General features: G+C 45.4%; 9 protein-coding genes across 12 annotated transcripts in view; 5 read left to right on the forward strand and 4 right to left on the reverse strand.

The window, feature by feature from the left end:
* The window catches only part of SLC25A1 (solute carrier family 25 member 1), a 54,836-nt gene extending 45,692 nt beyond the window's left edge, over positions 1 to 9,144 (forward strand). Inside the window, exon 10 of one of the 2 annotated variants that reach the window (XR_014027867.1) lies at positions 9,055 to 9,144. The gene's annotated coding sequence lies outside the window, so the exon portion shown is untranslated. Of the gene's footprint in view, positions 1 to 3,359; positions 3,927 to 9,054 lie in introns of those variants that run through there. The other variant, XR_014027868.1, reaches the window with a different exon arrangement.
* The window catches only part of LOC308674393 (tRNA (32-2'-O)-methyltransferase regulator THADA-like), a gene marked incomplete at its 5' end in the record, with an annotated part of 26,443 nt that extends 17,199 nt beyond the window's left edge, over positions 1 to 9,244 (reverse strand). The window contains 10 exons of the mRNA XM_081338819.1: positions 1,089 to 1,225; positions 2,010 to 2,094; positions 3,040 to 3,455; positions 4,394 to 4,541; positions 5,287 to 5,409; positions 5,602 to 5,750; positions 5,965 to 5,992; positions 6,396 to 6,482; positions 7,993 to 8,170; positions 9,111 to 9,244. Of these exons, the coding sequence (XP_081194945.1) occupies positions 1,089 to 1,225; positions 2,010 to 2,094; positions 3,040 to 3,455; positions 4,394 to 4,541; positions 5,287 to 5,409; positions 5,602 to 5,750; positions 5,965 to 5,992; positions 6,396 to 6,482; positions 7,993 to 8,170; positions 9,111 to 9,244 (1,485 nt within the window). The remainder of the gene's footprint in view (positions 1 to 1,088; positions 1,226 to 2,009; positions 2,095 to 3,039; positions 3,456 to 4,393; positions 4,542 to 5,286; positions 5,410 to 5,601; positions 5,751 to 5,964; positions 5,993 to 6,395; positions 6,483 to 7,992; positions 8,171 to 9,110) is intronic.
* Positions 9,245 to 13,760: 4,516 nt separating this feature from the next.
* Positions 13,761 to 18,135, forward strand: GSC2 (goosecoid homeobox 2). Of its 2 annotated transcripts, XM_081339410.1 has the most exons (4): positions 13,761 to 14,939; positions 15,628 to 15,878; positions 16,566 to 16,710; positions 17,486 to 18,135. In XM_081339410.1, the coding sequence occupies exons 1-3, from the start codon at positions 14,381 to 14,383 to the stop codon at positions 16,668 to 16,670; spliced, it is 915 nt and encodes a 304-aa protein (XP_081195536.1). In that variant the 5' UTR covers positions 13,761 to 14,380; the 3' UTR covers positions 16,671 to 16,710; positions 17,486 to 18,135. The 2 variants fall into 2 exon arrangements, with proteins under 2 accessions (XP_081195536.1, XP_081195535.1); XM_081339409.1 differs by having other exon boundaries at positions 16,566 to 18,135.
* Positions 18,136 to 19,061: 926 nt separating this feature from the next.
* Positions 19,062 to 30,059, forward strand: ESS2 (ess-2 splicing factor homolog). The gene is made up of 10 exons (XM_081338747.1): positions 19,062 to 19,279; positions 20,371 to 20,539; positions 21,458 to 21,553; positions 21,767 to 21,936; positions 23,321 to 23,441; positions 25,288 to 25,421; positions 26,055 to 26,157; positions 27,584 to 27,693; positions 28,857 to 28,972; positions 29,764 to 30,059. Exons 1-10 carry the CDS (start codon positions 19,124 to 19,126, stop codon positions 30,047 to 30,049), a joined length of 1,461 nt encoding a protein of 486 aa, XP_081194873.1. The 5' UTR covers positions 19,062 to 19,123; the 3' UTR covers positions 30,050 to 30,059.
* Positions 30,060 to 30,429: 370 nt separating this feature from the next.
* DGCR2 (DiGeorge syndrome critical region gene 2) lies at positions 30,430 to 88,429 on the forward strand. Of its 2 annotated transcripts, none has more exons than XM_081338745.1 (10): positions 30,430 to 30,596; positions 65,285 to 65,407; positions 73,856 to 73,981; positions 76,032 to 76,242; positions 77,021 to 77,097; positions 78,570 to 78,746; positions 78,873 to 79,076; positions 79,892 to 80,044; positions 80,924 to 81,160; positions 82,236 to 88,429. In XM_081338745.1, exons 2-10 carry the CDS (start codon positions 65,287 to 65,289, stop codon positions 82,475 to 82,477), a joined length of 1,548 nt encoding a protein of 515 aa, XP_081194871.1. In that variant the 5' UTR covers positions 30,430 to 30,596; positions 65,285 to 65,286; the 3' UTR covers positions 82,478 to 88,429. The 2 variants fall into 2 exon arrangements, with proteins under 2 accessions (XP_081194871.1, XP_081194870.1); XM_081338744.1 differs by lacking the exon at positions 30,430 to 30,596 and adding an exon at positions 42,790 to 43,344.
* On the reverse strand, positions 32,907 to 34,689 carry TSSK2 (testis specific serine kinase 2). Its single transcript, XM_081339322.1, has one exon. The coding sequence runs from the start codon at positions 34,672 to 34,674 to the stop codon at positions 33,607 to 33,609; it is 1,068 nt and encodes a 355-aa protein (XP_081195448.1). The 5' UTR covers positions 34,675 to 34,689; the 3' UTR covers positions 32,907 to 33,606.
* Positions 36,655 to 39,526, reverse strand: LOC308674394 (testis-specific serine/threonine-protein kinase 1-like; the record flags this gene model as incomplete). Its single annotated transcript, XM_081338820.1, has 1 exon — positions 36,655 to 39,526. The coding sequence occupies exon 1, from the start codon at positions 37,669 to 37,671 to the stop codon at positions 36,655 to 36,657; it is 1,017 nt and encodes a 338-aa protein (XP_081194946.1). The 5' UTR covers positions 37,672 to 39,526.
* LOC308674352 (testis-specific serine/threonine-protein kinase 1-like) lies at positions 40,690 to 42,043 on the reverse strand. Its single transcript, XM_081338750.1, has one exon. The coding sequence runs from the start codon at positions 41,923 to 41,925 to the stop codon at positions 40,924 to 40,926; it is 1,002 nt and encodes a 333-aa protein (XP_081194876.1). The 5' UTR covers positions 41,926 to 42,043; the 3' UTR covers positions 40,690 to 40,923.
* Positions 88,430 to 99,520: 11,091 nt separating the features above from the next.
* On the forward strand, positions 99,521 to 116,618 carry LOC308674353 (carbonic anhydrase 15-like). The gene is made up of 8 exons (XM_081338751.1): positions 99,521 to 99,851; positions 109,572 to 109,607; positions 110,916 to 111,086; positions 111,297 to 111,457; positions 114,328 to 114,420; positions 115,099 to 115,165; positions 115,734 to 115,900; positions 116,078 to 116,618. The coding sequence occupies exons 1-8, from the start codon at positions 99,773 to 99,775 to the stop codon at positions 116,288 to 116,290; spliced, it is 987 nt and encodes a 328-aa protein (XP_081194877.1). The 5' UTR covers positions 99,521 to 99,772; the 3' UTR covers positions 116,291 to 116,618.
* The last annotated feature ends 23,702 nt before the right edge of the window (positions 116,619 to 140,320 follow it).

The raw sequence follows: 140,320 nt of genomic DNA on the forward strand, positions 1-140,320 counted from the left end.
CATACGTGAAAAGAGACACAAGAGTTTGGGATCAATTAACCATTAAAAAATTTTTTGGGATCTCCTCTCCCTTATTGTTTGTCCAGTCAAGGGTTTTTTGTTTTTTTTTTAAATGAGATTTATTTTTTAGTTGAGTCAGCTCGTTATTTGCATCTTCTCGCATGCTATCGCTCTTATGTCGTTTATTTACTTTTTTGGGGGGGGGCTGTTTGGAATCCATTTTAACTTGACTTCTGGTCTTGATTTCTGGTGTCTGCAGTTTTCGTGGCAAGATTTTCAGGAGCGTTTTTTTTTCCCTTTCCTTCCTTCTATGACTGAGAGAGAATGACTGGCCCCAAGTCACCCAGCTGGCTTTCCATTTAAGGCAGGACTAGAATTCCCAGTCAGCCAGTTTTTAGCATAATGCCTTAACTCAGACATGTCAAACACAAGGCCCGGGGGCCGGATCCGGCCCGCAAAGTGGTTTCATGTGGCCCGCGAAGCCATCCTGGAAACAGTGAGGGAACGGCCCCCGCTGCCTTGGCCCTGACCCAGAGACCCTTCTTCCGCCAGAGACCCTCAGATCTGTCCCACTCCTGCCCAGGCCCCCATAGGCACCCTTGATGCGAACGGTGTAGAGCTGGCCACGCCCACCCAGTAGGCCATATGCACTCTAGCCACGCCTACCCAGTAGGCCACACCCACCCTGGCCATACCCACCCGGCCCCTTGAGGGCAACCGCAATGCTGATGCGGCCCTCAATGAAATTGAGTTTGACACCCCTACATCAAACTGGCTCCTCTTGTTTGTATGCTATATTATCACGTACAAACAGTTATTTATTTGCTTACTTATGGTTTGGCATTGGGAGATCGAAGGCATCGTTCACGGGTAAACCACCACAAGATATCAATGTTATATAAAACAATGATGGAATCATAAGCGTCAACTCCACCCAGATTTAAGAACAGCACAGCTTTTGTGCGGCTCATTACGTTTTGCAACGTAAGCTGCACTGGGTGATATTTGGAGAGCAAAAAGGATGAAACCTTCCCCCCCCCCATACACACACACGCACACACTTAAATAAAATAAATAGGGCGCCTTACAGGACTTTCTGCATTGTTCCAAACTATCTTGTTTAGCTTTTGGAGAAGGGCTGAATTGTCACCCAGCAAGAAGCTTTCCTTGACTTTCCAGAGGTTGTCCAAACATTCTCGGACACGTTGAAGCCACAGAGAAAAAACTGGAAAGGCAAGACGGAATCCATTAGGCTATTAAAGGCAATGTTGAAACGATTCTTGCATTCTCGTTGCTTGTTCTTTTTTTTTTACTTTTAAGTTTGGTCCGTCTCCAAACTTGGTCTTCTCCAAGCATGTTGGATTCCGTTTCTGGTCAGGAGGGGTCCTTGGTCCTCTCTGAGCTGGGTGGCTTTCTTGCAGACCTTTCATGACCCAACTAGGGAACATCATCAGAGCGCTAGAAGGGAGTGGAATTTGTGGAGAGGAGGAGGAGGAGGAGGAGGAGGATGGTGACTGTGGGGTCCTTGGTGCTCTCTGAGCTTGGTTGTTTTCTTGCAGACCTTTCATGACCCAACTAGGGAACATCACGAGCGCTAGAAGGGAGTGGGGTTTGTGGAGAGGAGGAGGGGGCGGGGGAGAAGGAGGAAGAGGACTGTCGGGTCCTTGGTATTCTCTGAGCTGGGTGGCTTTCTTGCAGATGCTTTGTTACCCAAACGAGATAACCTCATCAGTGCTAGCGAAGGGTAGGGTTTTCTCTCAGTTCATACTGGGGGCAGAGTTAAAAGGGGGATCAGCCCAGAATCCCTACGTAGCCACAAGCGGAACCTCCAAGACTGACATCGACACCGACAAGCCTAGCTACTACGGTAGAGTATAAAGTAGTAAACCCCACTCCCTACTAGCACTTATTTTGCTCCTAAGTGTGGTGGTAAGTTGAGGACTGACTGTAGATGATTCTAGGTGAAGGGAGAAGAGAAGAACAGGAGGTTGGCCCGTGGCTCTGCCTACCTTGTAAGGTGTAGTAAGGGCAGCTTGTGGGCTCCTCCATCACCTCTAAAATAGCTGGAAAGAGGACATCCAGCAACAAGCATGGCTGCAAAGCAAAGATGGTGAAGTTAAGGAAAAACGGGAAAATGCAACCACATCGTGTGTGTGTGTGTGTGTGTGTGTATAATGTGTGTGTGTGTGTGTGTGTGTGTACACGTATATATACACACACACACAAATCTTTTTAAATTCATATAGAGACAGAGATAGATGTAATAGATAGATAGATAGATAGATAGATAGATAGATAGATAGATAGATAGATGATAGATAGATGATAGATAGATAGATAGATAGATAGATAGATAGATAGATAGATAGATAGATAGATAGAGATAGACAGGGGGATAGAGATATAGAGACAGATATTTATATATATTTATATATATAAAGAGAGAGAGAGAGAAATACAGACATAGAGAGATAAAGATATATAGAGAGACATATACTGTATATATATAGAAATAAAGATACATAGATTGGATGGATGGATAGATAAATAGATACAGATAAAGATAGAGGTAGAGATATAGATAGATAGGTAGATAGATAGATAGACAGACAGACAGACAGATAATGAATTGAAGATGATTTGTTTTGTAAGTAAGGCAACTTCTTTATGGAAGCGGGCAATGCCAATCCACAGACAAGACTCAAGTTTAAAAGCAGGGTTTTTTTTTTTAAACTCGAGTCTTGTATATGGAATCTGAATGTATTTATGGTATCTGGACAGAAACGTCAATTGCTCTTCAAGTTAATGAACTGGTCATTCAGGATTTTTCTTCCTTCCCCCCCCTTTTTCCCCCCTTCCCTTAATTTCCTATTTTTTAAAAAAAATATTCTTTGTATTTTATACCTTGATTAAAACAACAAAATGTTACGTATACATGACTTTGGCCCTGATGTTTACTCAGCTTTGGGTAAGGGTTTATGTGATGCTGGGATAATTATGTTTAAGGCATTATTTGAAAAGATAAATGTTGACGGGTACCTTTTCTGGGGTGGCATCCAGAAGACAGCTCAAGATCTCTTTCTTGCAAGAAGTTAGTAAGCCACGGGTTAGGACCAGCTTCTCTAGACCAGCTGGGGTCAGGATGGAAGCGGGGATCCAAAGGGCCCCAAATTGGCACCCCTCTGGGCAAAAAAAAAATAAAAATAAAAATCCAGATATGCTATCAATATCAATTCTGTCATTCAATTGGCTCAGGAGGAGGAGGAGAAAAGATGAAGAGGAAGAAAGACAAGGAGAAAAGTCGAAGAGGAAGGGGAAGAAGAGGAGGAGGAGAAGGAGGAGATGAGGAGGAGGAACAGGACGAGGGGGAAGAAGAAAGATGAGAAGGAGGAAGAGAAGACGAGGAGAAGGAGATAAGGAGAAGGAGAAAACCTGCTGATCAGAACCACTCGAGACTTACAGACCCGTTAGGGGAAAAAAAAAAAGAAATCTGTGAGTTTTCTCAAAGATATTTCTCCAAGAGGCATAAGCTGTGCAATATTTGCAATGAAACGGTGCTGTCAGGACCCACCTCAATCCACATCTTAGGAAATAAGAACTCTTGGGTGCAAGTTTAGTCCGAAAGGAAAATGTTTACTAGGATGGAATCGATTGTGGCAATACAAGATGGAATCTAACAAAGTTACATTTCAATCCTATATTAAAGCATTCCCATTTCAGCCCCTCCCCTCATCCATTTGGTCAGGCTCCCATCATTGGCTTAGGTGTCAGGCCCTTCCGTGGGAAAGGGAAACTCTCCTTGTTTTTATGGTTATTGCTTCTTCCTTTTCAGTTGTAAATGAAGGTGCGATCCAGATCTGTCTCTCCCCCTCCCTCCCCCAGATCAACCGTTTCCCTGTTGTTTGAAGATCGCCTATTTCAATCTAAGTAACCATCCTCTCCCCCCCCCCTCGGAGAGATGGCAGAATCCCCAGAATAAGCACAATGTTCTACCTATACATTTATGAAATGTATAGGGACCACTCCGGTGGGAAGGTAACAGCGTTCCGTGCGCCTTTGGCGTCTAGTCATGCCGGCCACATGACCACGGAGACGTCCTCGGACAAACGCCGGCTCTTCGGCTTTGAAACGGAGATGAGCACTGGCCCCTAGAGTCGGAAATGACTAGCACGCATGTGCGGGGGAACCTTGACCTTTACTTTTTAACCATCCTCTCCCCCCCCCCTCGGAGAGATGGCAGAATCCCCAGAATAAGCACAATGTTCTACCTATACATTTATGAAACGTGATATAAATGGATTCTGACAGGTGCCCCCTCCCCCAAATAAATGAATGGGCCAGAAGCAGAGCTGGGAAAAGTGGACCAAGAAAAGAGGAAAGGATCTGAGCATACCTTTGGGTCGCTCTGTTCTTCGGCCACTGCAATTCATTAGGAGGTAAAAACCCCAGATCGCTTTGGCTCCTGCTTTAAATTCCGGGGCTGTGTTCACCATCATGCTCAGCGCAGTTCCAGCCAGGAGACAACTGTCTTTGCAGGAGGTCTGAAATCAATCACAAAGAGGTCAACCTAAGCCAGGTTTTTTTTGTTGAAGTAGAGATTTGATCTCTTAACGAAATGATGCAGTTCAAAATTCTCTTCGAGTTGAGGGCCAGCTCTTCCACCCCGAAAGGTCTCCGATGCGGCTACTTTGATGTCTCCCCCCCCCCTAGAATTTCCTCCCTTCAGATTTGCAAATCTGGGAATCTTCTAAAAACCTGCAGATCCTGATTTCCATACGGGTGGCTCTCTTCTAGTGGCATAAATGATGCCACCCCCAGAGCCCCAGGAAATAGAAGGGCGGAAAGAAAAAGACAAGTTGGCTTTTTTCTTTTTCTGATGGAACTCCAAAATCTTTCTTCTTCTTTCATGAGCCGAGAAGATGGGACTTCTGAACGATGGAAGATTCAGGACAGACATAAAACAAAAAAACAAAAAAACCCACATATCTTCACACAGTAGGTCAAGAAATTATGGAAGTGCTTAGTCACACGGGATAAAAAAAAATCCACCCCTCTTCCAAGGATATTGTGGGAGAAGGAGTGGTAGAACCTGGGGTGGAATCAAAAGAGGCATCAGCCCAGAATCCCTAAATAGCCACAAACGAGTGCTACCTTCCTTGAATTTCATTGACCCCTATGTCTCTCCTAGCAAGGGCCAACAATTAAATAAGCTGTTTAGCCATCAAATCAGTTGAATTGGACCTTCATGTGTGGACCTGATCTTTCGCCCCTGACAGGTAACCTCACCTGATCCATGATGGTATGCACGAGGGATCTCAAGATCTTTTGCAGAATTTCTCTGTGGTCTGTTTCATCCCAGACAAGGGGCTGAATTTCCTCCGACAATCCTTTGAAGAGATGCAGGCAAACCTAAAGAAGCAAGGAGGAGATTCGTCTGAAACGGTATTGGATCTCTTGCTTGAGCAAAGGGGTTGGACTGGAAGACCTCCAAGGTCCCTTCCCAGCCCTTCACAGTTTAACTTGGGGTGGGGCCAAACTGCACCCACTGCTCCTCCTTGAAGAAATATTCAAACCGGGTCACAACGTGCCACTTTTTTTCACCTTGGTTGTGATGTAATGCCACTCCACCTGACTGGAGTTGGAATCTTGGAGAAGGAAATCAAAAGTAGCAGCAATGCTTCTCAAGAGCTTCATCAAATTCTTTTTCCAGTACTGGTGTCCTAGCGAGCTTTCTTCAATAAAGAGGCTGACTGTTCAGGAACGGAACAGAGGACAAAATTGATTGTACCATTTGGTAGAAGAATTCACACCTTGACGGAAGGGAGCTGGCATAGCACGTAGTGCAAGTCAAAGAGTATCTATAGTTGCGTTCCTCTGGAGAAAAACACCCGCTCTAATTCGGCTTGGGAATGCCAGACGTAAATTTTGTAACTGGGAAAGAGGGAAGCATTTGGAGACTCTCACCTGTCTGGAGAACTTCCGAAGACGCTGGCTGAAAGGAAGAGAAAATGGATCAGATTTTCAGGTGATTCCATACCACATTACTTCCCACCACAGTTTGGCCTCTGCTCACAATCACAGCCCTGAGCTTCTTGCCAGCTCTGGGTAAGGAGAAGATTACCTTGCTATTTCTTTTTCTAAAACGAGAGAACACCAAGGCTAAAATAGTCTTCTTCTATCTTTGCTCTCCCATTCCCTTCTAGCACTGATGAGGTTACCTAGTTGGGTCACGAAACGTCTGCCAGAAAACCACCAAGCTCAGAGAGCCCCAAGGTCCCCGCAAAGAGAAGATGAGAAACCAAGAAACTACATCCCCCAAAGAAAAAGTCCAAAGGAAAACTGACGACTATTGAAGGACCGAAACGCCAGGTCCAAGATCCATCACCCATTATTACCTTTTCATCTTCAATCAGCCCATCCATCAGCCTAGTCAGCTCTTCAGAGACCAAGTTTTTGTCCCGCTCTGACAGCTTCCCAACTATCTACAGGGAAGGAGAAAAAATAAATAAATCTAAGGGCCACAACCTTAGAATACACACACATACGCGCCTATCATCATTTTGTTAACCATTTCGGACAAATGGTTCTCCAATCTCTTCTTAAAAACTTCCAGCGTTGGAGCATCCACAACTTCTGGAGGCAGGTTGTTCCACTGGTTAATTGTTCTCACTGTCAGGAAATTCCTCCTTGCTTCCAGGTTTCTTCTCCCCTTGATTAGTTTCCATCCTTTGCTTGAATCGTCAATCAAACTTGAATCGTCAATCAAAAAAAGAGCCTTGGTGAAGCAGTAGGCTAATGCCTCCTTAAGTAACACCAGCTGCCTGCAATGAGTGCAGGTTCGCATCCCACCAGGCTCAAGGTTGACTCAGCCTTCCATCCTTCCGAGGTAGGTAAAAGGAGGACCCAGATTGTTGGGGGCAATAAGCTGACTTTGTAATAATGCCGCTTGGGGGTGTGTGTGAAAGCCCTAATAAGCAGGCATATACATAGAATGAAGGCTACTGCTAAGCTTGTAAGCCGCCCTGAGTCTTCGGAGAAGGGCGGGATATAAATGGAATTAAAATAAAAATAAATAAATAAATTTCAGAAGAAGTGCCTCTGCCCTTTATCAGTGTGGGTGGAAAGATTCTCCTTGTTGAGATTGTGGTGCCGATATGCAAACTATTAAATATATTGTGGGAGATTGCCCACAACATGCATGAAGCAACACCAGAGGCAATTGCCTTTGAATTGGACAGGCAGTTATGAGGTCACTGCTGTACCCCCTCATAGACGTTTTGTACATAATAATGTGGATTGTGTGCATATGTTTAGTTCTTTTCTGTTATGGTCTCATCATACTAATAGTATGTCACAAAGGGGCTGCCACAAAGAAGAGGGAGTCAAGCTATTCTCCAAAGCGCCTGAAGGCAGGACAAGAAGCAACAGATGGAAACTAATCAAGGAGAGAAGCAACCTGGAACTAAGGAGAAATTTCCTGACAGTGAGAACAATTAACCAGTGGAACAGCTTTGCCTTCAGAAGTTGTGAATGCTCCAGCACTGGAAGAGATTGGACAACCACTTGTCTGAAATGGTATAGGATTTTCTGCCTGAGCAGGGGGTTGGACTAGGCAGCCTCCAAAGTCCCTTCCAACTTTTCTATTCTATTCTATTCTATTCTATTCTATTCTATTCTATTCTATTCTATTCTATTCTATTCTATTCTATTCTATTCTATTCTTCATTCCATTATTCTATTCTATTCTATTCTATTCTATTCTATTCTATTCTATTCTATTCTATTCTATTCTATTCTATTCTTCTATTCTATTCTATTCTATTCTATTCTATTCTATTCTATTCTATTCTATTCTATTCTATTCTATTCTATTCTATTCTATTCTATTTAATATTCTATTCTATTCTATTCTTCTATTTAATATTCTATTCTATTCTATTCTATTTGAATTTCTTAGTAAGTGTGTTAACGAGATGGTGAGTATACGGGCACCTTTTCAAGTCGGCAGAACAAACTGGAGCTGGTTGTGGTCTCCATTTGACACCTGAGCACGCAACGCACCAACGGTAACCTGTTCTCCGGATCCAATTCCCACAATCCTCTGCTCAGTCTTGCCAACAGTTGAGAAGCTTCCTCCAAGTTCTTCTCTTTGCATCGCTTCACGGAGCCTCTGGATAGGCAGAAAACCCAACGATTAGACTCTTTAACACAGGGGTCTTCAAACTTGGCCCTTTTATGACTTGTGGACTTCAACTCCCCAGAATTCCTCAGCCAGTGTGCCAGGCTGAGGAATTCTGGGAGTTGAAGTTCACAAGTCATAAAAGGGCCAGGTTTGAAGACCCCGGCTCTTAACACAACGAAGGATCAAGTCTATCTTGAACAGTTCCTCCAAAACATGCTTGGCTATCTTACTGTTCTTCAAATGAAGATCTGCAGACTTTCCCAACCCATTGCTCAAATTGATTGGGATGTTGACTCCTGGAACTTGGGAGTGTTTGGCTGTTCCGGTGAGAGATTCTGGGATTTGAAAGACAAACCATAGAAAGACTGATATATAGGGATTTGGAATATTCCTTATTGGCCAAGTGTGATTGGGCACTCAAGGGATTTGTCTCCAGGGCATTAGCTCTCAGTGTACACACCAACAACAAAGTGGTAAGTTCACACATCATAAATCGTAAGAGGCAAACAACAAGCAATAAAGCGTAGATACCAACAGGAGAAGGAAAGTAAATAGATGAGAAAGATGAAAAGACGGTTAAATCATGAAGGGATCTAAAACCGCTTGACAACCAGGCTACCGCAGCAACACGGTGGCAAGAAAGGTCGTAAAACGGGGCAGAACTCAACAAACCTCTCATTGAGTAACAGAATGTGGTCGTAAAACGAGGACTGCCTGCATTGGGGTTTGACGTTCTGCTAAATTATAAACCAGGACTTAATAGAAAGAGATTAAGGGGAATACTCAGTGCAGAGGCTCCAAGAAATTGGCTTGCTGGGAATCCTGAACCTAAAATATTTTTAAATCTCAATTTTTTTATTTTTATTTTTTAGAAAACCTAACCGCCCACCTGTGCGCACCAACCTCATTCATTGACTTCTCAACTTACTTTGCAAACTGCTGGAGGCTCTGGAGCAAAAGCAGAATTTGACGGCGGGTTTCCTGCAGCTGATCTGTCCCTTCCAGTCTTTGGTAAAAAGCGGCGCATCGTTCGAGCTCCTGCCTTGCAACGACGACGTTCATCCTTTGCAAGAGGAGGCCACTCTCGGATCACCCCAGGAGACACGAGGAGAGGTTTAACTTTGTGTAGGAACACAACATGGCTTTACCAGCGAGTGCTGCAGGAATCTGAACGAGAAGCAAGGCACACCGGAAAAAAGCAGCATTTCCAGGCACAACAGCTCCAGCTAGTGGGGACATGGCTTGCCACACACTTTCCATGCGAATGGTGTGAACAGAACAGGGTAACAGAGCTGGAGGGGACCTTGGAGGTCTTCTAGTCCAACCCTCTGCTCAGGCAGGAAGCCCTATACCATTTCAGACAAATGGCTGTCCAGTCTCTTCTTCAAAACCTCCAGTGTTAGAGCATTCACAGCTTCTGGAGGCAGTTTGTTCCACTGGTTAATTGTTCTCACTGTATGAAGTTTCTCCTTAGTTCTAGGTTGCTTCTCTCCTTGATTAGTTTCCATCTGTTGCTTTTCGTACTGCCTTCAGGTGCTTTGGAGAATAGCTTGACATGGGGCAGCCCCTGAGATATTGGAACACTGCTATCCTGTCACCCCTCGTCCTTCTCTTCATTAAAGTAAAGGTAAAGGTAAAGGTTCCCCCGCACATGCGTGCTAGTCGTTTCCAACTCTAGGGGCCGGTGCTCATCTCCGTTTCAAAGCCGAAGAGCCAGCGCTTGTCCGAGGACGTCTCCGTGGTCATGTGGCCGGCATGACTAGACGCCAAAGGCGCACGGAACGCTGTTACCTTCCCACCGTAGTGGTCCTTATTTTTCTACTCGCATTTTTACGTGCTTTCGAACTGCTAGGTGGGCAGAAGCTGGGACGAGTAACAGGCACTCACTCTGCTACGCGGCACTCGGGATTTGACCCGCCAAACTGCCGACCTTCAGATCGACAAGCTCAGCGTCCTAACCCACTGAGCCACCGCGTCCCTCATTAAAGTAGACATACCCAATTCCAGCAGCCGTTCCTTATATGTTTTAGCCTCCAGTCCCCCAATCATCTTTGTTGCTCTTCTCTGTACTCTTTCTAGAGTCTCAACATCTTTTTTACATCGTGGTGACCAAAACTGGAGGCAGTATTCTAAGTGTGGCCTTACCAAGGCATTGTAAACAGATATTACTATCTCTACGTTGATGCAGCCTAGGATTGCGTTGGCTTTTGAGGGGCTTGCAGCATATTGCCGGCTCATATTTAAGTGATTGTCCACTAGGACAACAGATGGAAACTAACCAAAGAGAGAAGCATCCTAGAACTAAGGAGAAATTTTCTGACAGCTAGAACAATTCATCAGTGGAACTCCTTGCCTCCAGAAGCTGTGAATGCTCCAACGCTGGAAGTTTTTAAGAAGAGACTGGACAGCCATTTGTCTGTAATGGGATAGGGTTTCCTGCCTGAGCAGGGGGTTGGACTAGATGACCTCCAAAGTCTCTTCCAACATCATCATCATCATCATCATCATCATATTATTATTATTATTATTATTATTATTATTATTATTATTATTATTATTATTATTATTATTATTATTATTATTATTATTATTCGTGAACCACAGTCAACTGAACACTCAAATTGACTGGCGCTGATGGTTGACACGGGTTGCTGCCAGCATCCTAGGTATCGACCAGGTACCGCCTTAAAATGTAAGATGTTCCGAGTAGCACAGCTTTTTGTAGCATTGCTGGAGTTCTTGCAGGAAGCTGCAGTTTCTTGAAATATTTTGCACTGTTTGAAGTCCACCCATTCTCAAGTGCTTGAAGTGGAGAAATGCTGCTTTCAAAGGGGCGCGCCAGGTCTGGGCTGTTGCGTTGGATCCCAATGTCCCTCCTTTACAGGCAGGATGGATATTTGTGTCGGATTAAAGAAAGAAAACCAAGAAAGTGGTATTAGTATTGTGGCGCTCGGAGGAGGAAAGTGGGAACTCGGCCTCTAAATTCACTTTTCACAAATGAATAGCTCAAACAGATTAACTCACTGCCTTTCTCTCTCTCTCTCTCTCTCTCTGTGGCTAATCCCCATAATGGTTTTAGAGTCTCTTACCAAACCGATAAAGGCTCTTTTTCCAATTCTCTCCCTCCGCATCTCGCCATTGTCTGGCGCATGTCTATACATTCTCCCCCTCGCTTCCATTCTCCTTGTTTTTATTTTCCTCTTTCTTCTTCTCCTCCTCCTCCTCCTCCTCCTCCTCCTCCTCCTCCTCCTTTTTTTAAATAAAAGATCTCGGCTCAGTGAGATCTTTATCTCCATAAACACACATCAATACATCCCTCCACCCCTCCACCTCCGCGAATGGGGATACAAAGCAGTCCTGGCTGATTTGGATTTGATTACCGGAGCCCCTTATCGGAACGCCTCTTGCTGAAATCTGGGTCTTAAATCCCATAATTCTTGGATAAAAGAAGCATTACCGGTCTATTTTTCCCCCCAAGTGAAAGCTGTGAGGAGAATCAAAGAAAGCAATCAGACAGGAGACTAAGAGGCTAAATGCACGAGGCCCGGATGGCCAGATAGGTGGGAGATTTGTTGAATAGGGGTCTCGCTCGGCCGTCAGGGTGACAGGGGGAGAATGGAACAGCCTGAACTTGGAAACATGCCGTTCTATTTCCCCTCCCTTGTAGCAACTTCTGATGCTCTCGCAGGAGCGTGGAAGGGGCGTGGGGTCTAGGAAGCTATCTAGTCTATCCCCCTGGGAGGAAATTGGCTCCTCAAGCATCATAGTTAACAGAGTTGGAAGGGACCTTGGAGGTCTTCTAGTCGAGCCCCCTACTCAAGCAGGAGACCCTATGCCATTTCAGACAATGGGCTGTCCAGTCTCTTCTTGAAAGCCTCCAGGGTTGGAGCACCCACAACTTCTGGAGGCAAGGAGTTCCGCTGGTTAACTGTCCTCCCTGTTAGGAAATTTCGCCTTAGTTCTAGGTTGCTCCTCTCCTTGGTTACTTTCCATCCGCAGAGTTGGAAGGGACCTTAGAGGTCTTCTAGTCCAACTCCCTGCATAAGCAGGAGACCCTGTAACATTCTGGGCAAACGGCCGTCCAATCTCTTTTTTTAAAAAAAAAAACATTGCTCAAATCAATTTGTTTCTGGGTAAGCAGTTAAACCGACCTGGGAGAAAAAACAAACTTCGGAGGAGTTTGCTTCCATGGGAAACAGCTTAGAAGGGTGCTTCTTAAACCTGGGGCTCTGAGGGCAGCTTCCCAATTTTCAGAAATAAAGAAACACCCCCCCCAAAAAAAATAAAAAAAAATATTGTGATGATGATGTTGTCCGTTCAGTCACGTCCGACTCTTACGGGCCAGATCTGTCCACATCTTCCGATCCTGCAAAACATTGTAAGGACCCTTTTAAAATTGCAAGCCGCCCAGAGTTATCCTGTGATGAGATGGGCAGACAATACATTTAATGAAAAAAATAAAAGAATAAAAATAAAAAGAGATTTTGTTTGCATGGGATCTGTCTGTCCATCCATTCATCCATGTATACTTTTTTCTCTCTAGTTCTCAGTCATCTTCTGTCATCCATCTATCATCCACCCATCATCTCTCTCTCTCCCTCTATCCTCTCATCCATCACCATCTCTCTCCCTCATACCATCATCTCTCTCTCCCTTTTCTATCATCTATCTATCTATCATCTATCTATCTATCTATCTATCTATCTATCTATCTATCTATCTATCTATCTATCTATCTATCTCTTTATCTCTATCCCTCTATCCTCTCATCCATCACCATCATCTCTCTCTTCCTCTCCTATCTATCTATCTATCTATCTATCTATCTATCTATCTATCTATCTCTTTATTTTATTTTATTTTTATTTTAATTCCATTTATATCCCGCCCTTCTCCGAAGACTCAGGGCGGCTTACAAACTTAGCAGTAGCCTTCATTCTATGTATATGCCTGCTTATTAGGGCTTTCACACACACACCCAAGTGGCATTATTACAAAGTCAGCTTAATTGCCCCCAACAATCTGGGTCCTCATTTTACCTACCTCGGAAGGATGGAAGGCTGAGTCAACCTTGAGCCTGGTGGGATGCGAACCTGCACTAATTGCAGGCAGCTGGTGTTACTTAAGGAGGCATTAACCCACTGCTCCACCAAGGCTCTATATGTCTATATCCTCTCATCCATCACCATCATCTCTCTCTCCCTACCATCATCTCTCTCCCTTTCTTATCTATGTATGTATGTATGTATGTATGTATGTATGTATGTATGTATGTATCATTTATCTCTTTATCTCTATCCCTCTATCCTCTCATCCATCACCATCATCTCTCTCTCCCTCTCCTATCTATCTATCTATCTATCTATCTATCTATCTATCTATCTATCTATCTATCTATCTATCTATCACCTCTCTCTCTCTCTCTTTCATCCATTCATCCTTTCTAGTCTTGCGCTCTCTCGAAGAGCCTTCTAGTCCAGACCTGCACTCCTGATAGCATAATCTGGAATTCCTGATCAGCCTAATGTCCCATTAACAGGGCTTCCCGTTTATTCTACAGAACAGAGAAAATCAAGGGGTTGGTGGCCCATCAGAAACACTGATAAATATCCAACTTTTGCCTGGGTTCCAAGTCACCAATACGTTGACTTTCAAGAAAAATCTTTCTATTTTGCAAGAGTTCTTGGCTGCTGCTTATACTGTTGGCTTCCTCTTGTAAAGCTAAATTCATTTATCCCATTTCCCCCAGCCCCAAAACCCTTCTCTGTCCTTTACATTGTGCAATATGACAGTTGTGTGTTTGGATTAGAAGCCTTTCCTGTGGTCAAAGAAAAAAGGGGGGGGGCTAATTTGCTTTTCCTCTTTTTCTTCTTCTTCTTCTTTTCTTTTTTCCAAGGAGCTAATCCTCCCGGAGAAACAGCTTTTCGCTCTCTCCTCCCCTCCTTCTTCAAAAAGACAAGCTTTGCCATACAATGGACATCATAAACCAACTTCATCCTGCCGTTCAGATTGAGAAATCAGATTTCCACCCAGTCATTCCTGCAGGATTAGCTAAATCTTAGATCCACACTAACCCTTCACAAAGCTGTCAAAGATTAGCTTGAATTTATTTTATTCCAGCTTTTCAGGGGTGGGGGTGTGTGGCTTCTTTCCAAGAAGGATTAAGGACCACAAAGGGGGGGGTTGGTGGTGGTGGAAATGTCTCCGTACATTTGCGATGCTCTTATAAAGCCACTAACTAGATTACAGAGACCGGTGGCGAGGAATGGATGGTTGAAATTCTTCAAAGAGTTGGCCACCAAGCAAAGGGCATCTTCCTCTTCCAATGGACGTTTACGTCCTGTCTCCCCTTTCCATTTTTTATTTCATTTCTTTGCAAATTCACCGACCGATGCTAAAGCAGTTGCCGTATCTCCCTTTGGTCTCTGCGGTGTAGCTGAGGTCCCATCGAGAAGGATGTCGACGGAAGCTCCTTCAACTGGCCAGCTGGAGAAGAAGAACACCAAGCCCTATGCCTTCACCATTGAGAGCATCCTGTCCGGCTCGGCGGAGAGCAGGGCCCCCCTCCTCTTCCCCTTCTGTTTCCGAGGGATTTGGGACCAAGACCCCAAGGCCCTGTGCTTTTGGGGGAACCTGGGCGCTTTTCCCGAGGAAGTGGAGGAAGTGGAGGAAGTGGAGAGAGTCGGCAGGTCCTGCAACTGTTGCTGCTGTTCCAAGGAGGTTGTTCGCACCTGGCAAGACAGCGCAAATTGGCTCGGTGAGTTGTTTTGTGGGATGGTGGGGTGCCAAAGACTTGGGGTGGGGTGGGGGGCTGCGAGGGTGGGGGCTGCCATTGGGGCCAGCTCTCTCCAGCCTCACTTTAGGGAGAATCAGGACCCCCCCCCCCGAGGTCACAATCAGTCTTCGGAGTTTCCTAAAAGTTTTTGTCCGTCCTGTTTCTTTAGTTCATTCAAGTGAATTTCCTTGGTTTTTTTTGGGTGTGTGTGTGTGTGTGTGTGTGTGTGTGTGTGTGTGAGAGAGAGAGAGAGAGAGAGAGAGAGAGAGAGAGAGAGAGAGAGAGAGAGAGAAACAGGCTTTACTGTGATTCTTCCAAGGTGTGTGTGTGTGTGTGTATGTGTGTGTGTGTGTGTGAGAGAGACAGAGAGACAGAGATAAACAGGCTTTACTGTGATTCTTCCAAGGTGTGTGTGTGTGTGTGTGTGTGTGTGTGTGGTTGTTGGGTTGTGTCCACGTTTCATCTCTTGGCACCCATCGTATCTCATTTTTGAGCTGGGCAGAAGACCCCCCCCTCCATAGATAAGCGGAGAAAAGCATCCCCCTTGAGCTGGGGAGAAGACCCCACCCCCATAGATAAGCAGATGGCCCTATCATTCCCACCCTGGAGATCAATGGGTGGGTTCACAGCATCCCTGGAGACCAACCCAACCGACTGTGCTTCCTTCCAGGGGACCCCAGGTGTGCGTGGCCCATGAAGCTGTTCTACCCCCTGGCCAGGCCTTGCAGGAACCACCGTGGCAGCCCGAGCGAGCTGCAGGCCTTCCACCAGATCCAGAGACGGACTCGGCGACACCGGACCATCTTCACGGAAGACCAGCTCCAGGCCTTGGAGGCCCTTTTCCATAAGAATCAATACCCGGATGTGATCACCAGAGAGCACTTAGCCAGCCAGATCCACCTGAAGGAAGAGAGAGTCGAGGTAACTTTCGGGGTGTGGATTGTGAGGGGTGGGTGGACAGAACGGGCGATAAAGAGCAGGACTGAAGTTCACAAGTCTTCCAGAAGATCAGGTCAAGGGCTGCCTCCTTATTTTCTGCACAACAACAACCCTGTGAGGTAGGTTTGGGCTGAGAGAAAGAGTGACTGGCCCAAAGTCAGCCTTTCATGCTTAGATAGCACTAGCAATAGCCCTTAGACTTATATGCCGCTTCACAGGCTTAGTTTACAGCCCTCTCTAAGCGGTTTACAGAGTCAGCCCCCCAGCAATCTGGGTCCTCATTTTACCAACCTCGGAAGGATGGAAGGCTTAAAGCGGGACTTGAACTCACAGCCTCCCGCTTTCCAGCCTGGCGCCTTATCCACCAGACCAAACTGGCTCTCCACGGATGCCATTTCAGGCTCCTGATTCAACGTCAGTCCCTTTTCTTCAGCACCGTTTTCCATGTCACAACTTCGATCGTTAGCAGTCATTAAGCGAACGTCCATACTTCCAGGGCAACCTGTACTGTACCGGTTCAAAGTTTACACCCAATTATACGACTCGGTTTGGCCTTTAGGCTTATCCTTTTCGTTTTTGATGTGATTTAAAGTTTTTTTTTTTTAAAAAAAAGCACGGCGACGGACGCGCGGATGGAATAACGCTCTTCTTCTGTTGTAAAACAAACAGGTTTGGTTTAAAAACCGCCGAGCCAAATGGAGGCATCAGAAAAGAGCTGCAGCGTCGTCACTCATCCTGCCAGTGGCCAAGATTTCTTCCGAAGAGAAGCGTTAACGGACGGGTCGAGCCCAAGTTATCCATACAGGAATGATAGGTTAGCCGAGTTGACATCTCCCACGCGATCCTCTTTCGGTTAACCATGATTGATCCGTCAGCACACGTCAGGACGTCTCCAGTCATTATACCGGGACCTGACTTACCAGTAATAACTGGGTTCCAGGCCACAATAGACAAAACATATTACAGGTAGTCCTCGATTTTACAACAGCTTGTTTAGTGACCGTTCCAAGTTACGATGGCACTGGAAAAAAGGGACTTATGACCGTTTTTCACACGTACGACCGTTGCAGCATCCCCAGGGTCACATGGTCAAAATTCGGACGCTTGGCAACTGGGCACGTATTTCCCCGTGTCCCGGGGTCACATGATCCCCTTTTTACGACCTTCCGACAAGCAAAGTCCATGGGGAAGCCAGATTCACTTAACAACCGTGTGACTAGCTGAACAGCTGAAGGGATTCACTTAGCAACCGTGGCAAAAAAAGGTTGTAAAATGGGGCAGAATTCACTTAACCGTTATTTTGCCAAGCAATGGAAATTCGGGGTTCAATCGTGGTCGTAAATCGAGGACTACCTGTATTCCTGAATAAACCAACTCTGGTTTATTCAAGCAATGACGGCTAAGTGGTCTGTAGCTTAAGGCCATGGGCCAACCAGATCAATAATGAGTCAGAGATTCGTTATTTTTGCAAAAGCCTGAGTCTTTATTTATTTTCTTCTATAGAGGGCAGTTGTTGGACGTTAGGCTGAGTGATTAGCACAAACGATGATTAAATTATGATTCACTGCCCTGCTTTTCTGATATACAAGGAGCCCTTGGCTTAGGACCCCAACTGGGATCAGAATTTCCATCACTCTACAAGGCGGCTGTTAAGTAAGTTGAACCTGATTTTACAATCTTTTCGGCCATGGTTGTTAAGTGAATCACACAGTTATTACCGGTAAGTGAATCCACCCTCCTCCATTGGCTTTGCTTATTCAGAGCAGGCTGGGAAAGTCATAAACAGGATCCCGGATCAGGGCAATTGTCATAAATATATGCAAGCATCTGAATAGTGATCATGTGATGCTGCAATGGGTCGTAACTGTGAGGACCAGTCATAAGTCACAAGGGACTGGACCGCCATCTGTCTGAAGTGCTATAGGATCTCCTGCTTGAGCAGGGGGTTGGACTAGAAGACCTCCGGGGTGCCTTCCATTGTCATTCTGTTATTTTTTGTTTTCCAGTGCCGTTGTTAACTTCGAACAGTCGCTAGAACGAACGGTTGTAACTCGGGGACTCGTAGTTGCTTTGCTGGCCAATCCTAAAGCCCAGTGTAAGATTTAAACTTGAAATGTTTAGCAAAGTCGTTTCTGGTGAAGCAATATAGCTACAGTTTTATCTGTTTTCAGCCCAGATCTTAAAAACAAACGTTGCATGGGTCAGGCAGTCCACACAAATAAAAATAAAGAGGGAAAAAAACAAACTTTTGCTTTTGTTTTCCTTTCTTGCCTGTATTTGCTGCGGTTTTAAACCATTTAGTCCTATCCAGTGCTTTTTTTGTAAAAGAAAAAGGTGCCGGAACTCACACGTGTCATGCAACCCGCCTTGCCTACCCTACAAGGTTCCATCCAAAAAAAGGTGCCGGAACTCCGTTCTGAGCGTTCTATGAGAAAAAAAGCCCTGGTCCTATCTGACTCTCGGTGACTTCACAGACATGCTGCTACCTTGTCAAGCACCCTTTTTTTTCCCATTGGCAGGATGTTCCATTTTGCATCAGAACTGTCGAGTTCTAGAATATGGATATGAATAACACAATGCAACACAATAGGCAAAGTAGTGAGAGCAAAAGGGGCTTGCTGATCCCCGTATCCTAAAAATGCAAATTTTGCAATGGCAGAAGTAGAAATCAAATCAAATCAAATCAAATCATATCATCAAATCAAATCAAATCAAATCAAATCAAATCAAATCAAATCAAATCATAAAAAGAGGTGTAGTGGTGGCACAGGCGCCCATCCCCGCTTTTTACATATCCACTTGGCTTCTTTTTTTCGGGGGGAGTGGTGGGGACGGGAATTAGAGGGTCGGAGCCTGCCATCAGCTGAACGACGACCCCGCAGAGTAGACTCGGTCGGCCGCTTCCCGAGCCACTCTCACCCTCCCGCCCCGCCCCGCTGCAGCTGCGAACAGAACCCGACTCGATCGAGCGCCGCCCTTTCGCCTTACCTCTATGTCACGGCTCGGCGTGACGTCTTCCCTAGGGAGGAGGAGGAGGAGGAGGAGGAGGGGGCGGTGCCACGCTGGGACCGCCACGCCTTGCGGGCGCGCAGGCGGGGCGGGGCGGGGGCGGCGTAAGGGGAAGCGCTTCCGGGTCTCTCTCCGGAAGTGGCAGTGTTTCCGGAAGTGAGAGCCCGGCTGGGCCCAGGCCTGGCTGCGTTGCCAGGGGAGACGCTTGGCGGGGCGCGATGGAGGCTGCGGGGACCCCGGCGGGGTGCGGCGCTTCGGCCCAGGCGCTGGTGCCCGTGCAGGCCGAGGCTTCCGCCGTCGCTCTGCCGAAGGAGGCCCCCCAGGAGGCCCCCAAGTGCCGCAAGAGGGTCCTGGACGAGGACGCCTACATCCAGGTGAGCGGACGGGGCCGGGACGGCCTTCGTGGGACCCGGCTGCCCGTCACCTCTCGGCCCTCCGGCTGTTTCTGCCGTGGTTGGGGGCCCAGCCCTCTTCTTTTCTACCCCGCCCCCCGGCCTCCCTCCCAGGGTCGTCGTGCGGAGGCCGGGGGACTGGTTTGTGGAGGAGGAGAAGGGGGGGGAAGTATTACCAAAAAGTGTTACATTCCGTTCCTTTATTCTCTTTTATTCAGTTTATAATTTTCCTACTGTTGCCCTAGCTTTAATGAAGCAGTGGCCCAAATTTATGTCGCTGAGCAAGAAGTTTGTTGTTGTTGATGAATAATAATAATAATAATAATAATAATAATAATAATAATAATAATAATAATAATAATAATAATAAGTTGGAAGGGATCTTGGAGGTCATCTAGTCCAACCCCCTGCTCAGGCAGGAGACCCTGTTCAGCGAGTCTTGCTCCATTTTATTATCTATCTTGCCAGACCAACTTGGATTCTCTCTGTTTGCAAAAAGGATCTTGATCTTCGATCTGCCCTCCGGCTTTTTCTCCTGTGCTCTTTTTTTTCTACCCCCCCGGGCCTCCCTCGCAGGGTCGTTGTGCGGAGGAAGGGGGGGTGGTTTGCAGAGGAGGAGAAAAAAAAAGTATTACCCAAAAAGTGTCACATTCCGTTCCTTTAATCTCTTACTAATCTCTTTTACTTTGATGAGGTTTGCTTTGTTAGAAAAGTGGCTTCTTGAACAGCTTGCAAGGTGCAATGAATCGGCTGTTATCCAAGGGTTCTGCGCTCGCGTCAGAAGCGCTGAGGCACTTCCAGGTTGAAAAGATTAACTGATGGCATCACCCTTGCTCTGGGGATGCCCAATTGTGGGCTCCTTTCGTGTGCCCAGAAGGAGCTGGAGCGAAGGACGGGAGCTCAACCCCGCCCCATGGTCGCCCCGTGGGTCTCAAACACGGGCTTGCCAACCTCCTGCGTTCCAGCCACTCGATCCACCGTGCTCCTTTTCACAGGATAAGGCTTCAGAAATTGTGTCATCCAAATGCCTCATGTTTTAAATATTTATCTGGAAACATCTGAATGCTTTGCAGAGTCTGGAAAAAATCATCCAGAGGGATTTTTTCCCTGATGTGGAGAAGCTGCGCGGCCAGAAGGAATACCTGGAGGCTGAAGAGAGCGGTGATCTGGAGAAGATGAGACAGATAGCCATCAAGTTTGGCTCCTCCTTGGGCAGAGCTGCCAGAGATACTCCTGCACCTTGTAAATATGAGCGCTCGATCGGTTGATTGATTCGATGGATTGTGCCATCAAGTCATTTTTAGTTCCTAGACACTACATACATTGGCAGATCTGTAGGCATTGTAACTCCCGGAGTTCTGCCTTGCCCGGCTGTTTTTAGTTATAATTTCAGAACAGCTGGAAGGTAAAATCAGGGATAACTGATCTAGGCCAGTGTTTCTCAACTTCGGCAACTTTAAGATGTGTGGACTTCAACTCCCAGAATTCCCCAGCCAGCATGGAGTTGAAGTCCACACATCTTAAAGTTGCCGAAATTGAGCAACATTGGTCTAGACTAGATTTAATAGTATAGCACTTCACAGTCTGCTTTTCTACTTCTGAATTGCTCGGCCGCTACAAATGATGGCCAGTGATAAAGCATAGCTGGGATGTATTCAGAAGGCCCTGATTTAAAGGGGTGATGGAGCAAATAATGTCAAATTTAGAAGAATAGACAAGACCACTACTGCCATATAGTAGTCAACGTACTGGACTGAGATTGGAGAGACCCAGGCTTTAAGTCCAATGCATTTCTTGAGGCCCCTGAAAAAGGGCAGAACATAAATTTAACAAAACACAAAACAATCCTGAGTAATGGCGATCCATAGCGTGTCCTATCACAGATCCCATTTTGCACATATTTTTCCTTTTAAGGGACGTTGGCATACGAGGATAACAGTAGATGTATGATTAAGTGCCCATTTATTGGCTGGTTACCTTAATTTTTCACCAAGAAACGAAACATGGCCTGGTCATTCCCCCACCAACCTCAGCCCCAAAGCATCATTAGATCAGTTAGTGAGATTTTGAGTGTTCCAGGATTTTTCAGTGGGGATTTGAAGTTTCAGAGCAATGATTTTCCATGCTTGGTAAATCTGTATTTTGTGTTCCTTGGGACAGATGTTACCCCGGCAACCTTTGAGACCCCCGAAGTTCACCCCGGTGATTCTTCTGTGCTGACTAAACCCAAGCTCACCCCGAAATCTCTAGATGAAGGTAAGCATCTCTCTGCGAGAGTTTTCCTTTAGAGTTTTCTTTGATCTCGTTAAAATTGGAGCTGCCAATTCTAGCTCTTGCGGGTAGATTACAACTTCACCTTCTTTTTTTGTCACCACAGCTTAGAACGTCTGATCTTTCAAAGAACTGGGGCTTCTGAGTGTGTTTGGATCTTTTTTTTTCTTCCCAAGTTGCATTTTCTTTTATTTTCAGGAGAAGCCGAGGAGGAAGAAAACACAGATGCCCTGCCCAGTCTGGATAAATTCTTGGCCAAACACACCAGTGAGGATAATGCTTCCTTCGAGCAGATCATGGAAGTAGCCAAAGAAAAGGAGAAAGTGAAGCATTATTGGCTTTACGAAGCCGAAGAGGAATTTGCCCAGGCAAGGAGCAGCTTCTCTCTATGGTGGTTTGGAGCCAGGGGTGGAAGGATTGCTCCTCCCTTGGTCAAAGAAAAGAGGCTTTTTTAAAAAAAATCTTTTAGATATATATTTATTCTGCCTTTATTAAAGTCCCTGAGAGAAAGGGACTGGCCCAAAGTCACCCAGCCGGTTTTCATGCCTAAGATGGGACTAGAACTCACCGTCTCCTGGTGATTGGACCAAAGTCACCCAACCGGCTTTCATGCCAAAAATGGGACTAGAACTCACCGTCTCCTGGTGATTGGACCAAAGTCACCCAGCTGGTTTTCATGCCTAAGATGGGACTAGAACTCACTGTCTCCTAGTGATTGGACCAAAGTCACCCAGCCGGCTTTCATGCCTAAGATGGGACTAGAACTCACCGTCTCCTGGTGATTGGCCCAAAGTCACCCAGCCAGCTTTCATGCCTAAAGTGAGACTAGAATTCACCGTCTCCTGGTGATTGGACCAAAGTCACCCAGCCGGCTTTCATGCCTAAGATGGGACTAGAACTCACCGTCTCCTGGTGATTGGACCAAAGTCACCCAGTCGGCTTTCATGCCAAAGATGGGACTAGAACTCACCGTCTCCTGGTGATTGGACCAAAGTCACCCAGCCGGCTTTCATGCCTAAGATGGGACTAGAACTCACCGTCTCCTGGTGATTGGACCAAAGTCACCCAGCTGGCTTTCATGCCTCAGGCAGGACTAGAACTCACTGCCTCCTGGTTTCTAGCTTAGCGCCTTCACCACTAGCTGGTCTCTCTGGACTGGGTTTTCTCATATTCCTCACTTTGGAAAGGTGACAGTAGTGCTATGCCATTCCTTTTCAAAAGTGGACAGTTTTAAGTGGTTAAAAAAATTAATGCCGTCTCACTCTGCACAGCAGGGCAAGCTGTGGTTTCCAGAGGCCTCTTTGTGCAGCTGCTCACACAGCTGAATGCTTCGCAGCTAACAAATAACAATGAAAAGAAAGAGCTGGGAAAAATATATATTCTTTTTTCTTCCAAGACCCTAGACAATTCTCAGCCCAATCCGTGTGCCCAAGAAAGCTACACGCACATTGCATCACCCCTTTTGCTTCGCATGAGGGAAACATTGCGGCCCTTGGCCAAGCGAAAGGCGTGCGCAATTACCTTTGTGAAGTGAGCCCACACCGGGCGGGGTTAGGAGGCCCCGAAGCTTTCCTTGCCTGATGCTAATTGCCTTCAGGGTATGCAGTTGGCTTCTGTGGAGGAAAACCTGGAAATGCTGAAAACACTAAAATATTAATTTACTCCTTCGATGCATTGCAGGATCCTCAGGGGTGCATCCTCCCTTCCATTCACGCTTGCAGCTGACTTGTGTTTTTGTCTCCCATTTTTCAGCGGCATCAGGAGCAGCTAGCTCTCCCGTCGCTGGAGGAGCAGCAAGCCCTGGGGAGCGGCAAAGCTGGAGTAGAAACGTGGGAATACAAGGCAAAGAATTCTCTGATGTATTATCCACCAGGTGAGGCTGCTTGTGCTCCCTCTGACAAGGTCTTTTTGTTGTAAAAAGGGGAGCTGGATAATAATACAGATTCCCCCCCCCACACCAAGTTTACTTGCTCTTTGTAACTTGTTAAGAGAGCCAGTTTGGTCTGGTAGTTAAGGCATCACGCTGGAAAGCAGGAGACAGTGAGTTCTAGTCCTGCCTTAGGCATGACAGCTGGCTGGTGACTTTGGGCCAATCACCAGGAGACGGTGGGTTCTAGTCCCGCCTTAGGCATGAAAGCCAGCTCCGTGACTTTGGTCCAATCACCAGGAGACGGTGAGTTCTAGTCCCATCTTAGGCATGAAAGCCAGCTGGGTGACTTTGGGCCAATCACCAGGAGATGGTGAGTTCTAGTCCTGCCTTAGGCATGAAAGCCAGCTGGGTGACTTTGGGCCAATCACCAGGAGACGGTGAGTTCTAGTCCTGCCTTAGGCATGAAAGCCGGCTGGGTGACTTTGAGCCAAACACCAGAAAGTGAGTTCTACTTCTCTCTAAACTATGAAATCCAGCTGGGTGACTTTGGGCCAGACCCACCCCCTCCCCCTCCCTCCCTCCCTCTCTCGCTCTCTCTCAGCCCAATCCACCTCACAGGGTTGTCGTTGTGGGGAAAGTAGGAGAAGAAAGATGTGTTGGATATGTTTGCCGCCTTGAGCAATTTTGCAAAAATAGCAAAGGCAGAATAGAGATCATAAAATAAATAAATTCACCGGTCCTTGCTTTTGACTTTTCTTAGAAGCAGGACTGTTGGTCTAACAGAGGCCATCCCCTTTTTCCCCCCTTCATTCCTTTTGATCCTTGGTGTTTTCATATTTTGAACTTGCAAGGCAAGTAGACCTCCCTTCTTTCGAATCTTTCTCCCGCGCGGGTTCATCCGTCTTACCTGCCTTGTTTCTCTCGGCCTGGGAAAAAGAAGCGATAAAGTCAGGATAAAAGAAAAAACAAGCTCCGTTTGATCCTTTGGCTTTGTGGCTGATTGGCTGGAGTTTTGTCTTGCCCTTCGCTCACTTCTGCCCTTTGGTTGGAGAAAAGAGCCAGGAATTCGCGCTGTGTTTCCACCTGACAGGGTGGTGAGTCCTAAAGTGCTGTTGTCAGTGCTGCAAACATTGACGTGTTTTTGCACTGACAATATAAGAGACAGCCTGTTATTTTAATTGCTTCCTTTGGGAGGGAGGAAATCACCCGGAAGTTGTGATAAGATTGCAAAAAGCCCGAATGGGAAGTGAAACATCATACGTAAAACTAATTGGATAATGTGATTTATTTTTTTATTTTTTTATTTTAATTCCATTTATATCCCCTTCAGGAGATAGGGCGGGATATAAATCCCATCAATAAATAAATAAATATCCCGCCCTTCTCCGAAGACTCAGGGCGGCTTACAAGCTTAGCAGTAGCCTTCATTCTATGTATATGCCTGCTTATTAGGGCTTTCATACACCCCCCAAGCGGCATTATTACAAAGTCAGCTTAATTGCCCCCAACAATCTGGGTCCTCATTTTACCTACCTCGGAAGGATGGAAGGCTGAGTCAACCTTGAGCCTGGTGGGACTCGAACCTGCACTAATTGCAGGCAGCCGGTGTTCCTTAAGGAGGCATTAGCCCACTGCTCCACCAAGGCTGTGTCGATAAGGGCAGGGACGTGTCGATAAGGGCAGGGATTGTGGGTGTGTTACGATGGGTTTGGGGGGGGGAGGAGATTTCAGATTCTGGCATCCCTCCACGAGTGCCGATGTTTCGTTTCATTGCTAAGACTAAATAATACGCCTGCCCTTTGTTCGATTTGTCTCATTCATCGGAGCTGTGACCGCTGTGTCTTTTCAGGAGTCCCTGAAGAGGAAGACGTGTTTAAGAAGCCACGTGAGGTCGCTCACAGGAACACCCGTTTCTTGAAGGATCCCTTTAGTCAAGCAGTGAGCAAGACCCAGCTTCAGCAAGCAGCAGCCCTCAATGCCCAGGTGAGGGGTGTTAACAGTTCCCCGCATCCACTTCATTTATTAGGCGTCTGCTTCTACTCTACTCGCCTTGAACTGGCAAATGAATCAAAGCAAATCAAACGAGAAATAATGGCAGAATGGGATGGAAGGAAGGAAGGGAAGGAAGGAAGGAAGGAAGGAAGGAAGGAAGGAAGGAAGGAAGGTGGAGGAGCAGAGGAAATGGTAAGCGAAGGAAGAAAGCAAGGAAGGGAAGAAGGAAGGTGATGGAGGAGAAATGGTAAGCAAAGTAAGGAAGAAGCAAGCAAGAAAAGGAAGGAAGGAAGGAGATGGAGAAGCAGAGGAAATGATAAGCAAAAGCAGCAAGGAAGGAAAGAAGGAAGGAGGTGGAGGAGGAAATGATAAGCAGAGGAAGGAAGGAGAAAAGGAAGGAAGGAAAGGAAAAAAAGGAAAGAAGGTGAGAGGAGAAAAAAAGGAGGGAAGGAAGGAAAGAAAGAAGAGTTTCTGACCCTGGGACCAAAGTTGCTTCCTCTTCTTTAATTCCATTTTCGTTTTTAACAGTCTGAGCCGTTCTAGCTTCTCTCTCCCAATCTGGCTGTGCCTTTAAAGCTCCCTGTCATGAATGCTAAGCATCCTTCCTTTCTCTCTTCATCCCAGTACAAACAAGGCAAAGTGGGGCCTGATGGGAAGGAGCTTATTCCCCAGGAATCTCCGAAGGTGAACGGGTACGGATTTGTGGCCACACCCTCCCCTGCTCCCGGTAAGAAAGAAAATCCTTTTTATCCTGTTATTTTTACTATTATTATTATTATTATTATTATTATTCTTTTTTTTAAACAAAAACACACAGACACACAAAAGAGCTATTTAGCTTCTTCCCCAATTGACTTTGCTGATTGGAAGCTGGCTGGGGAAGGTTGCAGACGGCGATTCCCCACAGCCCCGCAATCCTTCAGCTGTTGTAAATACAGGCCAGTTGCCAAGCAGCTGGATTTTGATCCCCTGTTGTGGCAGTGGTAAGTGTGAGAAACGGCACAAGTCATTTTTTTTCCCCTTAGTCACTAAATGAATGAGGGGTAAGTCAAGGGCTATTTGTAAATCATAACCTTTTGATCCATGGGTGTGCTAAATACAGACATAGGTAGATACATAAACGACAGGATGTCCTTTGACAGAACTTATATATAAGCTCTGGTTCTTTCTGTTTCCCCCCCCCCACCTTCTTTCACATCTGTGTAAAAACAAAAGGACTGTACTAATAAAGGAGAATATTTGCAGCTCAGGGTTGACATGAGGGGTCCTTGGTCCTCTCTGAGCTTGCTTGTTTTCGTGCAGACGTTTCATTACCGAACTAGGTAACGCCATCAGTGCTAGTGCGGTGAAGTGCTAGCACTGATGATGTTACCTAGTTTGGGTAATGAAACGTCTGCAAGAAAACAAGCAAGCTCAGAGAGCACCAAGGACCCCACAGTCCTACTCCTTCTCTTTTTCCTTCTCCTCCCTCAAACCTTATTCCTTTCTAGCACTGATGATGTAACCTAGTTTAGGTAATCAAACGTCTGCAAGAAAACAAGCCAGCTCAGAGATCACAAAGGATGTCGTCTCCTCCTCCTCCTCCTCCTCCTCCTCCTCCTCCTCCTCCTCACAAGCCCCACTCCCTTCTGGCACTGATGATGTTACCTAGCTGGGTAATGAAACGTCTGCAAGAGAACCACCCAGCTCAGAGAGCACCAAGGTCCCCACAGTTGCCGCCATCCTCCTCCTCCTCCTCCTCCTCCTCCTCACAAGCCCCACTCCCTTCTGGCACTGATGATGTTACCTAGCTGGGTAATGAAACGTCTGCAAGAAAACAAGCCAGCTCAGAGAGCACCTAGGACCCACAGTCTTCTTCCTCCTCCCCCCCCCCAAAAACACTCCTTTCTAGCACTGATGACGTTACTTAGTTTGGGTAATAAAATGTTTTGCCTGCAACCAAACAAGCCAGCTTAGAGAGCACCCGGGGCCCCTCAAAAGGGTTGCTTTTAAATTTTTAGGATTCAGCCTTTTCTCTGTTGTCCCTTCCAGCTGATTCTCCTTGCAGAGATTCCCTCACCCCAAATCCTTTGAGTCACGCACAGTGTTCAGATGGCAAGCCGATGGCTTGCTGCCCTATTCAAGTACACTGATTGGCCCGTGTGTCTTCCTAGGTGTGAATGACTCCCCTCTTATGACCTGGGGTGAGATAGAAGGCACCCCTCTGCGGTTAGAAGGCTCTGACACACCCTATGTGGACCGGACTCCAGGACCGGCTTTCAAGGTATTGAAAGATCTAAAACACCCCATTTGTACGGCATATTATACCTGGACTTGCAATGTCTTATCACTTCACCTAGATTTTTTTTTAAAAAAAAAAACAGAATAAAATGCAAATGTTAAAAAGATCTACGTTCAGATGCCATTGTCTAGGCCAGGGGTGGGGAACCTTGGCTCTTTTGTGACTTGTGGACTTCAACTCCCAGAATTCCTGAGCCATGCTGGCTCAGGAATTCTGGGAGTTGAAGTCCACAAGTCATAAAAGAGCCAAGTGTCAACGCAGCTAACATCGAATGTTGTTATTGCTTGACGAGAGAGGAAGAAGTAGCTATTTCATATGTTAAACTTGTGTATTGCTTGAAGACTTGTGTATTGCTTTAGTTTGAAGTTGGGAGGAGGGAAGAGGAATGCACTTTCAAGGCCATTTGTCTCTCTAAAGAAGATAAGGCTTTGGCGGTTCTTCTAACGGAAGGGAAGCTGATTCTTTAAATTAATTGGAGAATATGATTAACGACAAAATTAGAAAGGTGGAGAATTGTGTTTTAATATATTGTGCAAGGGGCGGAGATTTCAGATTCCAGCTTCCTCCGAGCAAGCATTTGCCAGTGTATTAGGCTAAAAAAGGACTTTTAAGGTAAACAATGCCTCAGAGTCACTTGAAAATCCCGTACGTTGGAAACTTGACACCAAGGTTCCCCACAGGAATTCTGGGAGTTGAAGTCCACAAGACACAAAAGAGCCAAGGTTCCCCACCCCTGGTCTAGGCCGTGCCACCATTGAAGCTCAGAATCGTTTCTATTAAAATAATAATAATCAGATATCGGACTGGTCTACGCCAGTCCAATATAATATAAACCTTGAACCCTAATCAATTAATTACAGCCAGAAAAGCTGTTTACTATAAGCAGCCCGGAGAATTTTTTTAACTAGAGCGGGAAATTTGTCTGGATAAGCTATGAAATAAGTAGTTGAGTCAGGGCAGCGAGACCTGACTCTTACCTGCCCTGATTTTAATAGCACTTTGTGGAAGAGTTTGGGGGGAAAAATGGTTCTGGATCCTTTTTGGTTTTCTCAGCCAGAGAGAAAAGGGTGAGGAGGATTAAGCTAAGGCTGGACGGAACAGACTCTAAAATGCACCGGTAATCTGATCAGCTGATCTTTCCACAGATCCTGGAACCCGGACGCCGGGAGAGACTCGGCCTTAAGATGGCCAACGAGGCAGCTGCGAAAAACAGAGCTAAGAAACAAGAAGCCTTGAGGAGAGTCACGGAGAACCTTGCCAGGTGAGCCATCCTTCCAGCTGGCAATGAAATGGGCTGAAGAATTCTAAACTTAAGAAGTATCTCAGTGTCTTGTTAATCAGTGCTCTCCCAACTTGGCAACTTTAAGACTGGTGGACTTCAACTCCCAGAATTCCTCAACAAGCAAGGAATTCCGGGAGTTGAAGTCCACAGGTGTTGCGCCACCATTGCAATAGAATAGAATAGAATAGAATAGAATAGAATAGAATAGAATAGAATAGAATAGAATAGAATAACAAAGAATAGAATAGAATAGAATAGAATAGAATAGAATAGAATAGAATAGAATAGAATAGAATAGAGAATTAAATAGGAGAATGGAATAAAATAGAAATAGAATAGAATAGAATAGAGAATTAAATAGGAGAATGGAATAAAATAGAAATAGAATAGAATAGAATAGAGAATTAAATAGGAGAATGGAATAAAATAGAAATAGAATAGAATAGAATAACAATAGCATAGCACAGCAATAGCAATAGCCCTTAGATTTATAAACTGCTGCACAGTGCTTTACAGCCCTCTCTAAGCGGTTTACATAGCCTCTTGCCCCCAACAATCTGAGTCCTTGTTTTACTGACCTCGGAAGGATGGAACGCTGAGTCAACCTTGAGCCCTGTCAGGATCGAACTCCAGGCAGTGGGCAGAGTTAGCCTGCCATATTGCATTTTAACCACTGCGCCATCCGACCATCCTAGCTACGGACTGACCAACGCTTAGCAGAACCTCTTACCTGAAGTCCTTGATATTTTTTTTTCTCCTCTCCCTTCCAGCCTCACTCCGAAAGGCCTCAGCCCGGCCATGTCTCCCGCCTTACAACGCCTAGTGAACCGCACTGCTAGCAAGTTCACCGACAAAGCTCTCCGGGCCAGTTACACCCCCTCCCCTGCACCTGTGAGGACCCCTGGCTACAAGACTCCGTCTGCCGGCCTGCAGACCCCCACGGTCACCCCAACGTCCAGGACGCTCTCTCAAACCCCAGTGGCTCAGGATCCCACCTCTATTACGGACAACCTGTTGCAGCTGCCCAAAAGACGCAAGGCATCCGACTTCTTTTGACCCTCTCTTCTTTTTGTGTGTGTGTGTGGGGGGGGGGGAGAGGAACCCAGCAGTGCCCCAATGTTCCAACGCCCACCATTGACCAAAAGCACCAGGAGAGATGTTTTCTCCGGGTACAGGATGGTTCCTGGCCTTACAGTCCTGGGTTGCCCTGATCCTCACTAGCCGGCGAGAAGCAGCCGACGGAAAGGCAGGCTTTTGAGTTGAAAAACCCCCTCTTGTTAAAGCTTTGTGCCGGAAGAGGTTCAACAAAACTGCTTGGACGGTGCTGGCCTTTTGAACACAGCTTGCGCTTTTGCGTTGGGGCGCTTTCCTCTTAATTGATTAAAGGCAGGCTCCACCTCAAGTCCTGGCCGGAATTTGGATTGTGGTGTGGGGGGGACAGAGAGAGAGAGAGAGAGAGAAAGAGAGAGAGAAAGAAAGAACTAGTTTCCAGATAGGATGTTGGGTTGCTGCCTTGGCATCTCGGTGGCCAGGTGCAGCTGGCAACGTGTCCGTGCCTGGTTAATCTCGGAGCAGATCCTCGGCTTAAGAGACTGACTCAAAGGTATGGCATATTTCTCCTGGCCTGGGAGCCGAGAAAGAATTCGCTTTATAGAAAGCAAAGGTAACAAGATTCCTTCCTTCCTTCCTTCCTTCCTTCCTTCCTTCCTTCCTTCCTTCCTTCCTTCCTTCCTTCCTTCCTTCCTTCCTTCCACAGAGATCCTGGCTTAAGGATCGAAAGCTTGGGGATAGCTCGGCTTTCCAAACCTTAACGGGCTCTAACACGTGGGTTGGGATCCAGCCGATCAGGTCTAACTTCATCTCGCTTTGAGCAGGATTACCGGTGGCCTCCTGGATTTGGACCCAGTCCAGCCCAAAGAAACAAAAAGTATGAAGAGCTGGGCACAAAAGCCCGTTAACAAAATTTCAAAGCCAAACCAAGAACCTGAAAAGTTGGGCAGCAAAGATATAAGATTGAATCCAACGGGGGTGGGGGGGCGGGTAGGGAGAAGGGGAAAATCATATTTTTTTTTGTGACACTAAAAACTCTGGCACAGTCGGTGGGGAAAAAAAATGGCGAGCTAGAATCTTGCAGCCATCGTTGTCATTCAAGGAGACTCGTTTCCTTTGGCTTTGAATAATTTGTGGCAAGGACCTGTTTCTCCTCGGAGCTTTTTATGCCTACATCTCAAAAATAAGAAATTGAACTTTTTCGATGGAAGGACTGAAAATAAACACCTTAGGCATAAAGGCCTTAACGTTCTGAGTTTGGATGTGGCTGATTTTTCTAGGGATGAGGGTGACTGAATAAATCCCACGTTTTAGTTTTGGAGTGGTTGATTTGTGGCGTTTCGCTCCGATGGGCAAATATCTGGTAGCAGGCCTTTTTTTTGGGGGGGGGGGCTTAAAACGGTAAATGTAAGAAAGCAGAAGTGAATTGCCAGCCAGAAAAGGAAGGCAGATTTGATCAGGGCTTGGACAGGTCTATAACGTAAAATATAATAGAAATATAGAAATATAATATATACAAATTAAAAGGAGCGTCCCAAAGGCTCCCTCGCTTGACTCTTGTTGAAGCAGGTCCAATCTGTCATTTGTATTTATTATGATTTTTTTTTAACTCGGATAGTTGTATTTTCACGGGAGCAAATTTGGATGAATTTAGTAGATCCCCCCACTTTTCTGGTTAAAGGTGTTTTTTTTTAATCCCATTTATATCCCACCCTTCTCCGAAGACTCCAGGGCGGCTTACAAGCTTAGCAGTAGCCTCCATTCTATGTATATGCCTGCTTATTAGGGCTTTTGCCCCCCCCAAGCGGCATTTTTACAAAGTCAGCTTATTGCCCCCAACAATCTGGGTCCTCATTTTACCTACCTCGGAAGGATGGAAGGCTGAGTCAACCTTGAGCCTGGTGGGATGCGAACCTGCACTAATTGCAGGCAGCTGGTGTTACTTAAGGAGGCATCAGCCCACTGCTCCACCAAGGCAGTGACCGTCAAGAGAAAGACAAAATGTCTACAGGTAGTCCTTGGCTTACGACAACAAGGGCACCAGAATTTCGGTTGCTAAAGTGAGACGTTTGTTCAGAGAGTTTTGCTCCATTTTGCGACTTTTCCTGCCACATTTTTTTAAGCGAATCACTGCAGTTGTTACGTGAATCTGACGACCCTGGGACACTACAACCATCATAAATGTGAGTCAGTTGAACATTCGAAGGAAGATCACGTGACCAGGGGGATGCTGCAACGGCCATAAGTGTGAAAAATAAGTCCCTTTTCAGTGCCGTTGTGACTCTGAATGGTCACTAAGCAAATTGTTGTAAGTCAAGGACTAGCTATATTGATAACTACTGTGTTTGCATTGTTATGGGATATTCTAGCACAGAGGTCCCCAACCTTTGGGGCACCAGGGACCAATTCCATAGAGAGAGGTTTTTCCGCAGACTGGAGGGTGTGTGGTTTTGTGTGCTGCCTGCATCCCGCGGATGGGGCTTTGCTTGTCTGTGTGGATCGGTTGCTGGCATGCCGCGGCCCGGTACCGGTCCATGGACCAGGGGTTGGGGACCCCTGTTGTAGCAAGACAATCAAACCAAGCTTCAGAGTAACTTGTGGAGTAACTTAACAACCTTTTAGCTACTGCCGCTGTTTCCTTATCTTACTTAAGGCCTTCCACCCTTTGAGAATCAGGATGGGTTGGTCATCCATTTCCTCAACCTGGAGCAGCCCATGTGTTTTTCTAAGTGACACAAGAGTAGAAGACCAGCTCTCCAGTAGTCACTCAGCTTCTATTTACAACCAGCATAGGCCAGGCACAGTTTTCTCAGAGGCTGTTAGGCTGGGGTTTTTTTGGGGGGGGTGGGGGTGGGGAAGAATGGTTGAGGGTCTAGGACAACTCGCCGCGAGACACCTCACTATGGCCAATTCTTCTCAGGCCAACACGCCAGAGGACAAGAGTCACACTAATACCGAAGAAATTGGTGAAATAGGATCCTTAGAGTGTGTGTGTGTGTGTGTGTGTGTGTGTGTGTGTGTGTGTGTGTGTGTTCAAACTTGGCCCTTTTATGACTTGCGGACTTCAACTCCCAGAATTCCTCAGTCCACAAGTCATAAAAGGGCCAAATTTGAAGACCCTCTGCTTTAGAGCTAGGATGCCAAAGGAGGGACAAAATGAAATGTGAAATAACAAAAATGTGAACATGTTTTAATTATTATTATTATTTTTAAATTAAATTGAATTATTGAATTGTCCTCTGGCGAGTTGTCTATGGTGTGTTGGCCACAGTGAGTTCTCCCATTCCAGCAGTTGAAGCCCGCCTTCCTGCCTTCTGCGTGCATGGGTAAGATGGATCAGTAGTTGCCAGCTGGAGCCTAGTGTTTTATCCGTTTAAAAAATATTTAATAAAAGGGCCTTTGGCCTACAAGAAGCTGATTCAGAAAGCTGATTCTTTAGTTTCAGATCGCCTCTTCTGCTTAGCTCTCATCTTTATTCCACACGCCCCACTCTCCAGTTGGTTACCTGGACTCCCTGTTATGCGACGGTCACAGAAGCGAGGGCTTCTGTTGAAGGAAAAACGTCAGAGATCGCTTTCAAACTCCTCGGCTATCTTCACTGCTTCATCGTTCTTGTCTCCTTCGGGGACCTCCTCTACTTCTTCGACCGCTTCCAACCGAGGAGCCACGTTGGAGACCAGGGTTTGCTTGGATTCACTTTTCTGGTTCTTCTCCCGTTCTGATCGGTGCTCCGGTTTTAGCTCGCCCATACTCCGTGAGCTCTCTCCATTTTTCCCGACCGAAGTGGCCGACACAGCTCTGATTTTGCCGGGCTGCATCCATATGTGACTTAAAACCTCTTCGATGCGCAAGCGTCGGGACACGTCGGGTTGAAGCATGCGATAAATCAGATCTTTGCATTCAACTGACAGATTTTTGGACTTGGGGAAATGCACCCTATGCTCCTTCTGCAAGCGTAACATTTTCCGGATGTTCGAATCGTCGTAAGGCATTGAGCCGCAGACCATGATATAAAGGATAACGCCCAGACTCCACATGTCGTAAATCTTGGGCTCATATGGGATGCCCTGCAAGACCTCCGGGGCCGCGTAAGCGGCAGAACCGCAGAAAGTCTTGCTGTAAATAACTTTGCCATCTTCATCCCGAAGCAGCCGCTTGGCAAAGCCGAAGTCCGAAAGCTTAATGTGGTAATCTTTGTCTAGCAGAAGGTTTTCGCATTTCAAATCCCGGTGCACTATGTCGTTGTCGTGACAGTACTTAATAGCGGTGCTCAGTTGACGGAACATCTTGCGCGCGATGTCTTCGGGCATCTCCCCTTTTAGCTTGATGAATTCTAACAAGTCGCCCTGAACGCCCAGCTCCATCACAATGTAGACTTTGCCATTGGACGTTTCGAATATCTCGTAGGTTTTGATGATGGAATGGTGGTTGACTTTGGCTAAGATGTCTATCTCTCTCGGGAGAAACCTTTCCAGAAAATCTGGAGGCGCTTTCTTCCGGTCGATGATTTTGATAGCTACGTCGAACTTCAGCCGTTCCGAGAAGGCTGACTTCACTTTGGCATAGGAGCCTTCCCCTAAATTCCCGCCCATGATGTAGCCTCTTTTCTTAAGGATAGCAGCATCATCCATGATGCTGTAGGCCGTGGTGATGAGATGTTTGGTCACATGGTTGACGTACGCATTCAGCCATTTAGTGTCTGTTCCATGGTGTGTGGTCATCAGGAGAAGATCCGTTTCCTGCTGTGGAAGCCCGGGGAGGCTGGTTGGAATGGAACCTTGAGCATTGTTGAAAGGATGCTGTTTCCATGTGACATCATAAAGCTGAGAGAAATGCCAGGTGAATTGATCTCCATTGCTTGGGCCCAGCTCACCTCCATGCCAATGGCAAGAGCGTTCTTGCTCGGCCCCATTGGGATGAGGGGGATAGATGGGGAACTCATCAGATTTGCAGATGACCCCAAGCTGGCAGGAATAGCCAACACTCCAGAAGGCAGGCTTAAGATACAGGAGGATCTTGACAGACTTGAACATTGGGTGCTATATCTAACAAAATGAAATTCACTATAGAGAAAAGTAAGGCTTTACATTTAGGCAAGAAAAACCAAATGCACAGGTATAGTATAGGGGGTACCTTGCTCAATAGTAGTAACTGCAAGAGGGATGTCAGAGTCCTAGTGGACAATCACTTAAATATGAGCCAGCCGTGGGCTGCAGCTGCCAAAAAAACCAACACAGTTCTAGGCTGCATTAACAGAAGGACAGAATCAAGATCATGTGAAGTATTAATACCACTTTACAATGCCTTGGTAAGGCCACACTTGGAATACTGCATCCAGTTTTGGTCACCACGATGTAAAAAATGTTGAGACTCTGGAAAGTGCAGAGAACAGCAACAAAGACGATTAGGGGACTGGAGGCTAAAACATATAAAGAATGTTTGCTGGGACTGGGAAGGTCTAGTTTAATGAAAAGGAGGACTAGGGGTGACATGATAGCAGTCTTTCAATATTTGAGGGGCTGCCACAAAGAGGGGGGGAGGGTCAACCTATTCGGCAGGACAAGAACCAATGGATGGAAATCAATCAAGGAGAGAGTCAACCTAGAACTAAGGAGAAATGTCCTGACAGTTAATACAAGTGGTGGAACAACTTGCCTCCAGATGTTGTGGGTGCTCCAACGCTGGAGATTTTTAGGAAGAGATTGGACAACCACTCATCTGAAATGGCACAGGGTTTCCTGCTTGAGCAGAGGGTTGGACTAGAAGACCTCCAAGGTCCCTTCCAACTCCTGCTATTCTGAGAAATTTAACACTGACTTAGGTCACCTCCGTGAACTGTTAGTAACACAATCCCATTTCCTCGTTTCTGCAATTGAAGGCGTTCCTGTTTTGCAGGGTGCGTGTAAATAAGTCAACCCAAACCTCCCCTTCCTTGAACACTTCCCATTTTTGGAGTAAAAAAAAATATATGAGTAGGGTGCCAAACATTTTCAGAAACGAGATTAAGAAATCGAAAAATACCGACGATTACACTTCTCCAGGAGCCAAGGTGCACTCAAGGGAGACTTTATTTGTGTGTTTTTAAAACAATCTCGCCGAAGGAAGTTACATACCTCTAGGCTTTTTTTTTACAAGCTGCTAATTGAAAAGTGTAAAGAACCCAAAGAAAAAGCACAAGACATTGGCAGATGCAATACAACAGACAGGTCTTCGGCCTCTTAGATGTGACGGTAGATTTTATGCTAGCCCAAGCACCAGTTACGAATTTAGAGACCTTGTTTCAGATCGTTCCATCACACACACACACCTCCAATCAACGGGTCTATCATCTTTCATTTGGAGAAGATTAACTGAGGGAAAACTCATCCTTTATTTTGTGCCAGTAAGAAATATAGAAATATGGAGACGTTAAAGAGGTCCTGGATCTTCCAAAATAATGGGAAAGGGCTTCGGACATTCTGTTGCCCCATCCACCCTTCATCTCTTTTCAAAACCTTCCAGAACAGAGCCTTAAAAAGAAATAATTGAGTTTTTGGCATTATTGCAAACCATATTTTTTTTTGGAGGGGGAGATATCTTGAGACGACGTCTCTCTTTCTCTCTTTTTTTTTTCAGAGGGAAGTCCTTTCCATCTGCTCAGGGAGACTGCTTAGCTTCTCGAGATCCTCGTGCAGTATTTCTTGCTTCACTTGTTCGTTCTCCGAAAACTGTGGACCGGTTTCCTTTCCGAAGAGGGATCGGATCTGGCTCTGATGCTGCGAACATTCGCCTGATTTGGTCAGCACGGAGTCCGAAATGGCTTTGGGTTCCTGCATCCAGATGTGCATCAAGACCTCGTCAATGCAGAGCCGTCGGGTGACGTCAGGCTGAAGCATGTGATAAATGAGGTCCTTGCATTCCACCGAGAGCACTTTGGACCGGGGAAAGTGGACTCTGTGTTCTTTCTGAAGCTTCAGCATTTTTTTAATGTTGGACTCGTCGTAAGGCATGGAGCCACAGACCATGATGAACAACACCACGCCCATACTCCAGATGTCGTAAACCTTGGGCTGGTAGGGGATGCCCTGTAGCACTTCAGGAGCCGCGTAGGCAGCAGACCCACAGAACGTTTTGCTAAGAATGACCCGTCCGTCGTCGTCACGAGACAGGCGTTTGGAGAAGCCGAAATCTGTCAATTTGATGTTGAATTCTTTGTCCAGAAGCAGGTTCTCACATTTCAGGTCCCGGTGAACGATGTCCAACTCGTGGCAATATTTAATGGCGCTGGCTAATTGGTGGAACATCTTACGGGCAATGTCTTCGGGAATGGCCCCTTTCTTCTTAATAAACTCCAGCAGGTCTCCTTGGACTCCGAGCTCGGTGACGATGTACACTTTCCCTTCGGAGGTCTCGAAGATCTCGTAGGTCTTGACGATGCCGTGATGCTTTACCCTGGCCAACATCTCAATCTCCCGAGGGAGAAACTTCTCCAGGAAGTCTCGGGGAGCTTTTTTCTTATCGATGATCTTGACTGCGACGTTACACTTCAACCGTTCGGAATAGGCTGATTTCACTTTGGCGTACGAGCCCTCTCCGAGGTTGATGCCCATAATGTAGCCTCTCTTCTTGAGCACCTCGGCGTCGTCCATTGTCTCTTGAGGCAACCCGGAACGTCAGGTTGACAGGGCATCACCTACCTCTGTCCAGATTCGTGTATGTTTCAGAATGGTGTTTCTCTCCTTAAGTTCAAGGCAGCAGAATTCTTAACATCCTTCCATGATGTCACAAAGCCAAGCCAGTTTTGGTCCTGACTGGAGATAGCTTGGGAGCAAACAAGGGAGCCTACATCGTGGTGACAGGGTGGAGAAGGGATGAACTTCCTAAGTGGATCGGTCAAGTCTCTTGGACAGAGTATGTACCTACAGACATGGGCTCCTTTTGCTAACCTCTCATCTTCTGCATACCCATATTTTTGTTTTAGGATTAAGAGCCGCGGTGGTTAGGAGGCAGTACTGCAGGCTACTTCTGTTGACTGCCTGCTACCAGCAGTTGGGCAGTTCGATCCTGACCGGCTCAAGGATGACTCAGCCTTCCATCCTTCCGAGGTCGGTAAAATGAGGACCCAGATTGTTGGGGGGGCAAGAGGCTGACTCTGTAAACCGCTTAGAGAGGGCTGGAAAGCATTTTGAAGCGGTATATAAGTCTAAGTCTATATAAGTGTGATTGCTCCTTCCTTCCTTCCTTCTTTCCTCCCTCCCTCCCTCCCTTCCATCCTGCACAGTGGTTAGAATGCAGTGTTGCAGGCTAATTCTCCCTACTGCCAGCAGTTCGATCCTGACCGGCTCAGGGCTGACTCAGCCTTCCATCTTTCCGAGGTTGGTAAAATGAGGACCCAGATTGTTGGGGGAGCAATAAGCTGACCCTGTAAACTGCTTAGAGAGGTCTGCAAAGCACTGTAAAGCGGTATATAAGTCTTATTGCTATTGCAATAAGTGAGTAATTTAGGGAGGACCAAACTTTTCTTTTTGTTTTTTAAATATTTTAGCGCACGTTGATATCCAGACAGGGCCTGAAATTGGTTTGATCCGAAAAAAGACGCAAGCATCTCTTGCTTGTTTGTTGCTGGCGGGTATAATGAGGGATGGCAGAGATACAGCCTGCTCATTTTGAGTGTCAGCAACGGGAACCCAAATTGAACGGAGGGCTATATTTGGTTTAAAGCAATGCATTCAAAGAACTGGAGGGAATGAAATAAGGATAAGAGTAACGCAAAACAAGGGCCTGGCCTAAAAGAGTTGAAATATTTTGATGCTACGTGTCTACGGAGATTCTCAGTTGTCCAGGTCATGGTTCTCCCAAAGGTGCTTTTTTTCAAGAGCAGATGGACTTTGAAAGAAGTCTTTGAAGAAGCTTCTTGGATGAGAAGCAAAACGTTTTCAAGGAAAAACAAAGTCCAGTTGCCTCTTGAAAAAAAGAATCTTTGGGCCGCTTGGATACTACCAACATGGAATAGATTTTAAAGCTTGTTTTTAAATAGGCAGGTAAGACGTAACTGAGCTTGGAAGAGGCTGGTGCCACCCGTTTTCATTTTTTTTTCAATAACCATTTATATATATTTCGTTTCTGTGTCTTCCTCGGTAATCCCGTCTTTCAGAGCTGCAGGCTCACTTAATTGTTGTGTGTTTTTTTTTACCCATTTGGCTCATTAAAATTCTTTTTCGTGGAGATTGTGCAAATGCCGATCGCATTTACATTTGCATCCACTTATAAATCACACTGGGAATTTTGCCGAATCAAAGAGCATAGTTTGAATCCCAAAGAATCGGCAAAAGCACCCAGATTTTGCTCTGAAGGGAGCTGTCCATGGTTCTGACTTGGTTTTCTCAACCAGCTTTTATAATAAATCCAGTAAGAATTTATATACCAGACATGTCAAACACAAGGCCCAGGGGCCACATCCGGCCCGCTAAGTGGTTTCATGCGGCCCGCGAAGCCATCCTGGAAACAGTGAGGGAACGGCCCCCACTGCCTTGGCCCTGGCCCAGAGACCCTCCTTCTGCCAGAAACCCTCAGATCTGTCCCATTCCTGCCCAGGCCCCCATAGGCACCCTTGATGCGAACGATGTAGAGCTGGCCACGCCCACCCAGTAGGCCATATGCACTCTAGCCACGCCCACCCAGTAGGCCACACCCACCCAGCCCCTTGAGGGCAACCGCAATGCTGATGCGGCCCTCAATGAAATTGAGTTTGACACCCTTGTTATATACCATACGCATGTATGAATACATGCTAAGGTCAGTCACGATAGCTTCACGCTGAGCCAATATTTTGCTGTCGTGTTCCCCTGAAAATAAGAGACCTTTTTCTGAACGGTTGTTAAGTGAAGGACTTTCCGTAGAATGCAGGAACAACAGTTCGGGCCTAATAGTTTTCTTTCCTTAAGATCCCTCTCAAGGGGAAAACACCCAGTTGGGACCAAAGTTGCATACCAATGAAGCACAGCCACCTCCTTGATTGGCACATCAAAGCTCTGATAAACACACCTGTGAGGGGAAGGATTCTTTTTTTAAGGAAATCAGCCATTCCAGCTCGGAGTGTCTCAAACAGCTCTTGGGAGCAGAGCTTTGAAATGTCCACCATTCTAGGCAATGAGGAACATTTCCCGTCTCTCTGCAGGGAGATGCTAAATCTTCCCCGCGAAAGGTGACATTCCTTCTCCATTAAGTTTTGCAAAATTATTCGGAAGGGACTTTGGCTTCAAGGGAGAGCCGTAATAAACCCAGCTGCAGACATGCACGCAACCGGAGCAATCTGTCATGGATTTTTGGGCAGCCACACAATATTCAGAGGAGAATCATAATTCGTGCAATAAGAGTTGGGTGTTGGCAATGTCTTTTCACTGATGGCTGAGTTCTAAAGAACTGTATTCTGTGCAGGTAATCCTCAAGTTATAATTGCTTTTTTATTATATTTATTAAATTGTTAGGCTGCCCATCTCCGCTACAAGGTGACTCTTCGTTTAGCGAGCGTTCGAAATTACAGCGGGGCTGAAAGAAGCGAATAAATGACCGGTCCTCGCACTTAGGACAGTTGCAACCATTGAAAATGGTTACTGATCATTAAGTGCCTGAATTTTAAGGACGTGACCGGAGGGGAAAATGTTGTAAGTGCGAGGACAGGTCCTTCCCCGCCCCCCCCAGTGCGGTTGTAACTTCAAATGGTCACTAAATGAATGGATGTAAATCGAGGACTACCCGTGTACACAAATTAAATAGAGAATGGTGCAACAAGGAGAACGCTGCAAAAGGGCTGCTCAAGGAAAAGATTTTCAGGTTTACTGCATTTCTGCAAAGCAATAAGTATTCCGGATAACATTTAAGGTTTGCACTTTACCATCTGGCTAATCTCGCAGTTTGAAGGACTTGAGGTGCTTGCCTTGGACCCAAGGGTGGTTCAGAACCTCTTCGATCCGTAGCCGGTGAGAAACGTCCGGCTGAAGCATGCGGAAAATCAGATCTTTGCATTCCAGGCTCAGAACCTCGGGGAAAAGGATCCGATGCTCCTTCTGCAGGCGAAGCATCCTTTTGATGTTGGAATCGTCGTAAGGCATGAATCCAGAGACCATGACATACAGGATCACCCCTAAGCTCCACATGTCGTAAACTTTGGGGTGATAGGGAATCCCCTGGATCACTTCCGGTGCTGCGTAAGCTGCCGAGCCACAGAAAGTCTCGCTGGGTAAGATTCTACCGTTCCCGTCTCGGAAACAGCGCTTGGAAAAGCCAAAATCCGACAACTTGACGTTCATGTCCTTGTCAAGGAGGATATTGTCACACTTCAGGTCGCGGTGGACCACGTCTAAATCATGGCAATATTTGACCGCACAGCACAGCTGACGGAACATCCGACACGCCACTTCTTCCGGCAGGCCCCGATTGCTCTTAATAAACTCCAGTAAGTCGCCCTGGACCCCAAGTTCCATCACAATGTAGACTTTTCCGGCCGTTTCAAATATCTCGTAGATTTTGATGATGGAGCAGTGGTTGACGGTCGACAAGATCTCCAGCTCCCGAGGGAGGAATTTCTCCAGGAACTCGCTGGGCACTTTTCTCCGGTCTGTGATTTTCACCGCCACGTTGATTTTCAGACGCTCCGAGTAAGCCGACTTCACTTTGGCAAAGGAACTCTCGCCCAAGGTACTGCCCAGAATGTAACCCTTTTTCTTAAGCACAGCACCATCGTCCATGATGCCAAGGGTGGGGCGTGCCAAGCTCCCATCTGAACTGTCATTTAGTGGCACGTTCCTTGAGGTGGGGACAGGGCCATCTGAAGGGGGCTCCAGGCTAGGCTGCCCTGGGGTCTCCCAGCAGTGTTTTGAAGAGCTGAGGTCATCGGATGACATCACAAGGGCAACACTGGAAGGATGTTGTTAAAGGACTTGGATAGGAAAATACACCACACACACACACACACACACATGGCCGGCACACGGTCTTTCACAAAAGAAGTGGAACCCACTGCCTTTGCTGGAAGAACAGTTGCTGGAACCGGGTATGTCTAGTTTAATGGAAAGCAGGAAACAAGGCTGACATGATAGCCATCTTCCAACATTTGAGGGGCTGCCCTAAAGAAGGGGTGGGGGTGGGCTGTCAATCTATTTCCCAAAGCTCCAGAAGGCAGGAGAAGCTACGGATGGGAACTAACCAAGGAGAGAAGCAACCTGGAATTGAGGAGAAACTTCCCAACAGCGAGAACAATTAACCAGTGGAACGGCTTGCCACCAGAAGTTGTGGGTGCTCCATCCCCTGGAAGAGACTGGACAGCCACTTGTCTCAAATTGTGCAGGGTCTCCTGCTTGAGCAGGGGGCTGGACTAGAAGACCTCCAAGGTCCCTTTCCAGCTCTGTTCCGATTGATTGAACCTACGTGCCCGTAATAATCCTGCAACTGAGTACCAGTAAAAAGGCTGGGCTTGTGTTCTTGGCTGCACCCCAGAGTTGACAAGTGATGAGAGTGCTTGCATTTATTATCTTTACAATAAACTGCTCCAAAGGAGAGGAGGATCCACCTATTCTCCAAAATAATAAATAAATAAATAAATAAATAAATAAATAAATAAATAAATAAATAAATAAATAAATAAATAAATATAAATAAATAAATAAATAAATATAAATCCCATTAATAAATAAATAAAAATAAATAAAAAACCAAGACTAGGCAGTCATTTCTCCGGGATGGTATAGGAGGGTCTCCTGCTTGAGCGGGGGGGGGGGGAAAGGGGGGGGCTGGACTAGAAGACCTCCGAGGTCCCTTTCCAGCTCCTATTCTGATTCGGCTGAACGACGGGGGAGGGGCCAGAGCGGCTTCGAGGGCCCCGCCCTCCCCGCCGACGCTTCTGCCTCTGCGCGCGCCGCCTCCTTCGCCACGCCCCCCTATGGTAATGATTCCCTCCACCTGGCTCCGCCCCCGGCCCGCCGATTGGCCGCGCGGCGGCGGGGCGGGGCGCGGCGGCGGGAGCGGCGGGGCGATGCGGCCGCCATCTTGCGAGCGGAGCTGCGGGCGGGCGGACCCCGTTAGCGAGGCGGCTGAGGGGACTGAGGCGGCGGCGGCGGCTGAGGCGGCAACGGAGGCCTCGCTGGCTCCCGGAGGCGGCGCGGCGGCGGCGGCGGCCCTCCCCCTTGTCTTCCCCCGCCCCGCGGGGTTGATGTGGCTGCGCTGGCGGAGGATGAACGGAGGATAAATGGTGCCCAAGGCGGACAGCGGCACCTTCCTCCTCCTCTTCCTTCTCGTGCTCAGCATCACCGAGCCGCTGCGGCCAGGTACGGGCGGGCGCAGGACGGAGGGAGGGAGGGAGGGAGGATTGCGGCGCCCCCACGGCCCTTGGAGAGCCGGGACTACATCGCCCATCCTCCCCAGCTCGCAGGGCACGGGGGGGGGCTTCCCTGAAAACCCCCTGGATCTGTCCCATCATTCCCAGCGCTCCCCCCCCCCACTTGGTATTGCATGGCTCATAAGGCACCCCCTGCCCTTCGGATGGGTCCTGGCTTCTACCACCCTCTGGAGAGGAAGGACTACATCGCCCATCATCATCAGGTCGCAGGACACGGAGGGTGGGTCTTAGGGAGGTGAGGTGGCCCTTCCCTGAAGGCCCCTAGACCTGTCCCATCATCCCCAGCGCTCCCCTGAGGGGTTCCCAGGTGTTGGGGGGGAGCAGATCCTCTCCTGCCCCCACCTCACTTGGTATTACATGGCTCATGAGCCACCCCCGACCCTTCAGATGGGTCCCGGCTTCTGTCCCCCTCTAGAGAGGTGGGACTACATTGCCCATGCGCCCGAGGTCCTCCAGTTTTGTTGTTCTGTGCTTCCAGTAATCCCCAGCACCCCTTGGGGGGTTTTTTCCAGGTGTTGGGGGGCCCCAGATCCTCTCTCCTCCCCCCACCCCACTTGGTATTACATGGCTCATAAGCCACCCCCGGCCCTTCAGATGGGTCCTGGTTTCTGTCCCCCTCTAGAGAGGTGGGACTACATTGCCCATGCGCCCAAGGTCCTCCAGTTTTGTTGTTCTTTGCTTCCAATAATCCCCAGCACCCCTTGGGGGTTTTTTCCAGGTGTTGGGGGGGCCCCAGATCCTCTCTCCTCCCCCCACCCCACTTGGTATTACATTTCTCATAAGCCACCCCCGGCCCTTCAGATGGGTCCTGGCTCCTGTCCCCCTCTAGAGAGGTGGGACTACATTGCCCATGCGCCCAAGGTCCTCCAGCTCCCTTGGTTCTTGCTTGTGCTCCCAGCTTCTGTTCCCATTGATCCCCCCACCCCATTTAGCTTTCTCCCCCCCTTGGGCCAGGACCCCAGGGTCCCACTGCTAGGACCTAGAGAAAGGTCTTCTCTGTAGAGACTTCAGGGTGATTGAGGACACATCAGGAGGAGAAGGTGGCCTCGAATCCAGGATGGGCACCATGGGTTCTGTAGGCCCTTGAGGTTGGAGGACTTCCTTTGGGAGCATGACGGGGTGACCACTTTGGGGGTGACCCCTTTGGGGGCTCAAGAAGGACCTCTTCCTCCTCCTAGAAGTGACAACATGGCGAAGTTTATTTCAGTGCATGGGGGTCTGTTTCTACAAGAACCGGATGGATAGATTGTCCAGAACTTTTGCAAGATTTTCTGGGAATCCCGATTGGTGTTTCCCTAGCGTGGTTATCCTTGCTCACGAACAGTTTTGCAGCTCGGGTCACACAACCTGCTTAAGTTTGGGTTGGTTTTGGGGTTTTTTTTCTTATGTGTGTGTGTGTGTGTGTGTGTGTGTGTGTGTGTGTAGCAAAGCAAGTTGTGTGAAGCCAGATAGATCGTTTTGGTTAATTTCTGAGTTGGTGTGTTTTGCCAGGCTAGAAAATGTATTAATTCACTAAGCAGATTAAGGCTATGCAGCCAACCCTGGAGAATTTGGATTAAAGGGGCTGTCTTAACCCTTTTCATTGTTTCCCAGCAACTGTTGAAGTAAATTGCAAATATTTGGGTGATGAGGTGGTACCAGTTGGCTGAAGCAGATAGTCTGATTTAAGAATAGGAGCTGTTGTAGCACCCTAGAAATGACTGAGCGTTGGAAGTACTTACTGGAGAGACACGCAGCTGGATTGTGCATAGAAGCTCTTGCGATGTGGGTGTGTCCGGTGTTATCCAAAACTATATCTAAATCATCTGAGGCATTAACCTGTGTGAATCAGTCCTGCATCTATGGATCTTGCAAATAATTGGGCTTTCCCTTACCGAAACAATGGGATGCGCTTGCCATCTACAATGCTTGCAATTACAAGCTTTTGAAAAAAGCTGGGAAGAAGTCCTTGAAAAGAAAAAACGTCTCCTTTTTTAAAAAAACAAACAAACTTGGGAAAGGGGGAAAGATTATCTGAGATTTTCAATATGTCAAGATCGGAACATGTACCCCCCAAAAAAGTCAACTTTCAATTGCCTAGAAAGGAAAAGAGTTTCAGAAGTATAAATACTTGGGCCGTAAAAAACATGTGACGAATTTTTACGTAAGGTAGAAAGGAGAAGTGATCTGGAAGGTTACACTTCTTAAGAAAAGGAGAACTAAAAATGACGTTCAAGAAAAAATAAAGCATAGAGAAGTATTGCGACTTATGGAAGGGACTGTGAAGAAAAAAAAAACCTCTCCAGAAATGTCCTTGAGTTAAGGAGAGCAAAGCATAACAAGTTGCCTGATTTTTGTTGTTGTTGTTGTGATTTCCAAGAACTTGTATGTGTTTAACGTTTTGTTATCTTTTGGCTGCCACAGGTTTCTTAGTGATTTCATTCTGAGATATTTTTTTATTGACTCCTCAGGCAAAAAAAAAAGACCTCACAGGGAGAAATGAGCCTGGTTTTGTGTCTGTGTGTGTGTGTGTGTGTGTGTGTGTGTGTAAAAGAGAAAGAACAGAGGCCATGGTGCATTGGTGCATAATTGCAGGTCACGTTAACCTCTCGTGGTAGAAGGTGTGTGTAATGCTGCTTGTTCTGAAGTTGAGTCTCTCCAGCCACCCATTTGGGTAAGCCTCTGGGTGGTTTATGAGGATTAAAACAACAATATAAACAGTGTGGAAGAACATAGGCAGTGCTGTGCTGATCGTGGGAGTAAGGGGAATATAATTACAACAGTGGAGGCTTCATTTAATGCCCTCTTCCGAGTGCTTAGGAACAGGAAACGGTAGGATCAGGCCTGCATGGATACGGAGAGGAGGAATAACATTGCTCTAGAGCTGGGTTGTCCAACCTTGGCCACTTTAAAACTAGTGGACTTCCAGTTCCCAGGATTTCCCCAGCCATTTTGGGAGTGGGAAGTCCACAGGTCTTAAAGTTGCCGAGGTTGGACAACCCTGCTCTAGAAGGTGGGTAGCACGGCGGAGAACTAATTGGCGTGGTCCCTTAAAATATTCGGGTCAGATCGTAGCGTAAATAGAAAGACTAGAAGTGAAATGCTGCAAACGCGCATATTGAAAAACAATCCGTACATTTTGGGGCGTTGAAGATAATTGATTGTAACCTACAGATTGGTTCAACGTGGGAATGAGCGGTTAGCTGATGTTTCTCTATGGTTGAGAGTGATTGACCCAATATTCCCTCCAGCCAGCTCCAGAACTTAAAGGAATAGAACCTCGGTCTTCCTGTCTGGCATCTTCATCGCTACACACCGAGGTTTGGGGCTGAGAGAGGGACTGGCTTAGTTATAAAGCGAACTTCTAGGAGGGTTAGGACTGATGTCTCTCTGGTCCTAGTCTTAACGTCCTCACTATTGGGTCATTTTGTGTCTTGCGGTAAGAGGGACTAGCTGAAAGTCATCAAGGGAGGTTGAGAGGGGACTAGAACTGGGACCCTAGCAAAGCTAGACCTTTGCTGTGTATAGTATGTTTTGAATATGTGTTATGGATGTGTACACTTTGACAGGAAGCAACTAAATCTCATTTTTAATGTGTGCCATTGTGCCCAAAGGGAAAAAAAATGACAATAAAGGTTATCTAAATCTAATATACCATACTGTCTGCTATCTGCTTGCCTTGCCTGTCGGTCCATCCATCCATCTTTATCATCCATCGTCATTATCCATCTCTCTCTCTCTCCCTCTCCCTCTCTCTCTCTCTCTCTCTCTCTAATTTAAATAATAATAAAGTTGGAAGGGACCTTGGAGGTCATCTAGTCCAACCCCCTGCTCAGGCAGGAAACCCTATCATTTCAGACAAATGGCTGTCCAGTCTCTTCTTAAAAACTTCCATTGTTGGAGCATTCACCACTTCTGGAGGCAAGGAGTTCCACTGGTTAATTGTTTTCACTATCAGGAAATTTCTCCTTAGTTCCAGGTTGCTTCTCTCCTTGATGAGTTTCCACACGTTGCTTCATAATAATAATAATAATAATAATTAATAATAATAATAATAATAATAATAATAATAATAATAATAATAATAATAATAATAATAGTTGGAAGGGACCTTGGAGGTCATCTAGTCCTGTCTGTCTGTCTATCTATCTATCTATCTATCTATCTATCTATCTATCTATCTATCTATCTATCTATCATACATACATACATACTTTTTCATTCTCTCTCTCTCTCTCGCTCTCTCTCTCTTTCTCTCTCTCTCTCTCGCTCTCTCTCTCCACCCCTCTCTTTCTCAAACCTTTTTTGTAATTATGAGTAGCAAATACATTGCAATATGATAGAGTTGTATCCCAGATGCATTTTTGGCCTGAGCATGAAATAAGGAAGAAGAAACTCCCAGAGGTGAAGAATGATTTTTAAAATTCATCTGTTTGGTGAAACTATTTTTGCCATATATATAACCTGGCTGCCAGTTGGATTTAACAGGACTGCAGCGCTCTTGTAAACAAGAATCCTGGATTTGAATGATGAGCTTATACAGAGCAAGTTGGCTCTTGCTGGTTGATGTAATCCTGTGTTTTGTGTAACATTTAAGACCTAATCATAACATTAAACTTCTTTCCAACTTGCCTTAGTTTGTTTTGAAGATTATCTTAGAGAGAGAGGCTGCTGAACTGTTACATTGTCACTGGCTTCTTTGGTGTTTTCCTGTTTGTTTTTGCAAAGTTGATCTTAAAAAAAGAGAAACCTTGCATACGCAACCTTGTAGTTAGAAACTTTAAGCAGAGCAACCAGAACAAACAAGGAGGAACCTATTTGAGGACCTGTGATTGCAACTGGAAAATGGGGGCCTCCAATCCTGATTGAATTTGGGGGGGACACCTTCATCCTACAAGGCTCCCCATTTTCACTTTGGGAGAGGCAAGCTGCATTTTCAAATGGGAATCCACTTGCCTCTTTGGCAGGACCAGCGATTAAAGTGCCAGCTGCCCAGTTTCTAGGTGTGTTGTACATATATGTAAAGCAGAGAAGATCCTTATCTAACAGGTGAAATTAAACGGAAAAAACCCCCAAAGCTTTGAATTTGCTTGTGTGCTGGGTTCATATGGCATCCTGTTCCACATGGGTTTATTTCTCAATTGAACTTGGGGATCCCACGAGCTGGGACACTGCAACCGTCATAAATATGAGTCAGTTGCCAAGCATCTGAATTTTGATCCCATGACCGTGGGGATGCTGCAACGGTCGTTAAGTGTGGAAAAAGTGGTCATAAGTCATTTTTTTTCCAATGTCGTAACTTTCAACGAACTGTTGTAAGTCACGGAGTACCTGCATTGTTTCTTTTTTAACACAATCCTCTGTAGTTTCTTTATTAAAAAAAAAGTTAACTTTTAAACCTGTTCCTCTGTGCCTTTTTTTAAACAGGCGTTCCCAAGCTTAGTTGGGTTGCAGAGATAGAAAAATGGTTGGCCTCCGATTTCTTGAACCAAACAGTCTCTTTCTGCTTTATCTTGGCAGTTCAGAGTAAATATTAATTAACTGTATCCCAAAAGGCTCAAAGCTTTTTTTTTTTGTTCCGTGGTAGTTTTCCAAAGTTTTAAGGACTTTTTTTTAAAAAATGTTATTTGTTCAGTTCATCTTTTGCTTCTGTTCAGATGTTCAAGGCAGTGTACAGAATATTCCCTCTTGATAAGGCCGAGGGAGAGAGACTGGTCCAAGGCCATCAGGAAGACTTTATGTTTGTGGTGGTGGAGAATCTGGGCCTCTACGTTGCTAGCCAGTTTCTTTATTACAGCATCCCAGTTTGTTTTTTTAAAATTCCATTTATATCCCGCCCTTCTCCGAAGACTCAGGGCGGCTTACAAGCTTAGCAGTAGCCTTCATTCTATGTATATGCCTGCTTATTAGGGCTTTCACCACCCCCCCAAATGGCATTATTACAAAGTCAGCTCACAAAGTCAGTTCTTTCTTTTTATACAGTAATAGTGGAATGGGTGAAGTGTGTATCGAGGTTTTCTGAATAACGAAGCTGGACGAACGCTGCAGTAATTTCAGCTCTTCGAAAGCCACACTTTGCATCATTCCTGCACCGTTTCCCCCCCACACACTTGACAATTCCTTGTGTCATCCCGTGACACAAGATGTGTACAGGGAGTTCTTGACTTACCACCACAAACTGAGTCCCAAATTCCTGTTGCTAAGCCAAACTCTTGCTAAGGGGGTTTTGCCCCCTTTTACGACCAACCTTTCTTGCCGCAGTTGTTAAGTGAACCCCTTGCGGTTGTTAAATTAGCGACCAGGTCGTGAAGTGAATTTGGCTTGCCCATTGGCTTTGCTTGTCAGAAGGTCACAAAAGGGAGGGGGAATCACGTGACCCCAGGACGCTGCAGGGGTCATGAATACGAACCCGTTGCCAAGTGTCTCGGTTTTCATCCCGTGACCACAGGGAGGCTGCAACGGTCGTAAAATGTGAAAATGTCATAAGTCGCTTTTTCCCCAGGGCCGTTGTAACTTTGAATGGTCACTAAGTGAAATATTGCAAGTTGAGGGCTACTTGCCTATGGTTTTGTGTCCAGGATGTGGGAAGTCCTGCCTTTGGCAACAGTCCTTAGCTGTCTTTGAGAATTGATCCAACCTTTGGTTTTCCTCCGGCAGATCTACTTACTTGGACTTGCTCAGGGTGTCTGGTGCAAACGTGTTTTCTCAGATAGTACCAATAAATAAATAGATAAATAGATAGATAAATGCCAGAAGAAAGAAAGAGAGCTTCTTTCCATAGAAAAAAGGGTCAGAAAAGGATTTTTTGAGGGTACAATTCCATGAGGCCTGTATTCCAGGTAATCCTCAATTTACAACCGTTCCTTTACTGACCGCTCAAAGTTACAACGGCACTGGAAAAAAGCGACTTACGACCATGTACTTCACACTTAAGGACCCTGGCAGCGTCCCCAACGGTCGCGTGATCAAAATTCAGAATGCTCGGCAACGGACTCCTGTTTACGATGGTCGCACCATCCTGGAGTCATGTGATCCCCTTTAGCAAAGTCAACGTTGAGGCCAGATTCACTTCATGACCGCGTTAGTAACTGAACAACTGCAGCGATTCGCTTAACAAACGGTGGCCAGGAAGGCCATTAAAAAACAGGGCAAAAAACTCAATTGTGGTCGTAAGTCAAGGACCGCCTGTCCTTAGCTCCTGCCCTGCCCTGCTAATTTATTGCCCCAGCCTTTTCTCTCTGCATCCAGATGTCCCCCCCCCCTCTCCCCCAGGATGTGCTCTTTCGGACCCCAAGGAACACAGCTTGTTCCCGGAAGGGCGAGAGAATGTTGAAAGCGCCTCTGCCCAGCAGAAGGAAAGGGGATATTCGGAGTTGAAAGATAAGATACCCAAGTGAGTGAGATTTAGCCTTGAATGAGGAATCTTTTTGCGCTCACTCTCTCTCTCTCTCCCCGAGTCCCAAAACAATTAGCTTGCTTTTGTGAGTGCAGAGTTACCTCCTGGGATGTATATTAAGTGAAAATAACAAATCAAAGCCAAACGGAGAATACACACAAAAGCAGCCGATATTAAAGCTCTGAAGTCTTATATTTTGTTACGCTAATAAAACCAGGCTAGCAGAAGAGAGGTTTATACTGTAGGGGTTGTTTTTTTTTTAAAAAAAAATAATGTATGTCCCTGGATAGTTGTAAAGGTGATTTCACATTCCCCCCATTTTTTTTTACCCTGGTGCATTAGGAATTTGCAGTATTTGGAGGGTCTGATGGGCATATTTGGGCTCTCACAACATACCCGCAGTCTTCGTTTGCGAGAAAGCAAAAATGCCTCTCACCATTTCTGTCTCCCGCGCAGATCATCATCTTTTCACGCTTCCCTTTTCCAATCTGAGCACTCCAGTCGATGAGCAACCCTGGCGTTTTGACTTGACAGATATTTTATCCGTTGTGTTTACACTTCCCTTTTCCACCCACTTGGCACGGCCTTGCTGACTTTTTCTTCCCTTATGTGGTTTTCCCCTGAAATGATTACGTAGCAAGAAAGATGCTTAAGAGGCGCTGTAATTCCACCCACGTTCTTAGGCCACGCGTCCCCACAAAAGGTGAAGCACGGTCCGTGGCTGACCAGATGGCCCACTCTGTGTAACATGGGACATTCGATACAGGTAACCCTCCGCTGATGACCGCAAGCGAGCCCAAAATTTCCATCGCTAAGCAAGACGGTGGTTAAGTGAGTTTCGCCCCATTTTACGACCTCCCTTGCCCCAGTTGCTAAGTAAATCACGGCGGTGGTTAGTAACGCAGTTGGAGAATGAATCTGGCTTCCCCATTGACTTGGCTTGCCAGAAGATCGCAACCGGGGATCGTGTGGGCACTGCAACCATGACGAATATGAGCCAGTGGCCAAGCATCCACCTTTTGATCGCGTGAACAGAGGGGACTCTGCACTGGTCACAAGTGTTGAAAAACAGTCCCTACGTCCCATTTATTTATTTATTTATTTATTTATTTATTTATTTATTTATTTATTTATTTATTTATTTTATTACATTTATATACCGCCCTTTCCCGGAGGACTCAGGGCGGTTTACAGGGTAATTAAAAACCAAAAATACAAAAGTTAAAAACCTCGTCTCCGACGCTTTTCCCAGTGCCGTTGTAACTTTGAAAGGCCATTCCACGAAAGACCCCCGATGATGTTAGGAAAGATTGAAGGCAAAATGAGAAGCGGTCGGCAGAGGAGGAGATGGTTAGGTAGGGTCATCAACACAGTGAGCATGAATTTGGGCAGACTCAAGGGGACCGTGGATGACAGCCTCCCTTCCCCCGGCATGCTGGGGTCCATGGGGTCGTGAAAAGTCGGACAAAACGTAGAAACTGACCCACAAAGATCTGGATGGACAATCTGGTTGGAGCAGTGAGACTTTAGAGTAGCGCGCTGCATTCTTGGCTGTTGCGTAGGGCAGCTTAATGTATTTTTCAACTTCCTTTTCTTACACCTGATCCCATGAGGATGGAAGATCTAATTGGTCTGGTCTGAAGGCCTCTTAACCTTCTGAGTAACTGCACAAACCACAGCCTGCCTTGTAAATTTCAGAACAGCTCATTAAACGGCTGAGATGTCTGAAGGGTTTAGCTTGTATAGGCTGGGGCTTTATGGAGTAACTAACCTCCTTCTAGTATGTTTCATGGCCTCTTGGCCTCACTTTTTAAAGAAGGGGGTTTTAAGTCTCTCCTCATCTTTGCCAACCGAAAGTAAAAGGCTGATTAAACCTCTGCTCCACATACTCAGCAATCCCAGGTTAAACCTTGGCTTCTGCGCCTAATCTGAAGCCTTGGGAAATTGCTGCTGAAAATGTGGCATCGGTTGAGACCTTGCGCTTTGCAATTTGTAAACGTTTGTTGAAAAAAACCCAAGGCTGTAGGATTGGGCTTGTTATCAGTTGTTATCAAACTCAAATGCTTGGTCAGGTCTGTTTCCTTTTATTCATTTTAAAAAAAAACAAACTGATGGTTGCGTGCTGTTTACTCCGCAGAATTCTTTTTGGTTATATCTTTAAAACTGTATTTATTATAAAATATCGATGTGTTATTTTGAATAAACTTTGCTACGGTTTAAGATCAGCAATATCTTAGGGAAAGGTAACTAAAATTAGAGGACAGTAGCATGGCAGTGTTATAGTCATGAGCTACATTAATCCAATCCCAACAGAGAATGGTTGCAGGAATTAGGTATGTCTACTCTAGTGAAAAGAAGGACTAGGGGGGGTCTGAGGGGCTGCCCCAAAGAAGAGGGGGTCAGCCTATTTTCCAAAGCACCTGAAGGCAGGACAAGAAGCAGTGGATGGACACTAATCATGGAAAGAAGCAACCTGGAATTAAGGAGAAACTTCTTGACAGTGAGAACAATTAACCAGTGGAATGGCTTGCCTCCAGAAGTTGTGGATGCTCCATCACTGGAGGTTTTTAAGAAGAGACTGGACAGTCGTTTGTCTGAAATAGTATAGGCTCTCTTACTTAAGCAGTGGGCTGGACTAGAAGACCTCCAAGGTCCCTTCCTACTGTGTTATTCTGGTAAGTTTGCAAGTTCTTTAGGATTACCACAAAATCTGTTTCCATGTTTTGGACATTGTAATATTTGAAACTGACCTGCGTTCCTTAGGCTAATTAACAGTGGCTTTCAATGGGAGAGCAGTCTATGTTTCTTCTCCACACTTCTTATAGTAAGATTAATAGGACTAGAACATTGTCTTATTTAACGACCAATGTGATCAAGGCAGGTCATCTTTCATCCATTGAGTGTGCAGATTTTTTTTTTTGAAATTATAACTGCCAAGGGCATATGCATATTTTACATGTTCCTTTCGAGAACTATTACTGAAGAGTCGGAGTTTTATTAAAAATAGGTTAGTTTTGTAAAATATTAATTTACAAGGCACCAGCGCTGGGCCTCTGTTGTCTAGGGTCCATGTCCGTTTCTAGCAAGTCATACCCATTGCTGTTTAATCACATTGCCCCACTGATGCATAGATAATCAAGGTTACCTGAAGGAGGTAATTTAATGTTGTTAAAATCATGTAATGCTCATCCGCAGGGCTGGCTGTTGCAGGGATAATTAAAACATTATTTCACCCTTGTTTTCTCATGAATCTTAATATATGTCTGGTTTCATTGCAACCGTGCAGCATCGGATGCTCGTGGTGGCTTGACTGACAGCCAAACTGGTGGCTGGACCTACAGTTTTCCTGCATCTTTTGATCTGCAGCTGCTGTAGATTATTGTCTGGAGGTGGTAGATGCAAGAAACAGTGGGAGTTCTTGGCATTTGCCTAGAAGAGAGACCTTGTTACTTGAGAAATCCTTGCAAATACTTCTAGCATGGGTGGTCTTCGAGGTTACCAGACGGGTTGCTGGCCTGAGGGATAGGAGATCACTTGATCCTGGCGAGGAAAGCAGTGAATCCATTGATGCCTGTTAACACATCCTAGATTAATACTTGACTGACCCCATTACAACTTCTCTTTTCCTTGCTTTAAACTAAGGTAAAGGTAAAGGGTCCCCCCGCACACGCGTGCTAGTCGTTTCCGACTCTAGGGGCCGGTGCTCATCTCCGTTTCAAAGCCGAAGAGCCAGCGCTTGTCCGAGGTCATCTCCGTGGTCATGTGGCCGGCATGACTAGACGCCGAAGGCGCACGGAAGGCTGTTACCTTCCCACCGTAGTGGTCCCTATTTTTCTACTTGCAGTTTTACGTGCTTTCGAACTGCTAGGTTGGCAGAAGCTGGGATGAGTAACAGGCGCTCACTCTGTTACGCAGCACTCGGGATTCGACCCGCCAAACTGCTGACCTTCTGATCGACAAGCTCAGCGTCCTAACCCACTGAGCCACCGCGTCCCTCTTGCTTTAAACTACTTGTCTCCAAATTCTGTGCAAAGGCAGACTTTGTGAAACCAGCAGAATCTGTTTGTTTAATGGATGAAAACTGTGTGTGTGTGTGTGTGTGTGTGTGTTTTGAAACGAAATATGTATGTATTTTTCTAATGGGCCCTTTGCCTTTTTCCCTATGATGCAAAAACAGAAATAGTTTTTGTGCATTCTGGAGAAAAATGCAAAAGCACGCCTGTATCACTTATCAAAGCCACCACAGTAAGATCGGCCTTTGAAGGCCAGAAGCAAAGGCAGTTTCTGCTTGGCACGACCCGGCCTTAGGTGTTAGCTTTTGAACTACACAACGAGGACAGAAGATCTTTCTGTGCCCAAACACTCGAAAGAAAAATTGCACGGGGGTTCTTGCGTTTTGTCATTGTGGAGTGGCCTTTTTTCAAAAGGCTTGCCCCGTTTGCGGCGCTCCCGAGCGCAGCTGGTGGATTGTCTGTTGAGGAATATTCCCAGGACCAAGCAAAGCCTTGGTTTAAGCAGACTTGGACCATTGCCCAGAAAGCTTAGTTCTGGCCACCCACACAGTCCTCTATAGACAGGTGTCAATTCACTCTCTCTCTCCCCCCCCCCCCGCAACCTCGCCCTCCTCGTGAGCAGAAATCCAGAGTCACACGCTCTCCTTTTTTTTTTTGGCAATCTGCCTTTAAAATTAACCACTTTTCCTACCGTCACGTACACTGTGGGTTTCGCAAGCAGATGCGAAGCCAATTGGGTGTCCTTAATCGGGACACCGAACTTTATTTTTGAGTAGCTGTTGGAGGCGAAGAAAACAGGGTGGGCCAGGAGTAAACTAAACGCAGGTAGTCCTCCAGCCTACGACCACAGTTGAGTCCAACGTTTCCGTGGCTAAGTGAGGCATGTGTTAAGTGAGTTTCTGCCCCCCCCCCCCCGCGCAATTTTACGAACTTCCTTGCCGCAGTTGTTAAATAAACCGCAGCGGTTGTTAAATTAGTGACTCGGTTGTTAAGTAAGTGACTTCTGGCTTCCCCCTTGACTTTTGCTTGCCGGAAGGTCGCGAAAGGGGATCGTACGGGAGACACCGCAACCGTCGTAAACACGAGTCAGTTGCCAAGCGTCTGAATTTTGATCCCAGGACATTGGGGAGGCCGCAACGGTTGTTCAGTGTGAAAAATTGGTCGTTTTTTCCCCCCCCAGTAACTGCGGTCACTAAACAAAACTGCTGTAAGTTGAGGACTCCCTGTACACCTGTTTTAGTTTAAATCCAGAACATTAAATATCCCCCCCACAGGATCGGGCTTTCTCTACTCCGATTCGTTTCGTCTGTCTGAAGACCCTCACGAACGCAATTAAGGTTTCCAGAGCCAAAAATAAAAATAAAAAATAAAACCAAAGGCTTCTTTTCATTTTTCATCTTCCTATGACAGCCTTTCATTCAAGAGTTCCCCCCCTCCCCTCCCCTCCCCTCCTTTGCTGTCTATCCTGTGGCAGTGATTTTCCAAGCTGCCGGTTTTGTGAGTTGTGTCAGCCGCTAGGAAAAAGACTCAACGTGCCAGGATTTTACATGGAGGAGGGAATACTGATGGGTTTTTTTTGGGTGTGTGTGTGTTTCCTGCTTTGTGTAACCTTAACTGAGACAGCTTGTGAGGTTTGGGTGTTTGGGCGAAGACGGAATGGGAAAGGGATTTCTTTTCATAACCGGCATTTTAGGAAGCTTTAAAAGGGGGGGGGAGGGCGGGAAACACAACCTCTGTCAGCTGGAGAAAAGATCTCTTGTGCAAATGTACCAAGTCTTCGGCGGCAAAAGGGAAGCCATGAAGAATTGTAGATTCATTCCGGCAGGCTAAAAAGTGTCCTGATGTTCCGCCAAAGGGACCCATTTATTGAGCTGCTTTGTGCTGGCATTGCTTGGCGCTTGCCTTTGGCCAACCCTCTCGGAACAAAAAGTAACATTGCAAAGGCTGAATGGGACCTAGAGATTGGTTGGGGTGACGCTGGATTCAAATCTGCCTCGAGAGGCACACCTTTCGGTGGCTCAGGTTGGCTCCTTGAGAGACAGATCCCGTTTCGGTGTCGTATCCCTTGATCTGTGTATCATTAGGAGAGGGTTTCTCAACCGTGGCAACTTTAAGCTCTGATCCAGTGCAGGGATACAAGCCTGGTTCACCCCTCTAAAGCAGTGTTTCTCAACCGTGGCAACTTTAAGCTCTGATCCAGTGCAGGGATACAGGCCTGGTTCACCCCTCTAAAGCAATGTTTCTCAACCGTGGCAACTTTAAGCTATGATTCAGTGCAGGGATACAAGCCTGGTTCACCCCTCTAAAGCAGTGTTTCTCAACCGTGGCAACTTTAAGCTATGATTCAGTGCAGGGATACAAGCCTGGTTCACCCCTCTAAAGCAGTGTTTCTCAACCGCGGCAACTTTAAGCTCTGATCCGGTGCAGGGATACAGGCCTGGTTCACCCCTCTAAAGCAGTGTTTCTCAACCGCGGCAACTTTAAGCTCTGATCCAGTGCAGGGATACAAGCCTGGTTCACCCCTCTAAAGCAGTGTTTCTCAACCGTGGCAACTTTAAGCTCTGATCCAGTGCAGGGATACAGGCCTGGTTCACCCCTCTAAAGCAGTGTTTCTCAACCGCGGCAAACTTTAAGTTAGTCCTCAGTTTACAACAGTTCACCCCGTGTTCCTCTGAATAAACTATGATGACGCTTGTCCTTCAACGGAACATTAGTAGTTCAAAAGATCTTGGCAGCTGACGTGTGTCCTTCGCACCCATGACTGGATAATAACATCTGTGGGTGCCAAGGATGGTCCTGTTTTTCCATGCAGGAACTGTTCATAAGGCAGAGAGGAAACTGAACACGAAGAATGGAATTCGAGCAGCTGTTATCCAAAGACTGTACAGGTAGTCCTCGGCTTACAGCAGTTCGCTTAGTGACTGTCCAAAATTGCAACGGCGCTGGAAAAAAAAGTGACTTAGGACCATTTTTCCCCCTTAGGACCACTGCAGCATCCCCGTGGTCGTGCGGTTTACACTTGGATGGTTGACAAGCTGGACTCACCTTGATGACGGTTGCCGTGCCCCGAGGTCACGTGATCCCCTTTCGCAACCTTCTGACGAGCAAAGTCGAGCTTCACAACCGTGTCAACTAATTCAACAAAGCCCCCTTAACGAATTTCTCCCGTGCATGTTGGGCCTTTTTAATAACAGCTGCTCAAATTCCATTCTTCATGTTTGTTTTCCTCTCTGCCTCCTAATGTTCCTGCATGGAAAAACAGGACCATCCTTATCGCCGACAGATGTTATTTATCCAGTCCTGGTTGTGCGAAGGACACACGTTAGCTGCCAAGGTCTTTTGAACTACTAATGTTCTGTTGAAGGACAAGCATCGTCATAGTTTACTCGGGAGAACATGGGGCGCTCCCACTTGTTGCATCGACTGGAGTGGTGTCCCAGTGGCTGCTGAAATGGCATAAAATAGGCGAGGCAAACAAAGGCCAGGGGTGGAGATGTTGGGTGTTTCCTTTGGCACAATTTTTCGGGGTCCTAATAAAAGCACGGGGAAGAAATGGAGGTAGTGACAGATTTTATTTTCCTGGTCTCCAAGATCACTGCAGATGGGGACTGTAGCCAAGAAATTAAAAGACGCTTGCTCCTGGGGAGGAAAGCCATGGCAAATCTAGACAGCACACTAAAAAGCAGAGATATCACCCTGTCAACAAAAGTGTGTATAGTCAAGGCTATGGTCTTCCCAGTTGCAATGTATGGCTGTGAAAGTTGGACCATAAGAAAGTCTGAGCACCAAAGAAACGAGGTCTTTGAACTGGAGAAGACTCCTGCGAGTCCCTTGGACTGCAAGGCGATCAAACCGGTCAGTCCTAGAGGAGATCAACCCTGACTGCTCTTTCGAAGGCCAGATCCTGAAGCTAAAACTCAAATACTTTGGCCACCTAATGAGAAGGAAGGACTCACTGGAGAAGAGCCTCATGCTGGGAAAGGTTGAGGGCAAGAGAAGAAGGGGACGACAGAGAATGAGGTGGCTGGATGGAGTCACCGAAGCAGGAGGCGTGAGCTTAAATGGACTCCAGAAGAGGGTAGAGGACAGGAAGGCCTGGAGGAACGTTGTCCATGGGGTCGCGATGGGTCGGACACGACTTCGCAGCTAGCAACAACAACAATAAAAGCACCTTGTGATTTCATTCCTAAAACAATGGATGGTTCTGATGTTGTCCGTGCAGGGCTTTTGCGTAACGGCAGTGGGAGCAAGCCAATGAACTGAGACGGTATCGGTCCAAGGTTGAAACAAATCACAGTCATCAGGAAGGGCTTGGGGATAAAAAGATGAAATTCATCCTCTTTAATATTCCAGGCGCTGAAATGTAGTAAAGTATTGAACACGCGCCGGTAGTCCGCTTGATGAGCGAATCAAACTTTTCTTACTGTATTTTCAGGTTCAAGAGTGATGCTTGGTTGTGTTTACCCTTCATAGATAATATCTAACCAGGTTGTGGGTTAGTTTGTCTTCAAATCTCAGGCTTTTATCGCTGTTACTTAAGCATTTTGCAAAACGTCTATTTTGAGTGCTGACCTCTTAGGGATTTGAATTGGTTTAGGTCAATCATGGGGATCTTAAAGAATAAAAGAACAAACAGTGAGAAAGGAAATACAACAGCGTCGGCTTTATTCGGCAATGTTAGCTTTGATGTTATCTGTATCTGGACCAGGTAAACATCTGGCAGCTATTCTTCTTCTTAGAGATAGAGTTGTATTCTGATAGATTTGATAATGGGATTGAAAGAAAGCCAAATATAATAGGTAATGCTAAATTAGTATCTTTATAGCTGCAGTCTGGAACTTCCTTTTTTTGAGGTGGAAATGAACGGTAATATCTCCCTCTAGACACGCATAGGAATGAGGCTGTATGTTAACAATTAGCTGCGAAATAAAAACAGTTTTTAGCTGTTTTTTTATTTAGTACTTGCTACATTCTACATCAGAGGTCTTCAAACTTGGCCCTTTTATGACTTGTGGACTTCAACTCCCAGAATTCCTCAGCCAGGCACGCTGGCTGAGGAATTCTGGGAGTTGAAGTCCACAAGTCATAAAAGGGCCAAGTTTGAAGACCCCTGTTCTACATGCTTCAGTATAGAAATAAAAATGGAGGAAGGAGCGCTGGGCACCTCATCTTGAACCTTGGAGAAAAGGTGACGTATACAGTAAATATAAACCGAAAACCTCCGCTTTTATTTGCCTTTTTTTTCTTTTCCTTTTTGGCAAAGCTGAGGATTGACTCCTTGTTGGTTATTCTTGTGGAGGGTTTTTATTTCAAAGATACTTCTGTTGTTCAGTGTTAAGTCGCAAACCGTTTGCAGCTTCCCCCTGGCTTTAAAAGAAAATAATAACAAAAATGCCTTCTGCATTTTCTCTCTCTAGAGCAGGGGTCTTCAAACAAGTCCTAAAAGACCCCTGCTCTAGAGCAATGTGCAGATCTTGGCTCTAGCAATTGTAGGAAAAGTGTCTTCATTTATAATAGCCCCCAAATGGAAGGAATCTGGTAGCAGTTTTTCTCACTATTAATGCTTTATTAAAAAGCATGACTTTTCATGAGCTACAGCTCACCACCGCAGGTGGATAGAATAGCCAAGCTGATGTTAGATTTAAACGGGGATGAAATAGAGAAGAGAAAGACGGATGCAGGTGACATGTGAGCCAGATTTTAAGTGCCTTATCGGTTAAGAATTGCTGTGCATTAAAAACCCATTTCAGATCGCCTGGAACCTTTGGCTGTGAATCCAACAATCTCCTGCTCATTTGTGCTCAAATGACTACATTTGTCCTCGACTTACGTCCGCGACTGAGCCCCCAAACCTCTGTTGTTAAGCGCGTTTTGCCCCGTATTACGACCTTTCTCGCCTCTGTTCTCACCGTTGTTTAAGTGAATTTGCTTGTCAGACATTCTCAAAAGGGGATCACGTGAACCCGGGACACTGTAACCGTCATAAGTATGAGTCAGTTGCCAAGCGTCTGAATTTTGATCACGCGACCCGCGGTGCTGCTGCTGCAGCGGTCGTAAGCGTGAAAAACAGTCGTAAGTCACTTTTTTCGGTGCCGTTTTAACTTTGGCCGTTAAGCGAAAGGCTGAAAATTCCAGGATTATCTCTACTCAGTTTTGCCTCTTCACGTTGCTGATGAAGCCAGCGCCTTTTGATTCTTAGCAGACGTAAGACAAGAAAAACTGTCTTGATGAGTTTGGCTTGATAGAAGCAAACAAGCTATGCACTGATAAACTTATGAGCAGTATTAATAATAATTAATAATAATAATAATAATAATAATAATAATAATAATAATAATAATAATAATAATAATAATAATAATAATATAAAGTTGGAAGGGACCTTGGAGGTCATCTAGTCCAACCCCCTGCTCAGGCAGGAAACCCTATACCATTTCAGGCAAATGGCTGTCCAGTCTCTTCTTAAAAACTTCCAGTGTTGGAGCATTCACCACTTCTGGAGGCAGGTTGTTCCACTGGTTAATTGTTCTAACTGTCAGGAAGTTTCTCCTTAGTTCTAGGTTGCTTCTCTCCTTGACTAGTTTCCATCCGTTGCTTCTTGTCCTGCTTTCAGGTGCTTTGGAGAATAGCTTGACTCCCTCTTCTTTGGGGCAGCCCCTGAGATATTGGAACACTGCTATCATGTCACCCCTCACCCTTCTCTTCATTAAACTACACATACCCAATTCCAGCAACCGTTCCCTATATGTTTTAGCCTCCAGCCCCCTAATCATCTTTGTTGCTCTTCTCTGTACCCTTTCTAGAGTCTCGACATCTTTTTTACATCGTAGTGACCAAAACTGGATGCAGTATTCCAGGTGTGGCCTTACCAAAGCATTGTAAAGTGGTATTAGTACTTCACTTGATCTTGATTCTATCCCTCTGTTAATGCAGCCTAGCACTGTGTTGGCTTTTTTGGCAGCTGCAGCACACGGCTGGCTCATATTGAAGTGATTGTCTACTAAGACTCCGAGATCCCTCTCACAGTTACTACTATTGAGCAAGGTACCACCTATACTATACCTATGCATTTGATTTTTCCTGCCTAAATGTAGAACCTTACTTTTTTCACCATTGAATTTCATTTTGTTAGATAGTGCCCAGTGTTCGAGTCTGTCCAGATTTGTGGCTGTTTGCTCAGGGTAGGCAATTGGGGTAGTGGGTGGAGACCTGTTTGGATTGTTAAGAACTTCTGGGGGTGCTGCTTTGGTGACCCATCTATTCTTAAAAGGACTACCTGGGCATATCTTAGAAAGCATCCATTCACCACTGGTGACGTTTCCTTCCAGGAAGTTGTCTACACACTAATAGGATCTTTATGGAACCCAAAGGCATTGTTGGCAATAAATAACGAAGCCACTGTTTTACTTAGCAGAATGCCAACTTCCTCTTTATTTATTTATTTTTTTTAAAAAAAAATAAAGCATTTAAATAATATTTTTTTTCTTAAGTCACAAAGGACAGGAAATCTAGTGAGCATCAAAGGAGGAATTTGGAACGCCTCAGAGTGTCTTATGTTGACATCTTGCCCCAAAACAAAGCAATCCATGTAATTGCTGTCTGGATCCATTAAAAGGCCAGGATAACGTAGTAATTAAGGTGTCACGAGTCTCTGCTCAACCACAAAGCCCTTAAGAAGGTAGAGTGGCAACTTCAGACCAGTTAGTCTCTTAACCAACTCACACCATAAGGGGTTGGTTTTTTTTTTAATGTGAGATAATAAGAATAAAAAATGCTCGTAATTACCCCCCAAAGAAGCTGCTGTGGCTTGAATGACGTAAACCAATCATGGCGAACCTTTTAGAGACCGAGTGCTCAAACTGCGACCCAAAACACACTTACGTATCGTCGGGTGCCGGGTGGGCGTGGCCCATTGGGTGGGCGTGGCTGCGGTGGTAACGGCAGACTGGGTGGGACTAAAAAGTACAATCAATTAATTCCAACTTTGCAAGATCTCTTTTTTCCCCTCAAGAAGTTAAAATTGATTGATTGATTGATTGAACCTTTTTTTTTTGCAAACAACGGAGGCCTAAAGCGAAAAGGTTTTATAAAAGCCAGCTGAAGGCCTAGGACTGGGGTGATGAGGCACATGCCCACAGAGAGAGCTCTGCGTGCCACCTGTGGCACACATCCCATAGTTTTGCCACCATGGACTTAAAGTTAAGGTTTAGGTCACCATGAACTCATAGAGCAAAATGGACATCGCCAACAAACTCGGAGGGCTTGGGTATGGTTAGGAGGGCGCTTACTTTTCTAGGCTGCCCTATCTATATTTCCTTGTAAAAATACATGGGAAAATCCCACTGGAGGAGATTTCCACCTCGGGTTAGGGTTAGGTCACCATGAACTCATAGAGCAAAATGGACATCGCCAACAAACTCGGAGGGCTTGGGTATGGTTAGGAGGGTGCTTACTTTTCTAGGCTGCCCTATCTGTGTTTCCTGGTAAAATACATGGGACAATCCCATTGGAGGAAAATTCCACTTTGGGTTAGGGTTAGGTCACCATGAACTCATAGAGCAAAATGGACATCACCATTTTTTTTTTTTTTGCACATGGTGGCAGAGGCCTAAAGCGAAAAGGCTTTATAAAACCCAGCTGAAGACCTAGGATTGGGGCGACAGCACGTATGCCGACAGAGGGCTTTGCGTGCCATGTGTGGTACACGTGCCATAGATTTGCCACCACGGCCCTAAACCCTCAAAGGACTCCTTCTGCCTATTTTATAACGCTTGCCCTTCCTTCCATTTGTCCCCTGTGACATTATAAGAGAGTAACCTGATCTTCAAGTCTGTTTTTCCTTTTTTCCACTCTGCACATTGTGATTATTTTGACCTTGTGCTGTGCTATATTTGTGTGGGACGATATAATGATTTTTGGAAAGCCAGGAGTGCAGAAACCCACATACATAAAAGTACTGTTTTGATGGTGGTGTAACATAGGTAATCATCTCTCTCATAGTCTTAGGTGTCACTTGGTAACCTGAGTGTTCCTTTTGAGCAGTTGTATTGAAACAGAATAGGCCTATTTTTAAAATTTCTTCCAGTCGACTTGAGCTGGTTTTATGCTTCTTAAAACACTTTATATGATGCTGAGACACTCTTCTTGCAGACTATAGATGTTTTGAGCCCGGTTCCCACTGCCCATTATCTGCAATTTTGCCAGGAAGTAAATTCATTCTGCATTTATACTTTGGGGCAAGGAAGCTGTGTATAAAGTAAGAATCACAATGTAATGAAATGTAATGTTTATTTGCTTTTCTGAACTGAAATCGTGCGCATCAAAAAAGAATTTTGTCTCAAGCTTAAATAGCCATCGATTGGCACGGCTTCACAGTTTTCAAATAACTGAACAGAACAGAATAACAAGAGTTGGAAGGGACCTTGGAGGTCTTCTAGTCCAACCCCCTGCTCAAGCAGGAGAACCGTATACCATTCCAGACAAACGGCTATCTAGTCTCTTCTTAAAGACCTCCCGTGTTGCAGTACCCACAATTTCTGGAAGCAAGACGTTCCACTGGTTAACTGTTCTCACTGTCAGGAAATTTCTCCTTAATTCTAGGTTGGTTCTCGATTAGTTTCAATCAATCAAATCAATCAGTCAGCTGGAAGGGAACCTGGAGGATAGCTAGTGCCCTATGCTTCTGATGGATTCTTGAGGCAAATGTTTCCCGATAAGATATTTAATGAAATGACAGCTATTGTGAAGGTGTTCATCCTGGCAAGGTTAATTCTAGCTATTGGATGTGTTTCCTGCAGACTTTTGGTGCACAGTTCTCATCTGAACTAAATTACACAGTCCACGATGCGTTTGCTTGCTTTAGCACCGAAAGATTATGGAGCCAAAGCCAGTTACAACTTTCCTTGATCCTTGCTTAACAGGATTCAGAAGAGCCACCTCTGTTTGCTTCTGCTCCGGGAAGGGAAGTTGTTATTATTATTATTATTATTTATTAAATTTGTATACCGCCCTTCTCCCGAAGGACTCAGGGCGGTTAACAGGGCATATATAAATAACAATACAAAAATTAAAAAGAAATTAAACAAATGCCCAATTAAAAATTACAATAACAATAAAAACAATAAAAGACCCATTAAAAACCCTAATATTCCCCATCAGGCCAGACCAGCTAGTTCAAATAAGTGGGTCTTCAGCCCGCGCCGGAAGGAGCGAAGGTCCGATGCCATCCGGAGCTCAACCGGCAATTGGTTCCATAACGCCGGAGCTGGGGGGTGGGAGGGGCGGGGGGGGAGAGAAAGCAACCCAATCAAAACTTCCTCCAGTAATGTGAAGATTTGACGTTTCTTTCTCGCTGCTCATGCCAACCGTGGGATTAAATTAAATTAAATCTGGGCGCGCTAGCTTCCAGCGGAGGGCTTTGTTGCGGGGTCGGTATTCTTCGCTTCGGAAGCCTGAGCAAATCTTCTCCTTGTCTCTTGCAGAGATGCGTTGCAACCCCGGGCATTTCACTTGCCGCAGCGGTTCAGTCCAGTGCATCCCCTCGAAGTGGCAATGCGACGGGTGGCCCACCTGTGAGGATGAAAGCGATGAAGTTGGCTGCCCAAGTAAGTGCCCTGAAAGAGGAATGGTGGGTTTCATCCCCAAAGAACATGTTGTTGTTGTTGTTGTTGTTAGCTGCGAAGTCGTGTCCGACCCATTGCGACCCCATGGACCACGTTCCTCCAGGCCTTCCTGTCCTCCACCATCTTCTGGAGTCCCTTTAAGCTCACGCCTCCTGCTTCAGTGACTCCATCCAGCCACCTCCTTCTCCGTCGTCCCATTCTTCCAAAGAACATAGAACAGGGCTTTTCAAACTTTTTGCCCGTTGTTACCACTTTTAGGATATGGCAACATCCGAGTATCACCGGTCGCCTAGCAAGGTGTCAAAAACTTGATGACCCCACCAAAAAAGGAAAAAAAGTGATGAAGTACAGGTAGCCCTCGACTTACAACAGTTCTCTTAGTAACTGTTCGAAGTTACAATGGCACTGAAAAAAGTGCCCCCCAAGCCACAGCCGAGCGAGACACCTGCCTGCCCGCCTGGCAGCGCTCTTTCTCCTGTCCGAGGTTTTCATTGTTGTGAGCGTTCCTGTTGAGGATTGGCAGCGGGGGTGGGGTGGGGTGTGTTTGGTTTTTATTTTCCCCCCTCCCCCGTCTGCTGGGTGGTTGCAGCAGGTTTTGGTCACTTCACATGACCCTGGGACACTGTGACCGTCATAAATATGAATCAGTTGCCAAGCATCTGAATGTAAATCACAAGACCCTGGGGATGCTGCAACATTCCAGCTGATCGGTGCTTCTTCTGGGCTCAGAAGCACCAGGATCAGCGCCGAGCTCCAGCTGGAGCCTGGTGCTGATCCTGGCGCTTCCGCTGAGCCCTGACAGCCCTGCAGCTCCAGCCCTCTCTCGCTCAGGCTTGTGCGGTGCTGCCACCGGTTCAGCTCGTTCCCCTCCCCCGCTAGCACTTTCCTAGGATGGTCGCGTACCACCTGCCAGGTGCCAATGTACCACAGGGGGTACCCGTACCACTGGTTGAAAAGACCTGCCATAGAACGTAAAGCAGAGACTCCTAGGGCAGGCAGGGACCTTAGAGGTCATCTAGCCCAACCCCTGTTCAAGGGAGGAGACTTTATACCGGAGGCGCCACCAGGGACCGGTTCCGTGGAGAGAGGTTTTTCCACGGACCGGAGGGTGCGTGGTTTTGTGTGCTGCCTGCATCCCGCGGATGGGGCTTTGCTTGTTTGTGCGGCCCGGTTGCTGGCATGCTGTGTCCTGGTACTGGTCCACGGACCGGGGGGTTGGGGACCCCTGATTTGTGCCATCCCAGTCAAATGGTTATGCGGTCTTGTTTTTTGTAAACCTCCAGTGATGGATTACCCATAACTCCAGGAGGCAAGCTGTTCCATTGAAGCATTGTTCTCGCTGTCAGAAAATTTTTCCTTCCATACTACTAAGTTACTAATGTGCCCGGAAAGAACAGGCATGTGTCCCTGTGGTGGAATCCACGGGTTAGAGTAGAGGAGGGAGTAGAGAGGTGGTAGAGAATGCAGTCAGTCTGGGAAGGTCCTTGTAAAATAAATAGGTGATCAACAATCAAGTGCTTTGACATAAGAGTTGTTTGCACCTGACAGTCTGCTAGGCTGCGGGACATTCAGCAGAATTTTTGTCAGCACAAACTAGGGAGGAGAGAATAGTTAATATTGACCGTCTCCCTTTCCTCCGTCTTATCCGGAAGCTTTGTTTTAAATTAGTTTGCAGCCGGGGAGCGTAGGATTCAGGTATCAGAAAAGTCTCCTCCGCGTTGTCTTGCTGCCGAAAACTGTTGGAACTTTGAAATGGCCTAGTTGTGCAGCTTCAGAAATACCTCTTGGTTTCTCGCTTACTGTAGGTTAGTCTTGCTTTAGTTTTTTTCCTTTTCTTGTTTAAACGTTTCTTTCTAAGGTACCGCTGCTTTGAAAAAGGAAGTGAGGACAGATTGAGCCCACGTGTCCACTCTTACCTGTTGTGGGTTCAAATCCCCCCCCTCTAATCCGTAGCCATTTTCTTGAGGTGTTGGAGAAACACTTTGCACAAGTTGTTAGCCATTCCAGTCACCTCTTCCTCCTCCCCGATTTTAAATCCACGTTTCGCTCTTATAGTCATATTCTTGCTTTTTAGCAAGGAAAAGGCCCCTGATTTTTCAAGGCTGCATAATTTTTATCTTAACTTCTGTATTTATTATATGTTACTGTTGTTAGCCGCCCTGAGTCCTTCGGGAGATAGGGCGGCATGTAAGTCCCAAAAATAAATAAATAAAAAGAAAGAAAGAAAGAAAGAAAGAAAGAAAGAAAGAAAGTCTGCAGAGTTCTCTTCTGCCCCAAATGGCTGACCGAGGACCTGTGTTTTCTGCCCTTTAGAGGCAGGAAATGTGAAAAGTTTACATAAGCTCCGAAACAAGATTAATGGGGCTTGGCAAGCCGAGAACTCCACACAACTCAGAAAAACAAGCTCCTTTTTCCAGGCGACGTTTGAACTCCACCCGTTAAGATCGGTGGGTTTCCCCCTACAAATGCTAAGTGGGGTCTTCAGCCGCAAGCTGTCGCCTGCCTCTTCTCTTAAAACCCAGCGTTAAAAAACCCAGAGATGAATCAAAGCTCTGCTTCACATAAGTGCAGCTGAGTTGTTGTTATTATTATTATTATTATTTAATTGCCTTTGAGTGAAGCTGAAAAACCAGAATGTTGAGTGACATTGGCAGAGGAGAAGCCCGCAGAACGAAGTTTCATACAATCAGAGTGGCCAATAAAATTACATAAGAGGCATCTCTCTCTCTTTCTCTCTCTCTCTCTCTATTTTTTAATTTCTTCTTTTTAATTGTTGGCTTGCGCTTGCCGACTTAAGATTCTTGTGGTCGCCATTAGCCTCGTCTTCGTGCCGCTTTTGGCAGCCCCGATTTCTATCTCGATTTGAACGAAAGCGTGCTTTTTCTTGCTTCTTTCGCAAAACGGTGTGCAGTTGAAATGGAACGAAAGCAGAACGGCATGCGTGCGGCCCTAGCAGGAAGTGACTCATTTTGCATGGAATATATAAGAAGCCCAAAAATTTTTTTTGGGGGGGAGACGGGGACATTGAAGGATTTTTTTTTTTAGAGCAGTTGGGAAGGGACAAGCCTGTCTCTGAATCTGTCAGTTTGGAAAGCTGAGTTTATGTGTGCAGACTAGCTTTATAACAACAACAACAACAAAGTTGGAAGGGACCTTGGAGGTCATCTAGTCAAACCCCCGGCTCAGGCAGGAAACCCTATGTTATTTCTGACCAATGGCTGTCCAGTCAATAATAATAATAATAATAATAATAATAATAATAATAATAATAATAATAATAATAATAATAATAATAATAATAATAATATAATAATAATATAATAATAATAATAATAATAATAATAATAATAATAATAATAATATAAAAAATAATAATAGTAGTAGTAGTAATAGTAATAATATAATTTTAAAAAAAGGTAAAGGTAAAGGTTCTCCCGGATATGCGTGCTAGTCGTTTCCGACTCTAGGGCCCGGTGCTCATCTCCGTTTCAAAGCCGAAGAGCCAGCGCTTGTCCGAGGACGTCTCCGTGGTCATGTGGCCGGCATGACTAGATGCCAAAGGCGCACGGAACGCTGTTACCTTCCCACCGTAGCGGTCCCTATTTTTCTACTTGCATTTTTTCATGCTTTCGAACTGCTAGGTTGGCAGAAGCTGGGACGAGTAACAGGCGCTCACTCTGCTACGCGGCACTCGGGATTCGACCCGCCAAACTGCCGACGACAAGCTCAGTGTCCTAACCCACTGAGCCACCGCGTCTCTAATAATATAATAGTAATAGTAATAATAGTAATGATAGTAATAATAAACAATCAGCATGTTCCATACAGTATTTATTCATTTATTTCTTGATTATTTTTACAAATAACAAAGCTGTGAACATATCCAACATACCTTCCTCCGCCTATTTTCCCCACCACAACAACCCTGCGATAATGGCTCATTATTACAATCCATCCTTCCTTCCTTCCTTCCTTCCTTCCTTCCTTCCTTCCTTCCTTCCTTCCTTCCTTCCTTCCTTCCTTCCTTCCTTCCTTCCTTCCCACACATCATTGCCGACCTGAACTTTTTTAACATGGTCGTTTTGACTAAGCCAGAGTCGGTCGGGTTTACACAAAACGTTAGGTCAACAGAGGCCTGCAAACCACATCACAACAGCTCCACATGACATGTGATCTAAGGCTGTACAAAATGTGTTTGGAATCTGAAGTATTTTGAAATTTAAAATGGTTTGCTTTTGACTCTTTGAAGCCCTTCCAGAATAATTGAGAGAAACCTGCTTCAACTTGAAGCAGTTGTTTCAGCCTCCAACGAGAACATCCTGACCTCAAAACATTCCCCTTTGGGATTTTCTTTTTCTGTCTTTTTGGTCTGTTCCTAGCATGAGCCCAGCTATAGGTCTTAAATTTGTTTTCCTCTGGAGCCCATGCCAGTTTGAAGCACATGTACCTATTAATAAAGGAGAATATTTGTAGCTCAGGGTTGACATGAGGGGTCCTTGGCTCTCTCTGAGCTTGGTTGTTTTCTTGAAGATATTTCATTACCCAAACTAGGGAAGTCATCAGGGCTAGACGGGAGTGGGGTTAGGAGGAGGGGGAGGAGGAGGACTGTGGGGTCCTTGGTGCTCTCTGAGCTTGCTTCTTTTCTTGCAGATGTTTCATTAGCCAAACTAGGTAACACTGGGAGTGGGATTAGGAGGAGGAGGAGGAGGACTGTGGGGTCCTTGGTGCTCTCTGAGCTTGCTTCTTTTCTTGCAGATGTTTCATTAGCCAAACTAGGTAACACTATCAGTGCTAGAATACAGTGGCACTGAAGATGTTACCTAGTTTGGCTAATGAAATGCCTGCAAGAAAACAAGCACGCTCAGAGAGCACCAAGGACTCCACAGGTACCTATGCATGCAGTGCGTATTTGCAGGTCCACATTTTTTGACCCCATTATCTGATTTCTTTCTGCTAAAGGAAAAGAAACAACAGCAGAAGCTATCTCAAAACCAAGCCAATGTTCGGTAGATCCTCACTGATATCGGATATCGAATTGAGAAACAGCCAACACAGTCCTAGGCAGCGTTAATAGAGGGATAGAATCAAGATCACATGAAGTGTTAATACTACTTTATAACGCACTTGGGAAGGCCGCACTTGGAATACTGCATCCACTTTTGGACGCCACAATGTAAACAAAGATGTTGAGACTTTAGAAAGAGCGCAGAGAAGAGCAACGAAGAGGATTAAGGGGCCAGAGTCTAAAACATATGAAGAACGGGTTGCAGGAATTGGGAAGGTCTAGTTTAATGAAAAGAAGGACTAGGAGTGACATGATAGCAGTCGTCCAGTATTTGAGGGGCTGCCCCAAAGAAGAGGGAGTCAAGCTATTCTCCAAAGCACCTGAAGGCAGGACAAGAACCAATGGATGGAAATCAATCAAGGAGAGAGTCAACCTAGAACTACGGAGAAATGTCCTGACAGTTAATACAATCGGTGGAACAACTTGCCTCCAGATGTTGTGGGTGCTCCAACACTGGAGGTTTTTAGGAAGAGATTGGACAACCACTCGTCTGAAATGGCACAAAGTTTCCTACTTGAGCAGAGGGTTGGACTAGAAGACCTCCAAGGTCCCTTCCACCTCCTGCTATTCTGAGAAATTTAACACTGACTTTGCTCACCTCCATATGAACTGTTAGTAACACAATCCCATCTCCTCATTTCTACAATTGAAGGCGTTCTCGTTTTGCAGGGTGCGTGTAAATAAGTCAACCCAAACCTCCCCTTCCTTGACACTTCCCATTTTGGGGGGGGGGAATCATACTGGTTAGGGGCTTTTCACTCATGCATTTGACTCTGTTCCTCATTCTTTAGAAGTGGTTTTGTTTTTAATTGCTGAGGTCGCCAGTCTTTCAGTTCTCCATCCCTGTGGAGCAGTTTTAGTTAGCTGCCCCTGAGCTAGGTTTTGCAGGGTCATTTTTTGTGTGGATTATTATTTAATCTTAAGGATAAACTGCCCACAAACTTCAATGTACCTTCCAGCTATCTCCCTAGGGACTTGCCGTAGTTCTCTGTCCCATCTGAAATGATGGGATGAGGTTGATATCTAAAACAAGTAAGTCCTTGACTTAAGACCACACTTGAGCCCTACTCTACTCTACTCTACTCTACTCTACTCTACTCTACTCTACTCTACTCCACTCCACTCCACTCCACTCCACTCCACTCCACTCCACTCCACTCCATTCCACTATTCTATTCTATTCTATTCTATTCTATTCTATTCTATTCTATTCTATTCTATTCTATTCTATTCTATTCTATTCTATTCTATTCTATTCTATTCTATTCTATTCTATTCTACTCTACTCTACTCTACTCTACTCTACTCTACTCTATTCTATTCTATTCTATTCTATTCTATTCTATTCTATTCTATTCTATTCTTATAATTTCATTCTGTAAAGTTTTCCCCCCATTCTGTTTCTTCCTACATCAAACTTGTTAGGATATTCACTCATCCATTGTGATTCAGAAGCCATTTTGCTCAGACCTCTTGGGAACTGAGTCACAATCTAGGTATCTTGAACATGGTGGCCTTAATTACAGTCCTCTAACTTGACAGGGAGGCCATGGAAAGGATATGACAGCAGGGGCATGGCAGATTGTGTAACGATTGGGTCAGAACAGCTTCTTCTGCTGTCAACGTGAGTCTTGGGGAAGCTGAGTAGATCCCAAAGGAAGGCTCCACCTTGGTCCAATGGCCAGCCACTGTCTTTCAACTTCAAAAGCTTCTACTAGGGTCAGCAGTGACTCACAGACACTTAAAAACCCAACTAATTTTCCTCTCCTCCACAACAGTTTCTGTAAATAAAGTGAAGGGTAATCAGTGTCAACTATATTGCGTGTAACCTACTTAATGGCCAGGTTTGGGCTGATTTGGTTTTGCAGGGTTGAGCATGACTAAATCTGAGTTGAACCATTCCTTAAATGTTGGCTGGCTTTGTTTGAATTATTTCCAGGTTGGTAAAGGTTTGTTCCAGAGACCATCCATGTTTGCTTACCCTGGAGGGATTCTCCCTCTTGACATATACAACCACAATTGTTGTAAAGTGAGATGTTTGTTAAGTGAGTTTTGCCCCGTTTTACGACCCATTCTTGCCGCAGTCATCCAGTGAATCACTGCCGTTCTTAAGCTGGGAACGTGGTTATTCTGATTTTTCCCCCCACTGACTTTGCTCGTCAGAAGGTCACCAAGGGGGATCCTGCAAAGGTCACAAATATGAGTCAGTTGCCAAGCATCTGAATTTTGATCACATCGCCAGGTGTGAATCTTGCAACCCGTCGTAAATGCAATCAATGGTCATAAGCCACTCTGATGTTTGAACGGTCACCAGACGAGCTGCTGTAACTCGAGGACAACCTGCACAGCTTCTCAAGTTGAGAAAGGGCAGAATAATTAGCGTGACAGAGTCCGTTTCAGAACTTTTCCTCTTAGAAATACCTCAATAAGACGTAGATTTCTGTTGGCAGAGATTCTCTCTCCTCATTTAGGTCAACCTACCTCCGCAGTCTTGGAAGAACGCTCGCCCGCCGGTTTAGAGCTCAAAGTTTTGCTGATGCTAGCAGAGTGATAAAAATTATTTGAACATCCAGATAAACAGTTTGCAGGCGTCCCCCGTTATGGCCGTTCTTGTGGGCTACTAAGGAAAGCCGAGGTGTTTTAAAGAACCCCGGCACAGAAGAAATAACACGGGCGAAATAGCCTCACATTTCTTATCAAACAAAGAAGGGTTTTAAGCATATCTCACAACGGTGTAACCGTCCAAAGGACCAGCTGAATTGATCTAATTTCTACAATTGAATTTTCTCCACTTTCTGAGGCCCTTTTATGTGTTTTTTCACGAATTGAGACAAATCGTAGGCCCGTTGAGCATCTTAATAATAGGTAAAGGTTCCCCCGCACATGCGTGCTAGTCGTTTCCGACTCTAGGGGCCGGTGCTCATCTCCATTTCAAAGCCGAAGAGCCAGCGCTTGTCCCAGGACATCTCCGTGGTCCTGTGGCCGGCATGACTAGACGCCAAAGGTGCACGGAATGCTGTTACCTTCCCACCGGAGTGGTCCCTATTTTTCTACTTGCATTTTTACATGCTTTCGAACTGCTAGGTTGGCAGAAGCTGGGACGAGTAACAGGCGCTCACTCTGCTACGCGGCACTCGGGATTCGACCTGCCAAACTGCCGACCTTCTGATCGACAAGCTCAGCGTCCTAACCCACTGAGCCACCGCGTCCCTTACATTTTAATAATAGATCATTCTAAATTCTTTTCTGGGGGAAAAAATGAACGGTTACATTAAATTGGGGTTAAATATGAAAAAACCACCACCACCACAACCTCCTGTCCAGCCTTGCTCACCTAAAGCCTCTGATGCTTACCTTTCTCCTAGATTATACAGGGGACCAACGAATTTATCACGGGAAGGAAAATGTGGATTCCAGGCACAGCCGTGGGAGAGGAGGGGACACGACACGCTTCCACACCATCAACATGGCACAGCCGGTTCGCTTCAGTAGTAAGTTGCAGACTTGGAAACAAGAACCAGATCTTGAGGGCATTGCGGGATGGGGAGAAAGAGCTTGTTACCAAGGCAACGCTCAGAAAAGAGGGGCTTGAGCCTAGGCCAAGAAAGTAATTTGTGAAGTCATCTCGGACAAACCCCCTCCCTAGTTTTCCTAGATAAAGGAAAGGGGAAGGCATGTTCGGACTGGGAAGATCCTATTACTTAACGGCTGCTACCATATAAGCCATCCTGACCTAGATGGGATTGGCTTCTGAGTTTGGGCCGCTTGGTGGTTGGTCCAAACCTCATTATCAGGCTGGCCCTTTGGTCTAGGGCAGAAGTGTCCAAGCTTGGCAACGTTTAAAGACTCGTGGACTTCAGCTGCCAGAGAATTCTGGGAGTTGAAGTCCACCAGTCTTAAAAAGTTGCCAAGGATGGATATCCCTCGTCTAGGGGTAGGGGTCTAGGGGTAGGCAATGGGTGGTCCACTTTCTTTGTTGATTGACTCTGTACTCCACACTCGGATGTAATTGGCGGTCCAGTCTCCAAAGGGCTGGTGTAAAAGTGGGTGGAAGGACAGCAAATCCTTATGGACGTGTAGTCCTCATTTAGCAACAGCCTCATGTAGCGATGTTTGCAGTTAGATGGCTGATGAAAAACTAATTGGGTAGCCAGTCCTCAGATTTACGACCTCTGCAGGCCCGTAAAGCAAAGGGAAGCTGATGCACAACATAAACCTTTGGCTTAATGGCCACTTTGCTTCACCACCAAGTTGCTGGTTGCAGCTGTGGTTGCTAAACAATAAATACATACACACTGCCTGTATGTTTGTGCGTTATTTACTCAATTTATACAACCGTGTATCCTGCTCCTAGATAGGAAGACGCTGCTTCTGACTTTGTGATCCGAGGAACTTGGGGAGGCTGTACCAAAGATACTTTGGGGGAATCAAACTGAGAAGTCCCAATGAACATTACTTACTTTGTACAGTTACTTGCATTAAATGAAACCTCAAAAAAAAAAAGCGATTCCAATTAACTTCCCTTAGCAAGATAATTGTACAGTGAACTGTTCTTGCTCTTCAGTCTTTTAAGGCTGCAAATAAATCCCCTTTTTTCTAGTGTAAAAGCTAATGCCGCTTGGCCTGTCTCCAAAAGATATCGCAAACCATTTTCTTGCTTGTGCCTAAAATAAGCAGAAGATGTCTTCAAACGAGAACATCCGCCTCAATCTGATTACCGGAGGCAGAATAATATGTAGAAGGGAAGGGTAATGGAATCACGGCTGTAGAAGCTGCTCTGGATTCTGAATGGAGACTCAACCTGAAGGCCAACGATTTTAAAAAAAATATAAATCCATTTGGATGGGTGTGTTGTTGCTTAAAAAGAACCTTGCTTTTAAAAAAAAATAGACACACGGAAAGGTAATTTCTCCTGAATCAAACCATTGATCCATTCATCCATCCAGTTCAATACTTGACTCTGCCGAGTGTCAGCAGCTCTCTTGATTGCTGTGCATCATGAGCCGGTGGGGCCTTGCCTGCAATTAAACCAGCAATATTGGTGCCCAGAAATGAAAGGCTGGTTTTGATTTGCCAGGAAAGGTAAGATGAGCGGCCATGTCTTACAGCAGTCTTGTCAGAGATAATTCCAAATAGGATCTTCACGTGTTGCATTTTAAATCTAGACCTTTTCATTTCAAGCATGGTCTTTTTTTCTTTTCTTTTTTTTTTTGAATATAGGCAGTTTTAGAATGATGTTCTTCCTGCATTGCATTGTATACAAGAAAAGCTTTCTTCTAAATCTCTTCTTTGCTAGATTTGAACTAAGCCTAATGCAGTGTTTCTCAAGTTTGGCAGCTTTAAGGTGGGTGGACTTCAACTCCCAGAATTCCTCAGCCAACATGTTGAAGTTGAAGTCGACCCATCTTAAAGTTGCCAAGGTTGAGAAATTCTGGCCTGATGTCTTTAGGAATGGCTAAAAACATGCTATTTCTTTGTGGGTGCGTTGAGGTCCTAACTGGGTGGGGAATTGTTTTCCCTTTTCTCTTTCATGTTTCCTAGGGAAATGCTCATCAGGGTGGCACCACTACGAGGGCACCGCCAGTTGCTACAAGGTGTACCTAAATGGAGAGAACTACTGGGATGCTGTACAAACGTGCCAGAAAGTGAATGCTTCCTTAGCCACCTTTACCACCGACCAGGAGCTGAAGTTCATTCTGCAGCAAGAGTGGGACTCTGAGGAGAAGACCTTTGGCCGGAAGGATCAACGCCGGTGAGTGTGCACGGGAGAGGAATTCCAGGGTTCCACTGCAGATGTTGAGGTTCACTTCCAGAGCTGCTGTTGTCATTGCCCGCGTCCTATTTGTCAACATCAAATTCTCAGCTGCCACCTTATGCTTGCTTGTGCTTCGCCCGCTATGTGGTGACAGACTTTCATGAATTGTGGAGAGGGGAAAAGAAGAGGGGAATGCTTGGGGAAACGGAAGTAAGGGCCATATCTCCTCGAGATGCTGCCTCAAGGTCACCCAGCTAGAAGGAGGGGACCGCATAAAAAAACACATCTTGCATGAACCTGATTGGTTACACTGGGGTGGGCAATGAGAGATATTTTAGGGAGGGAAAAGTAGAACTTGGGAATTTTGGCGCGTGATTCTCAGTTCTGGCTTTGCAATACTGCAATACATTTGATCTCTAATAAACAATAGTTTGTTGAGAAATGGAGCCAAGGATTGTTTCTATTTAGAGGTTTAAGTTGTGGCAGGTTCAACGCAAACCTTGAACAGGTTTAATTTTGCCTTCCTCATCCTTGAAGTTGTTTTTTTAGGCTTGAGCAGTGGGTCAAATATATTTTATCTCCTCTGTCATACCAGAGGGGAGTTTGGATATAACAACGAACCTTTGGTGCTTATTTCACCAAATTCCGAACCAGATTCTCGTGTTATTTTATTTTATTTTATTTTTAAAAAAATGCATCAACTTTCCAATGCAGTCTTATCGTTATTGAAGTTTTACAACTTGTCTTCCCCCCCCCTCTAAATTTCCAACTGAAGGTTTTGGGTTGGATACCAGTTTGTCATCACCAACCGAAACAATTCCCTTGAAGGCCACTGGGAAGTTGCTTATAAAGGTAAGTTCAGAAATCTGGATCCTCTGGTCCTTAAACTAAAATTGGAACCTTGTTCATTCAATTTGAATACACTTTTATGTCTCCTCGTATATTGAATAATTTCCTGTTTCTGTTAAGGTAAAAGTTCCCCCGCACATGCGTGCTAGTCGTTTCCGACTCTAGGGGCCGGTGCTCATCTCCGTTTCAAAGCCGAAGAGCCAGCGCTTGTCCGAGGACGTCTCCGTGGTCATGTGGCCGGCATGACTAGACGCCAAAGGCGCACGGAACGCTGTTACCTTCCCACCGTAGTGGTCCCTATTTTTCTACTTGCATTTTTACGTGCTTTCGAACTGCTAGGTTGGCAGAAGCTGGGACGAGTAACAGGCGCTCACTCTGTTACGCGGCACTCGGGATTCGACCCACCAAACTGCCAACCTTCTGATCGACAAGCTCAGCGTCCTAACCCACTGAGCCACCGCGTCCCCTGTTTCTGTTACATAAAGCATTAAACAGCCTGGTATTAGCTTTGAGGGACAGGAAGACACACCCAAAATTTCCAGGAAAAACCGAAGCTCTAAAAAACCTTTGGGGAAGTGAGTTATAAACATGTGTACACTAAGGAAGTATGTATAAGAATATTTTGCCCACTATGGGAAATGCCAAGCTTCCTAATGCAGAGACCAAATGCAAACTAGCTAATGTATATCATTGACTGGGCTCCTCGATTTCCTCTGAGCTTGGTTGTAGACATTTCATTTCCCAGCTGTGTAACATCTTCAGTGCCGGGAGTCGGGTGTGCAGAAAGGAGGAGGAAGCAAAGAAGGAGGACGACGGTGGGCTCCTGCGTGCTCTTTGAAATTCACTGTTTTCCTGAAGACATTTCAGGACCCAACTAGGTAACATCACCAATGCTGGAAAAGAGGGAGATTTGATCTCTGCTTGTAACTCCCTTCTAACTCGGATGATGCTCCCTAATTTGGGTTGTGAAACCTCTGCAAGAAAACCAGCAAGCTCAGAGAGCATTTCAACCCCGAGCTACACATATTCTCTTCTGTTGGGATCAATAAGTGTCAGGCTTAAGAGCCAAGAACAGCACAAGGAATGTCTTCAGAGTAGTTTCTTTATTGTTTCTGCCCTATTGACAGGAACGAGATTAAAGCTCAAATCTGCATGACTATTAAATAGATCCTGTGCAAGGATCCACCCTTGGCTCTCTTCCTGCATACCAGAGATTGCGGGCTGGGTCACTTCTTTGTTCCTTGCAAAAGGATACCACCACCCCCTCTTCCTCCTTTCTTTCTCTCTCCCCCCCCCCCCCCCAAACTCTGGCTGTTCTCCCAACCACAGTGAGGAAAGTGAGAAACTGAATCAAAGCAGACTGGATCAACCTGTTTAGCTTTTAAGTATTTTTTTTCCAGCACACACCCAAAGCGGATGGCACCGCGGAGCGTGACAACCCCCCAATCCTCTCTTCCTCTGTCTTGTCATTTCAGGATCGTCCGAAGTATTTCTTCCTCCTAACCCTACATTCAGCACATCACTCTCTGAGAATGAAAACATCCTCTGTGCCCAGTTTCAATGTTCCCATTTCCCAATTCTCCGGCACCACGGTTTTCACAGCTGGTACGCCGAGAACTGCTATGAAAAATCGTCCTTTCTTTGCAAGAGAAGTAAGTTTCTTCCCCCACCCTCCCCGTCCCCGTTGATAAACCCGCTGGAACAATTTGGAACCCATCTGAAGAGGATTGGCCAAAATAAAGATGGCTTCACCCCCACCCCCCAAACCTCTGTTCCAGGCCAGACGTGCGTGGATATCAAAGATAACATCGTCGACGAAGGCTACAATTTCACACCTAAAGGGGACGACCCCTGCTTAAGTTGCACGTGCCACAATGGCGAGCCGGAGATGTGCGTGGCGGCATTGTGCGAGCGACCTCAGGGCTGCCAGCATTACCTGAGGGATCCCAAGGAATGCTGCAAATTTACCTGTTCAGATCCTGGTAGGTCTGGCTTCTCTCAAATCCTGTCTTTATTGCTGTCATGAAGAGCATAAAAGGGGTAAAATGCAAAGTGTTAGGAGTTTTAAAACCTAAAATAAAATAGAGTTTAAAAAAAAACTAACATAAAACTAATGCTGAGAGAGTCAGCGTTGTCTGAAGATGCTTCCGTGGTCGTGTGGCCAGCGGGATAAATAAATACACATAAAAAGTGAGGCAGTTCGGTCTAGTGGTGAAGGCACCAGACTAGGAGCTGGGAGTTAGTGAGTTCTAGTCCCGCCTTAGCCATGAAAGCTGGTTGGGTGACGGGCCAATCATCAAAAGATGTTGAGTTCTAGTCCTACTTTAGGCATGAAAGCTGGTTGGGTCATTTTGGGCCAATCACCAGGAGCTGTTGAATTCTAGTCCCACCTTAGCCACAAAAGCCGGCTGAGTTACTTTGGGCCAATCACCAGGAGACTGTGAGTTCTAGTCCCACCTTAGCCACGAGAGCCAGCTGGGCGACTTTGGGTCAGTCCTCCTTTCTCAGCCCAACCCACCTCACCGGGTTGTTGTGGGGAAAATAGGGGGAAGCAGGCCTGTTGGATACGTCCACTGCCTTGAGTGATTGATAAAAAGAATTCGATGCGGGCGGCAAATGAACATAAGAGGGCTGACTAAAACAATCGCAGTACAAAGCACAAATCCTGTTGTCCTTCCAACAAAACCAGCTCTATTGGGTATATTAACGACCGTTGTAAAAACAGACCTTCCCTCTCGGGTTGGTTCGTCAGGGCGAAACTCAAGGTTGTGGTCTTCCCTCCCTTCCCCTCTTGCAGACGGCAACAGCTTGTTTGACTCCATGGCCAGCGGCATGCGTCTCATCGTCAGCTGCGTCTCTTCCTTCCTCATTTTGTCCCTCCTGCTCTTCATGGTCCACCGGCTGCGGCAGAGACGCCGGGAGCGCATCGAATCCTTGATCGGAGCCAACCGTAAGTGGGGGTCCCACCTTCTCTGAAGGGCGCCCGGGAAAGTTCGGGCAACTAAACGTTTCGGTTTTCCATGACTTGCCTGGGTGGTTTTTTCCCCCAAAAGTTGGGATAATAATAATAACAATGATGATAATAATAATAACTAACAATAACAAAAACAACAACAATAATAATGATAACAATGATATTAATAAGTTGGAAGGGACCTTGGAGGTCTTCTAGTCCAACCCCCTGCTCAGGCAGGAAACCCTAGACCATTTCAGACAAATGGCTGTCCAGTCTCTTTAAAAACTTCCATACAATATTTATTCATTTATTTCTTGATTATTTTTACAAATAACAAAGCTGTGAACATATCCAACATACCTTCCTCCGCCTATTTTCCCCATCACAACAACCCTGCAATAATGGCTCATTATTACAATCCTTCCTTCCTTCCTTCCTTCCTTCCTTCCTTCCTTCCTTCCTTCCTTCCTTCCTTCCTTCCTTCCTTCCTTCCTTCCTTCCTTCCTTCCTTCCTTCCTTCCTTCCTCCCTCCCTCCCTCCCTCCCTCCCTCCCTTCCTTCCTGTCTGAGATGGTATAGGTTCTTTTGCTTCAGCAGGGGCTGGACTAGAAGACCTCCAAGGTCCCTTCCAGCTTTCTTCTGGCAAAACACCTGTGTTTCTTAATCCCGTGCAGTTTTCTGCTGACACTGGAGAAACTTGATTTAAATAAGAAGGGGGGGGGAACCTAAAGCTAAAGAGCAAAACCTCCACGATTCCGCTTTAAACCCGATGCTTTGTGCAGAACGAACGAAAAGATGAAACCGCAACGACGACGATGATGATGATGCCCACGGGTGTGTGTTTTTTTTTCCTATCCCCGCTCCCCTTTCACAGTGCACCACTTTAACCTGGGCCGGAGGATGCCTGGTTTCGATTACGGTCCAGACGGCTTTGGAACCGGACTCACGCCACTGCACCTTTCTGACGACGGGGAAGGTGGCGCCTTTCACTTCCACGACCCGCCTCCACCCTACACAGCGTACAAATACCCGGACATTCAGCACCCGGATGATCCGCCGCCACCTTACGAAGCGTCCATCAGCCCAGACAACGTTCTTTGCTCTCCGCCAGGTCTCTTCATTTGGAATTCTTGCCCAAGGCCGTCTGGTTGGCCTTGGCTTCGGCCTTTCCCATGCCGGTTTGACGTGAAGTCTTTGGTGCTCTCTGAGCCGGGCGGTTTTCTAGCGAATGTTTCCTTGCTGAACTGGATCGCTTCCCTCTGCGCTCGAAAGGAGTGGGGTTTGCGGAGCGGTGGTGGAGGAGGAGGAGGACTCTGGGGTCCTTGGTGCTCTCTTGAGCTGGGTGGTTTTCTTGCAGACCTCTCGTGACCTAACTAGGTTAGGTGATCAGTGCTCGAAGGGAAGGTGATTTGCAGAATGGAGTGGGAGGAAGAGGAGGAGGATTCCTGTAGGGTCCTTGGTGCTCTCTGAGCTTGGCTTTCTTGGTCTCCGTTGACGTATTACATTCTAGTGGCTTGCCTTGTCAGTATTGGTGGGATATAATATAAACTTCTAGCACTGATGATGTTACCCGGTTGAGTAATGAAATGTCTGCAAGAAAGCAACCAAGCTCAGAGAACACCAAGGACCCCATAATATTCCTCCTCTTCCTTCTCCTCCTCCTCCTCTTCCTCCTCCTCCTCCTCCTCCTCACCCTCCTCCCATCTAGCACTGATGATGTTACCTGGTTGAGTAATGAAATGTCTGCAAGAAAGCAGCCCAGCTCAGAGAACACCAAGGACCCCATAATATTCCTCCTCCTCCTTCTCCTCCTCCTCCTCCTCCTCCTCCTCCTCCTCCTCCAAACCCTCCTCCCATCTAGCACTGATGATGTTACCTAGCTGGGTCATGAAACATCTGCAAGAAATCAACCCAGCTCAGGGAGCACCAAGGACTCCTCATTTCAACCCTGAGCTATTCTCCTTTAGACTATTCTCCTCCCTCCTGATGAAATGCCAAAATTTCGGCAATGGCGCTACGGGCTGGGGTGTTGAAACCCCATCTATCTGGGGCTCCCTCGTGCAAATCCCCGGATCCCAATCTATTAAAAGAGTTAAGCGATAATGATCTGGAAGCAGTTAACGACCAAATAACAGGAATGCGTTGATTTGGGCTTGATGTTGTCCCTTTTTCCTTTCCCTTCCTAGACGGGGTCCATTCTCAGATGGGACCTAACACTCAACTGTCCTTCGGGAATGCCGACACCTCTTTGCCGCTCCCCGACGAATCTCTGCCTCCTTCCGTCGGGCCGTCCCACTTGGACCTGGAAAACTCTGCCGACAGTAGCACCCTCCTTGTCCTACCAGACACTCCGTTAAGCGAAAGCACGCTCTCGGAGAGCCTAAGTGGCAACCACCACAGCCAGTGTTCTCTAAATACCATGGTATAAAGGAAACACAATCAAAACAAGAGACAAATCCCCCCCCTCACCCCTTTAACTGCCAGCCAGCCAAGCATTAACTGTTGGGCAACTGTTTGCCCGTCAGATGTACGAGGGGATGCTGAATTCTCGGACTCAAGTTCAGAAATAAAACTCCCATGTCTGGCTTTTTCAGATTCTCCTTTGAGTTTAGACTTGGAACACGTCGGCCCGGGCAGTCATTTTCCATTCTTACCTTCTCCTCTTCAGAAGAAGATGAAGAAGAAGAAGAAGAAGAAGAAGAAGAAGAAGAAGAAGAAGAAGAAGAAGAAGAAGAAGAAGAAATCAAGTTGTAAAAACACTGTTTTTCTATGGAAAAAAAGAGCAGAAGACGTGGAGTTTTTCATTTCTTTTTTTTAAAGTGGAGGAAAATTACGGATAGATTTTTTTTGGGGGGGCGGTCTGAGAGAGGAAAGGGATCATCCATCTCGCCGCCCCGTAAAATCATGGAGAATAAAGGACCAGGTGTTAGGAACATCTGGAATGCCAGGGCGTTAGGAACTTCCAGGAACAGAATATGACTGCTCGCCGTTGACTCTCTTGCCTTAACCAGTCTTTGGTTAATCTTCCAGTACAAAAGACTAGAAGTTGGGTTCTCGGGTATGTCTGAACAGAGCGCAGGACCATCCTCCTTTGGAATGTGAGCCCGAAAAGAAAAGAGACAGGCAAGTGGGCCCATAAAGTCTTCACCTTCACGTGGCTTCCAGTCCTGGCTGCGAAGTAGGAACGATACGAGTTGATCAAATGCTTGTTTATTTCCTGGAGGTTCAAGTCAACCAGGTTGCTTCGCCGTAACGCAGTGTAATACTTAACGGTCTTTTCAGCTCAGTGACTCGTACATGAGATTGCCCCCCTCCTGACTTTCTCTTACTGTAAATCGGGGTATTGAGGTTTTGGGGGGGACTGAGTTGGTGTGGGGAATAATAGAATTTCCAAGATGGGGCTGGTGGTGGAAATGTGATTGGACCAATCGGTCCGCCTTCGACTTGGTCTCTCCCTGTTCATTTTGCTTTTTCATTCTCAGTCGTTAGATTTCAAGCTTGCTTTATCCTGCAGGATTCATTTGACGCCTTACATTTTAACAGGAGACATTGGGGTCAGGGGAAAAAAATCGTACGGAGACTCGGTGGCCTCAGAAACCTTAATGAAAGCTGTCCCGTTGATCCTCTTTGACCCATTTGGGGTTTGGGGATTTGGACCGGTTTGCAGATGGGTGGAGGTGGATCCCCTCGGTAATTCTTGAATCTCTGAGAAGGACATCTGGAAGGTGCAGGGGTCTGCCCCCAAGAGCCCCCACTCACCTTTCCCACCGAGGGATCTTGGTGAGAACTTGTAAATGCTGAGTTGATGGCAACTATAGCCAAGGAGTTCTTGATCCATCGCTAGCCTCTTGCCTCCTAAGTAAGCTGCCCAGGTTTCGTTAACGGAAACAGTCCTTCGTTTGTGTGTTCCTCTTGCCTTATGAAAGGCAGGAAGCCTAGAGGGGCAGGAGAAATACTACCCATGGTTCTATACTTAAATGTATCAGGGTGCCTTCTCATTTCACCCCTTTTTCTCCTCCTCCTCCTCCTTCTGCAGTTGCTATCTATCCCAGTGTAATGTTGATGGTAGGTTAGCTTTGGGGCCATTTTAGAAGAGAGTTCTCGCGTGGCCAAGGACACTCCAGGTGTCCTTGCAGAAGGCCGCAGATTTAATCTTCCACGTGTCCAGGGAATCGCTTGGGAAGACCCCGCCCTGAAACCATGAAAGGCGGGGATGGCCCCATGGTTGTAGACTTCATTGCCCTCGATGCGACTCAGTAGAAAGGAAAGCCAATTCTGCTTACGTCGGTTGGGGACGACTTGCTCGCAAACCATCACAAATTTGTTAGAACCTTCGTCTTATGGTACCACGATCGTGCTGCTAGGCCGTTGCCTCTCGACCCCGCTTTCCCTTTGAAGCTGGGGTAGATACAGCTGAGGTAGAACTCCGCAACTCTGCTTTCCTGACCTCTTAGCTCTTGCCCCAAGGATTTGGAAGTCTGGTTTCAAAAACGGTCTTCCCACCAACCTCACGGGCACGAAGCAACGTCTGAGTGGCCAACAACCATTTTTCCCCAGAATGAGCCAGACAGAGGAGGGTGGGAATGGCCGCAGGACACTGGAGGAATACAAAGTCTTGTGGATTTGTCTCTTCCCCCCCCCCTCTTTACTTCCTTTCCTGTCTCCTGGCTTTCTCAGCCTCGTCACAAAGCAGCATTCTCTCTCCTTCCCAAAGTCTGGGGTCAGAATTGTGGATCCAGGGCAGGTACTAAGGATTTCTGAAGTATGGGGAGCGGGGGGGGGGGAAGAAAAAAGAAAGAAATAAAAAGCGGGTTTTGTGCGTTTTTAGCACACTCCATCAGTTTTATACATTGTAGGTACTGACTTCTTTGCTTTTATATACGTAAGTGTGAATGGGCTTGGTTGATTGAGAGTTTATGATAAATGTTTTTCAAGCTCGGCAACTGGTGAGGACTTCGACTTCCAGAGTTGCCCAGCCCGGGGGAATTCTGGGACTTGAAGTCCTCAGCTCTTAACGTTGCCAAGATGGAGAAAACACTGCTTTATGATCTTGAGGAAAGCACAAGAGTGACACGTGATTGGAAACTGATGGCCACACTACACGTCCATGTAAAAAAGATAAGAATTTGGAGGGGGAAAAATAGGCTAGAATTAGTGGTACTGTTATGTTTTGAAATGGCAAACCCTTTATATACAGGTGAAACTCAAAAAATTAGAATATCGTGCAAAAGTTCATTTATTTCAGTAATGCAACTTAAAAGGGGAAACTAATATATGAGATAGACTCATTACATGCAAAGCAAGATAGTTCAAGCCCTGGTTTGTCATAATTGTGATGATTATGGCGTACAGCTCATGAAAACCCCAAATCCACAATCTCAGAAAATTACATATTTTATTTTTTATTTATTTTAATTCCATTTATATCCCGCCCTTCTCCGAAGACTCAGGGCGGCTTACAAGCTTAGCAGTAGCCTTCATTCTATGTATATGCCTGCTTATTAGGGCTTTCACTCAATAAAACAAGAAGTGTACATAGAACAATATCGGACCTCTGAAAAGTATAAGCATGCATATGTACTCAGTACTTGGTTTGGGCCCCTTTTGCAGCAATTACTGCCTCAATGCGGTGTGGCATGGAAGCCATCACCCTGTGGCACTGCTGAGGTGTTACGGAAGACCAGGATGCTTCAATAGCGGCCTTCAGCTCTTCTGCATTGTTCGGTCTCATGTCTCTCATCTTTCTCTTGGCAATGCCCCATAGATTCTCTACGGGGTTCAGGTCAGGCGAGTTTGCTGGCCAATCAAGCACAGTAATCCCACGGTCATTAAACCAGATTTTGGTGCTTTTGGCAGTGTGGGCAGGTGCCAAGTCCTGCTGGAAAATGAAGTCAGCATCCCCATAAAGCTCGTCTGCGGAAGGAAGCATGAAGTGCTCCCAAAATCTCCTGGTAGACGGCTGCGTTGACCCTGGACTTCATGAAGCACAGTGGACCAACACCAGCAGATGACATGGCTCCCCAAATCAACACAGACTGTGGAAACTTCACACTGGACTTCAAGCATCTTGCAGTGTGTGCCTCTCCATTCTTCCTCCAGACTCTGGGTCCTTGGTTTCCAAATGAGATGCAAAAGTTGCTCTCATCAGAAAAGAGGACTTTGGACCACTGAGCAACAGACCAGGTCTGTTTTTCTTTAGCCCAGGTAAGACACTTCTGATGATGTTTGTTCAGGAGCAGCTTGACAAGAGGAATACGACATTTGAAGCCCATGTCCAGGATCTGTCTGCACTGATTCCAGCCTCAGTCCACTCCTTGTGAAAGTCCCCAACACTTTTGAATGGCCTTTTCCTGACACTCCTCTCCAGGCTGCAGTCATCCCTGCTGCTTGTGCACCTTTTTCTTCCACACTTTTCCCTTCCACATAACTTTCTATTAATGCAGCACTTTGGGAACATCCAACTTCTTTTTCAATTACCTTTTGAGGCTTTCCCTCCTTATGGAGGGTGTCAACGATGGTTTTCTGCACAACTGTCGGGTCAGCAGTCTTCCCCATGATTGTGATTCCTACTGAACCAGACTGAGAGACCATTTAAAGGCTCAGGAACCCTTTGCAGGTGTTATGGCTTAATTAGCTGATAAGAGTGGGACACTTTGAGCCTAGAATATTGCACCTTTTGACAATATTCTAATTTTCTGAGATTGTGGATTTGGGGTTTTCATAAGCTGTAAGCCATAATCATCACAATTATGACAAATCAAGGCTTGAACTATCTTGCTTTGCATGTAATGAGTCTACCATATATTACTTTCCCCTTTTAAGTTGCATTACTGAAATAACTGAACTTTTGCACGATATTCTAATTTTTCGAGTTTCACCTGTATATAAAAAGATATATAAAATATCTTTTCCCTGAAATCAATTATGCACCAGCTTATTCTTTGGTTCATTGTCACTTCTGCACCACTTCAGCGTGAATGTCGACAGCTCCCTTGAGAATCCCCACGTCGAAATAAAATTTTGAAATGCTTACTGCACTCTCCCGTAGATATGATTGGGGTATGGTTCACACCGCACTCGGCCTGTTTGCTGATGCCCACTCGCGGCCGTAGCTTGCCATTTCTTACCCTAAAGCAAATCTTTAAAAGGTCCTTTTCCATCTTAACAAACTTCATTTGACAAAATGTCCTTTTGGTATTTGACGTCGGCTTCCCGGAGAAGACACTTCTCAGTGGGTGTGACTTTTGGTTTCTTGTTTTGTTCTGCTTTTAGCTGAGGGCACATAGCAGTTTTAAGGTCAAGACCTCCCCCCCCCCACACACACACTCGTCAGTAAAACTTGGTTGTTTGGCCTGAACATATTTTTTTTGAAAAGCATTGCTGCGTTGAATCTGTCTTGTTTGCTGCACACCTCAAATGGGCCAGATATCCTAATCAACGAGATAAGATGATGTACTGTAAAACTTTTCAATTAAAAAAAAAGATGATGGTACGGAAGTTGGAGAGCCGTGGTTAGAGTTCACTGCTCATTTCAACCAGACTGGCACAGGTAGAGAGGAAGGAGGATCCGATTGTCCAATGTCCAGGTATCGGGGAAAAAATTGACTCAATTACATTTTAACTAGGGTGTGTGCGCGTGTGCAGGTAGAGCAGAAATAGGATGGATTGTCCAACTTCTAAGCATCAGGAGAAGTGAAGTAAATCAGTAGTAGTTGGTGAGAAACCACTGCTTGCTTGTTCAATCCCTCCACCGTTCGTTGTTTTCATTTCCCACCCCCCCACAAAAAAAAGTCAAATAGCTTGTTGAAAATCCTTCAAGGCTGTATCAGGAAAGATAGAATTGGGAAAACCTGGGGTCAGCCATTGGGGGTCCAACAAACATGGAGCTCTACAGATCTGGACTCAAAGGTAAGGCCCACTGGCTGTGCCCATCAAAGGGGATGCTCGATTTTGTGTATGTTTGGGAAGGGCGATGGGTGCGTATGTGTGAGCGAGTGTGCCAAACAGCGAACCACTGCTTTTTATTTTGTTTGGGAAGGCATTTTTTGGCTGAATTTGCCAGTCTGTTGTGTCAGTTTGTGGCTGAATTGAACTGTGGCATGTGTGTGTTCAAAATAATAATAATAATAAAGGTGGGGGGAGAAAAAAAAATCAAAGATTTTGATATTTCATGGAACGGTATGTAGAAATGAAATTTGATACTGTAATAGGTTGGTCCCTGTGACATTTTATGTTCCAATATTTTGATTTTTTTAAAAAAGGTTTTTATTTCAGGGGAAGGGGTGGAGAAGGGCGGGCTTTTGGGACACTAATCTATTTTTTTTCCAAGATGCCGTGAGAGACATTCCATCTAGATGCCAAATAAATTGTGTTTTGTTGAGAGGAACCGGCCTTCAACTTTTGTGTGTGTTTATTCTGAGGGAAGAAGGTGAACCTGACCAATTCTAATGGATCTCAAAATGAGGATGACTTTTAATAAAAGATGATTTTACATGTCAAAATTGCAGATGTCTCTGCCAGAAGCCCTGATTTCTGTTCCAGAATGGACAATCCTGGACAAAATAGGCAAGAAATCTGAACCTGCTATCAAGCAATTTTCTAATTTCCTCTTAAATTTTAATTGAGGTAAAACATTTTCTACCTTGGAGAGCTCCTGCAATACCCTTGTTCTAACTGCAGAGGGCAGTCGTTACAAATATATTCTTAAGCCACTAAGTAGGATTTCAAAAGATCCCTGAAAAGAAACATGGCAGATTTTTTCACCTAATGTAGCCTTGGGATTATAGAGTCAGAGATGGGAAGGAAATTAAGGGATGTAAAGGAATTTCGAATTCACCTGGAATGAAATGGGAAAAGAAGCAAACGAGGGATTTGGGGGAAGACATTAAATGTCTGATGACGGAAGGGTGAGAAAGAACGTCAAGCAACCCCTCTCTTGATTTTGTTTAGTATGAATTGGGATAGAAAATTTGGAACAGTTTTAAAATTCTTTTAATACAATCTACAACAATAGCGTAGGATTCCTCCCTCGACCACCTCTATCCCATTACAGAGCTTAGTTGAAGGTATGGTCTGAATTGATGCTGCCTTTTTAATTTATTTGCATTCCATCTTTATTATTTTTATGAATAAGCCGGCAAATGTATCCGACGTGCCTTCCTTCTGTTTTCCCCACCACAACAACCCTGTGAGGTGGGTTGGGCTGAAAGGGATGGACTGGCCCAAAGTCTCCTAGCTGGGTTTCAAGCCTGAGGCAAGACTGTCTCCTGGTGATTGGCCCAAAGTCACCCAGTTGGCTTTCATACCTAAGGCTGGACTAGAACTCACCGTCTCCTGGTTGATTGGCCCAAAGTCACCCAGTTGGCTTTCATGCCTAAGGCTGGACTAGAACTCACCATCTCCTGGTTGATTGGCCGAAAGTCACCCAGTTGGCTTTGATGTCTAGGGCTGGACTAGAACTCACCCGCCACCTTATTTGTAAAAACAAAGACGGAATGCAAATTAATCAACAAACAGCATCGGTTCGGACCAGACCTTCAATTAAGCTCTGTGACTGGCCCAGAGTCACCCAGCCGGCCTTCATACTTAAGGCTGGACTAGAACTCGCCGTCTCCTGGTTTCTAGTCTGGATTTTTTTTAACCGCTAGATCGAACTGACTGTCAGGAGATGGTTTTTCCATCTTAACTGAATGGAAAACATTGAAGAAAAATTCAGGAGAATTGGTTAATTCAGCACGAGTAGCATTAACAATGGAGATACATGGCGCTAGGAGTAAATTTCAACCTTAGCCCAAAACAATGGCTTCAAACAAATTGAGCTTGGCTGATATCACCCCGCCTACTTGGAAAGATCCAACGATGTTTTCATCCCCAAGTGACAAAGTCTTGAATTACTCTATTTGAGGCTGGTAGTTGGCTGTTTTGGGCTGACAACCAACGCAGCTGGTATTTTGTCTGCTGCTCAGAAATATGCATTGTAAATCATTACAATGCAAACCGGTGTTTTTTCAAACTTGGCAACTTTTAAGACGGGTGGAATTCAACTCCCAGAATTCCCCAGCTAGCTTGGGAGTTGACGTCCATGTATCCTGATGTTGCCAAGGTTGAAAAATGCTAGTGTAGATAAATGATTCTTGGAAGCACCAGCAAACATCAAGAAAGACATTCATCTACATGACCAAATTGATGATTAATGGGTTAGGGCTGGCTCAGGAATTCTGGGAGTTGTAGTCCACAAGTCATAAAGGGGGGAGTGTCATAGTTCCCCACCTCTGGGTGAGGGAATTAAAAAGGGTTAAAAGAGGAAGGAGAAGAATTAAGGTGGTGGGTCACAATCATGGTAGATCATAACCATGATAGATCATAGTTAACATAATACATCATAATCATAATTTTATGTTTTTTATCTTATTTTTGTCCAGTAGCTTTTTATACTTTTATGATACTGAAAAATTCTAAGGTATTTCTATAAAGTCAAATGCTCGTGTAACTTTTGTGTTTGTGGCATGCATGTAGAAATACACACGTGATCTTTAGGAGAAAGACCAATGTCTTAAAACATCCATATTTAGTAATTAGTAATTTCTACCCAGAATAACACTTGTCCATTTAACAGAATCACTTCCACAGTGAGAGGGGCAACATATAAATGTAATAAATAAATAAAAATTAAAATTGTACTGATGAACATCATCTACCTGGAAGATAGAAGGTGTGTGTGTGGGGGGGTGTTTGAAGGAAATAAAATAATTTTTATGCCTAAATGTTCAACATTATGTTATTTTCAGTGCCCCTTCTCTTCAGAAACATTCTTGCTGAAGGCACCGTAAAAAACATAAATTTAAATAAATATTCCCTGAAAACTGGACCTTTTATGTCCTAAATTAATGCTTTTCTCTCTGTTGGGAATTAAAATCTAGGATTTGTGATTCTGGGCTGGCTTGCTAAGAGCCCATGTTCAAGGTAGATGGCAGGTCCTCCAAAGCTTTTGAGCTGAGATGGTCTTGATGGAGAACCACCAGGAGTGACAAAACCACCTTTCTCTGGGATACGTGAGGAAAACACACCCCAAATCAGAAAAATCCCCGTTCCTTGGGTGAAGAGAGGACAGAAGATGGAATTTTGGTTTATTCAGGCATAGAGTTTTTCTCTCCCCCCCATCATCCACTTTGTTCCGTTTTCTACATCTCCTCTTTGATTAGATGTTTGGATACGCCTTCTGGCTCTTTTGGAAGAATTTACTCATTACTTCTGAATCCTAGAATTGGAACGCTTCTGTGGGGAGAAGGCTGAAGTCTTACATTCTTTCTGGAGGTCTCTTATTTCACCCATGCTGTTCCGAACCTCACCTCTCTCCAAAAAAGAAGGGATGTCTTAAGATTTCCACCATAATTTCCCTGGAGGTCTTCAAAAATCTGAAATACCTCGTTCCCTCCCCTTTGCATATCAGAGCTTTACAGATTTGGCTTTATCTCTCACCATCTGTTCCAAGTCAGTTAGCAAACATTACGCTCAGCCTCAGCAGTGGGATGTTCAGAGATATTCCCATCATGCACTTGGCTCTCATCTTCCAGCATATGCCCTTTCTTGCCAATGTTACTTGGCCCCTGTTCTGACAATCCTCTGCTTGTCTTTTTTTTAATTGCTCTTTAGGTTATTTAGCACGAGCAGGTAATTTTGTTCAGCTTTGAGGGAAATGAAGACGTGCATGTGTCTTAAAAAAAATATAGTAATTTTGCATCACTATTCTTCGCACATTTTCTCTGATGTCTTTATGAGGTCTTCTCCCCTCTGCGGGCTTCCTGCTCTGAACTTCATCCCTCTCAATGATTTTGTTGGCACACACACAAAAAACGTATTCGAAAATAAGTTTAAGAAAATGACGCAGCAATGGCTGAATCTTTTTATCTCTTGGACCCTTCATCCACTCTCTCCCTTCTTCTCTCCTTTTGAATTTGGACCTGTAAGGCTGTTGTCCCTGGCTTTTCAGGTAGTCTGCGGCTTAGGACCCACAATTGAACTCAAAAATTTCCATTGCTAAGTGAGACGGTTGTTAAGTGACTTTTTGCCCCATTTTACGACCTTTTGTTAAGTGAATTGCTGCAGTTGTTAAGTGAACCTGCTCGATTATGCTCATCAGAAGGTTGCAAAAGGTGATCCGTGACCCTGGAAAATTGCAACTGTCTTAAATATGAGCCAGTTGCTGAGGATCCAAATTACGAGACCGTGGGGATGCTGCAAGGATCGCATGTGTGAAAACAGTCATACGTCCCTTTTTTCCAGTGTTGTCGTAACTGGTCACTAAATGAATGGTTGTAAATTGGGGACAACCTGTGTCCCTTTTTCTCTTCCCCAATTTCTTTCCCTTTGGAAAAGGCCCAGTAATTTGTTCTGCATTTTTGTGATTCCCACGTATCACTTTCCATGATGTCCTCTACAGCCTTTAAAACACCCGATCCGGGTCCTCCGTTGTGAGACAGTGGTCCACCCAATTTGTAAATACACAAGTGGGCAATTGTGGTCTTCCATGACTTGCCAAACAACATTCCCAGCATCCCTCATTGCCAGATGTTGCTACTGGAGTAGCTGGGAGTTTAAGATCCTCTGAACCTGAACATCTAGTTCCTTGGATCCAGAAAGCAACCCAAGCTTTTCCCCAACAGGAATGACAAAATTCATTTGAGATGTGTACAAGAATCTAAGAAGTTCTGGTTAGTTTTGTTAAAGAAAACTTAGGAAGCCATAATGAAAGAATTCTGATGACAGTTTTCAAGCCCAAACCCTAATCAAGATTCAAACTCTTGCTTCTGGTTTGTCCTACAGACGAGGCTGCTCAGTCTTTGAGCAGGAGGCTCTCTTTCCATCTGTCCCTTTTTTGTGGTTGTGTCATTTTGTTGTCCTCTGTGTGAGGACCACCTACCATCATGGATGGAGCCATTCTCCCGCCAGCCATGTCACAACTGACAAAGAGAGATCCCCCCACACCCTATCTTCGACTGCTTTCTTTCAACCCACATCTGTTGCATTTGGCAGCAAAATTGTGGAAACTCTACTGCCTGCTGTTAAGCCAACTGCTCAATTTAGCTCATTCTGGGATTCAGAAGCACTTTCTGAATCAACCGCAGAGAAGATTCACATGAGCAAACCAGGACACAGTTCTGTCTTGCCCTGCAGCAGGACTATGCCTGCATCAACTGTTAACACATCCCCACATACCTTCTAGATTTTCACACATCCTTCTAAACTCAAGCTGTGTTTGGCTTATAATTGTGTATTTTTAATAAATGCAACTAAATTCAGTCAATTTGTTTTTACAGTAAACTGGAGGATTTGCACGATACGCCAGCAACAAGGCCAACAAAGTGACTCCATTCCTACAACATATAATGCCTAAACAAATAGGCAATACGCTAGCTTCAGATGACTCATCTTTTTCACTGAACCCGCTAAGATAATAGTTGGGTTCATATGATTCTTTGAACTATGAATTATACATCCCCTTTTTTGCATAGTGTGTCTAATTCACCAGTGTGTTGGCAAATGCCCATACCTGGGGCAATACGGTAAACCATACTTCTATTAACCATAGGCAACAATATGGTGTCTAGTTTAAGGAAAATTTTGAGGGATGACATGATAGCAGTCTTCCAATATCTCAGGGGCTGCCCCAAAGAAGAGGGAGTCAAGCTATTCTCCAAAGCACCTGAAGGCAGGAGAAGAAATGATGGATGGAAACTAACCAAGGAGAGAAGCAACCTAGAACTAAGGAGAAACTTCCCGACAGTGAGAACAATTAACCAGTGGAACAGCTTGCCTCAAGAAGCTGTGAATTCTCCAACACTGGAAGTTTTTAAGGAGAGACTGGACAGCCATTTGTCTGAAATGGTATAGGGTTTCTTGCCTGAGCAGGGGGTTGGACTAGATGACCTTCAAGGTTCCTTCCAAATTTGTTATTCTGGTGCAAATCTAGCCATTGTACTTCAATAAGCCGTGGTTGAAGACTTAGTATATTGGACAAACTCAGTTCAATAGTTCAATGTGCTTTATTTGGAAAGCCACAGTTAAGCAGAGCGGGGCTTAATGTCACATGCAACCGATCACTGTTTATTAGACCATGAGCCGGGTCTTCTGCATTCCATGGTCAGGTCTCTCTGCAAAAAGCCAGGGTTTGCATTTGCCATCCCTCACTGAATAATACCTCAAGCTGTTTACATGAGGATGTCTTGAGCCAAGAAACTTTCTAATGATAATTGATGGTAACCTGGATGCCAAGCCAGCAAAATGAACTGTCTTTGCTGAGTCCAGCTAGAGCCCTCCAGAATTGCAGGGACACACAAAACAGCTAAAGCTTGCTTGGACAGGGTCATCTCTTCCCCATCTCTTCCCTAACCTAGTGTCTCCTTTAAAAGAAAGGATAGCAGTTCGAAAGCACGTAAAAATGCAAGTAGAAAAATAGGGACCACCACGGTGGGAAGGTAACAGCGTTCCGTGCGCCTTTGGCATCTAGTCATGCCGGCCACATGACCACGGAGACGTCCTCGGACAAGCGCTGGCTCTTCGGCTTTGAAACGGAGATGAGCACCGGCCCCTAGAGGCGGAAACGACTAGCACGCATGTGCGGGGGAACCTTTACCTTTACCTTTTTAGACCTATATTGATCTTTGGAGCAGTCAAGGTCCAAACAAGAGGAAGGATAGCCAAATCACCCAATTTAATCTCTTTCCGGTGGGATTGGTGCTCCCCCTGAAAACCTTGGCTATCGCCTGCTTCGTAGATTGTAATTTTGAATATGTCAGAACATAATGATGAAATAGAGGAAGGAAGGAACCCACTAATTTAATGAACGAACCTTGGGTTGTAACTTGGAGGATGTTGGGGTTTAATCAGATTTTTTTTTGTTGGTCTAGCCACGCCTTTCTTCTAATCTTGTGTCCTTTTTGGCTTACACCCCATTGTGCTCCCCAAAGATAACTCAAAAACACAACACAGTGCATGGTTTCTCCCCAAGGGTACAATGGCCATCTCACTCATGTCCCTCCTTCCTTGGAGAATAGTTACTCTTGATGTTGAGGGCCTGTAGTCCTTCAGATGTCCATGAATAAAACTCCTAGCATCCCTTAGTGTTGGCCTTGGAAATTCAGCCTGTTGGTTGACCACTGTCGGAGATCAGGAAACCAAGCTATAAATATTCTTTGGAGGCAGAAATTTGGCAGTTCTCTCCCCAACTTCAAAAGACTCAAAAACAAAACAAAACCGTAAGTGAAATTGATGATCCTCAACAAAAAGAATGGGTATTTTTTTCCCCAGAAGTTGTAACCAAGACTGAACCATCTGACTTTGTGGGGTGCTCCCTGAGTGTGGTTGTTTGCTTGAAGACAATGCTAGCTTGAACTGAAGATGTTGGGTAATGAAATGTCAGGAAGCAAGCAACCAACTTCGGAAAGCACCAAGGACTCCCCAACAATTCAGCCCTGAGCTACATTAAAAAAAAAATAGGGATTAACTTTATAGGATTGCTGTGTATGCTTGTAAGTGAACAAAAGGTGAAGTCTGTGGTGCTCTCTCAGTGGGGTTGTTTTTTGTGGAGGGTTTTTTTTTGACATTTTATTACCCAACTAGGTAACATCTCCATCTACAGCTACATATATTCTCCTCTGTTGGCATCTGGCTTTGCTCACAGCTGTCCAGAGCAGCGGCATCCCAACCGATGAGAAATATTCACCCTCTAAACAAGGCTTTGTCTGACTTGCTGGACAGCTGCAAAAATCTCTGATCACCGAGGCTGTTGACAAAGAGCTTTTCTGGGGGAGACAAGAGACTAGAAGAAACCGCACTTTCTATATTCTCCAGATCGTTGGTACCTTCCAGATGTGGTGGACGTACATTTTCCGGGATCCCTATCTGCTTCAGAAAGTCAACCTCCAGGCTGCTAGAATTAATTGGCCGTACCAAACCTTGTTCCAGGACAGGGTTTCTGAACCTTAGCAACTTTCTGACGTCTTGAGGTGAACTCCCAGAATTACCCAGGCAGCTTTGGGGAGGCCTTTGAAACGTGGATTTTAAAACATTCACAACAGCGGCCAATGTTTGCAGCTCGGGTGTAGGACGAGGGTGAAGCTTCCTTCTCCGAGCTTGTGGGTTGGTTTCCGAACGTTGCATTACCGGGCTAGGTAACATCTTCAGTGGAGTTTAAGGGATGTCTGTGTTTCTTCAGGTGTGGGTGTGTCAGGTGAAGGTCTGGATGGGTCTTGTGAAGTTTAGCGACAGTTCGAAGGAACAAAAGCATTTGTCCTCGCATTTATGGCTGACTGCTGTAGCATCTCCACAGTCATGAAATCCAAATTTTGGGCACTTGGAAACCAGCGTGTATTTACGACAGTTGGATGAATACTGGAGATTGCCATTTGAGCACCTTCTCAGCTGGCATCTGACAAGAAAGGCAATGAAGGAAGTCATATTTATGGTTACCAACTGCACAATTCACTCACCGACTGCGTGATTCACTTAAGGAAGTTGCCTTGTTTTAGGAAAAGGTGTATACAGATGCACCTAACACAGAAGGTGTGCACAAAAGTGGGGAACAGACACCAACAGAAACACAAACAAACACACACACACACACACACACATACATACATACTTGGGGGGGGGGTGAGCACACTACATTAAGGGAAAGAAATAGATTGTTGCAAATTTCCTCGTCCCCTTTCCGCTTAAGCTGAGGAAGAATAAGGGTTAGGAAAAATGAGATGCTAAGCAAAATGCAGTGCCAGATCTTTAACAGACAGACATGAATGCTAGGATCTTATTCTGCCCTTTGAAGTTGCTTGGGTCTTTGACTCTCCTGGGATTTTTCTCTGCTCATTTGATCTCCCAAGGTTATTTCCAAATTTCACTCGCTATCCTTCAACTGTCCTCTGGAGCATTACCAAGGAGGTTTTTAACTTCTCAAAACTTTGTGTGTCTGTTTGTGCCTGTTCTCAGTTTTGCAACATCTCGCATCAGGTTGTGTACCCTGCAGGACCAGATCGACGACTAAGTCCATCATCTCTTTCTTGGTAGATAATTTTGGGATGAGTCTCCCAGAGCTCTCAAGAGCCACACGGTTGACTTCCCATGCCGTAAACTGGGTTCAAAGCAATGTTAACTGTGATGTAGCCATCTCTGCATAGTCCCATCTATGTCCCCTAGGGCTATATCAATAAGCGTGAAGGACCGTGGAATTTTTGCAACACCACGTCAATCTTTTGGAAACATTCACTAGAGAGGAACATAGAATAATAGGGCCAGAAGGGACCTTGGAGGTCTTCTAGTCCAACCCTCTACTCAAGCAGGAGACCCTATACGTTTTGGGACAAATGATCGTCCGATCTCTTCTTTAAAACCTCGAGTTATGGAGCACCCACAGCTTCCGGAGGCAAGCTATTCCGTGGATTAATTGTTCTTCCTATCAGGAAATTTCTCCTGAATTCTAGCTCGACTCTTCTCTTTAACAAGCTTCCACTCATTCCTACTTGTCCTGCCTTCAGATGGTTTGGAGAATAGGTTGACCTCGCTCACTGGCTTCTCTGTGGCAGCCCGTCAGGTTCTCAAGGAAGAACAGCTGTCCAGTCTGGTTGCAGAGTTTTGACCAAACGTTCTAGAGAAGGCAAGTAGTTAGAAATAGAAATAGATAAATGAGATAGATGAGACATAAATGAGAGACAGAAATATCTTGGGAGAAGATCAAAAACCTGGACCAGAAATGGTTGACTTTCCAGGAGAAGACCCCCCCCTCTTCTTGAAGGAGGGGTGTTACTTGTATTATTCCCACCCATCCTCCCAAGATCTTAGTAGATCCGTGTGAGAAAAGAGTTGGAGCTAAAGTAATATTAACACACCCAGCATGAAATGTCCCTCCAGGGTAAACAAAAATGTTTCCAAATCAACTCGGGGACAGTCAGAAAAATTCGTAAACACCCAGAGAGATCAAACGAACCCGAGGAAAATCCCAGGGGATCCAGCACCGAAGCAACTTCAAAGTACAGAATGAGAGAGCCCGTCATCCTTCAAGTGCAGCTCTTAAAAATCCGCCTCCCCAAGTCTTTGGAAGGATTCCAACCCAAAGATGAGAAGTGAGGATATTAAAAAGATGTTAAAAACCAGGAGGAAAAAAAACCACGATCTCCCAAATCCAGTTAAACCGAAACAGGACGATAAACGTATCACGGAAGGATTAAGCTTTGAAATCACAGGTTGCCATTTTGATTTTAAGAGAAGCGGGATCCCAAACTTAACTTTTATACATCCGACACACCTTCCTCCTCCTATTTTCCCCACAACAATGACAACCCTGTGAGGTGGGCTGGGCTGAGAGAGGGACTGTCCCAAAGTCACCCAGCTGGCTTTCATGCCTAAGGCAGGACTAGAACTCACCGTCTTCTGGTGATGGCCCAAAGTCACCCAGCTGGCTTTCATGTTGAAGGCAGAACTAGAACTCACCATCACCTGGTGATTGACCCAAAGGCACCCAGCCAGCTTTTCTACCTAAGCTGGCACTAGAATTCACCGTCTCCTGGTTTCTAGCCTGGTGCCTTCATCCCTACACCAAACTGCCTCTATATACAGCAAAAGGCTACATTCTCTTGCATTCTGCAAGAGAGTGTGAGTACTAGTCCTGGCTGGGTGCCCTTGGGCCAATCACCAGGAGGCGGTGAGTTCTAGTCCCGACTTAGGCGTGAAAGCCAGCTGGGTGCCTTTGGGCCAATCACCAGGAGACAGTGAGTTCTAGTCCCACCTTAGGAGTGAACGCTGGCTGGGTGACTATCTCAGCCCAGCCCACCTCACAGGACTGTTGTGGGGAAAAGAGGAGGACGTTGTGTTGGATACGTTTGCCGCCTCGAGATATTTAGAGAAATAATGCAGGCAGGATATAAATAAATAAGATTTTTTTTAAAAAAAAAACTTGTATATTTTTAAGGCCGAGAGGCTGAAGTAAGTGTGTTTGTGTGTGTGTGTGTGTGTGTGTGTGTGTGTGTGTGTGAGAGAGAGAGAGAGAGAGAGAGAGAGAGAGAGAGAGAGAGAGAGAGAGAGGAGAGAACATTTATGCCCACCCTCCCCATTTTCTCCCCGCATCCCACCTTGATGCAATCTTGGTTCACATCCCTTTTCCATCCCTTGAAATCCACGGTCCAGCAAGCAGCAGCAGCTCCTAAGGAATTCCCCCCCACACACACACTCCAGATGTTGGGGTGTCCTCTGTTGGATCCTCTTAGGGTTCCCTCCCCTATAAATAGGGCCTGTGTCATTCCCACCATCTTTTTTTTTAAGCTTTGCTCTCCTCTCTCTCTCTCTGCCCCCTTCTCAGGAGACAAGGAGTTAAAAAAAGAGCCTCAGCCACGGATCTCCTTCTGATGAATATTTAACAGCCACCAGCCAGGCTGAACCTCCGGATCCGTGCGTTTTTTTTTTGACAGCGGCAGAGGCCGAGGGAACCACCTCCATCCCTGTCAAGGTGGGGGGAACACGACTCTTAAGGACACATCCCTCTGAGGAGCAAGCCCTCCACGACGTTCCCTTGGGGTTTTCCGAGGTGGCAGCCAAGAACCAAGGACGCCCGCCTGCCTGCCTGCCTGCCTGCCTGCCTGTTTGCTGGAGTCTCCCCATCTGGAATCCCGGGTGGGGGGGTGAGGTGTCTCCCCATCTGGAATTTCAGGCAGAGTTTTTTTTCCCCCTGAGGTCTCTCATGCTCGGGAGGAAAATGTCAGAGCTTCTGGGGATAACTTTCTTGGCTTTTTCTTGGATGGTCCATGCGGAGACAACAGGTGAGTTTGAAGGATGGAATCCCTTCCTCTGTCGGGGTGGTGGGGGCAGCCTCAGGGTTTGGGGAGGGGATAATTGGGTGAGTCTGCTGCGGGTGGACAAATTTATGGGATCCTTTTTTTTTCTCCCCCCCCACCACCCCCGAGTCTGAACCGCAAGACTCTGTCCAAACAGAGTTCGCCCCAAATACACTTGGAAGAGAATCCTTTGAGTGTAGGAATCAAGTCCCGAAGGAGAAAGCCTTTTTTTTCTTTTTTCACCGACAAAAATTTGGGGATGGGTAAATCATTATTTGGGTGCTGCTTAGCTTAAGCCATTGTGAGCTTGGAACTCTTGGCTGCGCTCTGCTTGAGGAGGAGATCTTGGTCTATCTTTAACCTTGCCCTTTTCTCTCCGCTTGGATCGGCTGGCTCTTAAAACACTTGTTGGTTCCTGGGAGAAGGTCATGGCACAAAGGTCAACGTTCCTGGATTTAGCTCTCTCCCGCGTGGAGCCTCCCCACTTTTGTCTCTTGTTTGCCTCATTCCGTGACAGCTGTCAGTTGGAGATCCAGCCCCCGGTGTCCTCCTCAACTGATGTCAGTTCTATTCAGGGGCATGTCTGTGGAGATCCTCCGCCATCCAAGGTCAGGGTGGTCCCAAAGGTGTTTTTTTTCCAGGAGGCAACTGGACTTCCTTGGTTTTTTTTCTTTGAAGACATTTCGTTTCCCATCCAAGAAGCTTCTTCAGCTCTTGACTGGAGGCTGGGGACGATCCTTCCATTACCCCACCGGTTTCCTCCTGAAAAAGCAGCTTAGGGACATTCAAGGGAAGTGTGGAGAAGATCTTTGGGCCAAAAACTCTTCTCCTTTAAGAGAGGCTGTCACAGGTTTGAGGGGCCGTCACCAAGAAGAGGGGGTTGACCTATTCTCCAAAGCCTCTGACAGCAGGACGAGAAGCAGCCGATGGAGATCCAAGAGAGGAGAAGCAATCTAGAACTAAGGCGGAATTTCATGATGGTTAGAACAATCAACCAGTGGAAGAACATGCCCTCCAGAAGTTGAGAATGCTCCAATACTGGAGGTTTTCAAGAAGAGGTTGGACAACTATTGGTCTGAAGTGGCATAGGGTCTCCTGCTTGAGCAGGGGGTGGGACTAGAAGACCTCCAAGGTCCCTTCCAACTCCGTTCCTATTCTGTATTTCTTACTAGAATAATCTTCAGTAGGCATGGGGGGAAAAATCTCTTTCTATTGGGGGTTTTAAACATGGGAGAGGTGTCGCGAGCGCATTGTGTCGGCTCCTCCAGGGCTGCATGGAAAGCTGTAACTTTTCAAGACATCTCCGCATTTGTCCTCTTTCCACCTCAGCCTTTGGAAGCGCTGAGAGTTCATCCTAGCACAGAAATGTCAAACACAAGGCCCGGGGCCCGGATTCGGCCCGCGAAGTGGTTTCACGCGGCCCCCGAAGCCATCCTGGAAACAGTGAGGGAACGGCCCCCACTGCCTTGGCCCTGGCCCAGAGACCCTCCTCCTGCCAGAGACCCCCAGATCTGCCCCACTCCTGCCCAGGCCCCCATAGGCACCCTTGATGCGAACGGTGTAGAGCTGGCCACGCCCACCCAGTAGGCCATACGCACTCTAGCCACGCCCACCCAGTAGGCCACGCCCACCCTGGCCATACCCACCCGGCCCCCTGAGGGTAACCGCAGTGCTGATGCGGCCCTCAATGAAATTGAGTTTGACACCCCTGTCCTACCAGTTGAAATTCTTTCTTTTCTTTTCTTTTCTTTTCTTTTCTTTTCTTTTCTTTTCTCCCCCCTTTTCTGAAATACCAAAAGTGGAGATTGGGCTCAGCTTCGTGAAATCAACAAATCCAAACTCCGGCTTGACAAAAATGAGAAAAAGGGTCTATCTTCTGGCAGCGAAGAGCCGTCTCGCCAGAGCTGAACTAACTTGAACTGGTTTTAAGGAGGTGGTTGATAGGAATCTAGGAAAAACGGCTTCGACTTAGAAGCCATTCCCCCCCTCGCCCCAAACTCTTAACTTCTTCTCTGGTGTCATACTTTAGTGTTATCTCTACTATTTAACACCTGCAATAATCAAGGTAACAATGCAATAATTACAAAACCAATGTATATTAAACCAATCTCAGCTATGGAGGTCAGTGGGACTAGATTTACAAAAATGAATTGCAGGTAGTCCTCGACCTAACGGTGGTTCATTTAGCAACCGCTCAAAGTTACCAGGGAACTCATGACCATTTCCCACCCTTAACGCCCGTTGCAGCATCCCCATGGTCACAGGTAATCAACATTCAGCAACTGACTCACATTTATGACTGTTGCAGTGACCCAGGGTCATGGGGATCCCCTCTTGCGACCTCCTGGCAAGCGAAGTCCATGGAGAAACCAGATTCCTTTAACAACCGTGTTCTTAATTTAACAACTGCAGCGATTCACTTAGGAAATGTGGCGAGAGAAATCGTAAAATGGGGCAGAACTCACTTAACAAATTTTCGTCAATATACGTTTTGGGCTCACTTGTGGTTATAAGTCAAGGACTACCCTTCATTCTGTAATTTTTGACTCAGGTGTTGATACTTTAGCTGGTTTCCAGTTTAGATTTCCTGGTGGGCGGGCTAGTTCACCTCTTGTTATCTTTGATCCTGGGGTTACGCTTCTTGAGAAAAGTCTTAGTTGAGTGGTGGATCCTCTCTTCAACCAGTCATGGACTGGGAGAGAGTAACTGGCCCAAAGTCACCCAGCTGGCTTTCATGCCCAAGGCAGGACTAGAACTCCCAGTCTCCTGCTGATTGGCCCAAAGTCATCTCTCTGGCTTTCATGCTCAAGGCAGGACTATAACTCATTGTCTCCTGATGATTGGCCCAAAGTTGTGCCTAAGGCGGGACTAGAACTCCCAGTCTCCTGCTGATTGGCCCAAAGTCGGGACTAGAACTCACTGTCTCCTGGTGATTGGCCCAAAGTCATCTATCTAGCTTTCATGCTCAAGGCAGGACTACAACTCATTGTCTCCTGACGATTGGCCCAAAGTTGTGCCTAAGGCGGGACTAGAACTCACCGTCTCCCGGTGATTGGCCCAAAGTCGGGACTAGAACTCACTGTCTCCTGGTGATTGGCCCAAAGTCATCTATCTGGCTTTCATGCTCAAGGCAGGACTACAACTCATTGTCTCCTGACGATTGGCCCAAAGTTGTGCCTAAGGCGGGACTAGAACTCACCATCTCCCGGTGATTGGCCCAGAGTCGTGCCTAAGGTGGGACTAGAACTCACCGTCTCCTGGTGACTGGCCCAGAGTCCCCCAGCCAGCTTTCATGCCTGAGGTGGGATGAGGACTCGCTGTCTCCTGCTTTCCAGTCTAATGCCTTAACCATTAGATCAACATGGCGCTCTGATCACTCCACTGGACCTTTGCAAGTTTTGAATTGTCTCTGAGTCATCTTCTCCATGCCACGAGGTTTGGACACCTCACCTCTGCGCTCCTGAGTTGCCAGGAAAGTCGAGAGATAAATGAATGCGGCAATCTTAGCTTGCCACAGTTCAAGCTGATGGCTCTTGGCTTTTGACTGCAAAGCATATTTGCTTACTGCCAAGTCGAATAGGGTTATTACTCAGAGGAGATTCTCTCTCTCTCTCTCTCTCCTTGTCCTTTTCTCCTTTCTCTGTTTGCTTCTCACTCACTCACTCACTTTCTCTCTTGCTCTTTCTTCTCTCTTCTCCTTTTTCTCTCCCTCACTCTGTCTCTCTTGCTCTCTCCATTCCAGTCTTTCTCTTTTTAAATCTTTTTCTTTTCTCACCCTTTTCACTTTCTTTCACCTTTTCTCTCTCTCTCTCTCTCTCTTCCTCTCTCTCTCTCTCTCTCTTTCTCTTCTTCTCCCCCCTCTCTCTCCCTCCCGTAAGAATGCAAAGCAAAGCAAGTCAATGCAGAAAGTTAGCACGGTGGGCTAAAATACAAGCAAAGGACAGGTTGCATCTGGTTTCAGAGGAAGGAGAATTGTTGACTGCAACCTCTTTGGGGAGGTGGCCAAATGGGGAGGCTTAAGCAAGCTTTACGGGAGGCTGATTTGAAAAGGAAGTGATTGGAAAAACCTCTTTCCAACTTTCCTACAAGGAATGGGCTTGAGTGGGGAAATTCCCACTCTCTGGGAATCGGCTACAGAAAAAGAAGCCTCCTTGAAATTAGCATATGTGATTGCTTTCCACATCCAGGTTTGCTGCAACTGGCTTCTTCAATAGAGTTGGTCTTTGATTATTTTCTTTCTTTCTTTCTTTCTTTCTTTCTTTCTTTCTTTCTTTCTTTCTTTCTTTCTTTCTTTCTTTCTTTCTTTCTTTCTTTCTTTCTTTCTTTCTTTCTTTCTTTCTTTCTTTCTTTCTTTCTCTCTCTCTCTCTCTCTCTCTCTCTCTCTCTCTCTCTCTCTCTCTCTCTCTCTTTCTTTCTTTTTTTCTTTCTTTCTTTCTTTCTTTCGCCCAGTACAAAATGGGGGAAGTGAGCAGGTGAGGAATTAAATTGAATTTCCACCCCCCTATCTTCTGGCTCCTTAAAAGAAGCATAGGAAACGGATGCCACGTTCGCTAGATGGTGCTCTTCGCTCCTTACAAACCTGGCTGGTAATTCTAGCTGGGGGATAAAACATTCAGTGAATCATTTGAAACAAAAACATTATTTATTTTTTTAAAAAAAATGCTTGCACAATATTGCATGGTCACTCTCTTCCCCCATGGTTCCTGTAACTTCAACCCCCCCCCTCCCCTCTATCATTTCATCTCCATTAGTGAGAATTAAGCCCAGGAGAGCTGACCGTCTAGTTCCCTTCTCTACTTTTTGGGAGACAAAGTTGTCTGTTAGGTTTGTCAAGAATCTGTTTGATCTTCCATTAGGTGCAAAGTTTGTCTCCCACTTGATGTCAGGGTTGTTAAGGTCCCCCGATGACTGTTGTGGTATGTTTCCTACCTACCGTAGTTGACTTGACTAGCAAAACCTTCGTCTATTTCTTCTGTTTGGTTGGGTGGCCTGTAATGTACAGCTAGGGCAGGGGTACGCAACCTTGGCTCTTTTATGACTCGTGGACTTCAACTCCCAGAATTCCTGAGCCAGGCATGCTGGCTCAGGAATTCTGGGAGTTGAAGTCCACCAGTCATAAAAGAGCCAAGGTTGCCTACCCCTGATCTAGGGCAATGCCATTTTTTTGGTCATATTTATGTACGGTAGTGTATATTGGAGGTAGTGACCCTTTGAGAGCTATTCTATTCTATTCTATTCTATTCTATTCTATTCTATTCTATTCTATTCTATTCTATTCTATTCTATTCTATTCTATTCTATTCTATTCTATTCTATTCTATTCTAATTTTATTCTTTCTGTTATTCTATTCTATTCTATTCTATTCTAATCTATTCTAATTTTATTCTTTCTGTTATTCTATTCTATTCTATTCTATTCTATTCTATTCTATTCTATTCTATTCTATTCTATTCTATTCTATTCTATTCTATTCTATTCTATTCTATTCTATTCTATTCTATTCTATTCTATTCTATTCTATTCTATTCTATTCTATTCTATTCTATTCTATTCTCCTTTTACACTGACCCAAATACATTCAAGACTTTTTCCATCCTTGTTTTGCTGCATTCTGCTGTACAGAATACAGAATGACAGATTTGGAAGGGACCTTGGAGGTCTTCTAGTCCAACCCCCTGCTCAAACAGGAGACCCTAATACTAAAATGGGGCAAAATGCACAGCAACTGCCTTGCTTAGCCATGAAAACTGGGGGGGGGGGGCTCATTTGTGACGGTAAGTCAAGGATTGCCTGTGCTGAGAAGATTTGCAGGATGGGTGAGAAGTCAATCAGCTTGCAATGGGGATGTTATAAAAATAAATACGAGCAGATTCCAGGGTTAATTAGAGGAGAAGAGCTAATATTGAATGTGGCATAGTTCAGTGAGAGACCGCTGTCGATGCATGATAAAAAAAAACCTTTTAGATCTATTATTAATAGACCGAAGATAAAAAATAAAAAGCTTTCTCTCTCTCTCTTTTTAAGAGCAACAGAGAGGTCAGACTAAAGGAAAAAGGTAGAGCCTTTGGTCAGTAATTTAAAAGGCTGGGGAAGAGATCAAAAGCATTTTTAAAAGTTTTCGAAAGACTTTGATTTTTTTTAGGGAAACAGAAGGTTGTGGTCTTCAGGGCTTCACTGATTTTGGGGTTTCAGCTCATGGCCAAGAAAATAACGATCTTTAAATCAAGACGGCATCTACAACAAAAAAATTTTTTTTAGCAGAATAACAGAGTGGGAAGGGACCTTGGAGGCCTGCTAGGTGTGTCGGATATGTCCGTTGACTTGCCTTATTTCTAAAAATAATAAAGGCAGGATACAAATGAATTACACCCTTCTAACTAAGTATGATGAGAAATCAGATCAGATTAACTTCTGGCTCCAGTTTTGTCCAAGGTTTGCATTGCTCTGGGTTGAATGATTAGAAACCCCCCCCCAAAAAAAACCCCAACCATCATTTAAAAAGAAAGTAGGGTACTTGGTGCTCTCTTGAGTTTGGTGGTTTTCTTGCAGATGTTTACCACTGATGATGTTACCTAGTTCGGTAAGGAAACGTCTGCAAGAAAACCACCCAGCTCATAGAGCACCAAGGACCCCATAGTCCGTCCGTCCTTCCTTCCTTCCTTCCTTCCTTCCTTCCTTCCTTCCTTCTTCCCTCCCACCTCTTCTCCCTAAATCCCTTTCTAGTTCTGATGATGTTACCTAGCTAGGTAATGAAACGTCTGCAAGAAAACCACCAAGCTCAGAGAGCACCAAGGATCCCAGAGTCTTCCTCCTCCTCCTCCTCCTCCTTCTCCTCCTCCTCCTCCTCCTCCTCCTCCTCCTCCTCCTCCTCCTCTCCACAAACCCCACTCCCTTCTAGCACTGATGATGTTACCTAGTTGGGTCATGAAATGTCTGCAAGAAACAAACAAGCTCAGAGAGTACCTAGGACCCCATAGTCAGTCCCTCCCTCCCTTCCTTCCTTCCTTCCTTCCTTCCTTCCTTCCTTCCTTCCTTCCTTCCTTCCTTCCTTCCTTCCTTCCTCCCTTCCTCCCTCCCTCCCTCCCTCCCTCCCTCCTCCTCTCCATAAATTCCACTCCCTTCTAGCACTGATGATGTTGCCTAGTTTGGTAATGAAACGTCTGCAAGAAGACCATTGAGCTCAGAGAGCACCAAGGACCCCAATCCTGAGCTAGAAATATTATTTTCTAAAAGGAAGAATGTCCTAAATTGGAGGTGGGGGTGGAGGAATATCGAACACTGCTTTCCAGATGCACCTTCTTGATGGTTACCTGCCGTGTTTTTCCTCTGAGCTTCTCTCCAAACCTTCTAGCTCACAACTGGTCAATCAAGAGAGAAAAGTCCGATATATATATATATTTTTAAAACGAGCTCAGCTCAGTTAAAAGTTCCTGACGTTAGTTTTTCCATTTGCGCCATTGATTGCCCAGCTCTCTTCCTGATGATTTTGGCTTGGGAGCAATAAAGCTAAATCAGACGTGATTGTCAGAGAGACAACTGGAAGGAACCTCTGTCCCTAAAGCGTGAGGGATGGACACGGGTTGTTGTTTTCTTTGGAGGGTTTATTTTTTTATTTTTGTTTCTTAAAAGAAATTGATCTCTGCTTCTCTCTTCTGCAACCCAACTTTAAGTCTTAGCTGGGGGAGGGAGATTGGGACGAGAAGCGAGACCCAACTCTTCTTGACTTTTGCTCGGCTAAAAATGAAACGAGACTTCTTGGTCCTTCTGTTCTGCTACGAAACGGAGGGATGGAGAGCTCTGAGTAATATTTGGAATGGGTGGAAGCGTACAAGGAGAGATAAGGGTGTCGACTAATGGTTACAGTAGGAATTTAGAAGGCAGAATAATAGGCTCGGGAGGGACCTTGGAGGTCTTCTAGTCCAACCCCCTGCTTTGTTGAAGCCGGAACAAATGGGGATCCAGTCTCTTCTTAAAAGCCTCCAGTTTTGGAGCACCCACAACGTCTGAAGGCAATCCATTCCACTGATTAATTGTTCTCACTGTCAGGAAGTTTCTCCTTAATTCTAGGTTGCTTCTCTTCTTGATAGGTTTCCACCCGTCATTTCTTGTCCTGCTCTCTGATGCTTTGGCAAATAAGTTGACTCCCTCATTTCTGTGGCAGTTCCTCAAATATTGGAAGACCACTATCATATCTAGTTAGACGAGACACACCCAGTTCCCGCAACCGTTCATTTGGAAGTGGCTCAGGCAGACACCTCCATAATTAACTGGAGTATAAGGAGCAGGAAGAAGATAGCCACACCTGGAATACAGCATCCAGTTTTGGTCACCACGATGTAAAAAAGATGTCGAGACTCTAGAAAGAGTACAGAGAAGAGCAACAAAGATGATTGGGAGACTGGAGGCTAAAACATATAGGGAACGGTTGCTGGAATTGGGTATGTGTAGTTTAATGAAGAGAAGGGTGAGGGGTGACATGATAGCAGTGTTCCAATATCTCAGGGGCTGCCCCAAAGAAGAGGGAGTCAAGCTATTCTCCAAAGCACCTGAAAGCAGGACAAGAAGCAACGGATGGAAACTAGTCAAGGAGAGAAGCAACCTAGAACTAAGGAGAAACTTCCTGACAGTGAGAACAACTAACCAGTGGAACAACCTGCCTCCAGAGGCGGTGAATGCTCCAACACTGGAGGTTTTTAAGAAGAGACTGGACAGCCATTTGCCTGAAATGGTATAGGGTTTCCTGCCTGAGCAGGGGGTTGGACTAGATGACCTCCAAGGTCCCTTCCAATTTCTTCTTCTTCTTCTTCTTCTTCTTCTTCTTCTTCTTCTTATTATTATTATTATTATTATTATTATTATTATTGATCGGACAGTCAGACTTTTTACGAAGAACAGCTGCGGGACTTGGGTTTGGCTAGTCTAAAGAAGAGAAGAAATAGGGGAGACAGGATAGCAGTACCCCAGTATTTGAGGGGCTGCCACAAAGAAGAGGGGGTCACGTTATTCTCCAAAGCACCATGAGGGCAGGACAAGAATTAACAGATGGAAACTAATCAAGGAGAGAAGCAACCTGGAATCAAGGAGAAACTTCCTGACAGGGAGGACAGTTAACCAATGGAACAGCTTGCCACCAGAAATCGTGGAGATTTTTAAGAAGAGGCTAGACAGTCACTTGTCTGAGATGGCATAGGTTCTCCCGCTTAGACAGGGGGCTGGAATAGGAGACCTCCAAGGTCCCTCCCAGCTCTATTCTATTCCAAAAGACAATCTCCATCAAAATCTTTTTTTTCCTCCTGTGCTGCTTTAACTGGATTGAGATTTTTAGTGCTACCACTAGGGTTAAATGTCATCCAGGTCACGGTGGTCCCATAGATGCTTTCTCAAAAGGCAACTGGACTTTTGTTTTTCCTTGAAGACATTTGGCTTCTCATCCAAGAAGCTTCTTCGGTTCTGGCTGAGTGGTGGAGAATGGAAGGATTTGCGAGGAATACAAATCCTTCCATTCTCCACCATTCGATCAGAACCGAAGAAGCTTCTTGGATGAGAAGCAAAACACCTTCAAGGAAAAACGAAAAGTCCAGTTGCCTTTTGAGAAAGCATCTATGGGACCACACTACCAGAGTTCATTCTTTATTAGTTCTTATTTTTCTATTTTTGCTAATACAAATTTTGTCTTCTCCACCCTCCATCCCCTACTTTTCCAGGCCTTTGGTGCTACGATTCCCAGGACCCTAAATGTGGTGAGTACTGGAGACAGATTTCTGAAGATACTCCTTGGAAAGATTTTTGGTCTTTTAGTCTGAGATGCATTTCCCCAAAAGGGTACCTTCAGATGCAATAATTAAAATAAATAAATTAAAATAATTAAAATAAATAAATAAAAATAAGAATGCATCTCCTACGACTCTCAGCTAGCGTGGCTAATGGAAGTAGTAGTCCCAATGCATCTGGAGGGAAAACAGGTTGAGAAGTTTGGTGTGACGTAATGGGAGACACTGCGAGATATTCTTACCAGTACAATATGAAACAAGTAGCTGAGAGACCACGCTTAGTGATTCTTGGGGAGAGGCTTTATATTTAGGTTTTATATTTAACTAGGGATGGTGCGAATCAAACTCTAATTTTGCTTTCTATTTGTGTTTCAATCAGAAGATACTTTAGTCTCAGAAATGAACAGTGCAACTATTCTGTGCTTATTTCAGCTCCTCATTCCATCTTCCCCTTCCTCCTCCTCCTCCTCTTCCTCGTCCTCCTCCATCTTCACTTTTTAAAATTATGTATACCTATCAGAAGCTCATACTTTTAATGCTGTTCCAGTGTCAGTGAGGCTGCTGAGCTACTGAGAATATTCTACTTTTAAAGAAAAGTTCATATTTTATGAAGAACAAAAACTCCCATCTTTCCCACCGTCAGTGGGTGCCAGATGTGCGGACACACCCTTAAAACATCCATACCCGGAGTCATAAACCAGACAGCACCCTTCTATCGTTCCTTGTGGGGGTCCAACTCCACCAAACTGGCTTTCTTTCTATATCTTCACTATTTTTTCCCTAGCCAGATGGGTTGACATCTAAACAAAAGTCTGACTCATAGTGGCATCTTCTTATTTTATCTAGAATCTATTTGGAACCCAGAAGCTTTTTTGGGGAAAAAAAAGTCTCGGAGACGGTGGCTTCCTTGTTTGATTTTTTTAAAAATTATTAGTAATTTTTTTAGTCCTGCCTTAGGCATGAAAGCTGGCTGGGTGACTTTGGGACAATCACCAGGAGACGGTGAGTTCTAGTCCTGCCTTAGGCATGAAAGCTGGCTGGGTGACCTTGGGCCAGTCTCATTCTTATTCATTCTCATCCCAACCAACCTCGCAGGGCTGTTGTGGGAGAAATAGAAGAAAAAAAGGGGGGGAGTATTAGGTATGTTCACCACCTTGAATTATTTCTAAAAATAATCAAGGCTGGATATAATTTTTTTTTAAAAAAAATCGAGGCCGGCTACTCTCAGGCACCATGCGCAAAGTCCTTTTCTCCGCAATGTTCTTCTGCTCTCTTTAGGCCCTTCTCACTGGAAGGAGATCACGTCCGGATGTGGGGGACAGAACCAGTCTCCCATTAACATCGATCGAAGAAAAGTGCGGCGGGACCGGAGCCTGGATGAAATTCTGTTTGAAGGCTATGACCAGGCGCCTCCAGGCAGATGGAGACTCTTGAACAATGGCGATGAAGGTGGGCCGGTGAGGTTGGGATTTCCTCCGCAGGGGTCGTCCCAATCTTGAACCCAAACCCAGATTTCTTGACTTATAGCTCCTCTAATATTTTTTTTTCCTCTCTCAGAAGGCTGGTAGGGGTGAGGAAGCCTGGTTAGCTCCCAACTCAGTAGACTGGTCCTTTTTTTTGGTCTCCGAAACTGTGTTTACAAGTTGACTTTCCCTCTAGTCAAAATGATCTTGGATGGAGCGTCTGCTGCCGAACAAATCAACATCACCAGAGGGGGCCTGAGGGACACCTACCGGGCCTTGCAGTTCCACTTCCATTGGGGGGACCTCAAGAGGAATGGCTCAGAACACTACATGGATGGGATACAGTACCCCATGGAAGTAAGTTAAGCATTGGGCTTTGTTAGCAGGTTCAGGGTGCCGCTGAAACTACGCTGAAGAGCACCTGGTATGACATGGGTTATTTTTTGGATGGTCATCAGATGGATAGGGAAGAAAGCTGGAGAGAGAGAGGGGGGGAGGGAGGGAGGGAGAAAGCAAGGGATGGAGGAGGAGGAGGAGAAGTATATACTGTGCTGTTTATGGTTGTACAAACGTAGTGCAAAGTACATTTAGAAAACTGGTGAATAAATGTTTATAGCTATCTATCATCTATTGTTCCACCCATCTCTCTCTCTCTCCATCCATCCATTATCTATCTATCTATCTATCTATCTATCTATCTATCTATCTATCTATCTATCCATCATCTATCTATCTATCTCTCTCTCTCTCTCTCTCTCTCTCTCTCTCTCTCTCTCTCTCTCTCTCTCTCTCTCTCTCTCTCTCTCTCTATCTCTCTCTCTCTCTCTCTCTCTATCTCTCTATCTCTCTATCTCTCTCTCTCTCTCTCTCTCTCTCTATCTATCTATCTATCTATCTATCTATCTATCCATCATCTCTCTCTCTCTCTCTCTCTCTCTCTCTCTCTCTCTCTCTCTCTCTCTCTCTCTCTCTCTCTCTCTCTCTCTCTCCTTACCTATCCATCCATCTTTCTATCTTTCTATCTTCTATCTATCTCCTCTTATCTACTTTGATTGACAGAACATCAGCATTTTTTTTCTTCTTCTTTCTGAGATGATGGTTGTGGGTCTGCACAGGCCAGTCCATTTTACTCACAATGAAGAAAAAGAAAAAAAAAAAGGTCCTCAGCACAGTTTTAATCAGGCCCGTTCCAAGAACTGCTTAGTCCTTTTGTTTTTTAAATGTGCAAAGTGGGGGGGGGACTGGGGGTGTAAACTTCTCCGGGATGCTTGTTCAAAGGGAACAATCAGCAACCCCAAATGACTTCTCTGTTTTTCAAAGAAAGTAGCTATTAATTAAGGCCCGCCTGAGAGCCCCCCCCCCATTTGGTCTACTTGACTAAACACAATCCAACTCTTCATCCTGGCGGTAGACATCAAAAGAGCTTTTGAGCAGCTGAGGTTGATCTTGAGCCCTCCTCTGTCATTTCATTTCATGTAGTTTAACCATCCAGTGATTTGCTGGAGAACTGGCGGGGATGTTATTGCTTTTCAGAAGTTTCAAATGACCATTTTTCAGAGTTCAGGGATTGCCCCCTCTCCGTTCACCATCGACACATCAGCACGACCGGCTTTCAAATTTCATGGCGTCTTTGCCTTGCCCTCCTTTGATAGTTGTGAACGGGGCAGCTGTTCCAGTTCAACTTTATTTGGTCAAATGCATCCATTACTTTCCCCATTGCATCCCTTTAGACTCGAGCACCAAGGAGGACTTCAATCCAATATCGTGGTATTAATATGGCTACAACCCCTTAACCATGGCATCGTCTTGAGAACTATAAAATTAGACTGTTATTAAACCCACAATATGGGCTGTTGTTTTGTTTGGGGATGTTAGTGTTTATTTATCTTTGAACGGCTTGGCATATGTGTGTGCAGTTGATCTGCTTTAGGTCCATCTAGAAATAAAGGCCTGACCATGTCTTAAAACCATAAAACTTGGGAATATTCAGACACACAGTCTTCTGTGTCACAAAGTCACAAAAAACCTACCATTTTAGTAAATTTAATATCTGGCCTTCAGATATTAAATTTACTAAATGACAAAGCAGAATTTTTAGAGTGTGTGTGTGTGTGTGTGTGTGTGTGTGTGTGTGTGTGAAGCCCTCTTAAAGTCCTCAGCATGTTATGGCATGTAAAGATAGTCCTATCAATCATTCAGGAAATATTCCCCTCCCATAGATGTCAGCAGGAAAGAGGACAAAGACACAGGACATTAACATGTTCTATTAAGGAATTAAGGAATTGCCCCCAAATATGGTGAAAAACCTGGAAAAACAACTCAAAATCTTTTCTTTTCCTCCTGCTTTTGGAAGTCCCAGTGACAAGATAGACAAAACAGCTTATCTCTTCCTGCAGTGGTTGATGAAGGCTTCTGTATGAAAATTATGAACTTTGCAAACATGGAAATAATTTTCAGAGAGGGGGGGGGGAAATGGAAGCTCTTTGCAGACATTGTGTGTGTAGTCATGGTTGCCCCAAAGGTGTTTCTTCAAGAGGCAACTGGACTTCCTTGGTTTTTCCTGGAAGACGTTTCGCTTCTCATCCAAGAAGCTCCTTCGGTTTTTCAGAACTTCCGTCCTTCAGAACTTCTTCAGAACTCAAGAAGCTTCTTGGATGAGAAGCTAAACGTCTTCAAGGACTTCAAGGTTGCTGGAAATGGGTATGTCTAGTTTAACGAAGAGAAGGACGAGGGGTGACATGATAGCAGTGTTCCAGTATCTCAGGGGCTGCCCCAAAGAAGAGGGAGTCAAGCTATTCTCCAAAGCGCCCGAAGGCAGGAGAAGAAGCAACGGATGGAAACTAATCAAGGAGAGAAGCAACCTAGAGAAATTTCCTGACAGTTAGAACAATTAACCAGTGGAACAACCTGCCTCCAGAAGCGGTGAATGCTCCGACACTGGAAGTTTTCAAGAAGAGACTGGACAGCCATTTGTCTGAGGTGGTATAGGGTTTCCTGCCTGAGCAGGGGGTTGGACTAGATGACCTCCAAGGTCCCTTCCAACTTCATTATTATTATTTATTATTAAAAACAAAGGAAGTGCAGTTGCCTCTTGGAAAAGCACCTTTGGGCCTAGAGATGTTGGCTATCTAAGGAACAAAGACAATGGGGAGGCAGGAATGAATTGAGAAGAAGTTGAACGATAGAGAAACGTTCCTTTATTGGTCCTTCTGTTCCTATATTCACAGCTGCACATCGTACACATGAACACCAAATGCAAAACCATCGATGAAGCTAAGCAACATCCAAACGGATTCGCGGTCCTGAGTTTTCTGTTCAAGGTACGGTTCAACAAATATACTTGCCATTATGTCAAAGTTTTCTCATGAAAAAGTGTATGTTAAGAGCTTGTGAAGCCTTGGGGGTGCAGTTCCTTCAGTCTGTAGGCTGTAACAAGAATGTTCAGGTTTGTTTTCCCCCCCACCCCACCCCAAATTCGTTACTCCATCCTAGCTGCTAAGCTCCAATGGGGCAACATGAACCAGAAAAGCATGATTCATTTTGAATTTCTTTGATTAGAATAGAAGTTCAGGATTGAACAGTGGGATCCTTGGTGCACTCTGGGCTTGGAGACCTTTCACGACCCAGCTAGATAACAACATAAGTGCTATGGAATGTGGGTTTGCTCCCTGGATAAGGATGTCTGCAAGCAAACCACCAAGGTCAGAGAGTACCAAGGACACCACATTTCTTTGATTGAATCTCCAGAAATAAAGGATTAGGATTCTTTGGATCAGTTTTAAGGCGATGTCCAGCTGCTGCTATCTTGGGTGGAGAGCTTCAAGAACTGCTTGTTTTGTTGTTGTTGTTGTTGTTGTTGTTATTTAAACCAGAGTTGAAAAAACCAGCCTTTCAAATAACTGGTCGTCCTCTGTAGAGGACAATAGATGTCCACCTACGTTTCCTGCCTTTGGCTACCTTGCAGGTTATAGAACTGACGTCTTCCCGTTATCATGCAGGTAGCAGACACGGATAACACTAATTACAACACTGTGGTTGCCAGCCTGAGAAACATCTCTCGTGCAGGTGAGCATCTTATCCGAGCACCGGAAGATGAATGCTTCTTCTGTGTATGACTCATTAAAGCAGCCGTCTATGACTCATTAAAGCAGCTATGTCTCCCCACCCCACCCCCACCCCGGACTGCATGGATGCTGTGGGGAGGCTTCAGCTGCAGCTACTCAAGCCTGGAATAAGATGCAGCTGCTTTCATGAAACACATCATTATTGGTGCTCATGTGTGTTCTGAAGTAGGTTTTCTGAATTGAGTAAGATATACTCTAGATTTCTGGGGCGTGGGGGGTGGAGTGGGATGGGGAGCCCAATTCCTAGCTCAAAATTGTTGTCATGAGTCCTTTAGTAACCTGAGGAGCTGTGGTCCTATGGGGAGGCCAAATCAATTGGAAGCCCTCAACACCTTCGGAGGTTCTGAGGTGAGAACATCACATCTTCTGTGCTTTCTTTGAATGAGTACTGGGTGTCTGTCACACAACCGTGTTAACTTCCTTTCATCTTATCCTGCACCAATCCAGAATGGAGCTGCTTCTTCTTCTTCTTCTCCTCCACTACTAATCATGGTTATGCTTTTGCCTAGGAGAATATGTTGACATGGCATCCACCTTCTCCTTGAGCAATCTTCTCCCCAGCTTAGCTTCCTTGTCCAAATATTACCGCTACAAAGGATCTCTCACCACACCAGACTGCAATGAAGCGGTCATCTGGACAGTATTTGAAGAGCAGATCCCCCTCAGCAGATCTCAGGTAACAACCACACTGCCCCCATCCTCACCTTTGAAGCTGGTCTTTTCATTTCCAACAAAATCGTCCACATTTCAGGGTTGTCAAGATGGCTGACCACCAATTGACAAATGTACGGAGATATTGGACTGGCTGCAGAGCTCTCCTTCTCTTCTCTTTCTTCTCTTTCCCTTATTTTAGCTGAATATATTTGTGGACACGACGTACTTCAAAAGTCCAGCTGGGACACCGCAGAAAATGATCAACAACTTCCGTCCTTTACAGCTTCTTAATGGCCGCACCGTCTATGCTTCCCATGATGCGACCATCAGTGGCGGCTCTTCTCTTGTTGCCGGCGTATTTCTTCCTCTGCTCTTGTCTTGTTTGGTTGGCCAGTTCTCTGGCTCCTCCTAGCTGTCTGAGCGAATGGCCAGGCTCAGTCAGGAATCCATTATAGATCTGTGGCACCTTCCTAGCTGTGGTTCTCCAGTGTGTCGCTTCCCTATCTGAGCTGAGCGAGGCCCAAGTCCAAAATCATGGGGTGTTTGATTGATTTATGAGAATGAGCTCTCCGGGACAATCGTATTGCAATCAAAGGCGTCCGATTCATGATTGCCACCATAAATGGGACCAACAATGAAAGAAGATAGGTGGAAAGCTTTCACCCTGGCCAACGGATGGGAGGTCCTCACGCCAAGCAGAAGAATGACACACAACTTGTACCTTCTGCCAGCATGGAAAAGGAAGGTCTGAAATTATGTAAATTGAAGTTCTAATGAATAAATCCAGAGTTCTTAATTTTTTCCCACGACGGGGCTGACTCAATTTCGTTCGTTCCAACCACCAGCTTAGACCACTTACGGGACCAGAATTGAATCTCTGGAAACAAAGGGGTTGCTGTTCTACCTTTTCATCAGGGTCACTGAGGCAGTGGGGAGGGGGTCCCTTTCTGCCACCCCAAAAAATCCATTCCAAGAAAAGCCAAGAATGGGGGATCAGGCTATTCTGCCTATAATTCTACCTTCTCTCTTGACTTTTCTTCCTCTCTTAAAATGGGAAATAAATCGCATTATGCCACGCGCTTGAATTACCGTAGTTGATGAGAAACCTCCAGCTGTTGTGGGACTCCAGAGCCTATCCAGTGGTGGAGGACGCTAGCTTTTGTAGTTCAGCAACATCTGGAACAATCTCAGGTTCCTCCTGAGGCTGTAGAGAAATCTTAAAAGTTGGAAGGTGTTTTTGCTTTGTTTTAACGCACGGTATTGATACTGTAGATGTGTATGAAGCGCCGTCGCGATGCCCTAGGGATCCTTTTGCCGGTCGCCTCCTTCAAGGTCTGGTATAATTCACTCCATGGCTGAAATTCATGGCTCCTCTTGTGAGCAACTCAGCTCTTCTTTGCAGCTCGATTTTCAAAGGGGTTTTGAGCACGAAAATCCCACGGGAGGGGACCAACCAATCTATAAATCACCCCCACACACACCCACCCCCAACCCGCTGCATTATCGCTCAGGAAATAGAGAAGGCCGGCCTGCTGAGTTGTTGTTTTTTTATTTTTATTTTTTTCTAGAAATAGCAGGCCTATTAAGAAGAGACATCCACATCCCCTTTCTCTTGGTCTTAATTATAGATTTAAATTTAGCCCCAAGGAAAATGTTGCTAAAGTTAGCTTTGCGAAAGGCCATTGCCTTCTTCTTCTTCTTTCATTACAGACGAACAAAAAACAAATACTTGTGCTTGGGTGTGTGTGTCTTCTATAAGGCTGTTTTGATTGATGGATTCATGGGGGGGGGGCTAATTCTGTTGAAATTCTACCCTGTGAATACCATGTGGCTTGAAAGCATGGAGGAGACTAGGGGATCCCTAGATGCATACCTAAATGCTGAGTTTGTGCTCCACAGATAGCCCTCGGTTTTTTAACCATTATGCTTCGAGACCGCTCAAAATTGCAACAGGACTGAAAAAGGGGATTTATGACGCGTCCTTCACACTTACCATCCCTGCAGCATCCTCACCTTCACGAGGTCAAAATTTGGGTGCTTGGCAACCAGGATGCATTTACAATGGTTGCAGCATCCTGGGTCATGTGACACCCCCCCCCCATTTGTGACCTTCTCAGAGGGCTTCTGAGGAACAAAGTCAACGGGGCAAGTCTGGTTGGCTTAATGACCGTGTGTGATTTGCTTCCCAGATGTGGTGAGTCGTTTTAACAACCGTAGCAAAGGGAGGTTGTAAAATTGCATCTGGCTCGCTCAGCGATTGCCTTACTTAGCGGTGGAAATTCTGGGCCCACTTGCGATTGTACGCTGAGGACTAGCGGCATATTTGCCTAACATTAATCGAACCTCGGTTTATTGGATTTAATATCTGGGTATTCCCCTCCTCGGTAATCTCCCCACCCTACCACAGTGCTTCTTGCAAACCACCACACTACAACCAAATTCATTTTAAGAGTGGTATCCGCCTTCATAATTTTTTTTAAAAAAATCCCAATAAAGGAGAATGTTTGTAGTTCATGGTTGAAATGTGAGATCCTTGACGCTCTCTGAGCTTGGGGGTTTTCTTGCAGACCCCACTAGGTAACATCAGTGCCAGAAGGAAGTGGGGTTTGCGGAGAGGAGGAGGAGGAGGAGGAGGAGGACTGTGGGGTCCTTGGTGCTGATGGATGGTGCTTGGTTGTTTTCTTGCAGACATTTCATTACCCAACTCGGTAACATCATCGGTGCTAGAAGGAAGTGGGGTTTGTGGAGAGGAGGAGGAGGAGGAGGAGGAGGAGGAGGAGGAGGAGGAGGAGGACGACTGTGGGATCCTTGGTACTCTCTGAGTTTCAGCTGTTTTCTTGTAGACATTTCATTACCAAACTAGGTAACATCATCAGTGTTAGAAGGTAGTGAAGTTTGTGGAAAGAAGAGGAGGAGGAGGAGGAGGAGGAGGAGGACGACTGTGGGATCCTTGGTACTCTCTGAGTTTCAGCTGTTTTCTTGTAGACATTTCATTACCAAACTAGGTAACATCATCAGTGTTAGAAGGTAGTGAAGTTTGTGGAAAGAGGAGGAGGAGGAGGAGAACTGTGGGATCCTTGGTACTCTCTGAGCTTCAGCTGTTTTCTTGTAGACATTTCATTACCAAACTAGGTAACATCATCAGTGTTAGAAGGAAGTGGGGTTTGTGGAGAGGAGGAGGAGGACGACGACTGTGGGGTCCTTGGTGCTGATGGATGGTGCTTGGTTGTTTTCTTGCAGACATTTCATTACCCAACTGGGTAACATCATCGGTGCTCATGATGTTAGCACTCAGTACTGATGTTGTATGTAGTTTGGGTAATGAAATGTCTGCAGGAAAACAACCAAGCTCAGAGAGCATCAAGAATCCACCCCCCCTCCCTGGCAAAATAAATTCACTTATCCCTTTTTAAGAATTCAGAAGAGGCTTCTTCGTACCCTTTTCTGCTTTGGACCTTCTTGCCCCCCCCTGCTTAAACTTGGAACAGGTGGCCCTCAGGAAAGGACGGGGTGATTTGTGACTTGGTCCCTGCTTCCCTGCGTGAAGCATCCCTCCGTGTCATGCGGCAACGTTGTTGTTTTTTTTTAAAAAAAAGAATTGCTGCGAAACAAGAGCTCTGCGGCAAGCGCAGAACAGCTTCGTTTTCCTGCAAAGCTGTTGGGCAACATCTTATTAGGCAGATGGTGCCAGGGGCTTCCTGGTGGAATGATTGAAGCAGCACCATTAAGAGTTTGACAGAGCAGGGAAAAAGCAGGTCGTGGAAAGGAGCGGTGGAACATCTCAGCTGAAGTGCAAGGAAGTAAATGTGTAGGTGTATTTGTGTGTGTGCGTGTCTGTTTTACATTGTTAAGGGGAGGAAAAAACAACAACAAGAAAGAAGACTTGCAAGAAAGATCCTATTCTACGCTGTTCTGTTCCGTTCCGTTCCGTCCCATCCCATCCTATCTCATCCCATCCATTCTGCTCTAATTCTATTCTGTTCTGTTCTATTCTGCAATCTTCTCTTCTCTTCTCTTCTCTTCTCTTCTCTTCTCTTCTCTTCTCTTCTCTTCTCTTCTCTTCTCTTCTCTTCTCTTCTCTTCTCTTCTCTTCTCTTCTCTTCCCTTCCCTTCCCTTCCCTTCCCTTCCCTTCCCTTCCCTTCCCTTCATTCTACTCTACTCTACTCTACTCTACTCTACTCTACTCTACTCTACTCTACTCTACTCTATTCTATTCCCATTTCTTATTCTATTCTATTCTATTCTATTCTATTCTATTCTATTCTATTCTATTCTATTCTATTCTATTCTATTCTATTCTATTCTATTCTATTCTATTCTATTCTATTCTATTCTATTCTATTCTATTCTTCTACTTCATTCCATTATTCTATTCTATTCTATTCTATTCTATTCTATTCTATTCTATTCTATTCTTCTACTTCATTCCATTATTCTATTCTACTCTATTCTATTCTATTCTATTCTATTCTATTCTATTCTATTCTATTCTATTCTATTCTATTCTATTCTATTCTATTCTATTCTACTCTACTCTACTCTACTCTACTCTACTCTATTCTATTCTATTCCCATTTCTTATTCTATTCTATTCTATTCTATTCTATTCTATTCTATTCTATTCTATTCTATTCTATTCTATTCTATTCTATTCTATTCTATTCTATTCTATTCTTCTACTTCATTCCATTATTCTATTCTACTCTATTCTATTCTATTCTATTCTATTCTATTCTATTCTATTCTATTCTATTCTATTCTATTCTATTCTACTCTACTCTACTCTACTCTACTCTACTCTACTCTACTCTACTCTATTCTATTCTATTCCCATTTCTTATTCTATTCTATTCTATTCTATTCTATTCTATTCTATTCTATTCTATTCTATTCTATTCTATTCTATTCTATTCTATTCTATTCTATTCTATTCTATTCTATTCTATTCTATTCTATTCTATTCTATTCTATTCTATTCTATTCTATTCTGTATTTCTATTCTATTCTATTCTGTATTTCTATTATATTCTATTCTATTCTGTAATTCTATTCTATTCTATTCTATTCTATTCTATTCTATTCTATTCTATTCTATTCTATTCTATTCTATTCTATTCTATTCTATTCTATTCTATTCTGTATTTCTATTCTATTCTATTCTGTATTTCTATTATATTCTATTCTATTCTGTAATTCTATTCTATTCTATTCTATTCTATTCTATTCTATTCTATTCTATTCTATTCTATTCTATTCTATTCTATTCTATTCTATTCTATTCTGTATTTCTATTCTATTCTATTCTGTATTTCTATTATATTCTATTCTATTCTGTAATTCTATTCTATTCTATTCTATTCTATTCTATTCTGTATTTCTATTCTATTCTATTCTGTATTTCTATTCTATTCTATTCTATTCTGTAATTCTATTCTATTCTATTCTATTCTATTCTATTCTATTCTATTCTATTCTATTCTATTCTATTCTATTCTATTCTATTCTATTCTATTCTATTCTATTCTATTCTGTATTTCTATTCTATTCTATTCTGTATTTCTATTATATTCTATTCTATTCTGTAATTCTATTCTATTCTATTCTATTCTATTCTGTATTTCTATTCTATTCTATTCTGTATTTCTATTCTATTCTATTCTATTCTGTAATTCTATTCTATTCTATTCTATTCTATTCTATGCTGTTCTGCTCTGCTCTGCTCTGCTTTGCTTTGCTTTGCTGTGTGTTTCCAGTATCAAAATGATGCACATTTTAGGCCCAAATTGTAGCAACTACATTGCCAACAACTGGTTGCATAGTCCCTGGACTTTAAAGTTTGCACAAACACACACACACACACACACACACACACACACACACACACACTGGGGATATTTGCAGAACCACCTTCAATTCTCAGTCTTGAGCCATGCTAGAAAGATATGCTGAAAGCACACACACACACACACACACACACACACACACACACACACACACACACCCTCCCCAAATAAGCCCCAAGAGTGGGTCCTTCTTAGTGGCTGTTCCCCAGCCTCCCTTCCTTTGAGAATGCTCTTAAGATTCCACAGGGCACATGGGCACTTAAAGTGGTAAAGCTGACTCACGGGTGGATTTTATTACCTGATTTATAGTTAGATTTCTCTGGGCTTTATGTTGATATATTAGTGTCTGTCTCTCTCTCCCTCCCTCCCTCCTCCCCCCCCCTCTCTCTCTCTCTTCCTTTTACAACACTGCAAAATGCCTGGATTTGTCAAAGCAAGGGGTGTAAAAATGTTTGTATAAATAAATCATGTCGGTTGCCAGAAGCCAAGGGGAGGCGGTGTAATGGGATGGCTTACACCACCAAGGCATTTTCTCAATCTCCAGAGTTCAATTCACAAAGGGTCGTGTTTTGAGGGCAAAATTAATAGCCTTGCACCCTGTTTTTTCACCCTGCACCCCCACCCCCACCCCCCAGAGTTGCTCAGTTGAGGCCTTGGCAAAGGAAGGTTAGATATTAATGAACGTTAAAGGGAGTGCTGAAGAGAGCAGGCGACCGTGAGTTCTAGTTCTGCCTTAGGCATAAAGCCAGATGGGTGACTGGACAGCCTTTTGCCTGAAATGTTATAGGATCTCCCGCTTGAGCAGCGGGTTGGACTAGAAGACCTCCAAGGTCCCTCCCAACTCTTGTTATTCTGTTATTCTGTTAAACCATGTCTGCTGCAGGAAGCCCATCGTGCCATCAGCTCGAATCAACAGGAGGTACCTGAACTCGATAACAGACACGCTGCCTGATTGATGGGTCTTGCACCGAGGATCCTGTCCAAAGTGTCAGAAATTCCCAGGTGATCTATTTCTCGCCCAGCGGCTCTCCGATCCTCGTCAGGGGTGTAACAGAAGCATATTGACAAAGACACAGCCAGCTAATTAGGGCTTCTATCGGAGAGCTACAAAAGTAGATTCACTTGGCTTTTGCCAGAGCAATGGGTCTCGCTGGCCTATGGAAATAAATCTTCATTGATTTTTCTCTGAATTCTCTCCCCTTGTAGCCCTGGGAGGGGCGGGGTGGGGGTGGGGGCTCTTGTTTTTCCAGCCCTCACAACAACAACAAAAAAACACACGAGAAAGAGTAATTTATATACTGTATCCTCCATGTGGTGTTGCTAATGTGCCCCTTAGCTGGAATTCGCTTTGTTCAGGCTGCTGTTTCTAAAACAGCTAATTTGGCTTCTCCCGTTCTCTTTCCCATCAAATCTGGGGCTTTGGAGAGAAAGTGCCTTCTAACTAATGGTGCAAAATGATGATGGTGATGATGGCGGGGATTTATATCTCATTTCCTCTCATTTTAATCTCAGGGTCTTCAGCTTCCCGGATACTTGGGAAGGATCTGATGGTCAAAGTACCAAAGGCGATCGGAATAAACAGCAGCAATATATTGTTATTATTAATAATCGTACACCCGTTGCATCCATTTAAAAATACAGGTAGCCCTTGACACACAATCACAATTGGAACCAGAATTTCCTGGGCTAAGCACAGTGGGTGCTGAGGGAGCCTATTTTAAAACCTTTTTTTTGGCCACCCTTGTTCAGCAAAGCACTATAGTTGTGACATGAAACACATGGTTATTAAAAAAATCCAGCTTCCCCCATTGGTTTCGCTCGTCGGAAGACTAGGAAGACTAGAAATGGCGATCAGACGACCCCACCAACTGTCATAAATACATACCAGTTGCTAAATTCCCAGTTTTGGTCACGTGACCGTGGGAATATTGCAAGTCATAAGTGCCCAGAATTCGTCCTAAGCCATTTTCTTCAGCGCTGCTGCAATTTCAGTCACTAAATTTATCTTTGTGTGTGGAGGACTGCCTGTAAGCAACTTAACCTAAGGCATGGCAAACAAACTCACAAAATTTGCCGACGGATCTGGGCGAGGCAACAGTGGTCAGAGTAAAAAGGGTGGGAAGGGAATCGTTCGTAAGGGGTGAATTATTTGAACGAGTCAATTAAAATGAACGGATTTTAATTATTTGAAATGAGTTCATTCACAACTGGGTGCTCCGTCACTGGAGGCTTTTAAGAAGAGATTGGACAGCCATTTGTCTGAAATGGGAGAAGGTCTTCTGCTTGAGCAGTGGGGTTGACTAGAAGACCTTGAAGTTCCCTTCCAACTCTGTTATTCTGATGCTGGAATGGCATCTGAGCAAATGACCATAAATAGTTCTGCGCTGGGGTCAGAACCCAGATTGTCATGGAAGAAAGCCAATTCCTTTTCTCATAAAAAAAACCAACATCATCCTAATTGCAATTTTTTTTAAAAAAAACAAACCTGCCTGAAATTTGCATGCTTGTGTCCCACTCCTAATGGATACCTATTGGTGCAAACTTTCCCCTGTTCCTCCTAAGATAAAATACTCTCTGTACATTTCTCCCACAAAGAAATCCTTTCTGATCCATCCTTCCATCAAATTTAAGGAGTTTCTAATGGAAATTGATCAAAGAGAGAAGCAACCTGGAATTAAGGAGAAACTTCCCAACAGTGAGGACAATTAACCAGTGGCACTGCTTGCCTCCAGATATCGTGGGCGCTCCATCACTGGAGATTTTTAAGAAAAGAGACTGGACAGTCACTTGTCTGAGATGGTATAGGTTCTGCTTGAGTAAGGGGCTGGACTAGAAGACCTCCAAGGTCCCTTCCAATTCTATTCTATTCTATTCTATTCTATTCTATTCTATTCTATTCTATTCTATTCTATTCTATTCTATTCTATTCTATTCTATTCTATTCTATTCTATTCTATTCTATTCTATTCTATTCTATTCTATTCTATTCTCGCATCATTTCATCTGGAGGCCAAAGTCAGGAAAGGATCAAGCTTATAAATACATTCCAGAGAAAAACATTAAGGTAGGGTGAATGTTCAGGTTAGGGTTACCTCAAAGCTATCGTCCTAGAAAGACCTGGTGTGTCCTACAGAACCTGTCTGTCAAAGCCACTTGTGAAATGGGACTCCTTCTTCTGATCTTGGGGACCTCAGCGAGCAATAGAAGAACCTCTGATGTTCAGTGAAGTTGACCTTCATTGCCTTCACAAGGCAGATGGTGCTGGGGCGCCATTTTGAATCCCATCTTCCCACCGTATTTCCCATTGGATGAATACGTTTTAGGAGTGGAAGCTGGCGCCATCTTCCTGAGATGCTTCTTGGTAGCTGATTTGGGGACCGCTGGTGGAAGGACAACACTTGGAGCTTGCACTGGCTCTGCAGGATCTGAATTCGATCTAGATAAGCTGGAATAGAAACCATTCCTGGCGGTAATCGCGTTCACAGCTCGGAACATGGCTTGGTTTCGGCCAGAGATGTGAAGTGGGTGAAGAGTTGGGACAGACCTGGATTTGAATTTCTCTTCTTGGGAGATGGTATTCCCCAGCTTCCCACCTTCAGGAGTCCTGTAAGAGCTTCCTTTCAGCTGGTCAAGGGTGTTCTCATCTAGCTCCTTCAGAGGACTGAGGTCCTGGAAAAAGTGATGGTCATTATAGGCATAGAGAGCCTCGCGAAGGTTGTGTAGCTCCTCCATAACTTCTGTCTTCATGGTTTCAATGCTGGCCACTAGTTCTTCTTTCAGCTCTGCAAGGTCCCTTTGCAATGCCTTTTGGACTTCCATGGGGAGCCTGCTGCAATGACCGGTGGAGTGATCCACACACAATGGACATACAGCACTTTGACCTTCCAAAGTCTCATTAGTACTTACAGGCAATGCTTTGTCATCTTCTCCATGGACTAAGTTCTCCACCAACTTCATCAGCTGACCATCTGATGGGGGATCTTCTGCCTGTTCTCTGATGGAAAATTGGGCTTGGAGATGGCTCCTCAGATCTGCCAACCTCTCTTTGTCCACACTGTCACTTTCTGTGGTGCTGGGAAGCTCCGGAGAAGCAGGGCTTTCTTCCTGACCAACATCGTCTTCTTCTTCTTTCTGCTCTTCTTTTCCTAACGAGGCAGACTCTGCCTCCTCCTTCTTGCTTTTCTTCTCCCGTTTCTGGACAGCATGAAGGTCCCCCATGGTCTTCAGCCCCTCGCTGGCTGCCTGAAGAAGCCGCACATGATTCCAATTTCTGGATGATTCTGAAGACATCCTGCTCTCTTTACCCAAACCAGCCGCAGCAAGCACCAGAACGGGTGACTATCGTTTCTTGCAATGCTGGAGTGTTCAATGGCAAAATCAACACATGATTGCTTAGGCAGTCCCAGAGGGAAGACGGAAAGGGACTGAGGGATCAGCTAGAAAGCAAATACTATGGCTACTGAGAAGCTCTGGACTCTAGAAGGCTGTATTTGAGGCAATTCTCTAGAGAACTCCCTATCCTCAATGGGAAGGGCTTTCTAGCAATCCAGTAAAAGAGGGCAGAGAAGAGCAATAAAGACGGTAAGGGGTCTGGAGGATAATAATAATAATAATAATAATAATAATAATAATAATAATAATAATAATAATAATAATAATAATAATAATAAGTTGGAAGGGACCTTGGAGGTCATCTAGTCCAACCCCCTGCTCAGGCAGGAAACCCTATACCATTTCAGACAAATGGCTGGCCAGTCTCTTCTTAAAAACTTCCAGTGTTGGAGCATTCACCGCTTCTGGAGGCAGGTTGTTCCACTGGTTAGTTGTTCTCACTGTCAGGAAGTTTCTCCTTAGTTCTAGGTTGCTTCTCTCCTTGACTAGTTTCCATCCGTTGCTTCTTGTCCTGCTTTCAGGTGCTTTGGAGAATAGCTTGGCTCCCTCAGGGGCAGCCCCTGAGATATTGGAAGACTGCTATCATGTCACCCCTCACCATTCATTAAACTACACATACCCAATTCCAGCAACCGTTCCCTATATGTTTTAGCCTCCAGTCCCCCAATCATCTTTGTTGCTCTTCTCTGTACTCTTTCTAGAGTCTCTAGAATGAACCAGTGAGCTAGATATGTCTACTCTAACGAAGAGAAGGTTTAGGGGTGACATGATAGCTGTCTTCCAGGGGCTGTCATAGAGAAGAGAAAGACCACTTAATTCTCCAAAACACCTGATGGTAGGACAACAAGCAATAATTAAGGAGAGACCCAACCTAGAACTAAGGAAAAATTTCCTGACATGGAGAACAATTTATCAGTGGAATGACCTGCCTCTATCACTGGAGGTTTTCAAGAAGAGATCGGACAGCCATTTGTCAAAAAGGGTGTAGGGCAGGGGTAGGCAACCTTGGCTCTTTTATGACTCGTGGACTTCAACTCCCAGAATTCCTGAGCCAACATGGCTCAGCATGGAAACCTCTCCCTTTCCCCTCAGCGTGGCTGGCTCAGGAATTCTGGGAGTTGAAGTCCACGAGTCATGAAGGGGCCACAGTTCCCCCATGCTGGCTCAGGTATTCTGGGAGTTGAAGTCCACGAGTCATAAAAGAGCCAAGGTTGCCTACCCCTGGGTCTCCTGCTTGAGCAGGGCGGATGGATGAGAAGAACTCCGAGGTCCCTACTAACTAACTCATTCGGTATTCTGTAAATCCTTAAAACAATATAAACAAATTTATATAATACTCGAAATTTATAACATTACAAAAAAAAGAAAATCACTTATTTTAGAAATTGACCCCCCAGGTTCTAAAATTCAGAACAAGGTTTATAACATTACACTAAAAGAAAAACAACAACAACAACATTGAAAAAGATTATTTGAGAAGTTAACCACCAGATTTTAAAACTAATGACAAGACACACCTCTTCTGCAGGATATAAATTCACAAAAAAGCCAACATGGTTTGATTTATGCCCTCTTTTCGTGCCCTGGCAAACTCAGAAGATGGCTAAGCATTTTGACAGGGATTTGTGGAAGACATCTAAACAAAACAAAGGCTTCCGAGGTTCACTTTTTAAAAAAAAATATTCACACAAACGTGTCTCTTGCAACCACTACAGTGTTGTTGGTGAGAATTTGAGTGGTCCTTTCTATTCCCCAAATTGGGTCAAATTGATTAAATGGATCCCTAGGAGCTTAAAATTCTTACCAGGAGAAGCACCTTAGGCTGTTTACGTAATTCAAATTGTGTAGAGACTTCTTAAGAAATTGCTTAAAGATTCCTTAAGAAGACCCTACAAAGAATTAGGGATTTCCATGAAGGATGAAAGGGACGCGGTGGCTCAGTGGGTTAGGACGCTGAACTTGTCGATCAGAAGGTCGGCGGTTTGGTGGGTTGAATCCCGAGTGCCGCGTAGCAGAGTGAGCGGCTGTTACGCGTCCCAGCTTCTGCCAACCTAGCAGTTTGAAAGCACGTAAAAATGCAAGTAGAAAAATAGGGACCACTCCGGTGGGAAGGTAACAGCGTTCCGTGCGCCTTTGGCGTCTAGTCATGCCGGCCACATGACCACGGAGACGTCCTGGGACAAGCGCTGGCTCTTTGGCTTTGAAATGGAGATGAGCACCGCCCCCTAGAGTCGGAAACGACTAGCACGCATGTGCGGGGGAACCTTTACCTTTACCTATGAAGGATGAAGTGGGGTGTAAAAACATGCCTAAATCCGGAACTTTTACGGATAATTTAAAAATGGCAAAGAGAAAAGGAAAACAACCCAGGATTTTGATAGCCACTGTTTCTGATCAGCAAACGTTCTTTTTCTGGATGAAGTGAGCTTCAGATTACCAATACGTTTTTGAATAAAATTTGTTAGTCGGGGGGAAAATAAAAAACATGATCAAACTTCTGATTTTTGGCTACCATGGGCGAAACAGGTTCTCGGCATACAAAGTAGAGAAAGAGGAGAGGTCCAGAAAAAAAAGAGGATAGCTTTTAAGTGTGATTCACTTAACATACACACACACACACACAAATTCTGATTGTCATTGTGGTTTTAAGTCAAGGGCTACCTGAGGTTGATTTCCTTCTTCAGGTCATCTCCATGTTTTGAGGTTGAAAGGTGGGACTGGAATCTAAAAAAAAAAAAAATCAAATCAAAGGCCCAGCAATTAAGCAAAGCTTCTGCTTCTGCTGAGTCACAGGTTAGTCTTTGTAAACTTCATTGCCAGTAATTCTGCATCTCAGGGGGGCTAATTAACCCAGGCCCACCTCGCCATCCCTATCTCAGCCTTTCTCTAATTAAAACATCTCCCTCTAATGAAATCACTTTAGCTTAACGGGTGGTAAACAGCAGAAGGAAGCTGTAGCAACTGGGGTGTTTCATCCCTTCTCAAGACAGCTTCCAAGGGATTCCGAGAAATGTGTAGCCAAGATCCTTTGTCCCACCATCTTCTGAAGGATTCTGGGAGCTGCACAAGACCACAATTTCCCTGTCATTCCTACAGAATTTCCTATCTGTGGAAATAAGGTGGAGGGTAAATGATGACTTTGGCCCAGGGCACTGTCATAATTCTGAGATATAAAAGATGGCCATCAACGGAGAGGACTTCTTCAAAGAAAGATGAGGGGAATCCATGTAGGGAAGGGTTTATTTGTGGCTGTCAACACAGAACACAGCATCCTAGGGCTGGATGGGACCTCAAGAGGTCTTCTAGTTCATCCCCTTGCTCAGGCAGGAAACCTTAAGCCATCCCGGTCAAATGGCTGTTGAGTCTATTTTTCAAACCTCCAGTGATGAAGCACCCAAAACCTCTGAAGGCAAGCTGTTCCACTGATTAATTGTTCTAACTCTCTGGAAGTTTCTCCTTAATTCCAGGTTGCTTCTCTCCTTGATTGGTTTCCATCCATTGTTTCTTGTCCTTCCTTCAGGTGCTTTGGACAAGAGGTTGACCCCCTCCTCTTTGTGGTAACCCCTCAGATATTGGAACGCCACTACCATATCACTCCTAGCCCTTCTTTTTACTAGACTAGACAAACCCTGGACTAGGTATAGGTAGATGATGGCTGGCCACTATCAAAGAAAGATGCTGGCCTAACTCTGAGAGCTTGGCTGCATCTTTATTTGTTAACCTAGGACAGGGGTAGGCAACCTCGGCTCTTTTATAACTGGTGGACTTCAACTCCCAGAATTCCTGAGCCAGCCATGCTGAGGGGAAAGGGAGAAGTTTCCAAGCTGAGCCAAGCTGGCTCAGGAATTCTGGGAGTTGAAGTCCACAAGTCATGAGGGGGCCATAGTTCCCCCATGCTGGCTCAGGAATTCTGGGAGTTGAAGTCCACGAGTCATAAAAGAGCCAAGGTTGCCTACCCCTGACCTAGGACATAAAATATAGACCCCAGTAGAAAATTCATGGGCTGTGTGAAATAATGGATTGCCCAGTCCATTAGTGTCACAATGATGGGAATAAAAATAGAAAATGAGAACAAACAAGTAAAGGTAGAAGGCTTTTTAAAAAGGCACTCCTTTTTTTCATCTTTATGGATTAGCTGACTCTTCCCCCAAAGTCAAAATAGATGTGTCTCCTTGGGCAGGATGCATAACATATAAAGATAATATTAAATCCCCCCTCCCCTCGCACCTAACGAGTTTCTCTTCTCTATATTTTATTGTTAATAAGCCTAATGTTTGATGGATGACAGCCCTGCTCTGCTCTTTGGGGAACGGACATCTGAGCCCCCTGCTTCAACGTTTGTTTTCCCCACCTCCCATTCTAATAGTTGATAAGCAGCTTGTTAAACACCAAAAGGGGTTTTCTGGCTCGCTGCTCTAATGTTATGATGTCATTAAGTTGAGATTCGTAGCCCTTCGGGCCTGTTGAGAGGCAAACAATTTATTGAGCTTTCTATAAAGAAAAGAGCCTCTTGTTGCAGGTGAAAAAGGAGAGTGCAAAAGTTGGGTTGAAACTTAACATTAAGAAAACCAAGATCATGGCATCTGGCCCTCTCAATTCCTGGCAAATAGATGGGGAAGAAATGGAGGTAGTGACAGATTTTATTTTTCTGGGCTCCAAGATCACCGCAGATGGGGACTGTAGCCAAGAAATTAAAAGACACTTGCTCCTCGGGAGGAAAGCCATGGCAAATCTAGACAGCACACTAAAAAGCAGAGACATCACCCTGTCAGCAAAAGTCAAGGCTATGGTCTTCCCAGTTGCAATGTATGGCTGTGAAAGTTGGACCATTAGAAAGGCCGAGCGCCAAAGAATGGAGGCCTTTGAACTATGGTGCTGGAGAAGACTCCTGCGAGTCCCTTGGACTGCAAGACAATCAAACTGGTCAGTCCTAGAGGAGATCAACCCTGAATGCTCTTTAGAAGGCCAGATCCTGAAGTGGAAACTCAAATACTTTGGCCACCTAATGAGAAGGAAGGACTCACTGGAGAAGAGCCTCATGCTGGGAAAGGTGGAGGGCGAGAGAAGAAGGGGACGACAGAGAATGAGGTGGCTGGATGGAGTCACCGAAGCAGGAGGCGTGAGCTTAAATGGACTCCAGAAGAGGGTAGAGGACAGGAAGGCCTGGAGGAACGTTGTCCATGGGGTCGCAATGGGTCGGACATGACTTCACAGCTAACAACAAATAAAGAAGAACAACTAAAGGGCAGCTTTTCCCGCCTTGACAGAGAGATGAGCAGTCCTAGACTTGCACCACAATTGGGACCAGATTTCCCCCCCCCGTTGCTAAGCAAGGTAGTTGTTAAGTGAGTTTTGCTTGATTTTTACGAGCTTTTTTGCAACTTGGTTAAGCAACCTACTGCAGGTGTTAATGAATCATATGGTTGTTACGCAAATCCGGCATCCCCCATTGTTTGTTGGAAGCTGGCTGAGAAGGTCGCAGATGTTGATCACATGACGCTCAGATGCTTATAGACTTAGGTTGTTCCACTTGGACTTATATACCACTTCACAGTGCTTTATAGCCCTCTCTAAGCAGATTGACAGAGTCAGCCTCTTGCCCCCAACAATCGGAGTGCTCATTTTACCAACCTTGGAAGGATGGAAAGCTGAGTCAATCTGGAGCCGGTCAGGATCGAACTGCTGACAGTTTGCAGAGTTAGCCTGCAATCCTGCGTTCTAATCACTGTGTATCAACAAAGGAAGGAAGGAAGGAAGGAAGGAAGGAAGGAAGGAAGGAAGGAAGGAGAAAAGGTAGAGAACTAGCATTAGCAATACCGTAGCCCTTAGACTTATATATCGCTTCACAGTGCTTTGCAGCCCTCCCTAAGCGGTTTACAGAGTCAGCCTCTTGCCCCCAACAATCTTGAGTCCTCATTTTACCGATCTCAGAAGCATGGAAGGCTGAGTCAATCTTGAGCCTGGTCAGGATCGAACGGCTGGCAGTGAGCAGAGTTAGCTGTAAATTCAAGCCGGTTGCCAAGCGCCCGAATTTTCGTTCAAGTGACTGTGGAGATGCTACGACAGCCGTTAAGGGTGATCAACTGGTCGTAAGTCACTTTTTCCAGTGCTGTTGTAATTTCGAACAGTTGCTAAAGGAATGATTTGAAGTCCAGGACTACCTTTTATTCCACTGTCTCTTCTTTCCGCCTGGATCAAAGGTGGCTTATAAAGTCAGGTGCGCCAACATTTTTTTAATGGAGGAACCGTGGCTGTTCCCCCTTCTTGGTTTCTTCTGAAAGGGAAAGGAGGATTGGAGGAACTGATACGATTGGCTGTGCCTGGTTTGGACTCACCAGATCCAGAAAGCCCTGGTTCAAGCTTAATGGGCAAGTGATTGAGGACCTCTTGTTCTCCTGTAAAATTAATGCTAATTCTCCCCGGTCTTCACCCGACACTTATTCTCTGCGGGAGATAAGCCAAGGTGCTTAAACACCTACCTTGCTCCCTCGAGCTTTTTCTGCACAAAATGTCACCCTGGTTACTCTTACACCAAGCGAGTTCCCAATGGACATTAGAAGAATAATAACATTATTATTACTTTCGGCTAAACTCAAGTCCAGCGGTTTCTCTAGTCCTTCATCTTATTTCTCCTAACGGTCATCCAAAGTTTGCTTCCGCCAGCAATAATAACCTTTCCCCCCATGCCTTGGGAACTTAATGAGCCCTCGTGCACGTCAACGTCTCCAGGATCTGCCTGTAGAAGTTGACAGTCTTTGTTCTGCTGGATTTTCAGTGGGCTGAGGTTGCTTGTTTTGTGTGTGTGAAAGAGACAGAGAGGGAGAAAGAGAGAGAGAGAAAGAGGGTGGGGAGAGAGGGGGAGGAGAGAGAGGGAGGGAGAGAGAAAGGGGGAGAGAAAGAGAAAGGGTTGGGAGAAAGAGAAAGGGTTGGGAGAAAGAGAAAGGGTGGGGAGAGAGAGAGAAAGGGGGAGAGAGAGGGAGGGAGAGAGAAAGAGAGGGGGAGATAGAAAGAGAGAGGGTGTGGAGAGAGAGAAAAAGAAAGAAAGAGGGAGATGGAGAGAGAGAGAGAGAGAGAGAGAGAGAGAGAGAGAGAGAGAGAGAGAGAGAGAGAGAGAGAGAGAAAATTAATTTCCAATTCTTTTTTCCTCACCAAAAGGTTTTGACAAAGAGCAGGCCCCTTGTCAGCCTTTCTTGGTAGACCAGACATGACCAGGTGAGCTAATTCTGCTTTATTGTAAAACAACATTGACACACACACAAGTCTGAAAGTACAACCCTCCCCTTGTATAGCCTGAGAAACTAGGTAGAGTCCCTTGTTGCGTCCCTCTCTCCATTCCTTATGCAGCTGAGGGATATGCTGTTTATCTAATTATCTAATCATCCCCTGGGCAGCATCGCATCTGCCCAACTCCCAAGGTTTTCCCCACATATCATTACCGCCCCCTCCTTTACATCCCAAGAAACTAGGGCGGGTCCCTTCCGAGTCTCTTTCCCCCACCCATTACGCAGCTGTGGCCTATGCCGTCCCTTATCTGAGAGTTCCCACGGCAGTATCTCGTGGACCAATCTCCCAAGGTCTTTCCCTCCTACTGTCACACTCAAGTCTTCTGGAGCTAGCTTGATGTTCTCCATCCCCATGCCAGCTGATATCTGGGTAAGCAGCAGAAGAGCATGACAACTGTGGCTATTCCACCGATATGGCTGTGTGACAGTGACTCAAAGCCGATTTCCTGTTCTGATGGAAAAGTGCCGTTGCCCTCATCACAACCAGTGGGAGATCCGTGCGGTAGAGTTGGTTATCCCTCCACCATCCCAGCTTAAGGAAAAAGCCCTATAAATATGCTAGTTCCCGGTTCTCCTTTTCCAAGTAATTAATTAATTGGGTTCCCCCCTTTTCATAAGTACCGGACCATGCATATTCTCTCAGGCTTCGGGGCTAGAAATTAGCCAGCCGTCAAATTAGCACGAAGGCTGACTTTACTGCTGTGAGTGGAATTAAAAAAAAAAAAGTCCTCAAAGAAAGGCATTTTCATGGCTGACCTTTCTTAAATGATCCTGTTAGGACAGCTAATGGCTGTTGCAACATTCCACCCAAGTTAATTGCTCGGGTTGAAAAGGGGCTTATTGCACAAAGGGTCACAGAGGGCAACATTTGAGGAGGAGGGGTTGGTGGCGGCTATTAAGGTCCAACCAGTTAAGCTTTCTAATGTCCCTCCTCCCTCCATGACTGAGCAGAGGGCTCTGTTCCCCGAAGCAAAATCTAGCTGAATCTCGTACCATTTTATGTCAAGCGATACAACTCAAGCTTAATCACCCCAAATATGCGTGCATTTTGAGTGCCAACTGCAAAGACTTTTCTCCTCTCCCTTGGGAAAAAAAAAAGATTTCCAAGCTTTTGTAGAAACTTGGCCTCCTGATGGTCGATGTCATGTTTTTACAGTCTCCTGAGCTGGGGAAAAAAAAAATCTTCTGGCTGCAGATGGTGCTCTGGCCTCCCTGCTGGGGGGCCTGAGAAAGACACAAGCAAGCCGTTCTTCCAGAGAGAGAGAGAGAGAGACAGAGAGAGAGAGACAGAGAGAGAGAGAGACAGAGAGAGAGAGAGAGAGAGAGAGAGAGACAGAGAGAGAGAGACAGAGACAGAGACAGAGACAGAGACAGAGACAGAGACAGAGACAGAGAGAGACAGAGAGAGACAGAGAGAGACAGAGAGACAGAGAGAGAGAGAGAGAGAGAGAGAGAGAGAGAGAGAGAGGGAGAAAGAGAGACAACAAAAAGGGGGGAGAGAGAAAGAGGGGGAAGAGGAAGGGAGGAAGGAAGGATGGGAGAGAAAGGGAGAGAAAAAGGGGGAGAGGAAGGGAGGAAGGAAGGATGGGAGAGAAAGGGAGAGAAAGAAAGAGCGAGAGGAAGGGATGAAGGAGGGATGGGAGAGAGGGGGAGAGGAAGGGAGGAAGGAGGGATGGGAGAGAAAGGGGGAAAAAGAGAGAGGGGAAGGGAGGAAGAAGGATTTGAGAGAAAGGGAGAGAAAGAGAGAGAAAGGGGGGGGAGAGAACGGAAGAAGATTTGGGTTTGGCTAGTCTAGAGAAAACAAGGACTAGGGGGTGACATGATAGCAGCGTTTCCAGTATTTGAGAGGCTGCCACAAAGAGGAGGGGGTCAATTTATTTTCCAAAGCATCTGAAGGCAAGACAAGAAATAACGGATGGAGAGAAGCCAACTGGAATTAAGGAGAAACTTTTCTGACAGTGAGGACTATTAACCAGTGGAACGGCTTGCCTCCAGAAGTCGTGGGTGCTCCATCACTGGAGGTTTTTAAGAAGAGGCTGGATAGCAACCTTGCTGAAATGGCAGAGGGTCTCCTGCCTGCTTGAGCAGGGGGCTGGACTAGAAGACCTCCAAGGTCCCTTCCAGCTCTATTCTGATTGATTGGAGGATGGGAGAGAAAGGGGGAGAGAGAAAAAAGCAAGAGCCAAGAGAGAGAGAGACAGAGAGAGAGAGGGAGGGAGGAAGGGAGAAAGGTAGGTAGGAAAGGAGGAGGGAAGGGAGAGAGAGAGAGAGAGAGAGAGAGAGAGAGAGAGAGAGAGAGAGAGAGAGAGAGAGAGAGAGAGAGAGAGAGAGAGAGAGAGAGAGAGAGAGAGAGATATGCTGTTAGGTTCAGAGTGCCAATTTCTTTGTGAAGCACGACCGCTTGGTGAGGGATTAGGGTTCCATCTGGTGATGAGCTGAAGAAACAACAGATTGATCATCTTTCAAAAAAAAATTGCATAGGTGTCAGGAAGGGCATCCAGTCAGTAAACGCTCGTCATCCTGAATCAAGGGATTACAGAGTTGTAAAAAGGGAGGACTTTCCCCCCACACCCCTTATGATATAAAGACAAAAGCTGTAACCTCTGTGGGAATGGCCTTGGGAGAGAGGAGGAAGAACTGCTAGGTCAGATAAGAGGCATCTGAGCCCATAGAAGGAATGGTGGCACGGTAAGCGTCTCCGAAGGGACCCTCCCTAGTTTCTTGGGGTGTAAAGTTGGAGGGTGGGGAGAGATGTATTTTCAGACTTGCAACATTCTTGTCAACGTAACCTTACCCCCCCTCCCCCCCAAAAAAAAATAGAGCTTGCACACCTGGCTGTGCTTGTTTGGAAAACTCGTCAGGTTGAAAACTCGTCAGCGACGAAGCGTGATTCACGCTTTCTGAAATGCAACGTTATGAAGATAATAAAAAGCAGAGAAATGAGCAAGTTCCTGTTTCACGCTCTGCAGAAGGAGACCCCCCTTACACTCCTACGCTTGTTGTTGAAACGCCGGCTTTCTGCTCCTTTCCGCTCCCGTTGGAAGTTTCTGTAGTTTGGGGAGGCCCGTGGAGGTGATCCGACATCACGCTGCTGGCTTCCCATCACTCCAGCTCTCTCGGTTAGCCTCAGGAACATCATTTAAATATCACTCCATAAATTTACAGTATTAATGAACAGCTCCGGGTGGCTAGGGGGAGTCAAGAGGAGCAGCTGAGAAATCCGTAATGAGTCCCCGAGGGAGACACATTTTGTAAATCTTTTTTTCTAGGCTGGTCTGCCAGCCAGCTAGAGGGTGGAAGAAATGAGCTACCCAATTCCTTTAGGGAGGGAACTTCCCACCCCCTGCTCAGTTTCTCAAAAAGCTTTCTATCACTTAGGGAGGATTTTTGTCGTGACATTTAAGTGACAAGTCACCTGCACTTCGCAGTCCGTTGCTCGATGGAGGGTGGGGTGGTGGGAAACACTTTGCATGCGAAGCCGAATTTTCGCCATCCCTTAAGGAGAAATGGGGACAGATTTCAGACTGTAGCTTTCGTGGGTCACGAGAACCCCAAATTATTGGGGTTGTTCTCTGGACCACAAAACTTTGCAGCCCACGGAAGCTGTCGGGAAGGCTTTGAGACAAAGTGATTTCTGGAAGCAAGGGAGAAGTTGGGGTGGAACGCGTGGGAGGCACGTTGTGGACACACAATGCAGAGCAGGAAGCGTGCATGGGAATTGCCAGCTAGGCTGGAGGGAGGGGTTAAGTGAGGGTCTAGCCTGGAATCCTTGAACAGCCACAAGTGGCATAAGCATGACCTTCCCTTCCCAAATCCATGAAGCCTTAACTGGTCGTTCCCAGGGCAGTGAGAACAATCGACCGATGGGACCGGCTTGCCTTCAGAAGTTGTGGGTACTCCGTCACTTTAAGAAAAGACTGGACAGCCCCTTGTCTGAAATGGTATAGGGCCTCCTATACCAGGGAGGGTTAGACTAGAAGACCTCCGAGGTCCCTTCCAACTCTGATGTTATTTGCGTGAATGGAGAGTATATCTTTCTGCGTGCAAATGCACTTATGCACGTCTCTCCATCAAGAGTTTGCTTCCTTTTCTTTGGAAAAGCTCCAGGCTAGCAAAAATCACATATTTCTCCTCCTCCTCCTCCTCCTCCTCCTCCTCCTCCTCCTCCTCTTCTTCTTCCTTCTTCTTCTTCTTCTTCTTCTTCTTCTTCTTCTTCTTCTTCTTCTTCTTCTTCTTCTTCTTCTTCTTCTTCTTCTTCTTCTTCTTCTTCTCCTCCTCCTCCTCCTCCTCCTCCTCCTCCTCCTCCTCCTCCTCCTCCATCAGAAGAAAGCCGAAAACCTGGGAATAGCGGGTGAATTATTCATTGATTACTCATCCGTGAAATTGTCATTTAAAACAAAAACAAAAAAACAAACCCGACACTGCTGAGCAATCCTTTTAATCAATAATTCGCAAGGATTTCTCGGGCTCGATCAAAGCGGAAACTTAAAGAATTTGAATTAAAGTGTTATGTTAGTCTCAAGACACCTCCAAGAAGTGAAGAGCAACAGTTTTAGGATAGCCGCAGAGGGCAATAAATAGGAATTAAAATAAAAGAGGAAGCTGAGGTTAATCGTTTGAGATGATCTAGAGGACCGTTGCTATTCTTTATTCTAACTGCCTCTTAATTTGGGGGATGAGATTGAAATTCTTGGACAAGAGAACCAATTATTAAGGTAGCTAATAATAGGAGAGAATTTGATCCATGGAATAGAGGAGAAACAGCTTTGTAAGAAAATATTATTTCCTTCCTTCCTTCCTTCCTTCCTTCCTTCCTTCCTTCCTTCCTTCCTTCCTTCCTTCCTTCCTTCCTTCCTTTTTCTCTTTCTTTTCTTTCTCTCCCTCCCTCCCTCTCTTCTCTTCTCTTCTCTTCTCTTCTCTTCTCTTCTCTTCTCTTCTCTTCTCTCTCCTCCCTCACTCCTTCTTTCCTTCCTTCCTTCCTTCCTTCCTTCCTTCCTTCCTTCCTTCCTTCCTTCCTTCCTTCCTTCCTTCCTTCCTTCCTTCCTTCCTTCCTTCCTTTCTCCCACTAAAAATTAAGCAATACCACACTATTCACATTTAAAATCAGGAAATGGACTTAAGATGGCAGCACAACCTCACATTTGCAGTCACAACCCCACAAATTTGCAAGGATGACAATAGCATGCGCAACCAGCAGGGGCCAGAGGTGAACACAGGCATTAAATTCACCCAGTTCATTCACAACTTGGGTGAAGGATGAAATGCTTAATTGAAAACATGGTGGTTTCTCAATTCTTTGCATGACTCATTGCAACAGATCTGAGAGAGAGAGAGAGAAAGTGAATTTTTTTTAAAGTACTGACAGATGAACACAACTGAACACTCTCACTAGCGCTGGGTTGTTCCTTGAGACGAGGTTATTATCACTATTTATTAAATTTAAAGGCTGCTTATTATATAGTTTATTATAGATGCTGGCATTCTTAGCCCTTACTCCCGCACAATAATACAAGGCTGTGCTCACTCCTGCTCTCACTGGCTGTGTTCACTCCTACACAATAATATTGTCAGAATCCATTTATATTCTATCCCTAACTCCCTATCTGTGCAAACCTAAATCTCACCCCCTTACTGGATTCTCCCATTCCCAAGGAAGGGAAGAGGAGATGTTAATTGGCCATCCCTATCCATTAGATAAGGGACGCAGTGGCTCAGTGGGTTAGGACGCTGAGCTTGTCGATCAGAAGGTCGGCAGTTTGGCGGGTCAAATCCCGAGTGCCGCGTAGCAGAGTGAGCGCCTGTTACTCGTCCCAGCTTCTGCCAACCTAGCAGTTCAAAAGCACGTAAAAATGCAAGTAGAAAAATAGGGACCACTCCGGTGGGAAGGTAACAGCGTTCCGTGCGCCTTTGGGTCTAGTCATGCTGGCCACATGACCATGGAGACGTCCTCGGACAAGCGCTGGCTCTTCAGCTTTGAAATGGAGATGAGCACTGGCCCCTAGAGTCGGAAACGACTAGCACACATGTGCGGGGGAACCTTTACCTTTACCTTTATCCATTAGATGCAAGGTTGTTTATTCAGCCTGCCTGGGGGCCATCATCAAAGACCAGGAAAAGAACCTTTGAACTGAGAAGAACAAAGAAAGAGGGAGGGATTCTGGTTTGTATCTCTGATTGGAATTTGAAGGGGAGGAAGCAACGATGTTGTAAATGCATGGAAGATCTATTTTCCCACGAAGGGTTTTGACACATGAAACTTAACTGATCCGGGACTGACCAAATGGACTGAGGGGAGGGGTTTTTACTCGGGAACACTTTAAAAGTATCGATCTGCGACACAGTTTCCAGATCCTGTCTAGATTATCCACTGTCGATCATGTTTTAGTAAAAGTTCCTGTTTGGACAATCCTGTCTCCAAGAGTTCTTCTTTCCTAAGATGTGGGTTAGGGTTTGTCCTGACATTAGACAGGTCCTGACAAATATAATCAGGGTGTAAAATTGTCTACAGTTTTAATATGGAGCAACTTAAGGAGAGCGATGAGGACATTCTTGTAGTTTTCTTTGCACTCCTGTTCACTCTCACTAATCAACAAGAAAGAATCAATTTTCCCCCCATTCTGGGTTGGGAAGAAAATGATCGGATGTAATAGCGGTGGTGATTCCTTCCTTCCTTCCTTCCTTCCTTCCTTCCTTCCTTCCTTCCTTCCTTCCTTCCTTCCTTCCTTTCTTCAATCAGTCAAGGAGAATTTTGACAAAAGACTAGCATTCCGAGGTTAGCCATCAATCAGAATTTATTTTGATTTTGCATGGTTTTGTCACTGAATAACAGAATACCACAGTTGCAAGGGACCTTGGAGATCTTCTAGTCCAACCCCCTACTCGAGCAGGAGACCCCATCCCATTTCAGACCAATAGCAATCCAG

This window comes from Vipera berus (genome assembly GCF_964194415.1).
Source record: "Vipera berus genome assembly, chromosome: 14".
NCBI lineage: Eukaryota > Metazoa > Chordata > Lepidosauria > Squamata > Viperidae > Vipera > Vipera berus.

Bases quoted from the DNA above. Each gene is read 5' to 3' on its own strand.
- DGCR2 (XM_081338744.1), top strand. From the start codon at position 43,266: ATGGTGCCCAAGGCGGACAGCGGCACCTTCCTCCTCCTCTTCCTTCTC. The intron at 73,982-76,031 runs GTAAGTTGCAGA...CATGTTTCCTAG, and splicing joins ACAGCCGGTTCGCTTCAGTA to GGAAATGCTCATCAGGGTGG. The intron at 81,161-82,235 runs GTCTCTTCATTT...TTCCCTTCCTAG, and splicing joins CGTTCTTTGCTCTCCGCCAG to ACGGGGTCCATTCTCAGATG.
- LOC308674353 (XM_081338751.1), top strand. From the start codon at position 99,773: ATGCTCGGGAGGAAAATGTCAGAGCTTCTGGGGATAACTTTCTTGGCT. The intron at 115,166-115,733 runs GTGAGCATCTTA...GCTTTTGCCTAG, and splicing joins GAGAAACATCTCTCGTGCAG to GAGAATATGTTGACATGGCA. The intron at 115,901-116,077 runs GTAACAACCACA...CCCTTATTTTAG, and splicing joins TCCCCCTCAGCAGATCTCAG to CTGAATATATTTGTGGACAC.
- TSSK2 (XM_081339322.1), bottom strand. From the start codon at position 34,674: ATGGATGATGCTGCTATCCTTAAGAAAAGAGGCTACATCATGGGCGGG.
- LOC308674352 (XM_081338750.1), bottom strand. From the start codon at position 41,925: ATGTCATCCGATGACCTCAGCTCTTCAAAACACTGCTGGGAGACCCCA.
- GSC2 (XM_081339409.1), top strand. From the start codon at position 14,381: ATGTCTCCGTACATTTGCGATGCTCTTATAAAGCCACTAACTAGATTA. The intron at 14,940-15,627 runs GTGAGTTGTTTT...GCTTCCTTCCAG, and splicing joins AGACAGCGCAAATTGGCTCG to GGGACCCCAGGTGTGCGTGG. The intron at 15,879-16,565 runs GTAACTTTCGGG...TAAAACAAACAG, and splicing joins TGAAGGAAGAGAGAGTCGAG to GTTTGGTTTAAAAACCGCCG.
- ESS2 (XM_081338747.1), top strand. From the start codon at position 19,124: ATGGAGGCTGCGGGGACCCCGGCGGGGTGCGGCGCTTCGGCCCAGGCG. The intron at 20,540-21,457 runs GTAAATATGAGC...TCCTTGGGACAG, and splicing joins CAGAGATACTCCTGCACCTT to ATGTTACCCCGGCAACCTTT. The intron at 23,442-25,287 runs GTGAGGCTGCTT...GTGTCTTTTCAG, and splicing joins TCTGATGTATTATCCACCAG to GAGTCCCTGAAGAGGAAGAC.